The sequence below is a fragment of the Mobula hypostoma genome, chromosome 8, assembly GCF_963921235.1.
Source record: "Mobula hypostoma chromosome 8, sMobHyp1.1, whole genome shotgun sequence".
NCBI classification, from domain to species: domain Eukaryota; kingdom Metazoa; phylum Chordata; class Chondrichthyes; order Myliobatiformes; family Myliobatidae; genus Mobula; species Mobula hypostoma.
The window spans coordinates 5,288,111-5,424,015 of NC_086104.1; the positions used below are offsets into that span (position 1 = coordinate 5,288,111).

A 135,905-nucleotide genomic window follows, 5' to 3' on the forward strand; every position below is an offset into this window, starting at 1 on the left:
CCACTCTCAAAGAATTATGGACCTGTATTCACAGATTCCTTTGTTTACCTTACTCTTCAGTGCCATAGCATTCACTGTGCTAGGTTCTGTCCTGTTTGTTCTCCCAAACTGCAACACCTCACACTTCTCTGCATTAAATTCCATCTGCCACATTCTATCCCATATTTTGAGCTGGTCCAGATCCCACTCAAACTTGTCGCCAATGGCTTTCCTTCATCAACATTTTTGCAGAATAAACCTGTCGATGTCAAACATTTACGTTTTCTGAGACAATTGACAAGGTTACACTGGTGTAGTTATTTGTTGGTTTTGATGGACTAACCAGACAGGATGACCCTAGAGTGTTAATGGCAACATCAATCAGATTAAATAGTCCTCATACAAGTTAAAAAATATCTCCAAGTCATGTTAGGGATCTGATAAAAATCTTCAGTGTATACGCTCTGAGAAAATTCAGGAATTTGGTCAAACATTCTAACAAGTTTCAAGGAAAGCCAGTTTATTGAAAAGCAAATGCAATACATCCATATATGTTGTATTATTTTAAACAAAATACAATGAAGCTTCATCTAATCAAGGGGGTGACCCTTGGGTTACATCATCGTGATTAAAGACATCCTTCAAGACCAGTTCCATTGTCATAAGCTAATCTTAGATCAAAACCACATGGTCTTTGACTGAACTGTCCAGTTGGTAAGGGCACTGGAAGAGACCATTTCGCATAAGGAGTTTATTTCAGGTATTTGTCAAGATCTTGGGTTGCAAGTTTATAGCTCCCTGAAAATTGCGACACTGGTGGATAGGGTAGTGAAGAAAGCTTTTGCCATACTTGCCTACATTGGCTGAGGCATCGAGTATAAAATTTTTGACGTTACATTACAGCCAAATAAAACATTTCTCAGATTGCACGCAGTATTGTTTAAAATGCTGTTTGCCACAGCACAGAGAAGACATAGTAGAGCTCGAAAGAGTACAGAGGACATTCAGCAGGATGATGCCTGAATGAAGGCCTGTTGTTTCAGGACAGATTAGATAAACTTCTTATTCTCACTGGAACCTAGGGGACTGAGATGACATTAAGAGGTTTATAAATTTATTATAGGCATATGTGGGGTAGACAAGTTTTATGTGGACATGTCTAAAACTAGATGGAATAAATTTAAAGAAAGAAGGAGAAATTTCAAGGAGTTCTAAGTGTGCTGTTTATCTGAAATGAACAGTTAGAGGAAATAGAGAAGCGAGTTCAATTATAAAAATGGTTTGGATGGGAAATTGGACTGAAAACAAGTTGAGGGGTATTGGACAATTGCAAGGAAACTGGGATTAACATAAATTTGTATCACAAAGGGCCTCTTTCTGTGCTGTATGACTCTATCGACAATCAGTAAGCATGGACAGACAAGGTTTTGCACAGCCAATTCCCAAAATAAAACCCAGAAGCTAATTGAATAGAAAAGCAGTCTATGCAAATACTCTTTGCTTCTAAACTTTGTTTAAACTGCTGAAGGGAATTAAACCTGAACCTGCGTAACACAGAGGAGATTTTTTTTGTGTTTGGGGAGTGTTCACTTAGAGGCTTCATAGCTTTATATATTGAGTAGTAAGTGAATTTCAAAGAACTATATGTGACACTCTATTGATTTACCAGTGGGCAAATTGTAACCTAGACACCAATTAACCGTGTGCTATTTTGTTACTTTCTGTAAAAAGAGATGATTAATCTTGCACCACATTCCAGAAATTTGTCTGTATTTGAAACACTGAACAGTAAAGGATTTACCCTGCCATAGGACACAAGCTCTACTTATCAAATGGCCGCCATAGTAAAAAAGAAGGTAATGGCTTGTGTAAATATTTCATGTTTTTTAATGGACACAACCTCTGGGAAAAATGCATTTTAGAACTGATGATCAGAAAACACCCACAGAGACTGCTGCACATGAAGAAGACAGCTTCAAATAAATTTAAGGGTGGTCATTATTCCCAATAGGAATACATCAGATGGACAGGGAGAAACAGCAATGGAAGCAGAGATATCAGAGTTGTTTAACAAACCCGTTCATGGTGGAGTGTAGATGTAAAGATGATTTTGATTGGTGAATGAGTGGCCTCTCTTGTCCTGAATCATTGGAAATAGTACTGTGAACAGAAGAGCTCAGTAACAGCTTCTCCAGCCCAGTCTCCAGAGAAAACTATCCAAGTTTGTCCAAATTCTTACAACTCATACCCTCTAATCCATGCATCATCCTTTCCACATCCTTCAAACCCTTCCCATACTGGGGCAGCCAATATTGGATGCAATTCTCCAAGTGAACCCGAACCAGAGTTTTATAATGCTTCAACGTAACACAAACTCAATGCATCAACTAATAAATGCAAGCAATCCATATGCCTTCTTTGAACTCAGTGCCTCGACTAATAAAGGCAAGCATGCCATATGCCTTCTTTCCCACCTTGTCAACTTGTGTGGCTGCTTTCAGGAAACAATGGACTTGGACCCAAGATGCCTCTGTACATAACTCTTCAGGAGTCTGCCACTAACTTCATTTTTTCCCCTAAGACTTGATCTCCCAAAGTGCCACAATTGGCACTTGGCCTGATGAAACTGCATCTGCCACTTCTCTGACCATATTTCATTGTTCTTTATTCCATTGTATCCTCTAATTACCTTATAGACTATCTGTAGCTCCATCAACTTTTGTGTTGCCTGCAAACTTACACATAAGCTCATCTGCCATTTTACTGAAGGGTACTCCCTCCTTAGAAATACCTTATCAAGACACATTCAAGAAATTGCAATGAACTTTGAGAAGCGATGAAAGAATGGAGTGTGCAAGGGAAAGGATCATCAGACAAAATCATTCATGTCTTCCTCTGTTATTTCCACAATTGTCCCTTGGATCATTTCTTTCACAGTATCCTCAATTTCTTTCATTTTTTCTGGTGTGGCAGGGGGTAGCAAAGGCATCACACTGTTGTGGATTCTGTCTATTCTCACTTGCACGCGTTTTTCATACTGTGCTTTGTTCTTCTTTACAAGATCTTCAATGGCTTTTCCTGCTTCCGTACAGTCTGATCCAAATTTCTTACGCTCTCTCATAAATTTAATGCTATCTCGATTTGGGTCGAGGCCCATTAATTTCCCCAGGCTGTTGACCCGGTCCATCAGATGATGGGTGGAAACCTGCACGTATGTTTCAGCAATCATGTGGACAAGGCTTGCAATATTAGTGGCTTGAGAAATCTGCGTGTACAGCAGGTCCTGGGTCAGCTGGTTCTGTGAATAGCCAGAGGAAATCTTTTCACTGTACTGTATGAATTTGTGAAGTGATGGGTTCAAGGAGCTTCCAATCAGGTTTGACATCATGGTGAAGAAGAGAACCATCTTACCCCATTGTTCTTTCACACGGCCCAATGCATCCAATCCCTTCAGAAGCATCTTCACAGTTTTATCAAAGTCTATTTCCTGAACCTGACAGTTCTTCAGAGTTTCCAGGGTCTCTTGCAGTTCTTTATTATTCTTCTGTATATTCTCAAAGCTTTTATCATACATTTCCTGTGCAACACGTAGCTGTGCTGCAGACTGCTCCACTTTGAACCTGGCATTGAGAGTGGCTGTGGATAAACTACTGGCGCCCTCTCCTGGGTCCGCTCGAGACATGTGTGGTGGAGTGGCTGTTACACCCATGTTCCCTGCCTTTGCATTGCAGCAAGTGGTAAACATTATCGTGTCCTCCGTCACTTTTCTGATCTTCTCAGCTATTTGGGTCATTTCCTTTTCATCAGCTGGATTAGATGTTCGCAGGTTTTCGAGGCCCTCACATATTCCAATTCCTGTTTTACAGTTCTGCAGGGCTGCAACCTTCTCAGGGCAATCACCTCCAGTTCCTGCCTCCTCCTGAAATTTCTCCAAGTTCTGTTTACACCAGTTTAACATTTTAGTTCCATCCTCACCTTTCAGTTTATTCAAGTCAATTTTCCCATCATGGGTCTGGAAGGGATAAAGCATTTGTATTGAAGACTGTAGGGTCCCTGCTTTAGAAATGATATTATTCTCAGTGCCTTTAGAGATAAGTTCATTACTGCTCCCTCCAGAGAACAAATTCTTCATAATTTTTCCAGGGCTGAATGAATTGACTGTACCAACTAGTGATTCTACTACTGCCATTCCCACAGCATTCCAGCCAACTGGTATAGAATCCATGTTGGTTTTGTAATCTTCCTGTGCCCGCTTCATTTGGGCTTCCATTTTCCGGTGATGCTCTTCCACTCTGGCTACCAGGGGGCCTATAGAATACCCCCAGTAGAGTAACTGCTCCCTTCCTGTTCCTGTCTTCCACCCATATTGACTCAAAAGAGGATCCTGCTACATTATCCACCCTTTCTGTAGCTGTAATAGTATCCCTGACCAGTAATGCCACCCTTCCTCCCCTTTTTCCGCCCTCTCTATCCCTTTTAAAGCACTGAAATCCAGGAATATTGAGAATCCATTCCTGCCCTGGTGCCAGCCAAGTCTCTGTAATGGCCACTACATCATAATTCCATGTATGTATCCAAGCTCTCAGTTCATCACCTTTGTTCCTGATGCTTCTTGCATTGAAGTACACACATTTTAGCCCTTCTACCTTACTGTCTTTACACCGTTTATTCTGTTTCTCTTTCCTCAAAGCCTCTCTGTATGTTAGATCTGGCTTTACTCCATGGACTTCTTTCACTGCTCTATCGCTCTGGGTCCCACCCCCCTCGCAAATTAGTTTAAACCCTCCTGAACCATGCTAGCAAACCTACCTGCAAGGATATTGCTCCCCCTCGAGTTCAGGTGCAACCCATCCAATTTGTACAGGTCCCACCTTCCCCAGAAGAGAACCCAATGATCTAAAAATCTAAAACCCTGCTCCCTGCACCAACTCCTCAGCCAGGCATTCAACTGCCATCTCCTCCAATCCTTACCATCACTGTCATGTAGCACTGGCAGCAATCCTGAGAACGCCACCCTTGAGGTCCTGTTCTTCAGCCTTCTGCCTAGTTCCCGAAACTCACACTTCAGGACCTCATCCCTCTTCCTGCCTATGTCGTTGTTCCCAACAAGTATCAAGACTTCTGGTTGCTTTCCCTCTTGTACCAGGATGTCGTGCACGCAGTCAGAGACAGCCCAGACCCTGGCACCCGGGAGGCAACAAACCATGCGGGTGTCCTTCTCACATCCACAAAATCTCCTGTCTGCTCCCCTGACTATAGAGTCTCCAATGATGACAGCTCTCCTCTTCTCCGTCCCACTCTTCTGCACCACAGGGTCAGACTCAGTGCCAGAGGCCCTGCCACCGTGGCTCACACTTGGTCGGTCGTTCCCACCAACAGTATCCAGGACGGTAAACTTATTATTCAGGGAAATGGCTACAGGGGTGCTCTGCACTACCTGTCTGCTCACCTTCGCTTTCCCCCCTCTGACTGTCACCCAACGACCTGCTTCCGACAGCCTAGGTGTGACTACCTCCCTGTAGCTCTCATCTATGACTGCCTCATTCTCCCTTATGAGTCGAAGGTCATCCAGCTGCTGCTCCAGATTCCTTACACGGTCTTCCAGATCATCCAGCCGTATGCACTTCTGGCAGATGTGACTCTGAGGGAGATGGGAGTTCCCCCAAGACTGCCACATCTCACATGAGAGGCACATCATTGTCTCAGGAGACATTGTAAAAACTAACTGCGAGCTAGCTTGTCCTCCGCCTCTTCTCGTCGAAGCCTCTCGAGTCAAAGCCTCAAAGCTCCACTCCTTCACTGGCCCACTCACTCACTGGCCGCTTCGCTTGAGCTATCCCTTTATTTGTTGGTTTGAGCTTTTCAAAATGTTTGGTCACCTGACCTCGACTGCCCAATCAGCTGCTTTCTGCTGCGTCTGAGCTATTCAAATCTTGATTGCCTTATCAACGGCTTTCTGCTGATCTATTCAAATCTTGATTGACTTGATTGCACAGACCAACTGCCAAAACGGCCAGAATTTCTTGAGTCAAAGCCTCAAAGCTCCACTCCTTCACTGGTCCACTCACGCTCTGGCAGCTTTCTACTGTACTACTATTCTATGTTCTATGTTCTATGTTAACTCTCTGTCTCTCTCTTTTCAAAAGCACAGTTCATAGGGGTAATTCAGGACCCAGTCACAGGGTATTTGGAGGCAGATTGATATAATAAGCCATAGTGAGCATGGGTTCCTCAAGGGAAAATCTTGTCTGACAAATCTGTTGGATTTCTTTGAAGAAGTAACAAGCAGGATAGACAAAGAAGAATCAGTCGATGTTGTGTATTTGGATTGTCAGTAGGCTTTTGACAAGTTGCCACACATGAGACTGCTTAACAAGCTACAAGCCCATGGAATTCCAAGAAATGGCTCATGGAATACAGTGTCAGGAAGTATATGGTCATGCATTTTGGTGGAGGAATAAAAGGGTTGACTATTTCTTAAATGGACAGAATATACAAAAAAATGAGGTGCAAAGGGACTTGGGAATCCTTGTGCAGGATTTCCTCAAGATTATCTTGCAGGTTGAGTCTGTGGTGAGGTCAGCAAAATGAAATCTTAGTACTCATTTCCAGAGGACCTGAATATAATATGTCATCATTGGAGACTCTATAGTCGGGGGAGCAGACAGGAGATTTTGTGGATGTGAGAAGGACACCCGCATGGTTTGTTGCCTCCCGGGTGCCAGGGTCCGGGATGTCTCTGACCGGGTGCACGACATCCTAGTACGAGAGGGAAAGCAACCAGAAGTCGTGATACATGTTGGGACCAATGACATAGGCAGGAACAGGGATGAGGTCCTGATGTGTGAGTTTCAGGAACTAGGCAGAAGGCTGAAGAACAGGACCTCAAGGGTGACGTTCTCAGGATTGCTGCCAGTGCTACGTGACAGTCATGGTAAGAAGTGGAGAAGATGGTAGTTGAATGCGTGGCTGAGGAGTTGGTGCAGGGAGCAGGGTTTTAGATTTTTGGATCATTGGGATCTCTTCTGGGGAAGGTGGGACCTGTACAGATTGGATGGGTTGCACCTGAACACGAGGGGGAGCAATAGCCTTGCAGGTAGGTTTGTTGGCATGGTCGGGAGGGCTTAAACTAATTTGCAAGGGGGACGGGACCCAGAGTGATAGAGCAGTGAAAAAAGTGCATGGAGTAAAGCCAGATCTAACATATAGAGAGGCTTTGAGGAAAGAGAAGCAGAAGAAGGTGGTAAGGTAGAAGGGCTGAAATGTGTGTACCTCAATGCAAGAAGCATCAGGAGCAAAGGTGATGAACTGAGAGCTTGGAGACATACATGGAATTATGATGTAGTGGCTATGACAGAGACTTGGCTGGCACCAGGGCAGGAATGGAATCTCAATATTCCTGGATTTCAGTGCTTTAAAAGGGATAGAGAGGGCGGAAAAAGGGGAGGAGGGGTGGCGTTACTGGTCAGGGATACTATTACAGCTGGAGAAAAGGTGGGTAATGTAGCAGGATCTTCTTTTCAGTCAGTATGGGTGGAAGTCAGGAACAGGAAGAAAGCAGTTAATCTATTGGGGGTATTCTATAGGCCCCCTGGTAGCAGCAGAGACACAGGGGAGCAGATTGGGAGGCAGATTTTGGAAAAGTGCAAAAATAACAGGGTTGTTATCATGGGTGACTTTAACTTCCCTAATATTGATTGGCACCTGATTAGTTCCAAGGGTTTAGATGGGGCAGAGTTTTTTAAGTGTGTCCTGGATGGATTCCTGTCACAGTATGTGGACAAGTCAACCAGGGGGAATGCCATACCAGATCTAGCACTAGGTAATGAACCGGGTCAGGTCGCAGAGCTCTCAGTGGGTGAGCATCTGGGAGACAGTGACCACCGGCCGCCGGCCTTTAGCGTTATCATGGAAAAGGATAGAATCAAAGAGGACAGGAAAATTTTTAATTGAGGAAGGGCAAATTATGAGGTTATAAAGCTAGAACTTGCGGGTGTGAATTGAGATGATGTTTTTGCAGGGAAATGTACTATGGACATGTGGTCGATGTTTAGAGATCTCTTGCAGGATGTTAGGGATAAATTTGTCTCGGTGAGGACGATGAAGAATGGTAGGGTGAAGGAACCATGGGCGACAAGTGAGGTGGAAAATCTAGTCAGGTGGAAAAAGGCAGCATACATGAGGTTTAGGAAGCAAGGATCAGATGGGTCTATTGAGGAATATAGGGAAGCAAGAAAGGAGCTTAAGAAGGGGCTGAGAAGAGCAAGAAGGGGTCATGAGAAGGCCTTGGCGAGTAGGGTAAAGTAAAACCACAAGGCATTCTTCAATTATGTGAAGAAAACAAGGATGACAGGAGTGAAGGTAGGACCGATTGGAGATAAAAGTTGGAAGATGTGCCTAGCGGCTGTGGAAGTGAGTGAGGTCTTCAATGAATACTTCTCTTCGGTATTCACCAATGAGAGGGAACTTGATGAAGGTGAGGACAATCTGAGTGAGGTTGATGTTCTGGAGCATCTTGATATTAAGGGAGAGGAGGTGTTGGAGTTGTTAAAATACATTAGGATGGATAAGTCCCTGGGGCCTGACAGCATATTCCCCAGGCTGCTCCACAAGGCGAGGGAAGAGATTGCTGACCCTCTGGCTAGGATCTTTATGTCCTCGTTGTCCACGGGAATGGTACTGGAGAATTGGATGGAGGCGAATGTTGTCCCCTTGCTTAGGTGTATGGAGGAATTTAAGGTGGGTGCTTCTATGGGAGGCAGGGTTTGAGGGTCGGTACAACATTGTGGGCCAAAGGGCCTGTACTGTGCTGTAATATTCTATGTTCTATGTTCTATAAAAGAAAAAATGTAATGTTGAGATTTTATAAAGTACTTCTGAGGGCTCATTTGGAGTGTTATGAGCCATTTTGGGCCCCTTATCTCAGAAAGGATCTGCTGAAACTGGAGAAGGTTCAAAGGAGGTTCACAAAGACGATTCCACGATTGAATGGCTTGTCATATGAAGAGCTTTTGGTGGCTCTGGGCCTGTATTCACTTGAATTCACAGATGTGACAGGTGACCTCATTGAAATCTATCAAACGGTAGAAGACTGATAGAGTGGGTGTGCAGAGTATGATTCCTCTGGTGGGTGAGTTTAAGACCAGAGGACAGAGACTCCGAATAGAGAAATGTCGTTTTTGAACGGCACTGAAGAGGAGTTTCTTCAGCCAGAGAGTGGTGATTCTGTGGAATTCTTTGCCACAGGCAGCTGTGGAGGCCAAGTCTTTATGTATATATAAGGGAGAGGTTGATAGATTCTTGACTGGTCAGGGCATGAGGTGACACAGGGAGAAGACAGGAAATTGGGACTGAAAGGAAAAATAGATCAGCCATGATGAAATGGTGGAGCAAACTGGATGGGCCATATGGCTTAATTCTGCTCCTGTATCTTATGGGGTGATAATAAAGCAAAAAAATAATGGGATTTGAGGATTGAGAAGCTTTTAAAAACCAACAGAATGCAACGAAACATGGCATTAAGAAGGAAAAGATTTACAGAAGTAAACTAGCCAATAATATTCAAGAAGATACCAGAAGTTTCTTCAGATACATATAGTGTAAAAGAAAGGTTAAAGTGGATATGAGACCATTGGAAAACGATGTTGGAGAGGTGGTAATTGGGGACAAGGAAATGGTGGACAATTTGAATAAGTATTTTGCATCAGTCTTCACAGTTTAAGATACTTACAATATGTCAGGAGTTCAAGAGTGTTAGGGAATAGATGTGTGAATTTGCCATTGTTAGGGAAAAGGTTCTTGAAAAAGGTCTGAATGTAGATAAGTCACCTGAACCAGATGGTATGCACCCCAAAGCTCTGAAGGAGATGGTTGAAGGGATTGTGGTAGCATTATTAATGATCTTTCAACAATCACTAGAATCTGGAAAATTGTTAATATCATTCCACTCTTCAAGAAGGGAGAGAGACAGAAAAAAAGGAAGTTATAGGCCTCACACATCAAAGTTGCTGGTGAACGCAGCAGGCCAGGCAGCATCTGTAGGAAGAGGTGCAGTCGACGTTTCAGGCCGAGACCCTTTGTCAGTTATAGGCCTGTTAGTCTGACCTTTGTGCTTGGGAAGATATTGGAGTTGATTGTTAAGGATGTGCTTTTTGGGGTACTTGGAGGAACTTGATAAAATAGACTGTAGTCTGCATGGCTTCCTGAAGCGAAAATCTTGCCCCTACAAATGTGTTGGAATTCTCTGAAGAAATAACAAGCAGGACAGTCAAAGTTGAAGTGCTGGACTGTGCGTACTGATATTTTCAGAAGGTGCCACACATGAGTCTGCTGAACAAGTTAGGAGCCCATGGTGTTACAGGAAAGATATTTGCATGGATAAAGCAGTGGCTGATTGGCAGGAGGGAAACAGTGGGAATAAAAGATGGAATATGATGTTGGTAAATGTGAGGTTGTCCACTGAGGAAGGAAAAAAAGTAGAAGAGCAGATCTTGATTTTAATGTTGAAAGATTACAGCATACCTTTGTGCAGTGGGACTTGGGAGTGGTTGTGCATAAATCACTAAAGTTTGGTTGGTAGGTGCAACAGCTTACCAAGAAAGCAAATGGAAGTTTCAGGAAATTATTTTACTACTTTATAAAATTCTTGTTAATTCATTTCTGGAGTATTTCATAGAGTTCTGGTGGCTCCATGTTGGGAAGGATTTTGAGGCTTTGGAGAGGGTGCAGAAGAGATTTACCAGGATGCTGGCTGGATTAGAGGGCATGTGCTGTAATAGAAGTTGGACAATCTTGAGTTGTTTTCTTTGCAAAGGTAGAGGCTAAGGGAGATTTGATAGAGGTTTATAAGATTATGAGAGGCATAGATGGAGTGGATAGACAGTATCGTTTTCCCTGGATTGAAATGTCTAATACCAGAGGGCATGCATTTAATGTGAGGGTGGGAGGTAATTTTAAAGGAGATGTAAGAGGGAAGTTTCTTACCCAGAGGGTAGTGGGTGACTGGAATGTGTTGCCTGGGGTGGAGGTAAAGGCAGATACATTAGTGATTTTTAAGAGAAGTTTAGATAGGCACATGAATGTGAGGAAAATATAAGCATATGGAAGTCGTGGAGGCAGAAGAGATTAGTTTGGTTGGCTATTTGGTTACTAATTTAATTGATTCATCGTGGGTTGAAGGGTCTGTTCCTGTACTGTTCGATGTTCTATTAAAATGTATTCTTTTCAGAGTCGAACAAAATGGCCTGTACTCCGTTTTGCTTTCCACTCTTGAATTGTATTCTTGCTCGCTTCATCACATGAAGTTGCAATGTAAATACAGGTTATTGAGTGTGTGCTGGTGGACTCATTTCAGACTTCCTCCGAGTGATATCTCCAGCTTCCTGAATTATGCAGTTGTCGTTATAACTTTGCCTAATTCAGTTTCACGTAATATCCCTCAAGAGGGGAAGTGGGGTTAATTTATGTGTGTGATTGTGTGAAATGAAAGAGCATCTTCAGGAGGGCAGATGCAGGAGATCTTCACTGCCATATGTATGCCTGGACCTTTGCATATGATGAGTCCGCTTCCAGAGTGGGAACTGGTTCCTTGAATTCACAGACTGTTTGTTTAGTTTAGGTCACAAGGCTTGGATCTGGGATGGGTTAGTATTTTGACCCTTCCTTGGTTTTGCTCTTCACTAACCCTGTAATCTGTTTCCTTTGAAACCTTCTGAGAAGACTACTCAATGCAAGTTGTTCTGTTTTGATCATGGAATATTTTAAATCTCACATTGTGTGAGACTATTACAGCTCAGGGCGTTAGGGTTCGGAGTTCAATCCAGAAGGTCTGTGTAAGGAGTCTCTGTCCGTGCTCCCTTTGGAATGCAGGACTTTTTCACTGGCCCCTCCGGTTTCTTCCCACAGTCCAAAGGTGTACTGGGAAGGTTAATTGGTCATTGTAACTTGTCCCGTGATTAGGTTAGCTTTAAATTGGGGTTGCTAAGCAGTGCTGCTTGAAGGGTCAGAAGAACCGATTCAGTGTTGTATCTCTAAATAAATCCAGAAAAACCAGGACCCCGAGTTCTGGAGCTCCCTCAACACCTTCGGTCCTCTGTTTGACGTGAATATACCCCTGGACCTTATACCCTGTGATCCGTTGCAATGCATCCTTTTGTGTCCCAGCCTCAGTTTCTGTATGATAAAGGTTCCCGTTTGATACTTTGGGATGTTTCACTCTGTTAGAGGTACTGTATGTGGTGGTGTTGGAGAAACTGATGAGTGAGTGAGCCACCCGACATCACCCGACCTGCCTCCACTTCAGAGCCTCAGGCTGAGTGAAGGAAGAGAACCTTCCGACATCAGTAATGAAATCTGACAGCAAACCGTACATTTATTCATATTTAATAACAACCATAGCAAAACATTGGCTTTCAGATCAGCATGCAAACACTTCAGTATGGTGAATATGGGAAATTGGTAAATATCGTAGTCATGGCCAGCCAGCAGCTTAACACAGACAACGCTGTGTATCCTGCTCAATTCATTGTGAGTGGCTGGTTTAAATCAGGGTCTGAAATCATCTAAATTGTGGGGTTCATTTAGAAATAAATCGGGGCCATGTTTCCCAATGTCACTGTTCACTCTCTCTGTTAAATCCAACTGTACGTTGCTTTTGTGCTGGCATTCACCTCACATCTTTGCAGTTTGAAAAATGTACTTTATGTGCACCAGAAACCCAGATTCAGTCCTGTCCTTGGGCACAGTCTGGGTGCAGATTGCATGTTTCCGTGTGGGGTTCCTCCAGATGCTCTGGTTTTCTCACACATCCCAAAGACAAAACTATTTGTAGAATAACCAGTCACTGTAAATTACCCCAGTTAGTGGTAGAACTGGGGAAGAGCTTGTAGGAATGTAGGAGATCCAAAATTGAGATCACTGCATGAGTCATGGAACAGAGTAGTTACTGGTGGTGTGGGCTCAGTGGGACAAGGTCCTGTTTCTGTACTGGATGACTGTTGTAACTGGGTAGTTACTGGTGGTGCAGGTTCAGTTGGACAAAGGGCCTGCTTCCATTCTCAGTGAGGGACCTGTGAACAGAACTTAGTGTCAGGGACCTTGGGGACACAATGGTAGCGGGAATAACAGAGTTTAATGGACACAAACAAGAGAACATCTGCAGATGCTGGAACTCAAAGTAAGAGGCACAAAGTACTGGAATAATTTAGTGGAAGCAGGAGTCTTGATGAAGGGTTTTGTCCTGAAACATTGTCTGTTTACTCTTTTCCATACATGCTGCCTAACCTGCTGAGTTCCTCCAACAGTTTGTGAGCTTAAAGCTCAGTTTCCTGCAGAGACACAATGCCACATGGCACCACACATCAAAGTTGCTGGTGAACGCAGCAGGCCAGGCAGCATCTGTAGGAAGAGGTGCAGTCGACGTTTCAGGCCGAGACCCTTCGTCAGGACTCATGGCACATTCTGATGTACACAATTACTGTGCTCATCGCCATTAGCACCACTGACTGACATCAGAACCTGATGATTCAATAGCCTTCAGCTGACCACTGAGCGATTCCAGCATTTCAACAGTGGAAGCCTCCAGCTGCAGCATCTTCCCATCCAGCAGGTTGGGCAGCTTTAATATGTAGGCAATGATGTCATTGAGAACAATGACCAGTGCATCCACGTTACAGAATTTCTCACTGCGAAACTTCAACACTTCCACTTTACCAAGCAGTTCACTGACAGCAAATGTCCCGTGTTTCAGCAGGGAATCTAATGCAAAGCAATTGTTCAGCAGCTCATACAGTCTGTCGAGTTCACCCTCCACACTTTTTATTCTGTTTTCTGTCTGGTCAATCTCATCCTTTGTCTCCTTTATGTGCGAGATACAGGACTGCAGATCTGATGAACATTTTGAAACACGCTGCTCTTCTTCCTGCACTTTTGCTCTGCACCATTGACAATTTTTCTCTGCCTCGGCTCTTCTAGTTTCACAAATTCCGACCGTTATAGCTCCTGTAGGCAGAAATGTTTTCACTGGATTAAATACTCCAGTATTAACTGTTACAATGCAAAATCACAAGCTTACTGTCCATTGGACCTCACTATTGATGTATGGCCAGTGGGGAAGATGAGTTGTGAGAATTAGTTCTTGTGAAGGTTCACGGAGTTCCATATTTCTGCAGCATAGAATGAGGTCGGTCAGCCCAATCCTATCGTCTGCCTGTACTGCACTTTCTCTGTAACATTAACAGTTTATTCTGCATTCTGCTGTTGTTTTATCTTGTACCACCTCAACGCACTGTGTAATGAATTGATCTGTATGGATGGCGTGTGAAACATAGTTCTTCACTGTCCCTCACTACACCTGATTTATGCCCCAGACCACACTTGTGAATGTGTGACATTGGAACCAGCTTTCTAATCTAACTCATACCACCATAACGTTCTGTCCCCGTCTTCCTTGTGTGCTTGTCCTGATTTTCCCTTAAGGTCATGATACTGTTCACCTCAGTTACTTCTGAGAGATCTGGCTCCACTCTCTCTGTCTGAATTCCCCTTGGATTGGTGACTGCTCTTGCCCACATGTGTGCCCTCTGTTTTGAATCAAAACTTTCACAGTTTTAAAGATGTCAATCTAGTCACATACTGGCTTTCTTCAAGACCCCAATGATATTTTCACTGAACATGCAACCTTGCAGGACTACCCTTGTGAATCTTCATTGCACACACTATTTTGTTCTGCCAGCAAGATGTAAATTGATGATCAGAATTGCACGTGGTGTTTCTATGTGTGGCCTAATCGAGACTCAGCTAACTAACACAATTTGTACATTAGTGAGAAGGAAAATATGATTAGCTGCTGGCAACAGTGTTTAAATTGGTAATCACTGCACTGTATGTGTGAAACTATTTGAATCTAAAATTATATTCAAAGCACAGGCCAAATGTGAGAGGGGACAGAGTTGACAGGTCATGAGGACCAGCACAGAGCTGTTGGACTGGTGTCATGTAATGTTCTCACAAGAGATTCTGCAGATGCTGTAAATTTAGACTAACACATACAAGTTGTTGGAGGAACTCAGCAAGTCAAGCAGCATCGACAAAGAGGAATTAATTGTTGATGTATCGGGCTGAGATACTTTGTCAGGACTGAAAGGGAAGGGAAAAGAAGTAAGAATCAGAAACCAGGTGGTGGGGAGGGGAAGGAGTGCAGACTTCTAGGTGAGAGGTGAGACAAGGGGAGATGTGAGACCAGGTGAGAGGTGGGACCAGGTGAGAGGTGAGACCAGGTGTGAGGGAAGGGGAAGTGTGAGTCCCTTCATCAGGGTTGTTGGACTGTGATGTGTGCTGTTTCCCTTTACAAAGTATGGGCTGCGAAATATACAAATGACAGGAGTGCATTGTCCATCACAGAACTGTGCGACATGTAATTGCAGTCTCAACCTAAATACTAGATGGTTCTTTCAACAGTGCCAGAGCTGGTTTTCATTAAGCATTGACAGTTGTTCTTCACCTTGTTAAGCTGAAGATAATGGATGAAATACACAGCCCATCAAAAGCTCTTGTGGTTCACATTACAGAAAGGCAGGTCAGAGAGCTGAATAACTTAGAAACAAAGAACACCTACAGCACACTACAGCTTCCGTCTCCCCTTCCCCCACCAATACTCTGCAATCCCGTCTCCCTCAGATCCCATCGTCAGCTTCTGGGTCCTCAGAGGCTCCATCTTCCTCTCACCCCAACCCTCCCCTCTCCACCGACACCCCCAGCCTCCCCCTCTCCCACCGATCCCAGCTCTCGTCCGTGCCGGGTCTTTACCATCCCCTCCGACCTTCAACTGTCGGAGGCAGAACGCTCTGTTCTCAGTAAGGGCCTCACCTTTGTCCCCCTTCGCCCACACCTCAGCGAGTTCTGTGTTTGCCATGATGCGGAACTCTTCTTCCGCCGTCTCCGTCTCCGAGTCTACTTCTTCGGCAAGGGCTCTTCCACCCCCACCGATAACCCCTTCTCCCGTCTTCAACCCTCTTCCTCTTCATAGACACCCCGCACTGGTCTTCTGCCTGCTCTGGATCTCTTTATTGCCAACTGCCGACGGGACATCAACCGTCTCGACTTCACCACACCTTGTCCCCATTCCAACCTTACTCCTTCCGAACGCTCTGCTCTCCACTCCCTCCGCACTAATCCTAACCTTATTATTAAACCCGCTGATAAGGGGGGTGCTGTTGTAGTCTGGCGTACTGACCTCTACCTTGCCGAGGCACAGCGACAACTCGCGGATACCTCCTCTTATTTACCCCTCGATCGTGACCCCACTAAGGAGCACCAGGCCATTGTCTCCCACACCATCACCGACTTTACCCACTCAGGGGATCTCCCATCCACTGCTACCAACCTTATAGTTCCCACACCTCGTACTTCCCGTTTCTACCTCCTACCCAAGATCCACAAACCTGCCTGTCCTGGCCGACCTATTGTCTCAGCTTGCTCCTGCCCCACCGAACTCGTTTCTGCATACCTCGACACGGTTTTATCCCCCCTTGTTCAATCCCTTCCTACCTATGTTCGTGACACTTCTCACGCTCTTAAACTTTTCGATGATTTTAAGTCCCCTGGCCCCCACCGCTTTATTTTCACCATGGATGTCCAGTCCTTATATACTTCCATCCCCCATCAGGAAGGTCTCAAAGCTCGCCGCTTCTTTTTGGATTCCAGACCTAATCAGTTCCCCTCTACCACCACTCTGCTCCGTCTAGCGGGATTAGTCCTTACTCTTAATAGTTTCTCCTTTGGCTCCTCCCACTTCCTCCAAACTAAAGGTGTAGCTAGGGGCACCCATATGGGTCCTAGCTATGCCTGCCTTTTTGTTGGCTTTGTGGAACAATCTATGTTCTGTGCCTATTCTGGTATCTGTCCCCCACTTTTCCTTCGCTACATCGACGACTGCATTGGCACTGCTTCCTGCACGCATGCTGAGCTCGTTGACTTTATTAACTTTGCCTCCAACTTTCACCCTGCCCTCAAGTTTACCTGGTCCATTTCTGACACCTCCCTCCCCTTTCTAGATCTTTCTGTCTCTGTCTCTGGAGACAGCTTATCCACTGATGTCTACTATAAGCCTACTGACTCTCACAGCTATCTGGACTATTCCTCTTCTCACCCTGTCTCTTACAAAAATGCCATCCCCTTCTCGCAATTCCTCCGTCTCCGCCACATCTGCTCTCAGAATGAGGCTTTTCATTCCAGGACGAGGGAGATGTCCTCCTTTTTCAAAGAAAGGGGCTTCCCTTCCTCCACCATCAACTCTGCTCTCAAACGCATCTCCCCCATTTCACGCACATCTACTCTCACTCCATCCTCCCGCCACCCCACTAGGAATAGGGCTCCCCTGGTCCTCACCCACCACCCCACCAGCCTCCGGGTCCAACATATTATTCTCTGTAACTTCCGCCACCTCCAACAGGATCCCACCACTAAGCACATCTTTCCCTCCCCCCCCCCGCTTTCCGCAGGGATCGCTCCCTATGCGACTCCCTTGTCCACTCGTCCCCCCAAGCCCTTCCCACTGATCTTCCTCCTGGCACTTATCCTTGTAAGCGGAACAAGTGCTACACATGCCCTTACACTTCCTCCCTTACCACCATTCAGGGCCCCAGACAGTCCTTCCAGGTGAGGCGACACTTCACCTGTGAGTTGGCTGGGGTGATATACTGCGTCCGGTGCTCCCGATGTGGCCTTCTATATATTGGCGAGACCCGACGCAGACTGGGAGACCGCTTTGCTGAACACCTACTCTCTGTCCGCCAGAGAAAGCAAGATCTCCCAGTGGCCACACATTTTAATTCCACATCCCATTCCCATTCTGACATGTCTATCCACGGCCTCCTCTACTGTAAAGATGAAGCCACACTCAGGTTGGAGGAACAACACCTTATATTCCGTCTGGGTGGCCTCCAACCTGATGGCATGAACATTGACTTCTCCAACTTCCGCTATTCCCCACCTCCCCCTCGTACCCCATCCGTTATTTATTTATATACACACATTCTTTCTCTCTCTCTCCTTTTTCTCCCTCTGTCCCTCTGACTATACCCCTTGCCCATTCTCTGGGTTTCCCCTGCCCCCTTGTCTTTCTTCCCGGACCTCCTGTCCCATGATCCTCTTGTATCCCTTTTGCCTATCACCTGTCCAGCTCTTGACTCCATCCCTCCCCCTCCTGTCTTCTCCTATCATTTCAGATCTCCCCCTCCCCCTCCCACTTTCAAATCTCTTACTAACTCTTCCTTCAATTAGTCCTGATGAAGGGTCTTCGCCTGAAACGTCGACTGTACCTCTTCCTAGAGATGCTGCTTGGCCTGCTGCATTCACCAGCAAATTTGATATGTGTTGCTTGAATTTCCAGCATCTGCAGAATTCCTGTTGTTAGCACAATACAGGCCCTTTGGCCCACAAAGCTGTGCTGAACATATACTTATTTTATAAATTACCAAGGTTACCCATAGCCCACTATTTTTCTAAGCTCCATGTATCCATCCAGGAGTCTCTTAAAAGACCCTATCGTATCTGGTCCACTATCATCGCTGGCAGCCCATTCCATGCACTCACCAATCTCTGCATAAAAACTCACCCCTGACATCTCCTCTGTACCTTTTTCCAAGCATCTTAAAACTGTGCTTTCTCACGTTAGCCATTTCAGCCCTGGGAAAAAGCCCTTGACTATCCACGCGATCAATGCCTCTCATCATCTTATACACCTCTATCAGGTCACCCCTCATCCTGTGTCACTCCAAGGAAAAAAGGCCAAGTTCATTCAATCTTTTCTCATAAGCCATGCTCCCCAATCCAGGCAACATCCTTGTAAATCTCTTCTGCACCTTTTCAATGGTTTCCACATCCTTCCTGTAGTGAGGCGACCAGAATTGAGCACAGTAGTTCTAGTGGGGTCTGACCAGAGTCCTATATAGCTGTAACATTACCTCTCGGCTCCTAAGCTCAATCCCATGGTTGATGAAGACCAATGCACTGTATGCCTTCTTAATCACAGATCCAACCTGCGCAGCAGCTTTGAGTGTCCTATGGACATGGACCCCAAGATCACCCTGATCCTCCACATTGCCAAGGGACTTGCCATAAATGTTATATTTGTATAACTTGCCATAATGTTAAATGTTATATAAATGTTATATTCTGCCATCTTGGACAATGTCTCCCATCCACTACATAATGTTGGGCACGGGAGTACATTCAGCCAGAGATTCGTTCCACCGAGATGCAGCACAGAGCGTCATAGGAAGTCATTCCTGCTTGTGGCCATCAAACTTTACAACTCCTCCCTTGGATGGTCAGACACCCTGAGCCAATAGGCGGGTCCTGGACTTATTTCCTGGCATAATTTACATTTTACTATTCAACTATGGTTTTATTACTATTTATTATTTATGGTGCAACTGTATCGAAAACCAATTTCCCCCGGGATCAATGAAGTATGACTATGACTATGACTATTTGATTGGTGTATTGCTCATGTTGTTCCATTGTTTGAAAAGGGTTCTAAGAGTAAACCTAGCAATTATCGGCCTGTGAGTTTGACGTCAGTGGTGGGTAAATTGATGGAAAGTATTCTTAGAGATGGTATAAATAATTATTTGGATAGACAGGGTCTGATTAGGAACAGTCAACATGGATTTGTGCGTGGAAAGACATGTTTGACAAATCTTATTGAATTTTTTGAAGAGGTCACTAAGAAAGTTGACGAGGGTAAAGTGGTGGATGTTGTCTATATGGACTTCAGTAAGGCCTTTCACAAGGTTCCACACGGAAGGTCAGTTAGGAAGGTTTAATTGTTGGGTATTAATATTAAAGTAGTAAAATGGATTCAGCAGTGGCTGGATGGGAGACGCTAGAGAGTAGTGGTGGATAACTATTTGTCATATTGGAGGCCGGTGACTAGTGCTTTACCTCAGGGATCTGTACTGGGTCCAATGTTGTTTGTCATATAAATTAATGAGCTGGATGATGGGGAGGTAAATTGGATTAGTAAGTATGCAGATGATACTAAGCTAGCTGGAGTTGTGGATAATGAAGAAGGTCTTCAATGCTTGCAGAGAGATTTAGGCTAGAAGAGTCGGCTGAAAGATGGCAGATGGAGTTTAATGCTGATAAATGTGAGGTGCTACATTTTGGTAGGACTAGTCGAAATAGAACATACATAGTAAATGGTAGGGCATTGAAGAATGCAGTAGAACAGAGGGATCTAGGAATAATGATGCATAGTTCGCTGAAGGTGGAATCTCATGTGGATAGGGTGGTGAAGAAAGCTTTTGGTATGCTGGCCTTTATAAATCAGAGCATTGAGTATAGGTGTTGGGATGTAATGTTGAAATTGTACAAGGCATTGGTAAGGCCAAATTTGGAGTTTTGTGTACAGTTCTGGTCACCAAATTATGGGAAAGATGTCAATAATATAGAGAGAATACAGAGCAGATTTACCAGAATGTTACCTTGGTTTCATCACCTAAGTTACAGAGAAAGGTTGAACAAGTTGGGTCTTTATTCTTTGGAGCATAGAACGTTGAGGGGGGACTTCTTAGAGGTATTTAAAATTATGAGGGGGATAGATGGAGTTGATATGGATAGGCTTTTTCCATTGCGAGTGGGGGAGATTCAAACAAGAGGACATGAGTTGAGAGTTAAAGGGCAAAAGTTGAGGGGTAACATGGGGGGAACTTTTTTACTCAGAAAGTGGTAGCTGTGTGTAACGAGCTTCCAGCAGAAGTGGTAGAGGCAGGTTCGATGTTGTCGTTTAAAGTTAAAATGGATAGCTATATGGACAGGAAAGGAATGGAGGGTTATGTGCTGAGTGCTGGTCGATTGGACTAGGTGAGAGGAAGAGTTCGGCAGGGACTAGAAGGGCCAAGATAGCCTGTTTCCGTGCTGTAATTGTTATATTATTTTATGGTTTTTGGTTACTGGTCACCGAACTCCTTGCAGAATATGACCAATCTGCAACCACTCTTGGCCTTCTGTGGGCAAGCCATTTCTGGATCCACAAAGCAAGGTCCCCTTGGATCCCGTGCCTCCTTACTTTCTCAATAAGCCTTGCATGGAAAATTTGCTTCTGCTAAAGTTATTGTGAATGAGCCTGAATGTGGTAAAGATACTGATATGTTACTGAAAGCTGCATTCAATGAAGGAATTTACAGGCATTTTGCAGTCTGTGCTGATGCCCTCTGGAGCATGGCCAGCTCCCAACTTCCTGGCACTTGAGAGGGCACAATATCCAGATGTATACCACATCCACAGGGTGGATGAATGCACGGTAAAAGTAAGTGTTAAATCCAATTACCGTTACAGATAGGTGACTGCAGAGTGAATAACACTGGGATCCAGTTTTGGAAGCATTGGGGATGAGGTAAGCTCACTGAAAAGGGGACCGGACAGCACTGTGTGCATGGAATAGCTTCACACTGCTGTTGTCAACGTTTTTGGATCTGCGTAATATGGTGCAGACTTAGAACATTTTTGCGCGGATCTAGGAGCGCAGTGACATGAAAGCAGCGTGCATCATCAAGCACCCCAACCTTTCAGGCCATGCTCTCGTCTCACTATTACCATCAGGCAGGAGGGTCACCAGGTTATTACCCTACAACACCAGGCAGCTGAACCAGCCTGGATGAATTTACTCACCTCAACACTGAACTGATTAAACAATCTACAGACTCACCTTCAAGGATTCCACAACTCATGTTCTCGGCATTATTTATACATGCATTACTGTGCCAAAGCCCGAGGCACATATTTATAGTTAGGGTCCTGATGCCTCTTGCACAGTATTGTAGTAATTTTATATATTGCACTGCAGTGTTGCCACAAAAAAAAACAAAATTCATGACCTCAAAGTTAAAGTAAATTAGGAAATTTGCTGATGATACAAAGGTTGGGGGTGTTGTGGATAGTGTGGAGGGCTGTCAGAAGTTACAGTGGGACATTGATAGGATGCAAAACTGGGCTGAGAAGTGGCAGATGGAGTTCAACCCACATAAGTGTGAGGTGCTTCATTTTGGTAGGTTAAATATGATGGCAGAATATAGTATTAGTGGTAAGACTCTTGGCAGTGTGGAGGAACAGAAGAATCTTAGGGTCCGAGTCCATAGGACACTCAAAGCAGCTGCGCAGGTTGACTCTGTGGTTAAGAAGGCATACGGTGTATAGGCCTTCATCAGCCGTGGGACTGAGGTAAAGAGCCGAGAGGTAATGTTGTAGCTTTATAGGACCCTGGTCAGACCTCACTTGGAGTACTGTGCTCAGTTCTGGTTGTCTCACTACAGGAAGGACGTGGAAACTATAGAAAGGGTCAGTCAGTGGGTGCCGTCCCGAATCCGGGGTTGGTGGCTACGCACCTCCATCTTCTTTGATCTTGCGACAGCACCGAGTACAGCCTCTCCTCCAGTTTGTTCTCACTGGCCACCTTGGCACTGCCCACTGCTGCCTCCTCTGAACTCGAGCCCGAGGCCGTGTCAGCCTCCAGCCGCGGCCACTTCTTTGAGCTCGGCCATTCCTTAGGCGGAGGCCTTGGGCCCAAGTTCATCACGTCTCTTCTAACTAGCTGCATAGCATACGATTCGTAGATATGCGGTGAGGCTTTAATCTCTTCCACGGAAGATGACCGTTGGCTCCCAAGGAGCTCATCCGCCCTTTGTCAGGTCTTGTTTTTCAGTCCTGCTGGGTGTCCTCACACCCTCCTCACCAGACTAAGTCCGGTGGGGGACCGGCCCAAGTTGCCGACCACCCGACCATGGCCACGGACCGAATGCCAGGTGCCCGCAGCCCGCCGCCGCCAAATCTCTCCGAGCGTCCGGCGCCTGACCAAAAACCATGGCCCTGTTTTTTAGAACGGGTGCAGAGGAGATTTACAAGGATGTTGCCTGGATTGGGGAGCAGGCCTTATGAGAATAAGTTGAGTGAACTCGGCCTTTTCTCCTTGAAGCGACGGAGGATGAGAGGTGACCTGATTAAGTGTTCAAGATAATGAGAGGCATTGATTGTGTGGGTAGTCAGAGGCTTTTCCCCAGGGCTGAAATGGCTCGCATGACAGGGCATAGTTTTAAGGTGCTTGGAAGTAGGTACAGAGGAGATGTCAGGGGTAAGTTTTTTACGCAGAGAGTGGCGAGTGCATTGATTGGGCTGCTGGCAGCGGCGGTGGAGGCGGAAACGATAGGGTCTTTTAAGAGACTTCTGGATGGATACGTGGAGCTTAGAAAAATAGAGGGCTATGGATAGTTCTAAGGTAAGGACATGTTCAGCACAGCTTTGTGGCTGAAAGGCCTGTATTGTGCTGTAGATTTTCTATGTTTCTAAACCTATTATCAAAGTATATATCACCATATACAACCCTGAGATTCATTTTCCTCTGGGCATAAGCAGCAAATCTATAGAGTAGTCAATATAACAGGATCAATGAAAGATCAACCAGAGTGCAGCAGACAACAAACTGTGCAAATTCAAATAGAAATAAATAGCTACAAATAACGAGGATATGAGATGATGAGATAAAGAGTCCTTAAAGTGAGATCATTGGTTGTGGGAACATTGTAAGTGCAGTTATTCCCGTTTATCCAACAGCCTGATGGTTGTGGGGTAGTAACTGTTCTTGAACCAGGTGGTGCAAGTCCTGAGGCTCTTGTACCTTCTACCTGATGGCAGCAACGAGAAGTGAGCATGACCTGGGTGGTGAGGATCTCTGATGATGAATGCTGTTTTCCTATGACAGCATTTCATGTAGATGTGCTCAATGGTGGGGGGGCTTTACTCATGATATACTGATCCAAATCTGCTACCTTTTGTAGGATTTTCCGTGCAAAGCAAAGGTATTGGTGTTTCCACACAAGGCCGCGATGCAGCCAGTCGATACTCTCTCCAATGCACATCCATAGAAATTTGTCAAAGTTTTAGATTTCATGCCGGACCTTTGCAGACTCCTAAAGAAGTAGAGACACTGCTGTGCTTTCTTCACAATTGCACTTACGTGCTGGGTCAGGGGACGGGTCCTCTGAAATAATAACACCTAGGAATTTGGAAGTTTCTAACCTTCTCCATATCTGATCGTCTGCCGAGGGCTGGCACATGGACCTGTGGTTTCCCTTTCCTGAAGTCTACGATCAGTTCCTGGGTCTTGCTGGCATTGAATGAGAAGTTGTTGTTATGACATTAGTTCATGAAATTTTCAACCTCGCTCCTGATTTTGACATGGGTCTCTATTGTGGACTAAGAGTGGTATGGGGGCAGAGAGAGGGGAATCATAGTTGGGAATAGTGGAAGAGAAAGGGGAGGGGTCAGGAAACACCAGAGGGACATTCTATATTGATCAATAAACCAATTGTCTGGAATCAAATGCCCTTTCCTGGTGTCTCAGGAATGGATGTATTTACACCTGTTTCAGCCCAACACCTGGCACTCATGTTCGGCTAACCTGTCCTACACGCCTCCTGCGGCATTCCACCCTCACTATTCCCAACATCGTTTGCTCTCGCCAGATTTACAAACTTGTTCTTCACTCCACGTAGAAAAATATGTACTGTGTAAAAGACTTAGATACCCTTGCTCTTTGTGACTGAGACTCAGGGTAGTATGTGGTGACATATACGTACTTTGCAAATACATTTACTTAGGCTTTGAGAATTTGTTGTGGACCAAAATCAAATTAATGTCTTTCTCACTTTCCAGCTTAAAGATTATGATTTGGGACAGTGTCAATGAGGAAAATGGAGGCATACTGTATAGAATGAAATAATCAGTAATGCACCATTTGCTATTATAAGCATTTGCCACAGCTTTGTGAACACCTCAATCCCTTTGACCCTCAAATATTTGCAGTTCTGTATGTCTGCATTTGGATAATAATCTACATTTTTTCATGTCTACTCGCAAAAATACATAACCTCATATATGGCCACATTGAATTCCATCTGCTGAGTTCATACCCGATCACAGAACCTACCTATAAACGTCTTGGGTCACATAATTTAAACTAAAGTTACAGAGTGATGGAAACCAGAGTGCCTGAGCGGTTGGTGGAGAGGTTGTGGAGCCAGATGTTAGTGGGTCCTCAGACAATGTTAAGAATCAAAATGTTGAGCAAGGTGCTACCGGTGCAAGAAGGTTGAGACTGCGCAGGTGCGTGATGTCAACAGGATGGCGCGGAGAGTTTAAAAAGAAGACCACCCTATACAGCGGGCAGCTGTCGGAGCGGGCAGCGGAGTGAGTGGCAGCAGATTGTAGGGCTTTGGCTTCAAAGGGCTTCGGCGGTAAACAGGAAGAGGCGAGAGTGAAGTACCAACTCTTTTTTTTTTCTCCCCCCCACCTTTCGCGAATCGGTCTGGACAGACAGGAACAGCAGGGCTCTCACAGCTAACGGTTTAAAAAGTTCGTCTGTTTAGTGAGGTGAGTAGACTTATTTTCCCTGTTTCATTACTGTAGAATTAGATAGCATGCCTGCAGGGTTAGTGCTTTGTTCAGGGTGTCAGATGTGGGAATCCTGGGAGATCTCCAGCCTCCCTGATGGTCACATCTGCGCCGGGTGCACCGAGTTGCAGCTCCTCAGAGACCGTGTTAGGGATCTGGAGCTGCAGCTTGATGACCTACTGCTTATCAGGGAAAGTGAAGAGGTGATAGACAGGAGCTACAGGGAGGTAGTCATCCCTAGGCTACAGGGGTCAGAAAACTGGGTGACTGTCAAGACAGGAAAGGGAAATGCCCGGATAATGGAGAGCACCCCTGTGGCTGTCCCCCTCAGCAACAAATATCTTGTTCTAGATGCTGTTGAGGGGGATGACCTGACAGGGGATGCCCACGGTGACCGGGTCTCTGGCACTGAGCCTGGCGCTGTTGTGCAGGAGAGAAGGAGGGAGAAGAGGAATGCGGTAGTCGTAGGGGATTCCATAGTCAGGGGAATGGACAGGAGATTCTGTGAGCCTGATAGAGATACCCGCATGGTGTGTTGCCTCCCAGGTGCCAGGGTACGGGATGTCTCAGATCGGGTCCTGAATATTCTGAAGGGGGAGGGTGAGCAGCCAGTTGTCTTGGTACATGTTGGTACCAATGACATAGATAGGACAAATGAGGAGGTCCTGAAGAGAGATTTCCAGGAGTTAGGAAGGAAGCTGAGAAGCAGCACCTCCAGGGTAGTAATCTCAGGATGCTACCTGTGCCACATGCTAGCGAGGGCATGAGGGCAGATGAATGCGTGGCTGAGAGACTGGTGGAGGGGGCAGTGCTTCAGATTCTTGGATAATTAGAATCTCTTCTGGGAGAAATATGACCTGTTCAAAATGGACAGGTTACACCTGAACCCGAAGGGGACCAATATTCTGGCAGGAAAGTTCAATAGAGCTGTTAGGGAGGGTTTAAACTAATTTGGCAGGGGGATGGGAACCGGAATGACAGAGTGGAGGAAGGGGAAGACAGAAATAAATCTAGGATAGTGAGCAGTAAAGATATCAGGAAAGACAGGCAGATGATGGGGCAAATTTGTAGCCATTGGGATGAATTGCAGTGCAATAAAGTTGCAGTGAAATCAAAGCAAAAAGTACCAAATACTAGTCTTAAGGTGTTATACTTAAATGCACGCAGCATAAGGAATAAGGTGGATGATCTTGTTGTACAGCTACAGATTGGCGGGTATGATATTGTGGCCATCATTGAGACGTGGCTAAAGGATGCATGTCTCTGGGAGCTGAACGTCCAAGGAGACACGGTGTATCGGAAGGATAGGAAGGTAGGCAGAGGGGGAGGCGTGGCTTGATTAGTAAGAAATGATATTCAATCATTAGAAAGAGGTGATATAGGATCGGAAGGTGCAGAATCTTTATGGATTGAGCTAAGAAATCGCAGGGGTAAAAGGACCCTGATGGCAGTTATTTATAGGCCTCCAAACAGCTGCAGGGATGTGGACTACAAATTACAACAGGATATAGAAAAGGCTTGTCAGAAGGGCAGTATTATGATAATTGTGGGGGATTTTAACATGCAAGTGGATTGGGAAAATCAGGTCGGCACTGGATCTCAAGAGAGAGAATTTGTAGAATGTCTGCGAGATGGCTTTTTAGAACAGCTTGGTGTTGAGCCCACTAGGGGATTGGCTGTACTGCATTGGGTATTGTCTAATGAACCGAGGGTGATTAGAGAGATTAAGGTGAAGGAACCCTTAGGAGGCAGTGATCATAACATGATTGAGTTCATTGTGAAATTTGAAAAAGAGAAGCCGAAATCTGATGTGTCGGTATTTCAGTGGAGTAAAGGGAATTACAGTGGCATGAGAGAGGAACTGGCATTAGACTGGAAAGGGACACTGGCGGGAAAGATGGCAGAGCAGCAGTGGCTGGAGTTTATGCGAGAAGAGAGGAAGGTGCAAGACAGGTATATTCCAAAAAAGAAGAAATTTTCGAATGCAAAAAGGATGCAACCGTGGTTGACAAGAGAAGTCAAAGCCAAAGTTAAAGCAAAGGAGAGGGCATACAAGGAAGCAAAAACTAGTGGGAAGACAGAGGATTGGGAAGTTTTTAAAACCTTACAAAAGGAAACTAAGGAGGTCATTAAGAGGGAAAAGATTAACTACGAAAGGAAGCTAGCAAATAATATCAAAGAGGATACTAAAAGCTTTTTCAAGTATATAAAGAGTAAAAGACAGGTGAGAGTAGATATAGGACCGATAGAAAATGATGCTGGAGAAATTGTAATGGGAGATAAGGAGATGGCGGAGGAACCGAACGAATATTTTGCATCAGTCTTCACTGAGGAAGACATCAGCAGTATACCGGACACTCAAGGGTGGCAGGGAAGTGAAGTGTGCGCAGTCACAATTACAACAGAGAAAGTACTCAGGAAGCTGAATAGTCTAAAGATAGATAAATCTCCCGGACCAGATGGAATGCACCCGCGTGTTCTGAAGGAAGTAGCTGTGGAGATTGCGGAGGCATTAGCAATGATCTTCCAAAGGTCGATAGATTCTGGCGTGGTTCCAGAGGACTGGAAGATTGCAAATGTCACTCCGCTATTTAAGAAGGGGGCAAGGAAGCAAAAAGGAAATTATAGACCCGTTAGCTTGACATCGGTGGTTGGGAAGTTGTTGGAGTCGATTGTCAAAGATGAGGTTACAGAGTACCTGGAGGCATATGACAAGATAGGCAGAACTCAGCATGGATTCCTTAAAGGAAAATTCTGCCTAACAGACCTATTACAATTTTTTGAGGAAATTACCAGTAGGCTAGACAAGGGAGATGCAGTGGATGTTGTATATTTGGATTTTCAGAAGGCCTTTGACAAGGTGCCACACGAGGCTACTTAACAAGATAAGAGCCCATGGAATTACGGGAAAGTTACATACGTGGATAGGGCGTTGGCTGATTGGCAGGAAACAGAGAGTGGGAATAAAGGGATCCTATTCTGGTTGGCTGCCAGTTACCAGTGGTGTTCCACAGGTGTCCGTGTTGGGGCCGCTTCTTTTTACATTGTACATCAACGATTTGGATTATGGAATAGATGGCTTTGTGGCTAAGTTTGCTGACAATACGAAGATAGGTGGAGGGGCCGGTAGTGCTGAGGAAACAAAGAGTCTGCAGAGAGACCTGGATAGATTGGAAGAATGGGCAAAGAAGTGACAAATGAAGTACAATGTTGGAAAGTGTATGGTTATGCACTTTGGCAGAAAAAATAAATGGGCAGACTATTATTTAAATGGTGAAAGAATTCAAAGTTCTGAGGTGCAACGGGACTTGGGAGTCCTCGTACAGGATACCCTTAAGGTTAACCTCCAGGTTGAGTCGGTAGTATAGAAGGTGAATGCAATGTTGGCATTCATTTCTCGAGGAATAGAGTATAGGAGCAGGGATGTGATGTTGAGGCTCTATAAGGTGCTGGTGAGACCTCACTTGGAGTACAGTGGGCAGTTTTGGTCTCCTTAAGGATGTGCTGATGTTTGAGAGGATACAGAGAAGATTCACTAGAATGATTCTGGGAATGAGAGGGTTAACATATGAGGAACGTTTGTCCGCTCTTGGACTGTATTCCTTGGAGTTTAGAAGAATGAGGGGAGACCTCATAGAAACATTTTGAATGTTGAAAGGCATGGACAGAGTGGATGTGGCAAAGTTGTTTCCCATGATGTGGGAGTCTAGTACGAGAGGGCATGACTTAAGGATTGAAGGGCGCCCATTCAGAACAGAAATGCGAAGAATTTTTTTAGTCAAGAGGGTGGTGAATCTATGGAATTTTTTGCCTTGGGCAGCAGTGGAGGCCAAGTCTTTGTGTGTATTTAAGGCAGAGATTGATAGGTATCTGAGTAGCCAGGGCATCAAAGGTTATGGTGAGAAGGCAGGGGAGTGGGACTAAATGGGAGAATGGATCAGCTCATGATAAAATCATGGAGCAGACTCGATGGGCTGAATGGCTGACTTCTGCTCCTTTGTCTTATGGTCGTATGGTCCTGAGCTGTGTATACTTCACTGTGAGAAGAGTCATAGGAAAGGTGGATAATAGTGCTGAACATGAGGTTGTAGGTTTAGAAACAGAGGCAATGTATAGTAAGGAGAAGCTATTGAATTGGCAAAATTGCAGTCAACAGGATGAGTTCCAACGTGAAAGACTGACAAAATTGAAAAGTGTGAATACAGGACTGAAGATGTTATATTTGAAGGCGTGCAGCATACAGAATAAGGGAAATGACCTTGGATCACAGTTGCAGATTGGCAGGTATAATGTTGTAGGCATCACTGAATCATGGTTGAAAGAAGATTATAGCTGTGAGTTTAATGTCCAAGAGTACACATTGTATCCAAAGGATAGGTAGGAAGGCAGAGTGGGTGATGTTGCTCTGTTTGTAAAAGATGAAATCAAATCATTAGAAAGAGGTGCCATAGGGTCAGAAGGTGTTGAATTATTGTAGATCGAGGTAAGGAACTACAAGAGTAAGATGACCCTGATGGGAGCAGTGTACAGACCCCTATGCAGTAGTGAGGATGTGGCCTACAAATTACAACGGGGAATAGAAAATGCAGGAAAGAAGGGCAATGTTACAATTGTCATGGGGGATTCCAATATGCAGGTAGATTGGGAAAATCAGGTTGGTGCTGAATTCCAGGAAGGTGAATTTCTGGAGTGCCTAGAATATGGCTTTTGAGAGCAGCTTGTGGTTGAGCACAGCAGGAGATCAGTTATTCTGGATTGGGTGTTGTGCAATAGACCAGAATTGATCAGTGAGCTTAAGGTAAAAGAACCCTGGGGGAAAGTGATCATAATATGACTGAATTCACCCTGAAATGTGAGAAGGAGGAGCTGAAGTCAGATGTATCAGTATTACAATGAAGTAAAGGGAATTAAAAAGGCATGAGAGGGGGGTTGTCCAGGTTGATTGGAAAAGAACAGTTGCAGGGATGATGGCAGAAAGGCAAACACTGGAATTTCTGGAAGAAATTCCGATGGCACATGATATACACATTCCAAAGAGTAAGAAGTATTCTCAAGGCAAGATGACACAACTGTGGCTAACAAGAGAAGTGAAAGCCAATGTAAAAGACAAAGAGAGGTCATATGATAGACCAAAAATTAGTGGGAAGTGAGAGAATTGGGAAGCTTTTAAAATCCAACAGAAGGCCACTAAGAAGTCATTAAGAAAGTAAAGATGGAATATGAAAGCAAGCTGGCCAATAATATCAAGGAAGGCACCAAAAGTTCCTTCAACTACATAAAGTGTAAAGGAGAGGTGAGAGTGGATATCAGAGAGCTGGAATATGATGCTGTAGAGGCAGTAATGGGGGACAATGAAATGGCGGATGACTAAACAAGTATTTTGCATCAGTCTTCACTGTGGAAGACAGTAGCAGTATGGTGGAAACTCCAAATGTCAGGGGTTAGAGGTCATTACGTGTGTGAATTTACCATAACTATAGAGAAGGTTCTTGGGAAACTGAAAGATCTGAAGGGAGATGAGCCACCTAGAGCAGATAGTGGACATCCCTAGTTGTGAAAAAGTGCCTGAAGAGATTGTGGAGGCATTCACAAAGATCTTTCAAGAATCACTAGATTCTGGAATGGTTCTGGAAGACTGGAAAATTGCAAATGTCACTCCAATCTTCAAGCTGGGAAAGAGGCAGGAGAAAGGAAACACTACATTAGTCTGACCTCAGTGATTGGGAAGATGTCAGAGTCAATTATTAAGGATGACATCTCAGGGTACTTGGAGGCACATGATAAAATAGGCCATAGTCAGCATGGTTCCATCAAGGGAAAGTCTTGCCTGACAAGTCCGTTGGAATTCTTTGAAGAAATAACAAGCAGGATAGAAAAAAGAGAACCTGTTGTTGTTGTGTACTTGGATTTTCAGAAGGCCTTTGACAATATGCCACCTTTGAGCCTGCTTAACAAGCTAGGAGCCTATGGTATTACAAGAAAGATTCTAGAACGGATAATGCAGTGGCTGATTGGAAGGAGGCAAAGACAGGGAATAAAGGGAGCCTTTTCCGGTGACCAGTGGTGTTCCACAGGGGATTGTGTTGGGACTGATACTTTTTATGTTATATGCCAATGATTTGGCTGATGGAATTGATGGCATTGAAGCAAAGTTTGCTGATGATAAGAAGATAGGTGGAGGGACAGGTAGTTTTGAGGAATTAGAGAGGCTACAGAAAGAGTTAGACAAATTAGGAGAGTGGGCAAAGCAATAGCTGATGGAATACAGTGTCAGGAAGTGTATGGTCATGCAGTTTTGTGGAAGGAATAAAAGGGTTGACTGCTTTTAATTGGAGAGAAATACAAAAAACTGAGACACAAAGAGAATTGAGAGTCCTTGTGCAGGAATCCCTAAAGGTTAATTTGCAGGTTGATCTGTGGTGAGGAAGGCAAATGCAATGCGATTTCAAGACGATGAGAATATAAAAGCAAGCATGTAATGTTGAGACTTTATGAAGCATTAGTGAGGCCTCCCTTGGAGTATTGTGGGGAATGTTGGGCCCTTTATCTTAGAAAGGGTGTGCTGAAACTGGAGAAGGTTCAAACAAGGTTCAGGAAAATTATTCTAGAACTGAATGGCTTGTCATATGAAGAGCGTTTGATGGCTCTGGGCCTGTACTCATAGAATTCAGAAGAATGAGGGCTGACCTCATTGAATTCTATCAAATGGGGGCAGGCCTTGATAGAGTGGACGTGGAGAGGACGTTTCCTATGGTGGGAGAGTCTAAGATCCAAGGACACAGTCTCAGACTAGAAGGACAGCCTTTTATTAGAGAGATGAGGAGGAATTTCTTTAGCCAGACATTGGTGAATCTGTGGAATTCATTGCCATAGGCAGCAGTGGAGGCCAAGTCTTTATATATATTAAAGGCAGAGTTTGATAGATTCTTGATTGTGCCGGGCATGAAGAGATACAGAGAGAAGTCAGGTGATTGGGGCTGAGAGGAAAATTGGATCAGCCATGATGGAAGGGTGGAGGTGACTCGATGGGCCAAATGGCCGAATCCTGCTCCTGTATCTTATGGTCTTATAATACTCATGCAGCCCTTCAAGCTTGGGAATGGCATAACTTACCATTTGGCCCACAGTTTTGTGCTGATCTTGATGCCAGTTTATTCTAAATGCCCTCCTCCTGAGTATCATCCATTTCCCTCCATTCCTTTCAAATAACATAGAACGTAGAATGTCACAGCACAATACAGGCCCTTCAGCCCACAATGTTGTGCCGACCATTTAACCTACACTAAGTTCAATCTAACCCTTTTCTCCAATATAGCTCTCTGTTTTTCTATCATCCATTTGCCTATCGAAGAGTTTAGTAAACACCCTGTGTTATGTGCTCCTACCATCACTCCTGGTACAGCATTCCATCTACCCACTACTCTCTGTGTAAAGAACTTATCTCTGACATCACTTATAGTGATATGTCTATTCGTGAGCCTCTTAAACTCGACAAAACCAACTGCTTCCCCAGTAACCTATTCCAGGTACCCACCACTCTCTCAGTAAAAAACCTTCTTCCTCATGTCACCTTTAACCCCCCTCTCCCCCTCTCCCCCAACATTAAAAGCATGCCCTCTGGCATTTGACATTTTTAACCTGGGGAAAGATTTGGACTGGCCACCCTACCTTTGCTTGTTATAATTAAAAAATAAACATCTATTTGGTCTCCCTTCAGTCTCCAGCGCTCAAGTAAGAGCTGGAAACCCCAGGGCTGTACAGCCTCTCTCTCCTTACAGCTCATAGCACTCCAATCCAGGCAGCATCCTGCTAAACCCTCTCCAGATCCTTGCTGTCACGGTGCAACCAGAAATGCACACAATGCTCCAAGTGCAGTCTGGCTAAAGTTTTACATGGCTGGAACATTACTTCCTTACTCAAAATCAATACCGTCTACTCATGATGTCAAGCATTCTACACACCTTCTTTACCATCTTAGCCACTTTGTGTGAACTATGGACATGGACTGCTGTGGGTCAATCCTATTAACGGCTCTAACATTCACTGTATGCTTTCTCTTTCCATCGGAGCTTCCAAAGTACAAAACCTCACACTTGCCTGGATTACTTTCCATCTGCCACTTCTCTCTCCATACCTGTAGTGGATCTATATCCCGCTGTGTCCTTTGATCGTCCTTTACATGATCCATGAGTCCACCAAAGAACTTAGAAGAGTAGAGCACAGGAACAGGCTATTGGACCCACATTGTTTTGCCAAACCAGGTAAAACACAAATCAAAAACACCCAAACACTATTTCCTCCTACCTACACATGTCCATATCCCTTCATCTTCCTTACATCCGTGTGGCCAACCAAGTGTCTCTTAAAAGCTTCTAATGTGTTTGCCTCTACCGCCGTACCAGGCAGCACATTCCAGGCATCCACCATCCTCTGAGTGAAAAACTTACCCCACACAAATCCCTTGAACCTTCCTCTTCTCACTTTCACTGTATGCCCTCTGGTATTAGACATTTCAATCCTCTCTGTCCACTCTGTCTCATAATTCTGTAAATCTCTATCAGATTTTACCCCAGCCCCCAATGCTCCAGAGAAACCATCCCAATTTTATCTCGACGCTCCGATAGCAGCTGCCCTCTAAACCAGGCAGCATCCTGGTGAGGCTTTTCTGCATCCTCTCCAAAGCTTCAACGTCATCCAGCCACCTACACTTTCAGTAAGTCATTGATATGCAGTATATCCCAAACAACAGAGACCCCAGTACCATTCTTTGCAGACACCATTGGTCGCGGACCTCCAGCCAGAAGAATAGTCCTCCACCCCCTTCGCTCTGTCCTCTATGGGCAAGTCAGTTCCGATCCCAAGCTTCAATTCACCATGGCGCTCATGCATGCTTATCTTCTGCGTCACCTTATCATGTCAGATCTTATCAAATGTTCATGTAGATAACATCCACTGCCTTAACCTCATCATGCTCCCTGGTGCCAGGGTCTGGGATATTTCTGATCGTGTCCAAGATATCCTGAAGTGGGAGGGTGAGGAGCCAGAGGTCATGGTACATATAGGTACCAATGACATAGGTAGGAAAAGGGAAGAGGTCCTGAAAGGAGAATATAGGGAGCTAGGAAGGGAGTTGAGAAAAAGGACCGCAAAGGTAGTGATCTCGGGATTACTGCCTGTGCCACGCAACAGTGAGAGTAGGAATGCGATGAGGTGGAGGATAAATGCATGGCTGAGGGATTGGAGCAGGGGGCAGGGATTCAAGATTTTGGATCATTGGGACCTCTTTTGGCGCAGGCGTGACCTGTACAAAAAGGACGGGTTACACTTGAATCCTAGGGGGACCAATATCCTGGCAGGGAGATTAGCGAGGGCCACTGAGGTGACTTTAAACTAGAATGGTTGGGGGTGGGAATCAAATTAAAGAGGCTAGGCGAGAGGAGGTTAGTTCACAACAGGGGGATGGGAACCAGTGCAGAGAGACAGAGGGGTGTAAAGTGAGGGTAGAAGCAAAAAGTAGTAAGGAGAAAAGTAAAAGTGGCAGGCCGACAAATCCAGGGCAAGCATCAAAAAGGGCCACTTTTCAACATAATTGTATAAGGGCTAAGAGAGTTGTAAAAGAGCGCCTGAAGGCTTTGTGTGTCAATGCAAGGAGCATTTGTAACAAGGTGGATGAATTGAAAGTGCAGATTGTTATTAATGATTATGATATAGTTGGGATCACAGAGACATGGCTCCAGGGTGACCAAGGATGGGAGCTCAACGTTCAGGGATATTCAATATTCAGGAGGGATAGACATGAAAGAAAAAGAGGTGGGGTGGTGTTGCTGGTTAAAGATGAGATTAACGCAATAGAAAGGAAGGACATAAGCCGGGAAGATGTGGATTCGATATGGGTAGAGCTGTGTAACACTAAGGGGCAGAAAACGCTGGTGGGAGTTGTGTACAGGCCACCTAACAGTAGTAGTGAGGTCGGAGATGGTATTAAACAGGAAATTAGAAATGTGTGCAATAAAGGAACAGCAGTTATAATGGGTAACTTCAATCTACATGTAGATTGGGTGAACCAAATTGGTAAAGGTGCTGAGGAAGAGGATTTCTTGGAATGTATGCGGGATGGTTTTTTGAACCAACATGTCGAGGAACCAACTAGAGAGCAGGCTATTCTAGACTGGGTTTTGAGCAATGAGGAAGGGTTAATTAGCAATCTTGTCGTGAGAGGCCCCTTGGGTAAGAGTGACCATAATATGGTGGAATTCTTCATTAAGATGGAGAGTGACATAGTTAATTCAGAAACAAAGGTTCTGAACTTAAAGAAGGGTAACTTTGAAGGTATGAGACGTGAATTAGCTAAGATAGACTGGCAAATGACACTTAAAGGATTGACGGTGGATATGCAATGGCAAGCATTTAAGGATTGCATGGATGACCTACAACAATTGTTCATCCCAGTTTGGGAAAAGAATAACTCAAGGAAGGTAGTACACCCGTGGCTGACAAGAGAAATTAGGGATAGTATCAATTCCAAAGAAGAAGCATACAAATTAGCCAGAAAAAGTGGCTCACCTGCGGACTGGGAGAAACTCAGAGTTCAACAGAGGAGGGCAAAGGGCTTAATTAGGAAGAGGAAAAAAGATTATGAGAGAAAACCGGCAGGGAACATTAAAACTGACTGTAAAAGCTTTTATAGATATGTAAAAAGGAAAAGACTGGTAAAGACAAATGTAGGTCCCCTACAGACAGAAACAGGTGAATTGATTATGGGGAGCAAGGACATGGCAGACCAATTGAATAATTACTTTGGTTCTGTCTTCACTAAGGAGGACATAAATAATCTTCCAGAAATAGAAGGGGACAGAGAGTCCAGTAAGATGGAGGAACTGAGCGAAATACATGTCAGTAGGGAAGTGGTGTTCGGTAAATTGAAGGGATTAAAAGCGGATAAATCCCCAGGGCCAGATGGTCTGCATCCCAGAGTGCTTAAGGAAGTAGCCCAAGAAATAGTGGATGCATTAGTGATAATTTTTCAAAACTCGTTAGATTCTGGACTAGTTCCTGAGGATTGGAGGGTGGCTAATGTAACCCCACTTTTTAAAAAAGGAGGGAGAGAGAAACCGGGGAATTATAGACCGGTTAGCCTAACGTCAGTGGTGGGGAAACTGCTGGAGTCAGTTATCAAAGATGTGATGACAGCACATTTGGAAAGCGGTGAAATCATCGGACAAAGTCAGCATGGATTTGTGAAAGGAAAATCATGTCTGACGAATCTCATAGAATTTTTGCAGGATGTAACTAGTAGAGTGGATAGGGGAGAACCAGTGGATGTGGTATATTTGGATTTTCAAAAGGCTTTTGACAAGGTCCCACACAGGAGATTAATGTGCAAACTTAAAGCACACGGTATTGGGGGTAAGGTATTGATGTGGATAGAGAATTGGTTAGCAGACAGGAAGCAAAGAGTGGGAATAAACGGGACCTTTTCAGAATGGCAGGCAGTGACCAGTGGGGTACCGCAAGGCTCAGTGCTGGGACCCCAGTTGTTTACAATATATATTAATGACTTGGATGAGGGAATTAAATGCAGCATCTCCAAGTTTGCGGATGACACGAAGCTGGGCGGCAGTGTTAGCTGTGAGGAGAATGCTAAGAGGATGCAGGGTGACTTGGATAGGTTGGGTGAGTGGGCAAATTCATGGCAGATGCAATTTAATGTGGATAAATGTGAAGTTATCCACTTTGGTGGCAAAAATAGGAAAACAGATTATTATCTGAATGGTGACCGATTAGGAAAAGGGGAGGTGCAACGAGTCCTGGGTGTCATTATACACCAGTCATTGAAAGTGGGCATGCAGGTACAGCAGGCGGTGAAAAAGGCGAATGGTATGCTGGCATTTGTAGCGAGAGGATTTGAGTACAGGAGCAGGGAGGTACTACTGCAGTTGTACAAGGCCTTGGTGAGACCACACCTGGAGTATTGTGTGCAGTTTTGGTCCCCTAATCTGAGGAAAGACATTCTTGCCATAGAGGGAGTACAAAGAAGGTTCACCAGATTGATTCCTGGGATGGCAGGACTTTCATACGAAAACTGGATGAACTGGGTTTGTACTCATTGGAATTTAGAAGATTGAGGGGGGATCTGATTGAAACGTATAAAATCCTAAAGGGATAAAATCCTAAAAGGCTAGATGCAGGAAGATTGTTCCCGATGTTGGGGAAGTCCAGAATGAGGGCTCAGAGTTTGAGGATAAAGGGGAAGCCTTTTAGGACCGAGATTAGGAAAAACTTCTTCAGAGAGTGGTGAATCTGTGGAATTCTCTGCCACAGGAAACAGTTGAGGCCAGTTCACTGGCTATATTTAAGAGGGAGTTAGATATGGGCCTTGTGGCTACGGGGGTCAGGGGGTATGGAGGGAAGGCTGGGGTGGGGTTCTGAGTTGGATGATCAGCTATGATCATAATAAATGGCGGTGCAGGCTCGAAGGGCCGAATGGCCTACTCTTGCACCTATTTTCTATGTTTCTATGTTTCTATGCTCCTTTGTCACCTCCTTAGCAAACTCAATCTAGTTTGCAAGGATGCAAACTATCTGCCCCACATAAAGCTATGCTGACAGTCCTTAAACTGATCGTGCATTTCAAAATGCACATAAATCCTCTTCCCCATCTAAGACGACATATTGTTTGTTGGCATTCATTAGTCGGGGGATTGAGTTCAGTGTCACAAGAGTCATGAGGTAATGTTGCAGCTTTCTGAAACCCTGGTTAGACCACACTTGGAATACTGTGTTAAGTTCTGGTCACCTCATTATAGGAAGGATGTGGAAGCTTTAGAGAGGGTGCCAGGATTTACCAGGATGTGGGTGGATTAAAGAGCATGTCTAATAAGGACAGGTAAAGCGAGCTAAGGCTTTTCTCTTTCAAGCAAAGGAGGATGAGAGGTGACTTGATAAAAGTGTACAAGTTGATAAGAGGCATAGATCAAGTAGACAGCCACAGACTTTTCCCAGGTGGAAACGGAATTACAAGAGAGCAATATTTTAAGGTGATCGGAGGAAAATGTAGGGGGTTGTCAGATGTAGGTGTTTTACGTAGAGAGTGCTGAGTGCATAGAACTCAGGGTGCATAGAAGCCAGGGGTGGTGATATATTTGTATGTGGGCAGGAGGAATGAAAACCAATGACCCCCCTGGGCTCACGAATTGGCAAAGCCTAGAGTTTGTGGTCTCATCGTCGGTGAGTCTGGAGTTCAAGGACATGCCTCAGTCACCAACATGTCCTGGGATTGATGCCGAGGATGAGTGCCCGAGAGCTGAGTCAGAAGGGCGGATGTTGGGGTCTGTTGGCTGGAGCTGCCTCAGTGAATCTCTGTGAGTCCACTGGGGAGTCAAGGCCCAAGGTCTGTGTGCCTGAGTCTGCTGCAGGCTGCAGGTTTGTCTTGGGGACTAAAGGACTGTGTAGGCGTGTGAGTGGGAGGAAGGAACAGGACTTGTTTTGTTGTGTTGGTCTGTTGTTTGTTGTGATCTGTGTTGTTCGGCCGTGCTGTGCACTCTGGACATGTTACGTTGGTGGTGGATTGTGTTGACACTTGGCTGCCCCCAGTGCATCCCGTGGATGTGTTGGTTGTTAGTGCAAATGACATATTTCACTTTATGTTTCAACGTGCACATGATAAGTAAACTTGAACCTTGATGGATTAGATAGTTGGATTAGCTTGGATAAAGGAAAGATTGAACATAGAATACTACAGCACCATACAGGCCCTTTCTATCACAATGTCGTATCAATCCTCCAAGATCATTCTATCTCTTCCTTCCCACCCAAACTTCCATTTCTCTTTTATCCAGTGGAGGGCTATGTTGGAAGGAAGGGTTAAAATATTGGCATAATATCTTGGGCTGAATGGCCTGTGCTGTGTTCAGCTGTCCTATATTCTTAAATCATGAATAACCCAGAACTGATCTGAAGGGTATTCAGGTATACTGGACTGACCTGCAACACCAATTTACAGTGACTCACCTGCAATTGTGCCAATAATGGGCAGAAATAAAAGGCCAATGCCAACATCACGTCCCACTGTCATCGACCTCTCCTCTTCCCTTTGTCTCTCCAATGCTTGCTCTGTATTTCTCAGTGACTCTCTCGAACAACGCAGGCGATTTTCATATTCTTCCTTCTCCTTTTCAATGTTCGGTAACTGGGCTTGTAAACGGCTCAGCTGCTGTTTCTTCTCTCTTAACACTTCCTGCAATAGGCCTTTCTCTTCCGTTAACTGCTCACATTCTGACTGAACCTTTCTGAGGTAGCCAGAAGCCACGTCATAAGCTCCCTGTGCTCCACTGTGTGCTTCCTGGACCAGCATCTGGATCACATCAGTATCCATCTCGCTTAAGGCTCTGTTTTGAATGCTGATCAGGTTGTTGGCCAGTGACTGCACAGCCTTGATCTCTCTCGAGAGGCACACTGCAATCTTGTGGGGAACTTCTCCATCCATGTAAAAGGGTGCAACCTCCATGGTCCCTTTAGAAATACAGAGGTCAGATACTGAGTGACAGTGTTGAGTTCCCATGGGTCACACTCCCTCCCCTGTGAGGTGGAAGATTGGTCACATCACTGCACAGAATGGGAACATGCATCTCACAATCACGTCATCCCTGCACTGGAGATGGAGCAGAACTTCACCAGGATGTTTCTGTTAACATAGAAACATAGAAAATAGGTGCAGGAGTAGGCCATTCGGCCCTTCGAGCCTGCACCGCTATTCAGTATGATCATGGCTGACCATCCAACTCAGAACCCTGTACCAGCCTTCCCTCCATACCCCCTGATCCCTTCAGCCACAAGGGCCATATCTAACTCACTCTTAAATATAGCCAATAAACTGGCCTCAACTGTTTCCTGTGGCAGAGAATTCCACAGGTTCACCACTCTCTGTGTGAAGAAGTTTTTCCTAATCTCGGTCCTAAAAGGTTTCCCCTTTATCCTCAAACTATGACCCCTCCAAATGTGCTGTTATCACATCTTTGATAACTGACTCTAGCAGTTTCCCCACCACCGATGTTAGGCTAACCAGTCTATAATTCCCTGGTTTCTCTCCGTTGTGGGAGAATATTGAATAGGCTGACTTTGTTTGAGGCTCAGAGGAACCTGACTGAGTTGGATGAATTTTGAAGGGTGGATGGAGTGGAGAGTTTGGAAAATATCCCCAGTGCAGGGTTGTTAACACCAAATGAATAAGTTTAAAGTGGAGACTAAGGCTCAGAGGGGATCTGAGATTGATTCTCTTTTCAATTCAAAAGACCACAAGACCATAAAATTTTAGAGCAGAATTCGGCCATTTGGACCATTGAGTCTGCTCCGCCATTTCATCATGGCTGATCCAATTTTCCTCTCAGCCCCAGTCTCCTGCCTTCTCCCCGTACCCCTTCACACCCTGTCCATTCAAGGATCTATCAACCGCTGCCTTAACTATACATAAACATTTGGCCTCCACAGCTGCCTGTGGCAAAAAAAAACACAGGTTCCCCACTTTCTGGCTAAAGAAATTCCTCCTCAACTCCAATCTACACAGAAGCCCCTCTATTCTGAAGCTGTCCCTTCTGATCTTAGACTTTTCCACCACATGCCTTCCTCACCACAGACTCAACCTGCAAATTAACCATTAGGGAATCCTGCACAAGGACTCCCAAGTCCTTTTGCACCTCTGATTTCTAAATTGTCAAAGCTACTCTGAAAATCCAAGTAAATGGCATCCATTTCCTCTCCTTTGACCACCCTGCTTGTTACCTCCTTAAAGAGCTCTAACTGATTTGTCAGGCAAGATTGTTTTCTCATTAATCTCCAAGTACCTTGAAACCTCACCTTTAATAATAGACTCCAACAATCTCCCAATCATTGAGGTTAGGCTAACTGGCCTATAATTTCTTTTCGTTTGCCTTCCTGCCTTCTTAAAGAGTGGAGTGACATTTGCAATCTTCCAGTCCTCCAGGACCATGCCATAATCAAGTGATTCTTGAAAGATCATGACAACAGCATCTGTTACCTTTTCAGCAACCTCACTCAGCACTCTGGGATATAGTCCATCTGGTCTTATCTGACCTATCTACCTTAAGAACTTTCTGCTTTCCTAGCTGGTTTTCCTTTGTAAAAGCAATGGCACTCAGTCCATCTCCCTGATAATCACAGAACTCTGGCCCACTGCTAGTGTCTTCTACAGTGAAGACTGACGCAAAGAACTCATTAATTTCATCTGCCATTTCTTTGTCCCCCATTACTACCTCACCAGCACCATATTCCAGTGGTCCAATATCAACTATCACCTCCCTTTTACTCTTCACATAACAGTAAAAATGTCAGGTATCCTACTTCACACATAAAAATTGCTGGTGAACGCAGCAGGCCAGACAGCATCTCTAGGAAGACGTACAATCAACATTTCGGGCCAAGACCCTTCGTCAGCACTAACTGAAAGAAGAGCTAGTAAGAGATTTGCTCTGCTGCGTTCGCCAGCAATTTTTATGTGTGGTGCTTGAAATTCCAGCATCTGCAGATTTCCTCGTGTTTGAGGTACCCTGCTTTATAGAATTGGCTAGTTTGGCCTCATATTTCATATTTTCCCTTCTTATCACTTTTTATAGTTGTCTTTTTGTTGGATTTTAAAGGCTTCACAATCATCCAACTTTCCATTCACTTTTGCAACTTTATATGCCCTTTCCTTGGCTTTTGTGCAGTCCTTAACATCGCCATGGTTGCCTACCCCTTCCATTTGAGAACTCATTCTCTGGGACATATCTATCCCCCACCTTGTGAACTATTCCCAGAAAGTTCATCCACCTCTGCTCTACCATCATTCCCACCAGTATCCTCCTCCAATCCACCTGGGCAACCTCCTCTCTCTCATGCCTCTATAATACCCTTTATTCCATTGTGATGCTGATACATGTGACTTATAATTCTCCCTCTCAAATTTCAGAATGAATTCAATCATATTATGATTACTGCCTCCTAAGGGTTCCTTTACATTAAGTTCCCTAAGAAGATCAAAGTTATTATACACCCAATCTAAGATGGCCTTTCCTGAGTAAACTTAAGCACAAGCTACTCTAAAAAGTCATCTCATAGGCATTCAACAGAACCCCTGTCTTGCAATGCAACGCCAACCTCATTTTCCCAATTCCCTTGCATACTGAAGTCCCCCATTGCAATTGTGACATTACCTTTATTACATGCCTTTACCAGCTCCCTTTGCAATCTTAAACCCACATCCTGGCTACTATGTACCCTTGCAGTTTCTTAACTCCACCCACAAAGATTCAAAATTTTCTGACCCTATGTCACCTCTTTCTAAAGATATAATTCCATCTCTTACCAACAGATCCACACCGCTGCCTATACCTTCCTGCCTGTCCTTTCAATACAAAGTATGTCCTATGATATTTGTTGCATTGAAATATACAGTACACAGCTCAGGATACTGGTCAACCTTTTGATTGCTAACTTTGTGTGAGGTTTTACCAGCATCTGCCTCCACCACCTCTCCACTAACTGTTCTGACACGCTGCTTCCCATCTACTTGAAACTGTAGCTTAAACCTCACCTTGCAGCATTAACAAACCTCCTGAGTGCATGTGAATAGCTCAACCAGGTGGAAAGAGTTTTTGTAATGGCTTCCTAGACCACAGACGTCCACACTTCACTCATGAATCAGTATGCACATGTCCTTCTGGGGCTTGGACGCTTACCCGGTGTACACAAAATTCATGCAGTTGAAACAGTAGCTCCAGTGGTCCCTGCATGCAGGGAAGTTCCATTTTCACTTCGAGACAAGCTTAAACAAGAACTGGCACACATGGAATGGATAAATGTCAACCAGAAAATTGAACAGCCAACAGATTGGGTGCTCCCTATGGTCATTGTGCAAAAGAAAAATGAAGCATTGTGGATATGTCTAGACCCAAGCGATCTCAATAAAGCAATCAAAAGAGAGCTTTGCATGGGCGGATGTCATGCCATGACCTGCAGGTGTCAAGTGATTTAGCAAACTTGACGCATCATTTGGGTTCTGGCAAATGAAGCTTGACAAGGCAAGTTCGAGTTTGTGTACTTTTAACACACCACCGGGAAGATATTGCTTTTTTGGCCACCGTATGGGATTCTGTATGCACCAGAAGTCTACCATAAACACATCCGCATAATATTTGAGGGCTAACCTGGTGTCGAGACCATGTTGGATGACATCATCATCTGGGAATCCACTAAGGATAAGCATGATACATGACTGAGACAAGTGCTTGATGTGACACGGAATTCCAACTTGAAATTAAATAAAGAGAAATATGCGTTTGGTGTTAAGACATTGTCTCTCATAGGAGATGTCACAGCAGTTATAATGGGTGACTTCAATCTGCATATAAATTGGGTGAACCAAATTGGTAAGGGTGCTAAGGAAGAGGATTTCTTGGAATGTATGCGGGATGGTTTTCTGAACCAACATGTCAAGGAACCAACCAGAGAGCAGGCTATTCTAGACTGGGTATTGAGCAATGAGGAAGGGTTAGTTAGCAATCTTGTCGTGCGAGGCCCCTTGGGTAAAAGTGACCATAATATGGTGGAATTCTTCATTAAGGTGGAGAGTGACATAGTTAGTTCAGAAACAAAGGTCCTGAACTTAAAGAGGGGTAACTTTGAAGGTATGAGATGTGAATTAGCTAAGATAGGCTGGCAAGTGATACTTAAAGGGTTGCTGGTGGATATGCAATGGCAAGTATTTAAAGATCGCATGGATGAACTACAAGAATTGTTCACCCAGTTTGGCAAAAGAATAAACCAGGGAAGGTAGTGCACCCATGGCTGATGAGGGAAATTAGGGATAGTATCAATTCCAAAGAAGAAACATACAAATTAGCCAGAAAAAGCGGCTCACCTGAGGACTGGGAGAAATTCAGAGTCCAGCAGAGAAGGACAAAGGGCTTAATTAGGAAAGGGAAAAAAGATTATGAGAGAAAGCTGGCAGGGAACATAAAAACTGACTGTAAAAGCTTTTATAGATATGTGAAAAGAAAAAGACTGGTTAAGACAAATTTAGGTCACTTACGGTCAGAAACAGGTGAATTGATCTTGGGGAACAAGGACATGGCAGACCAATTGAATAACTACTTTGGTTCTGTCTTCACTAAGGAGGACATAGATAATCGTCCAGAAATAGTAGGGCACAGAGGGTCTAGTGAGATGGAGGAACTGAGGGAAAGACATGTTAGTAGAGAAGTAGTGTTAAGTAAATTGAAGGGATTAAAGGCAGATAAATCCATAGGGTGAGATGGTCTGCATCCCAGAGGGCTTAAGGACGTAGCCCAAGAAATAGTGGATGCGTCAGTGATAATTTTTCAAAACTCTTTAGATTCTGGATTAGTTCCTGAGGATTGGAGAGTAGCTAATGTAACCCCACTTTTTAAAACAGGAGGGAGAGAGAACCCGGGGAATTATAGACCGGTTAGCCTAACATCGGTGGTGGGGAAAATGCTAGAGTCAGTTATCAAAGATATGATAACAGCACATTTGGAAAGCAGTGAAATCATCGGACAAAGTCAGCATGCATTTGTGAAAGGAAAATCATGTCTGACGAATCTCATAGAATTTTTTGAGGATGTAACTAGTAGAGTGGATAGGGGAGAACCAGTGGATGTGGTATATTTGGATTTTCAAAAGGCTTTTAACAAGATCCCACACAGGAGATTAGTTTGCAAACTTAAAGCACACGGTATTGGGGGTAAGGTATTAATGTGGATAGAGAATTGGTTGGCAGACAGGAAGCAAAGATTGGGAATAAACGGGACCAATTCAGAATGGCAGGCAGTGACTAGTGGGGTACCACAAGGCTCAGTGCTGGGACCCCAGTTGTTTACAATATATATTAAAGACTTAGACGAGGGAATTAAATGCAGCATCTCCAAGTCTGCGGATGACACGAAGCTGGGCGGCAGTGTTAGCTGTGAGGAGGATGCCAAGAGGATGCAGGGTGACTTGGATAGGTTAGGTGAGTGGGAAAATTCATGGTAGATGCAATTTAATGTGGATAAATGTGAGGTTATCCACTTTCGTGGCAAGAACAGGAAAACAGATTATTATCTGAATGGTGGCCAATTAAGAAAATGGGAGGTGCAACGAGACCTGGGTGTCATTGTACACCAGTCATTGAAAGTGGGCATGCAGGTGCAGCAGGCGGTGAAAAAAGCGAATGGTATGCTGGCTTTCATAGCAAGAGGATTCGAGTACAGGAGCAGGGAGGTACTACTGCAGTTGTACAAGGTCTTGGTGAGACCACACCTGGAGTATTGTGTGCAGTTTTGGTCCCCTAATCTGAGGAAAGACATTCTTGCCAGAGAGAGAGTACAAACAAGTTTCACCAGATTGATTCCTGGGATGGCAGGACTTTCATATGATGAAAGACTGGATCGGCTAGGCTTATACTCGTTGGAATTTAGAAGATTGATGGGGTATCTTATTGAAACATGTAAAATCCTAAAGGGATTGAACAGGCTAGATGCAGGAAGATTGTTCCCGATGTTGGGGAAGTCCAGAATGAGGGGTCACAGTTTAAGGATAAAGGGGAAGCCTTTCAGGACTGAGGTGAGGAAAAACTTCTTCACACAGAGAGTGGTGAACCTGTGGAATTCTCTGCCACAGGAAACAGTTGAGACCAGTTCATTGGCTAAATTTAAGAGAGAGTTAGATATGGCCCTTGTGGCTAAAAGGGATCGGGGGTATGGCGAGAAGGCAGGTACAGGATTCTGAGTTGGATGATCAGCCATGATCATACTGAATGGCAGTGCAGGCTTGAGGGGCCGAATGGCCTACTCCTGCACCTATTTTCTATGTTTCTATGTCATATCTGAAGAGGAGGTGAAGACTGACTGAGGAATGACATTAGCCATTGCAAACATTGAGAAGCCCCAAAACAAAGAGGAGGTGAGATGTTTCCAGGGTATGGTGACTTAACTGGCTAAGTTCATTCCTCAACTATCCAGTGTGTCAACACCACTTAGGTCACTCCTTCAGTACCGTAATGAGTGGATTTGGTCTCCAGATGCTGAAAGGAGTCCTAACTGAAATGCCTGTGCTGAACTTGAATGACCCGGAAAGGTGTTGGCTGATGCATCCCGGTACGGCCTTGGAGCAGTACTACTGCAGCAGCATGATGACACATGCAACCTATGCCCTATGCATCAAGAGCTTTAACAAGTGCAGAAGCTGACTATGAACAAATAGAGAAAGAGCCTCTTACCAGCACATATACAGGTCAACTGTTCCATCAGTACATCTATGGACAAGATTTTGAGTTGTGACAGACCATAAACCACTGGTCTCAATTATGTCCAAACCACTGTGAAGATACAGCACGTATTGATGATGCTGCAGAAATATAATGTGAAGATGATCTTCACATTGGGAAAATATATGTTTGCTGCTGATGTGCTGACTCAAGTAGTCAACAAAAGGGAAGAGTGACCAAGAGATTAATGCTGATATACAAGCCTATGTTGGTATGATTGCCACCTCCATTCCAGTGTCTCCTGACAGGACAGAGTAGATTAAGAAAGAAGCAGGGAGAGATAAAATATTGAAAGTACTCAGACAGTACAAGAAGTACAGCCAGCAACTAAGAATGACTGTCCAATGACTGTCCAATACAGAAGGTATGGCCTACAACTAAGAATGACTGTGCAGAAGCATCATGAACATATGAGCTTAGAACGTGGATCAGCACTTGAAGCTATGATGTTGTGGCTATTACAGAGACTTGGATGGCTCAGGGGCAGGAATGGTTACTTTGAGTGCCAGACTTTATATGTTTCAGAAAGGACAGGGAGGGTGGCATACAAGGTGGAGGGGTGGCACTGCTGATCAGAGATAGTGTCACAGCTGCAGAAAAGGAAGAAGTCGTGGATGGATTGCCTGCTGAGTCTCTGTGGTGGAAGTTAGGAACAGGAAGGGGTCAATAACTCTACTGCGTGTTTTTCATAGACAGCCCATTAGTAACAGGCACATCGAGGAGCAGATAGGGAGACAGATTCTGGAAAGGTGTAATAATAACAGGGTTGTTGTGGTGGGAGATTTTAATTTCCCAAAGATTGATTGGCATCTCCCGAGAGCAAGGGGTTTAGAAAGGGGTGAAGTTTGTTAGGTATATTCAGGAAGATTTCGTGACACAATATGTAGATAAGCCTACAAGAGGAGAGGCTGTACTTGATCTGGCATTGGGAAATAAACCTGGTCAGGTATCGGGTCTCTCAATGGGTGAACATTTTAGCGATAGTGATCACAATTCTATCTCCTTTATCAGAGCATTGGAGAGGGATAGGAACAGACAAGTTAGGAAAGTGTTTAATTGGAGTAAGGGGAAATATGAAGCTATCAGACAGAACTTGGAAGTATAGATTGGGAACAGATTTTCTCAGAGAAATTTACAGCAGAAATGTGGCAAGTGTTCAGGGGACAGTTGCGTGTCGTTCGCAAAGGTACGTTCCAATGAAACGGAAAGGATGGTAGTGTACAGTAACTGTGGTGTACAAAGGCTGTTGTAAATCTAGTCAAGAAGAAAAGAAAAGCTTATGAAAGGTTCAAGAAACTAGGTAATGACAGAGAACTGAAAGATTATAAGGCTAGCAGGAAGGAGCTTAAGAATGAAATTAGAATCACCCAATGGGAAAAAAGTTTTTTCCCATTGGGTGGTTCCGGAGCATGCGTGTTTTTTATGTGGTTGCACTCTTCATCACCGCTATTTTTGATCATCCTGTATTGGTATGTGCTCTGCGCATGTATAAAGTAGAATAAAATTATAGTATGGTATTTAAACGAATTAATATAATAAGTGGAATGTATGTGGCTGGCATCTTACTATTAAATGAGAAAAGACTTTTAAAATTATTAACCGATTCCCACCTGATATAATTTTTGCTCAAGAGACACATATCAGGGTGGGATATCAAAATAGATTTTTTGGATGGTGGAATGGTTTGCAATTCCACTCTACTTCTCAGAGTAAAACAAAAGGTGTGTTTCTTTTTATTAAACCTAATATATTTATTCAAGAGGATATTGAATCAGATTCTAATGGTAAAGTTTTAATTGTTAAAGGAACAACCTGTAACAGAAAAGTTGTTTTGGTTAATTTATACGGTCCTAACTTAGATGATCCTTCTTTTTTAAGAAATGTATTTGCTTCACTGCCTGATTTAAATGAATATATGCTGACAATGGGCAGGGATTTTAATTGTTGTTTAAATCCTATGATTGATAGGAGCTCAACCAATCAGCGACTTCCAAATCGATCTGCATCATTTATTAATTCCTTTTTGATCGATTTTGGGTTGATTGATTTATGGAGGTATCTCCATCCCGATAATAGAGACTATTCTTGCTTCTCACATATTTATAAAAATATTCGAGGATCAATTATATTATAACCGATCCCCACTTCTTGCCTAGTGTTAAAACCTGCAAATATGACACTGTTGCTATATCTGATCATGCGCCTCTGAGTTTGTCTTTTGAATTTGATGATGTCATTCTTGTCCACCCACCTTGGCGCATGTCTCAGACATTATTGCAAAACTCTGACTTCGTCAGTTTCATCGAAACCCAGATAAAATAATTTTTTCTTTTCAATGATATAGGGGGTATGTCTAAATTAATTATATGGGATACATTTAAAGCATTTTTATGTGGTCAGATTATTTCTCATTCAGCTAAATTTTAAAAACAGACTAAAGCAGAATTAGATATAATTTCAAAACAAATTAAAGATTTAGATAATATCTATGCAATTTCCCCTAATACTGATTTATTTAAACAAAGGGTGGAACTTCAATCACAATATAACCTGTTATTAACTCATCCCATTGAAGGATATTTGCTGAAGTTAAAGAGCCAATTTTATATGTTTGGAGATAAAAATAATAAACTGCTCGCATCTCAATTAAAAATGGCTGCAGCCAAAAGATAAATCATGAAAATTCGTAGGAAAGATGGTACCTTGGCTCAGGAATATGAAGAAATTAATAAGATTTTTCAAGATTTTTATGCTGAACTTTATAAATCTCAATGTTCGTTAGATTCCTCTGAAATGAATGCTTTTTTACGAAACACACATCAAATTTGCTGGTGAACGCAGCAGGCCGGGCAGCATCTGTAGGAAGAGGTGCAGTCGACGTTTCAGGCCGAGACCCTTCCAAGGGTCTCAGCCTGAAACGTCGACTGCACCTCTTCCTACAGATTGCTGCCTGGCCTGCTGCGTTCACCAGCAACTTTGATGTGTGTTGCTTGAATTTCCAGCATCTGCAGAATTCCTGTTGTTTGCTTTTTTACGAAAGATTGTTTTCCCTAAAATCTCGGCTGCGGATCAAAAAACTCTTGATGCTCAATTCACTGAAGTCGAAATTCATAAAGCTATTTTTTCAATGCAATCTGGTAAGTACCCGGGACTTGATGGCTATGCTGTAGAATTTTATAAAAAATTTGGAAAGTTGCTTTCTCCGTATATGTTGGAGATGTTTAAGGATTCTTTTGTGAAAGGTGACTTGCCCTCTACTTTTTATGAGGCTTCTATTTCTTTAATTCTTAAAAAAGATAAAGATACCACTGACTGTGCTTCATATAGACCTATTTCAAAACTGAATGTCAACACTAAGATTCTGTCAAAGATAATGGCCAATCGGTTGGAGAATATTTTGGGTAAAATTATTTTTAAAGATCAAACAGGCTTTATAAAGGGTCGCTATTCTTTTTCAAATGTTTGGAGACTCTTTAACATTATATATTCATCCTCTTTTAAAACTCCACAATGTTCCCCTTACTCCAGTTAAACACTTTCCTAACTTGTCTGTTCCTATCCCTCTCTAATGCTATAGTAAAGGAGATAGAGCTGTGATCACAATCTCCAAAATGTTCTCCCACTGAGAGATCTGACACCTGACCAGGTTCATTTTCCAATACCAGATCAAGTACAACACCAGAACAAGTACAGCCTCTCCTCTTGTTGATCTATCTACATATTGTGTCAAGAAACATTCGTGAATACACCTAACCAACTCCACCCCATCTAAACCACTCACTCTAGGAACATGCCAATCGGTATTTGGGAAATTAAAATCTCCCACCACGACAACCCTGTTATTATTACTCCTTTCCAGAATCTGTCTCCCTATCTGCTCCTCGATGTCCCTGTTACTATTGGATGGTCTATAAAAAAGCTCCCAGTAGCATTATTGACCCCTTCCTCTTCCTATCTTCTATGAACAGCGACTCCATAGACAACCTCTCCACGGCTTCCTCCTTTTCTATGGCCGTGACACTCTCTCTGGTCAACAGTGCTCCACCCCCACCTCTTTTGCCTCCCTCCCTGCCCTTTCTGAAACATCTAAAGCCTGGCACTTGAAGTAACCATTCCTGCCCCTGAGCTATCCAGGTCTCTGCAATGGCCACAACAACATAGCTCCAAGTACTGAGCCACGCTCTAAGCACATCCGCTTTTTTCATAATAGTCCTTGCATTAAAATAGACACATCTCAAACCATCGGTCTGGGTGTGTCCCTTCTCTATCACCTTCCTATCCTCCCTCTCAGTCTGTCTCCAAGCTTCCTCTATTTGTGAGCCAACTGCCTCTTCCCCAGTCTCTTCAGTTTGATTCCCAACCCCTAGCAATCCTAGTTTAAACTCTCCCTAATAACCTTAGCAAACCTCCCCACCAGGATATTGGTCCCCCTGGGATTCAAATGCAACCCCTCCTTTTCTTAATCTAATCCTAATCTTATGCCAAGTTCCATCTACCTGCATCCAGACCATACACAAAATCATTCATTCAGAAGTCAGGAGGCAGAGCATCCAGGAAAACCTGGTTATGTTCCTTCTGAGTTGGCTTGGCGCTCCGTACATTCACCCTTCTTCAGTGTGACTGTATTTTACTGTCATTTTAAACACACTTACTATCTTGTATGTGCTGTGTGTGACTGTTGGTACTGTGTTTTGCACCTTGGTCACAGAGTAACACTGTCTCGTTTGACTGTACTCATGGGTATTCATGTATGGTTGAATGACAATTAAACTTGAATTGAATCTCGACCACTTATTATTTTGTATACCTCTATCAAGTCTCTGCTCATTCTTTTACGCTCCAGTGAATAACCTTTCCCTATAGCTCAGGTCTTCAAGTCCAAGCAACATCCTGTAAATTTTCTGTGCACTCTTTCAATCTTCTTTACATCTTTCCTGTAGATAGGTGGTCAAAACTGCACACAATATTCAAATTGAGGCCTCACTAAAGTCTTATACTACTTTCGGGCAGATGGTTGGTGGCTCAGAGAAGGAAAACTCTGATCTCAAACCTCTGCTGCCTTGCAGTTATACCCACTTACGGGCAAGGATTTGGGAGTAAACCAAGAGGGAGAATTACAGAACTGGATTCCCTAAGGCAGTCTTATGCTGAGATCAATGTCAACTGGCAACTCCAGTGATGAAGCTGGTACCAAATTGTATTGGTCTCTGTCGTTCCTTTGGGTTCATCAGATGTGTGGAGAGGAGGAACTTGGTACAATGGAAACAGCTTGCTCTCTATATCGTACTGGCCAAGCTTGCGTATCTGGACAGCTAGGCCACAACATCCATGGTTGACCTTGACTGCCGGAAGCCTCACAATACAACTTCAACAAAATATCCCAGCTCCTGTAGTCAATACTTTGAATTATGAAGGTCAATGTGTCAAAAGATCTCTTTATGAAACTAATCTGTGAAACCACTTTGAAGGAATTATGGACCTGTATTCACAGATTCCTTTGTTTACCTTACTCCCCATAACATTCACTATGCTAGGTTCTGTCCTGTTTGTTCTTCCAAACTGCAACACTTCACACTTCTCTGCATTAAATTCCATCTGCCACATTCTATCCCATATTTCGTGCTGGTCCAGATCCCACTCAAACTTTGATAACCTTCTTCACTGTCCACCATACCCCCAGTTCAGGTGTCATCCACAAGTTTGCTGATCCAGTTTAACACATCATTTTCTAAACCATTAATATAGGTGACAACTAACAATGGACCCAGCACCAAACACTGTGGTACACTTTTAGTCACAGCCTTCAGTCAGAGCCAACTGTCTGCTACTCTCTGGCTTCTCTCACTAAGTCAATGCTGAATCCAATTGATGACTTCATCCTGAACGCTGAGTGACACACCCTTCTGGGAAGCTTTCCGTTGTCAAAGGCCTTGCTAAAGTCCATGTAGCAATGCCTATCCTTCATCAACATTTTTGCAGAATAAACCTGTCGATGTTGAACATTAACGTTTCCTAAGACAATTGACAAGGTTACACAAGTGCAGTTATTTGTTGGTTTTGATGGACTAACCAGACTGTGGATGACTCTAGAGTGTTAATGGCAACATTCATCAGATTAAATAGTCCTCATACAGATTATAAAATATCTCCAAGTCATGTTGGGGATCTGATAAAAATCATCAGTGCGTATGCTCTGAGAAAATTCAGGAATTTAGTCAAACACTTTAGCAAGTTCCAAGCAAACCCAATTTATTGAAAAACAGATGCAATATGTCCATATATGTTGGATTATTTAAAAAAAAATACAATGAAGCTTCATCAAAGACAAGGGGGTGACCCTTGGGTTCCATCATCGTGATTAAAGATATCCTTCAAGACCAGTTCCATTGTCATAAGCTAATCTTAGATCAAAACCACATGGTCTTTGACTGAGATGAAAATTGCTGGTGAACGCAGCAGGCCAAGCAGCATCTATAGGAAGAAATACAGTCAACGTTTCAGGCCGAGACCCTTCGTCAGGACTGTACCTCTTCCTATAGATGCTGCCTGACCTGCTGCATTCACCAGCAATTTTTACGTGTGTTGCTTGAAATTCCAGCATCTGCAGATTTCCTCATGTTTGGTCTCTGACTGAACTGTCCAGTTGGTAAGGGCACTGGGAGAGACCATTTTGCATAAGGAGATAATTTCAGGTATTTGTCAAGATCTTGGGTTGCAAGTTTATAGCTCCCTGAAAATTGCGACACTGGTGGATAGGGTATTGAAGAAAGCTTTTGCCATACTTGCCTACATTGGCCGAGGCATTGAGTATAAAATTTGTGACATTACATTGCAGCTAAATAAAACATTTCTCAGATTGCACGGAGTATTATTTAAAATGCTGGTTGCCACAGCACGGAGAAGGCATAGTAGAGCTAGAAAGAGTACAGAAGACATTCAGCAGGATGATGCCTGAATGAAGGCTTGCTGTTTTGGGACAGATTAGATAAACTTCTTATTCTCACTGGAACCTAGGGGACTGAGGTGACATTAAGAGGTTTATAAATTTATTACAGGCATACATGGAGTAGACAAGCTTTATGTGGACATGTCTAAAACTAGATGGAATAAATTTAAAGGAAGAAGGAGAAATTTCAAGGAACTCTAAGTGTGCTGTTTATCTGAAATGAACAGTTGGAGGAAATAGAGAAGCAAGTACAATTATAAAAACTGTTTGGATGGGAAATTGGACTGAAAACAAGTTGAGGGGTATTGGATCATTACAAGGAAACTGGGATTGCATAAATTTGTATCACAAAGGGCCTCTTTCTGTGCTGTATGATTCTATCAAAACAATCAGTAAGCATGGACAGACAGGGCTTTTCACAACCAATTCCTAAAATAAAACCCAGAAGTTAATTGAATAGAAAAGCAGTCTATGCAAGTACTCTTTGCTTCTAAACTTTGTTTAAAATGCTGAAGAGAATTAAACCTGAACCTCCGTAACACAGAGGAGATCTTTTGTGGTTGGGAAGTGTTTAGTTAGAGGCTTCATTGCTTTATATATTGAGTAGTGAGTGAATTTCAAACGACTACATGCGACACTCTATTGACTTACCAGTGGGCAATTTGTAACCTAAACACCAGTTAACTGTGTGCTATTTTGTTACTTTCTGTAAAAAGAGATGACAATCTTGCACCACATTCCAGGAATTTGTCTGTATTTGAAACACTGAACAGTAAAGAATTCACCCTGCCATAGGACACAAGCTCTACTTATCAAATGGCTGCCATGGTAGAAAAGAAGAAAATGGCTTGTGTAAATATTTCATGTTTTTTTATGGACACAACCTCTGGGAGAAATGCATTTTAGAACTGATGATCAGAAAACACCCACAGAGACTGCTGCACATGAAGAAGACAGCTTCAAATAAATTTAGGAGTGGCCATTATTCTCAATAGGAATACATGAGATGGACAGGGGGAAACAGCAATGGAAGCAGAGACATCAGAGTTGTTTAACAAACCCATTCATGGTGGAGTGTAGATGTAAAGATGATTTTGATTGGTGAATGAGTGGCCTCTCTTGTCCTGAATCATTGGAAATAGTACTGTGAACAGAAGAGCTCAGTAACAGCTTCTCCAGCCCAGGATCCAGAGAAAACTATCCAAGTTTATCCAAATTCTTACAACTCATACCCTCTAATCCATGCATCATCCTTTCCACATCCTTCAAACCCTTCCCATACTGGGGCAGCCAATATTGGATGCAATTCTCCAAGTGTGCCCGAACCAGAGTTTTATATGGTTCAACGTAACACAAACTCAATGCATCAACTAATAAATGCAAGCAATCCATATGCCTTCTTTGAACTCAGTGCCTCGACAAATAAAGGCAAGCATGCCATATGCCTTCTTTCCCACCTTGTCAACTTGTGTGGCTGCTTTCAGGAAACACAGAAACATAGAAACATAGAAAATAGGTGCAGGAGTAGGCCATTCGGCCCCTCAAGCCTGCACCGCCATTTATTATGATCATGGCTGATCATCCAACTCAGAACCCCGCCCCAGCCTTCCTTCCATACCCCCTGACCCCCGTAGCCACAAGGGCCATATCTAACTCCCTTTTAAATATAGCCAATGAACTGGCCTCAACTGTTTCCTGTGGCAGAGAATTCCACAGATTCACCACTCTCTGTGTGAAGAAGTTTTTCCTAATCTCGGTCCTAAAAGGCTTCCCCTCTATCCTCAAACTGTGGCCCCTCGTTCTGGACTTCCCCAACATCGGGAACAATCTTCCTGCATCTAGCCTGTCCAATCCCTTTAGGATTTTATACGTTTCAATCAGATCATAGAAACATAGAAAATAGGTGCAGGAGTAGGCCATTCGGCCCTTCGAGCCTGCACCGCCATTTATTATGATCATGGCTGATCATCCAACTCAGAACCCAGCCTTCCCTCCATACCCCGTGACCCCTGTAGCCACAAGGGCCATATCTAACTTCCTTTTAAACATAGCTAATGAACTGGCCTCAACAGTTTGCTGTGGCAGAGAATTCCACAGATTCACCACTCTCTGTGTGAAGAAGTTTTTCCTAACCTCGGTCCTAAAAGGCTTCCCCTCTATCCTCAAACTGTGACCCCTCGTTCTAGACCTCCCCAACATCGGGAACAATCTTCCCGCATCTAGCCTGTCCAATCCCTTTAGGATCTTATACGTTTCAATCAGATCCCCCCTCAATCTTCTAAATTCCAACGAGTACAAGCCCAGTTCATCCAGTCTTTCTTCATATGAAAGACCTGCCATCCCAGGAATCAATCTGGTGAACCTTCTTTGTACTCCCTCTATGGCAAGGATGTCTTTCCTCAGATTAGGGGACCAAAACTGCACACAATACTCCAGGTGTGGTCTCACCAAGGCCTTGTACAACTGCAGTAGTACCTCCCTGCTCCTGTACTCGAATCCTCTCGCTATAAATGCCAGCATACCATTCGCCTTTTTCACCGCCTGCTGTACCTGCATGCCCACTTTCAATGACTGGTGTATAATGACACCCAGGTCTCATTGCACCTCCCCTTTTCCTAATCGGCCACCATTCAGATAATAATCAGTTTTCCTATTTTTGCCACCAAAGTGGATAACTTCATATTTATCCACATTAAATTGCATCTGCCATGAATTTGCCCACTCACCCAACCTATCCAAGTCACCCTGCATCCTCTTAGCATCCTCCTCACAGCTAACACTGCCACCCAGCTTCATGTCATCCGCAAACTTGGAGATGCTGCATTTAATTCCCTCATCCAAGTCATTAATATATATTGTAAACAACTGGGGTCCCAGCACTGAGCCTTGCGGTACCCCACTAGTCACCACCTGCCATTCTGAAAAGGTCCCGTTTATTCCCACTCTTTGCTTCCTGTCTGCTAACCAATTCTCCACCCACACCAATACCTTACCCCCAATACCGTGTGCTTTAAGTTTGCACACTAATCTCCTGTGTGGGACCTTGTCAAAAGCCTTTTGAAAATCCAAATATACCACATCCACTGGTTCTCCCCTATCCACTCTATTAGTTACATCCTCAAAAAATTCTATGAGATTCGTCAGACATGATTTTCCTTTCACAAATCCATGCTGACTTTGTCCGATGATTTCACTGCTTTCCAAATGTGCTGTTATCACATCCTTGATAACTGACTCCAGCAGTTTCCCCACCACCGATGTTAGGCTAACCGGTCTATAATTCCCCGGTTTCTCTCTCCCTCCTTTTTTAAAAAGTGGAGTTACATTAGCCACCCTCCAATCCTCAGGAACTAGTCCAGAATCTAACGAGTTTTGAAAAATTATCACTAATGCATCCACTATTTCTTGGGCTACTTCCTTAAGCACTCTAGGATGCAGACCATCTGGCCCTGGGGATTTATCTGCCTTCAATCCCTTCAATTTACCTAACACCACTTCCCTACTAACATGTATTTCGCTCAGTTCCTCCATCTCACTGGACCCTCTGTCCCTTACTATTTCTGGAAGATTATTTATGTCCTCCTTAGTGAAGACAGAACCAAAGTAATTATTCAATTGGTCTGCCATGTCCTTGCTCCCCATAATCAATTCACCTGTTTCTGTCTGCAGGGGACCTACATTTGTCTTTACCAGTCTTTTCCTTTTTACATATCTATAAAAGCTTTTACAGTCCATTTTTATGTTCCCTGCCAGTTTTCTCTCATAATCTTTTTTCCCCTTCCTAATTAAGCCTTTTGTCCTCCTCTGCTGAACTCTGAATTTCTCCCAGTCCTCAGGTGAGCCACTTTCTCTGGCTAATTTGTATGCTTCTTCTTTGCAATTGATACTATCCCTAATTTCTCTTGTCAGCCACGGGTGCACTACCTTCCTTGATTTATTCTTTTGCCAAACTGGGATGAACAATTGTTGTTGTTCATCCATGCAACCTTTAAATGCTTGCCATTGCATATCCACCGTCAATCCTTTAAGTGTCATTTGCCAGTCTATCTTAGCTAATTCACGTCTCATACCTTCAAAGTTACCCCTCTTTAAGTTCAGAACCTTTGTTTCTGAATTAACTATGTCACTCTCAATGGACTTGGACCCAAGATGCCTCTGTACATAACTCTTCAGGAGTCTGCCACTAACTTTATTTTTTCCCCTAAGACTTGATCTCCCAAAGTGCCACAGTTGGCACTTGGCCTGATAAAACTTCATCTGCCACTTCTCTGACCATATTTCATTGTTCTTTCTTCCATTGTATCCTCTAATTACCTTATAGACTATCTGTAGCTCCATCAACTTTTGTGTTGCCTGCAAACTTACACATAAGCTCATCTGCCATTTTACTGAAGGATACTCCCTCCTTAGAAATACCTTATCAAGACACATTCAAAAAATTGCAATGAACTTTGAGAAGCGATGAAAGAATGGAGTGTGCAAGGGAAAGGATCATCAGACAAAATCATTCATGTCTTCCTCTGTTATTTCCACAATTGTCCCTTGGGTCATTTCTTTCACAGTATCCTAAATTTCTTTCATTTTTTCTGGTGTGGCAGAGGGTAGCAAAGGCATCACACTGTTGTGGATTCTGTCTATTCTCGCTTGCACGCATTTTTCATACTGTGCTTTGTTCTTCTTTACAAGATCTTCAATGGCTTTTCCTGCTTCCGTACAGTTTGATCCAAATTTCTTACGCTTTCTCATAAATTTAATGCTATCTCGATTTGGGTCGAGGCCCATTAATTTCCCCAGGCTGTTGACCCGGTCCATCAGATGATGGGTGGAATCCTGCACGTATGTTTCAGCGATCATGTGGACAAGGCCTGCAATATTAGTGGCTTGAGAAATCTGCGTGTACAGCAGGTCCTGGGTCAGCTGGTTCTGTGAATAGCCAGAGGAAATCTTTTCACTGTACTGTATGAATTTGTGAAGTGATGGGTTCAAGGAGCTTCCAATCAGGTTTGACATCATGGTGAAGAAGAGAGTCATCTTACCCCATTGTTCTTTCACACGGCCCAATGCGTTCAATCCCTTCAGAAGCATCTTCACAGTTTTATCAAAGTCTATTTCCTGAACCTGACAGTTCTTCAGAGTTTCCAGGGTCTCTTGCAGTTCTTTATTATTCTTCTGTATATTCTTAAAGCTTTTATCATACATTTCCTGTGCAACACGTAGCTGTGCTGCAGACTGCTCCACTTTGAACCTGGCATTGAGAGTGGCTGTGGATAAACTACTGGCGCCCTCTCCTGGGTCCGCTCGAGACATGTGTGGTGGAGTGGCTGTTACACCCATGTTCCCTGCCTTTGCATTGCAGCAAGTGGTAAACATTATCGTGTCCTCCATCACTTTTCTGATCTTCTCAGCTATTTGGGTCATTTCCTTTTCATCAGCTGGATTAGATGTTCGCAGGTTTTCGAGGCCCTCACATATTCCAATTCCTGTTTTACAGATCTGCAGGGCTGCAACCTTCTCAGGGCAATCACCTCCAGTTCCTGCCTCCTCCTGAAATTTCTCCAAGTTCTGTTTACACCAGTTTAACATTTTAGTTCCATCCTCACCTTTCAGTTTATTCAAGTCAATTTTCCCATCATGGGTCTGGAAGGGATAAAGCATTTGTATTGAAGACTGTAGGGTCCCTGCTTTAGAAATGATATTATTCTCAGTGCCTTTAGAGATAGGTTCATTACTGCTCCCTCGAGAGAACAAATTCTTCATAATTTTTCCAGGGCTGAATGAATTGACTGTACCGACAAGTGATTCTACCGCTGCCATTCCCACAGCTTTCCAGCCAACTGGTATAGAATCCATGTTGGTTTTGTAATCTTCCTGTGCCCGCTTCATTTGGGCTTCCATTTTCCGGTGTTGCTCTTCCACAAAGGCTTTAGCCTCTCTTGCTGCTTTCTCCTTCATTTCAGTCAGTTCCTTTTTGATATTTATTTCATGTAATTGTTGCTCATACACTCCTTTCGAGCTTGTACAGGCCTCCAATAGTTCATTGATGAGACGGATGACCCCATTGAACTTCTCCTCCACAGATGTGGAGAGCTTCAAGCATTTATCTGCAGAGGATTTGATGCTGTTCAGAGGGATCGGGAGAAAATCTTCGGTGATCTTTGGATCTTCTTGCATGAGGAACTTCACAACATCCCTCATGTCAGTGGGGATGTTTCACAGCGAGAAGCCGGATTTGATTCATGTTCTTGTGGGCTTCCTGAAAAGCCTCCCAGCCCTCGTTGCTCACTTGCACTAAAGAGGCACGGAATGATTTGGGATACTTCATGTACTTAAACCCTTCCTTGGGTGCATCCTTGTCAATTACAAAGTCTTCTCTTGCAGAAATTACTATAATCTCCCCTAATATGGCAATAGAGAGTGGGCCAGGCATCAGGAACTGTTCCCAGTTACTGTATGGCTGCAACATCAAAGCATTGTCCTCCCTGACATCAGATGCTTTGGTGACACTCCTCAAGGCCTCGTTTATGGTAGCAACAGATTTGCATTCCTGAGTTGCCATGGTGACCCACTTCTTCTCCTTAAGGAAAATAGTTGGGAGTAAGCACCAGATGTTTGAGTACCCCATGTTACAAGGGTTATTTATGTGGCATCCTGAAATAGTACATAACTGAAAAGCAATCAATTACCCGTGAATCCTCAAATTCACTGGAAGCTTCGTGGATCCTCCTGGTCACTCAGGGTCTCACAGAACATTCTGAATAAAAAAATAAGAGTGGAGACAGGTTGAGCAGGATGAGGCCACTTGGCCCCTCACCTATCGGGCTACTCATTTCAATTCTGGCTGATCTACCCAAGCCTCATTTCCTATCAGTTCCCCATAACCCTCAATTCCCAAATGTACACAATTACCCACTTCCTCATTCACTATGCCGTCTAATATTACCTCGACAGCACTGTGGTGGAGGAAATCCTAGAGATCCCTTTGTGAAGACATTGCTCTGCTCCTCAGTTTTATGTGACAGTATCAACCTCTGCCTTAAATATACATAAAGTCTTGGCCCTCACAGCTGCTGTGGCAAAGAATTCCACAGATTCAACCCTCAATGGCTGATAAAATTCTTCATTTCCATTCTAAAAGGACATTCCTCTATTCTCTATTCTGTGGCTGTGTCTTTTGGTCTTAGACTCTCCCATCATGGGAACACCCTCTCCACAACCACTCTATCAAGGCCTTTCACCATTCGATAGGTTTCCATGATGTCACCCCTCATTCTTCTGAATTCCAGTGAATACAGGCAACGAGCCATCAAACGGTCTTTGTATGCCAAGCCATTTTCGTCTGCCTCCTTTCAGCCCTGCCCAGTTTCAGCATATCCTTTCTAAAATAAGGGGCCTAAAACTGTTCCCAATACTCCAAGTGAGGCCACACCAGGGCCTTATAAAGTCTCAACATTACATGATTGCTCTTACATTCTAGTCCTCAGGAAATGAATGCTAACATTGCATTTGCCTTCCTCACCACAGACTCAACTTGCAAATGAACCTTTAGGGAATCAGGCACAAGGACACCCAAGTCCCTTTGTGCCTCAGATTTTTGTATCTTCTCTCCATTTAGAAAATAGTCAGCCCTTTCATTTCTTCTACCAAAGTGCATGACTGTACGCCTACATAGCAGCATAGAAACATAGAAAAACTACAGCACAATACAGTCACTTCGGCCCACAAAGTTGTGCCAAACATGTCCCTACCTTAGAAATTCATATGCTTACCCATAGCCCTCTAGTTTTCTAAGCTCCATGGACCTATCCAAAAGTCTCTTAAAAGACCCTATCGTATTCGCCTCCACCACCCAGATAAAGTAAAAAAAGAAGTGTGGATAAAGTAAAAGCAAAAGTTAAAAAGCAAAAAAGTTAGGCTGGAGTTTAGAAAAGTCAAGTGGATAAGAGACTAAGATAACTAGGTTTTAGAGCCACAATGTGTGTCAAGGTACTTTATCTGAATTCCCCTAGTATTCATAAAAAGGTCAGTCAACATGTGGCACAAATCATTACAAAGGGTCATGATTTAGTGGCCATCACAGAAACATGATTGCAGGGTGCAGAGGACAGTTTTCACGGTGAAGGACATATCTAACATGCCGAAAAGCGAATGATATGGATGCAATGAGATTTGAGGACCTCGATACAAGAACTATCACTAAAGAAGTAGTGCCGAGCAAACTTGTGGGCCTAAAGATAGACAACTCCCCTGGTCCTGATGGAATCCATCCCAGATTACTGAAAGAAATGGTAGAAGTTATCTTTGAGGCTTTGGTGATAATTTACCAAAATTCTCTGGATCCTGGGTAGATCCCAGCAGATTGGAAGAGAGTGAATGTCGTGCCACTGTCCAAAAAAGGATGTAGGCAAAGGGCAGGTAACTGTAAACTAGTTAGTTTAACATCTATAGATGGGAAAATGCTTGAATCCATCATTAAAGAAGAGCTAGCGAGATATCTGGAAAGAAATGGATCCATCAGGCAGATGCAGCATGGATTCAACAAAGGCAGATTCTGTTTGACAAACTTAATGAAGTTCTTTGACAATTTAATGAGCACAGGGGACAGAGGGAAACAGATAGATGTTGTTTACTTGGAAGGCAAAGGCAGTGGTGTGGCCCTGTTGGTAAGAGATGGTATTACATCTATGGAAAGAGGTGACATAGGGTCAGAAAATGTTAGAAACATAGAAAATCTACAGCACAATACAGGCCCTTTAGCCCACAATGCTGTGCTGAAATATACTTAGTTTAGAAATTACCTAGGGTTACCCATAGTCCTCTATTTTTCTAAGCTCCATGTACCTATCCAGGAGCCTCTTAAAAGACCCTGTGTTGAATTTTTGTGGGTGGAGTTAAAAAGTGCAATGATTAAAAAACATTATGGGAGTCATACATAGACCAACAAATAGTATTAGGATGGGTTGAGATTGCCAAGGGAGCTGGAAAGAGCATAACAAAATTGAAGGAGCAAAACATTTATAAAATTCTACAGTAAACCCATCAGGGCCAGGAGCTTTCCACAAATTCATAGAGAAAATAACATTCTTAATTTCATCCATGGTAATGGGAGTATCTAACATAGAAGACATATCCTGTGAAATCTCAGGGAAGTCTAAATTATCTAAAAAATCATTCATATATTTAGAATCTCGAGGAGACTCTGATTGATATAAGAAAGAGTAAAAATCACAGAAGGTTTGATTAATCCCCACATGATCAAGTATCAGTCGATCATTTTGGTTATAAATCTGATTAATTTGAGATTTAGCATAATTAGACTTCAATTGATTAGCCAACAGTTTGCCAATTTTGTCACTGTGTACATAAAATTCACTTCTTGTTTTCTTTAATTGGTTTACAATCGAGGACGAGAGTAATAAACTGTTCCATTTGAAGTTCAGTTCTTTGTTTATATAACTCCTCAGAAGGAGCTATAACATATTTCTTATCAATTTCCTTAATCTTGTCCACAATTACCAACTCCTCCTGCTTCAGCTTCTTCCTCAAAGCAGCAGAATACGAGATAATCTGACCACGAATATAAGCTTTAAAAGTGTCCCAAAGAATGTTGACAGAAATATCCTCTGTATAGTTAATTGTAAAAAAAAGATCAATCTGTTCATTCATGAAGTTAACAAAGTCCGCGTCCTGCAGCAACAGCGAATTAAAACGCCATTGTCTATTATTTTGTGTATTGGCCAGAATTTTAATAGAAAGCTTAAGTGGAGCAAGATCCGAAATGGTTATAGAGTCATAATCACATTTAATCACTGAGGAAATAAGACGAGAATCAATAAAGAAATAATCAATTCTTGAATAGGAATGATGAACATGTGAAAAAAAAGAAAAATCTTTTTCCTGAGGATGCAAAAAACGCCAAATGTCTGTCGACCCAGAATCAGAAAGGAATGAATTAATCAAAGTTGCAGATTTATTAGGTAAGGTCCGTAAAGGAACCGAACGGTCCAAAGCTGGAGACAAACAGGTATTAAGATCTCCGCCCCAAATCAATGAAAACTCATTCAAATTCGGAAACTGATTAAATAATGATTTATAAAATTCCAGACAGTCCATATTAGGAGCATAAACATTAACCAAAACTACTTTTTTATTAAATAGTAAACCACTAACCAATAGAAATCTACCATTCGGATCAGAAATAATATCATGTTGTATAAAAGTAACTGAGGAGTCTATAAAAATAGAGACGCCTCGAATCTTAGCATTGGAGTTCGAATGAAACTGTTGTTCTTTCCAGAATTTAAAAAAACGTAGTCTGTCCCCCCTCCACACATGGGTCTCTTGTAAAAATAAAATTTTTTGCTCCTTCGTTAATCCCTTGGCTTTGTAGGGTTTTTGAGGCTTCATTGAAACTTGGTAAACTTCCTGAATCTTTCAATAGAGCATCAATTTCTCTAATATTAAAGAAGGATAAAGATCCTGCTCAATGTGCATCTTATAGACCAATATCTTTATTAAATGTTGATTCTAAAGTTTTCTCTAAATTATTAGCAAATAGATTAGAAAAAGTACTTCCTTCATTATTTCGGAAGACCAAACGGGTTTTACTAAAGGTCGTTACTCTTTTTATAATATTCGCACACTGTATCGTTTATACTCCATCACAAAATGTTCCTGAGTGTGTTATCTCTTTAGATGCTGAGAAAGCTTTTGATAGAGTAGAATGGCCTTATTTATTTAAGGTGCTTGAAATGTTTAATTTTAGCTCGAAATTTATATCCTGGATTAAACTGTTAAATCATTCTCCTGTGGCCTCGGTCCGTACTAACTCTTTAAGTTTACCTTTTTTCCTCTTTTTCGAGGTACTCGACAAGGTTGTCCTCTTAGTCCCTTATTATTTGATATTGCATTAGAACCTCTTGCAATTGCCATTCGAGAATCTCCAAATATTACTGGGATAACTCGGGGCTTAAAGTCCCATAAATTATCACTCTATGCTGATGATTTACTTTTATATATTTCCAATCCTCAGAAATCCATCCCGGCTGTTTTAGAGCTATTAGCACAATTTGGTCTTTTTTCAGGTTATAAATTAAATCTTAGTAAGAGTGAACTCTTTCCGATTAATAAACAACTTCCCTTATATTATAAATTTCCATTTAAATTGATTAATAATTATTTTTCATATCTTGGGATTAAAATTACTTGTAAATACAAAGATTTATTTAAGACTAACTTTTTACCATTAATAGACCATATTATTCAACTTTCATCTAAATGGTTTCCTTTATATTTAACTTTGATTGGTCGTATTAATGCAGTTAAGATTTTTTTTTGCCAAAATTTTTATATATATTTCAGGCGTTACCAATCTTTGTTCCAAAATCTTTTTTTGACAAAGTTGACTCTAAAATTTCTTCATTTATTTGGCAGAATAAAAACCCGTGACTGGGTAAGATACATTTACAGAAAGCTAAGAGAGATGGAGGCTTAGCATTACCTAACTTTAGATTTTATTATTGGGCAATTAATATTCGACATATGAAATTTTGGTTACTTGACCAGGATATACTATCTATTCCTAAATGGGTAGCATTGGAATTACAATCTGTTCAGGGTTTTACACTTGGTTCTATTTAAGGTTCCTCTCTTCCTTTTGATTTGAAACGCCTTAAACAGGTGTCTAACCCGATATTTAAACATACCTTACGTATTTGGTTTCAATTCAGAAAATTTTTTGATCTTAATCAATTTGGGTTAGCGATTCCTATTTTAGGTAACATATTTTTTCCTCCCTCCTTTATGGATCGTGCTTTTCAAATTTGGAAGACTAAGGGTATTTCACGGTTTTTGGATTTATTTTTAGATGGTTCCCTTATGTCTTTTGAACAATTATCTAATAAATATAATTTATCAAGAATACATTTTTTTAGATATCTACAAGTTAGAAATTTCCTAAGTACTATACTTACTTCCTTTCCAATGCTTCCTCCTACATACATTTTAGATACTATAATCAACCTTAATCCATGTCAGAAAGGTGCATCGGCTATGATTTATAATATTATTATGAAACTTAGGAAAGCTCCATTTGATAAGATTAGGGTAGATTGGGAACAGGAATTGGGGCTTACCATTTCCGTGGATGACTGGGGGCAGATTTTACAATTAGTCAATACTTCCTCTATCTGTGCTAAACATTCCCTAATTCAATTTAAAGTTGTTCATAGAGCTCATATGTCCAAAGATAAGTTAGCGCGCTTTTATTCTCATATTAATCCTTTTTGTGATAGATGTCCGGGGCAGATAGCCTCTTTAACTCATATGTTTTGGTCTTGCCCTACTTTGGAAACTTTTTGGAGAGACATTTTTAATATTATCTCCAAGGTATTGAACATAGATATCTCTCCTCACCCTATTACTGCTATCTTTGGACTACCTAAAATTTCCAGTAATCTTTCCCCTTCAGCCCATAGAATGATTGCATTTCTTACTTTAATGGCGAAAAGATGTATCTTACAACATTGGAAAGAGCTTAATGCTCCAACTACCTTTTTTTGGTTTTCTCAGACGATATTATGCTTGAATCTGGAGAAAATTAGAAGCAATCTTTATGACTCCTCATTTAAATTTGAACAGACTTGGAGATCTTTTATTCAATATTTTCATTTAATGTAATATATACCCTTCTTGTTTTTTTTTACTGTTTTTAATGGAGGTCGGGATTGAGGACGTGATTTTAAGTTTAACTCTGTTTGGTTTCTAGTTAGCCCATTGCTTTGCTTTGCTTTTAGTTAGTTGCACGGTGGGGTTTTTTTTGGGTTTTTTTTTCCTTTTCTCTATTGATATATATATAAAATTAGTATACTGTTATGTTACCTTGGTATGTTATGTTTAAATTACATTGTTTGTAGTATTTTTTTTGCATTAATATCTTCTGTAATTTTATTATATTCTAACAGTGTATTAGTGTCTATATGGCTTACCTTTTTGTATACTTATTCAATAAAAAGATTTAAAAAGAAAGAAACAAAATTGTAATAGGGGACTTCAATATGCAAGGGGATTGAGAAATTTAGATTGGTGTGTTATATGTCAACGTTGTTTTGGTTAACTGTAAGCTGTGCGGCCCGCACACGCAGGACTCGAACCGCCATCGGGAGCCGCGTGCAGACATGCGGTAGTGTGTTTGGAACTACCCGCTCAGGGCGGACCTTCTGGGGACAGTCTGACGTCACGTCCGCCCCGCGGGTCACAGGGGCCATGGGAGGGGAGATTTATGCATGCATTTGTGATCAGTAAAAGCATTCTGAGTTCAGCTCTCTCTGCCTCCGTGTGTTTTAGTAGCGCGTTTGCCTGTGACTACATTGGTGGCCCCGACGTTCCAGACGGCATCTGGAGCCGGCGACTCAGGGACCAGCCATATTCGAGCAACTCGCACAGCGCGGTCTCTTTGAAGCTCCCTACTTTCTGGGCCACTCAGCCCCACGTTTGGTTCGAGCAGGCTGAGGCCCAGTTCAATATCAGAGACATTACAGCCGACGCCACATGGTACTACTACGTGGTCAGCACGTTCAACCAGGAGACGGCAGGCCGGATCATTGACTTCCTACGCCAGCCACCAATGGAGGACGGGTACACTAAGCTTAAGATGCTCCTGATCCGTACCTTTGGACTTTCCCGCTGCGAACAGGCCGCGCGGCTCCTACACGTGGACGGCCTGGGTGACCTCACACCATCTGAACTCATGACTGATATGCTGGCACTCATGGATGGCCATAAGCCGTGCCTTTTATTTGAACAGTTGTTCCTCGAGCAAACGCCAGAAGACATTCACCTCCTCCTCGCAAGTGAGGATTTCAGTGACCCTCGTAGGGTCGCGGCTAAAGCAGACGTCCTTTGTCAGAGCAAGCAACGTGGAGCAGCCTCCACTGGCCTAGCCACGATCATGCACCGCAAAGCCCAGGACCCGCAACTGAAGCCGTCGAGACTCACGGGGGAAAAAGACGAAAGTTTGGAATAATTGTGATTCTATCCCCAAAGATGGGGATCAGGCGTGCACCAGTGCCATCTACCATGTGCTTTTCCGGGAAACGCCGGGGCCAGCCATTGCTAATGGCTACGGCGGCTGGCCATCGAGACAGCCTCCTGTACCTCTGGGACCGACACTCCGGGCGGCGCTTCCTGGTAGACACCGGGGCCAAAGTCAGTGTACTCCCCCCGTCGAACATGGACACTCGTAATGCGGTCCCAGGCCCTGAACTCACCGCTGCAGATGGCACCAGCATTCGGACGTACGGCCCGCGAACTATCTCACTGCATTTCAGGTCCAGCCGTTTCACTTGGACTTTCACGTTGGCAGCGGTGTCACAGCCCCTACTAGGGGCAGATTTCCTACGAGCCAACTGCCTCCTGGTCGACCTAAAAGGCCGGCGTTTGGTCCACGCCGAGACGTTCCAGACTTTCCAGCTCGGAGAAGCCAAGCTACCAGCCCTCCACCTGGATTCCATGACCCTCTTGGGTAACGAATTCTCCAGGGTGTTGGCAGAATTCCCCTCCATAGTCACCCCACAGTTCTCCACAGCCGACCCCAAGCACGGTGTGCAGCACCACATCCCCATACAAGGACCGCCGCTGCACGCCCGAGCTCGCGGGCTCCCACCCGACAAGCTCCACCTCGCCAGGGAGGAGTTCCGTAAGATGGAAGAGATGGGAATCGTACGCCGCTCAGACAGCCCGTGGGCGTCCCCGCTGCACATGGTGCCCAAGTCCGCAGGAGGATGGAGGCCCTGCGGAGACTACAGAAGGCTCAACGATGCCACAACTGCCGACAGATACCCAGTACCCCGCATCCAGGACTTCACGGTGAACCTGCCCGGAGTGACCATCTCCTCGAAAGTCAACCTGGACAGGGGATACCATTAGATCGCAGTGCACCCCGATGACATGCCCAAGACAGCCCTCATCACCCCGTTCGGCTTGTTCAAATTCCTGAGGACGCCTTTCGGTCTCAAGAATGCGGCCCAAACTTTCCAAAGCCTCATGAACTCGGTGGGACGCGGCCTGGATTTCGTTTTCATTTACTTGGACAATATCCTGGTGGCCAGCAGTTCACACCAAGAGCATGTGGCACACTTGCGCCAGCTCTGCCAACACCTGAGCGACCACAGACTGGCAATCAATCCGGCAAAGTGCCAGTTCGGGCTGACGGAGATCGACTTCTTGGGCCACAGAGTCAACTGACATGGCGCAGTTCCCCTGCCGGACAAGATCCAGGCCATCCGCCAGTTCCTCAAGCCCAGCACGGTCAAGGGCCTGCAGGAGTTCGTAGGGATGGTCAACGTTTATCATCGGTTCGTGCCGGCGGCAGCACGTATCATGAGACCCTTGTTCAGCCTGATGGCCGACAAGGCCAACAGAGTGGCATGGGACGCGGAGCCCACGGAGGCGTTCGAGTAGGCCAAGGAGGCGCTGGCAAAGGCGGCCCTCCTGGTGCACCCGGGAGTCGATGTACCCACGGAACTCACAGTCAACGCTTCCAACACAGTGCTAACGAGGCTGCGGGATAAGGTAGGGACCCTGGCACCGGTCCCAACCTCCAGGCATGGTCCCACGCTATCCTTTACCCCTAGAGACCTCCGAGACTGTGAGTTTGTTTTCATTCGCAGGGACATGCACAGGTCACCTCTACAGCGGCCGTACGAGGGTCCCTTCAAGGTGATCCGGCAAAACGGACCACTTGTGTCGTGGAGGTGGGTGGCCGGGAAGAGACTTTTACAGTGGACCGCCTCAAACCGACATACTTGGACATTGAGCAACCAGTGAGGGTACCGGTACCGTACCAGCGAGGCTGGCCACACAGACTGGGGGCTCCACTCCCCCGATGGACGTTTCTGGGAGGTGTGGTGTGGCGGCCCGCACACGCGGGACTCGAACCGCCATCGGGAGCCGCGGGCAGACACGCGGTAGCGCGTTTGGGACTACCCACTCGGGGCGGACCTTCCGGGGACAGTCTGACGTCACGTCCGTCCCACGGGTCGCAGGGGCCCATGGGAGGGGAGATTTAAGCACGCTTTTTTGATCAGTAAAGGCATTCTGAGTTCAGTGCTCTCTGCCTCCGTGTGTTTCTTTAGTAGCACATTTGCACGCAACTGCAAAGCATCATTTAGGTGTGCCTGGACGGGGAGTGAGATGGCATCATTTTGGGTGCACCTGGACGAGGCATGCGGGATGGCGTCATATAACAAATGCAGGAAGTTTTTTCTGTTCAGTTTGGGAGGTTTCTGGAAATTTCTGCAGCTAAGGATACAACAGACTATGAGCGACCAGCGAGACAGAGAGTTGAGCTGAGTTCGGCTACGTCCACAGTACGCCGGATAATTTTGAAAACGCCGGTTTCGAGTAAAAACGACAGGCGTCCACACTAAGCGTTTTTCAAAATATCTCCGTCCACATTAGGCGAATTTTTGGGCGAATCTCCTCCTACTAGGCATGTGCAGGACACACACAGAAAACAAGCGAAGAGGAAACAATATACTTCGTGCGCGTTTGTCCAGTTACAGAGTAGAAAAACTTTAAAGGAATTGCTCTTGGCTCTCGCACAGGAGGACTTAAAACTTAATAACAACAAATACTGGAGCGTATGGAGACAACCGACAGGGAGTTCACGGACAGTATAACCCAGCTGACGACGAACATTGAAAAACTAACTCTGTTACATTAACAAAGCACCTCGTTAAATGTATAAAATGTCTGCATCAGCGTTATCTTGTATTTCCATACAATGTTACATTAGGCTGTTACACATCTATTGTCAGAGAAGTACTTGCATAAATAGGTAAACCACCTCCATACAAGCAAGGACAGAAAACAGGGCGAAGTGAGTATACTTATTTATTCAGTAAGCTATGGGTCAACTGGTTTCAGTCTCGTCCGTCTGTTCTGAAATTGTTAGGTGGTTGCGTTCAAGAAAACAACGAACATCTGTTCCAGCACATCATGACAGCGTTTTTAAATAGTCAAAAAAAAGCTCACTTTACTATTTAACTCTCACGCCGTTCACACCGACTGCATGTTATAACAGCTTGCGCAGTACCAAGCAGAAGCAGAAAAAAGCATTGTTGTTGTGGTGTTGTCATGACAGCGTTTTAAAATCTCTCCGGTTACCCCGTACACACTACGCCGGATATTAAGTGTTTTCAGATTTATTCACTCTGGAGAGTGTTTTCGAAAATCTCCGTTTTCGGGGGCTGCAAACGCTGGCTCAGTGTGGACGGGAGGGCAAAACGAAGAGAAAAAGCTTCGTTTTCATAATTATCCGGCGTAGTGTGGACGCACCCTTAGTTGAAGAGTTCACTACAGCAGTGAGCGATCAGAGAGAGGGACACAGAGACACAGAGAGATTCAGAGAGAGAGAGAGAGAGAGAACGAACAGTTGGGGTCTGGAACTCTCCGATGCCCACAAGGGTGGGTTGATTATCGATCCAGTGCCCATTGAATTTGTGGCTGTCACCTCAAATAATCCATAGGAGTGGATTTTGTTTGGGATATCCTGTGGAGACCACTTACTTGTTAACCCTTGCCTGGGTATGTGGCGTGGTAATTGCCTTGAAGATGATACCCCTGTGACAGGTCACTTTCAGTGATATTTCGTATGTAGATTTGGAACGACGACGGAGAAAATCTACGTCAACAGTTATCTCATTTTACCATCATGGAACCTATGGAATTCGACGTAATTGCCTTCTCTCTACAATTACCCTGGATTATAAATCTCTCTCTCCTATCAGTTAATCTGTGGATGAACTGAACCTTCCTACTTTACCATCTCAAGACTTTAAGCCTTGTTCCCCCAAGCTCAATAGTTTGGGTTCTATATTTACACACATATATACACATAACACTGTTAACTTTTGTTTATCTTGGTAAGTTACTATATTATAAGTAGATACTAATAAAGATAGTGGTTGTCACATCAAAACCAGACTCCATATGTAGTCTTTTGCTGCAGGTTCATTTCTAAAATATTACAGTTCATAACAGTCTGTAATCACTGGCGTTTAGACGAATGAAGGTGGGGGTTTGGGGGAAGACCCATAGAATTGTAGAATTTTGAAAAACTGAGATAGAGGATGTGGAGAGGGTGTTTCCTATAGTGCGAGGGTCTAAGACCAGAGAGCACAGCCTCACATTACAAGGATGTTCCACTAGAACAGGGATGGCAGGGATTTCTTCAGCCAGAGGATTGTGAATCTGGAATTCATTGCCACAGGCAACTGTGGAGGTTGTCATTAGACGGTGCCCAATCAGTGAGCGGGAGAATGAGAAGAGAGCCATGTTTTCACTTAGTTTCACATTCCAGATTCAGAAGGCAGCGCTTTGCGGCAGTTCTTTGGAGTTGAACTGCTCCAGATCAGTGAGTTGCTTTCATTAGAAAGGGTGAATAAAAATAAGACAGAGGCAAGTGGAGCGGCCATTGTTGTGAGTGGGCAAACGTTGGATTGGCTTTGCCTCATCAGCCTTCCGTGAGGTAAATAATTTTAATTTTTCTTCACTCTTCGGCCCTCATCTGTTAGGCCTCAGTTAGTGCAGTGTGAATGGCTCCAGGGGCAGTGTTTTGTTCTGTGTGACATGTGGGAGTTCCAGGAGAACTTCAGCCTCCTGAATAACCACATCTGCACCAGGTGCATCGAGCTGCAGCTCCTCAGAGACGGGTTAGGAAATGGAGCTGTAGCTCGATGACCTTCAGCTCATACTGGAAACTGAGGAGGTGATAGATGGGGGCTCTAAAGAGGTAGACATCCCTGGATTGCAGGATACAGGGAGCTGGGTGACTGTCTGGAGAAGGAAGGGAAACGGGCGGACAGTGTGGAGCAGCCCTGGGGCCGTTCCCCTCAATTATAAGTATACCTCTTTGGATATTGTTCAAGGGGATGACAACCAGGGGGAGCTGCAGTGACTGGGTCTGGTGCTGTGGCTCAGAAGAGACGGGGATGAAGAGGACTGCAGTGGTAAAAGGAAATCCCACAGTTAGAGGAATAGAAATGAGATTCTCTTGGTGTAATAAAGGCACCTGGATGGTATGTAGTGAGACTGCTAGCAAGGACATGTTGATGATAGGGCAGAGTTACAGTCAATGGGATGAGTAAAAGAGAGACAAAACTGAAAAGTGTGATGAATGCAGGACTGAAGGTTTTATATTTGAAAACATGGAACAGACAAAATAATGTAGATGAACTTGTAGCACAGTTATAGATTCGCATGTTTGACATTGTGTGATCACTGAGTTGTGGCTGAAAGAATACTATAGCTGGGTGCATAAAGTCCAAGGATACACTTTGTACCAAAAGGACAGGCAGGTAGACAGAGGGGATGGTGTGTCTCTGTTGGTAAAATTAGAAACCAAATCATTAGAAGAAAGTGACATAAGATCAGAAGATATAGAATCATTATGGGTTGAGCTCAGAAATTGCAAAGGTAAAAAACCTGGATGAGAGTTATATACAGACCTCCTAACAGCAGCGAAGCCATGGTTTACAACTTACAACTGGGGAGATAAAATACATGTCAAAAGGGCAATATTATGATAGTCATGGTAGATTTCAATATGCAAGTAGATTGGGAAAGTCAGGTTGGTACTGGATCCCATGGAAGAGCCGCCAAGGTTGGCTTTTTTTGAGCAGCTCATGGTGGTGCCCACCAGGGGATCAGCTATTCTCGATTCGTTGTTCTGCAATGAAACAGAATGATGTGCGAGCTTAAGGTAAAGAAACCCTTTGGAGGCAGTAATGATATGATAGAATTCACCCTGAAATTTGAGAAGGAGAAGCTAAAGTCCAATCTGTAAAAATAACAGTGGAATAAAATGAATTACAGGGCATGGCCACTGTCACGTGACTGGTAATAATGAATATAGAAATGAGTCAGGCTTTATAAAAAAAATAAACATTTATTAAACTCTGCTCAAAATTAGTGAAAAAAAACAAATGAAAACCTTAACCAGAAGTAAACTGCTATGCGGCCATTTAACCAACCACTAAACTCAGTAAAGCGGTAAATGTGAACACAGTTCTTAGAATGGTAAATCTGAAAGTCCAAGAGATTTATACAGTCAATTAGGAGAGACTTTCCTGAAGTAAAGAATTCCTCGAAGACTCGACATTACTGCTGATCCCAGCCGGAACCTGCCTTGTCTGCAGGACTCACAACGGCAGAAATAAGACGGTTTAAAGGCACTGACCTTTTCCCTCCGTAGACTAGCTACTGCACAACCTTTTCTGCTGCTTTTAGCAGAAATTATCTCATGCCGATCAATCTTACTTGAACGAATTCAGTAATGGTTGATTCTCTCCAAAACCGTCGAACGACTCCTTCAGGTTCCCGTCTTCACTCTCCAATATTACTGAAAAGTACATCAATAAATCTGGCAGCTATTGGTGAAACTGCTGGCCCAACACTTCTATACCTTACAATAGAAAGTAAAACTCTGTTTTAAAACCATACTGTGTAATGAGATTAATAAGCACCGTAGCGGAGTATTGGACTGACGATCTAACTGAAAATTAACTGCATCACCAGGGGTCTACACTTATATACCTGGTGAGAACAGGTCATCACGTGACCTCACATTGGCAAGAAAATTACATCATGTGACCTCCACAAGACCATTACATCATCCTCATAAGACAGTCACAAGATATCCATGAGGTATGTAACACCACAAAGCCATCAATTCCTTCCTCCAAATCATTGACATATTATGTAAAAAGAAGCAATCTCCTGTGGAACACTACTAGTCTCCAACATCCAGCCAGAAAAGGCTCCCTTTATTCCCACTCTTTTCCTCCTGCCATTCAGCCACTGCTTTATCAATGCTAGAATCTTCCCTATAATACCATGGGCTCATAGCTTTTTAAGCAGCCTCATCTGTGGCACCTTGTCAAAGGCCTTCTGAAAATCCAAGTACACAACATCAACTGATAGACCTTTGTCTATCCTGTTTGTTATTTCTTCAAAGAATTCAACAGGTTTGTCAGGGAAGGAAACCATGCTGACTATGGCCTACTTTATCATGTGCCTCCAAGTACCCCGAAAACACACCTTGAATAGTCAACTTCAACATCTTCCCAAGCACTGAGGTCAGGCTAACTGGCCTAAATTTCCATTTGTCCTGCTTCTTCCCCTTGAAGAGTGGAGTGACTTTTGCAATTACCCAGTCGTCCACAACTATACTGGAATTATTTGATTCTTGACAGGTCATTACTAATACCTCCTCAATCTCATCAGCCACCTCCTTCAGAACTCTGGGATGTTGTCCAACTGATCCAGGTGACTTAATACCTTCAGATCTTCTAGTTTCCCAAAAAATTTGTCCCTAGTAAAGGTAATTTCACACTCTTCTGCCCCTTGATGCTCTCCAACTTCCAGCCTACTGCTAGAGTCTTCCACAGTGAAGAATGATGCAAAATTTGCTATTTTGTTCATCTGCCATTTCCTTGTCCCTCATTACTACATCTCCAGCATGATTTTCCAATGGGCTGATATCTACTCTCACCTCTTTTACACTTTATGTACCTGAAGAAACCTCTGGTATCCTATTTAATATTACTGACTAGCTTACTTTTGTATTTATCTTTTCCTTCTTAATGGCTTCTTAGTTCCCTTTAGTTTGTTTTTAAAAACTTTCCATTCCTTAAACTTCCCATTTATTTTATTTCTATTATATGCCCTCGCTTTGGCTTTTGCTTTTATGTTTGCTTTGACTTTTCTTGCCAGCAATGACTGCAACACCTTGTGTTTAGAAGATCTCTTCCTCTTTTGGATGCATGTATCCTGTGCCTTCTGAATTGCTTGCATAAATTCCAGCCATTGATACTACGCTGTCATTCCCGCCTATGTTCTTTTCAAATCAATTCTGACCAACTCCTCTCTCATTCCTCAGTAATTCCCTTTACTACAGGTCCACAATTCCTTATCAGAAATTCTGAAATCCAAAAAGCACCGAAAACCAAAGTTTTTTTTGCCAACAGTTGATGTCACTCAGGTGTGACGTGGCAGCACTAGCAGAGGCAGCCAGACGTCAGTTGTGGCTCGGTGCTCATACTGGTTACACGTGCATTTGTTGTTTGCTGATATTTAGTGTTCACTGTTGACTTTGTGTTTATTTTCACTGTGAAAATGTCAAAAAGAGCTGCAGATACCCTTATGGGTAACAATGAGATAAAGAACAGGAAGCATCTATCATTATCAATAATGCAGAAAGTAGAATTTGATTGTGGTGTGTCTGTGCGGCATCTTACTGAAGAATATGGTGTTGGAAATACCACTGTGTATGATTTAAAGAAATAGAAAGACAAGCTACTGAAGTTTTTTAGTGACAGTGACGTTCTACATTTATTCCAATTTTTCATTTACCATGCGTTTGATTCGGCTCATTTGAAGCTGTATATTTTTATGTTTTATTGAATGTCTTTGTTGGAATTAAAATGTTTTTCTTGTCATTATTCCCTAAACAATGCAGTATAACAACTATTTACATAGCATTTACATTGTATTAGGTATTACAAGTAATCTAGAGATGATTTAAAGTATACGGGAGGATGTGCGCAGGTCCGGAGCTCCAAGCACAGGTTGGTAACATAAAATGGCTTTTAACTGATCAAATATCTCCTAACAAGTTTCTGTCCATACAAACTTTTCACACTTCTTCAGAAGGTTAGTCAAAGGAAGAGCTATATCAGCAAAGTTCTTACAGAACAAGATAATATCTAACCATTCCCAGAAACCTTCTAAGAGCCTTTTTACCTGTTGGAATGGGAACTTCAGAAATAGCCTGAACTTTTGCCTGAACAGGAGCTAATTCACCCTAGCCTAAAACATAGCCAAAATAGGTCACAATGGCATGACCAAATTCACTCTTAGCTAAGTTAACTATAAGGTTGGCCTTCGAAAGCTTTTCAAACAATTCTTCCACTGCCAAGATATGCACTTCCCAAGTGCCACTCCCTGTGACTAAATAATCCATATAGGCATCTGTACGTTGTAATCCTTGAATTACAGAATTAATCATTCTCTGGAATGTCCTTGGAGAATTTTTCATTCCAAATGGCAAAACATTGTACTCATACAACCCAGAAGGTGTCACAAATACAGAAATTTCTCTACCTCTATCTGTCAATGAAACACACCAATACCCTTTTAATAGATCAACCTTCGTAAGAAACTTAGCTTTTCCAACCATATCTATGCAATCATCCACTCTGGGGATAGGATAAGCATCTGTTTTTGTTACAGCATTCACCTTTCTATAGTCAGTGCAAAAACTAATATTACCATCTGGTTTAGGTACCAGAAGACAAGATGAACTCCAATTAGAAGCTGAAGGCCTAATAATACCATTTTTCAGCATATACTCAATTTCTTGTTCAGCCAATTTACATCTTTCCAGGTTCATGCGATAGGGGTGTTGCTTAATCAACTTGGCATCCCCAACATCCACATCATGTGATGTGATGTAATTGTGGTTCGGTTTGGAACATCAAGAAATAAATTTTTAAATTTAAAGATCAGCCGTTTCATTTCCAGTCACTGTTGTGGCTGTAAGTGTGCCAACTTGTTGTAAATATTTTCTAAAATAATCAAATTTGTTAATCTCACAGAGACAATGTTGATTCAATTAATTTGTTCCCAAGGACTCATTTGTTTTGACAACAACGCTCACAGATGGTGTCTGATTGACAAACTAAGGCTTCAACATATTTATATGTACCACCTGTCTTGTTTTACATTGGTTGGGTGTTCTGACAACATAATTTACATCATTAATTTGAGAGACTATTTGATATGGTCCATTGAATTTTGCCCGAAGTGGGTTTGTCAACATTGGAATTAACACCAACACCTTATCACACTTTCAGAATTTTCTTTTTCTGGCTTGTTTATTAAAATAACACTTCATTTTGTCTTGAGAAGCATTTAAATTTTGTCAGGCTAGGCTACAGGTTTTGTGTAATCTATCCTTGAATTTCAAAACATAATCCAACAAACTGACATGCATGTCCTCATCAATCCACTGTTCCTTTATCAAAGTCAAAGATCCCTGAACTCTATGACCAAATACAAGTACAAATGGACTAAAGCCCAGTGATTCCTGTACCAATTCTCTTACTGCGAATAAAAGCAAATGAACTCCCTCATCCCATTCCTTTGAGGGTAGAATGAAATCTCTCTAAAACCTCTTGTGATTCTGGATGATACGCAGATGACATAATTTGTTTGGCTCCCAGTTCATAAATTACCTGATGAAATAATCCAGATGTAAAATTACTTCCTTGATCAGACTGGATTTTTTTAGGCAAACCAAATTAAGTAAAAAAAAGCCTTATGAGAGCCCTTGACACAGTTTTAGCCTTGATATTTCTGAGAAGTATGGCTTCTGGAAATCTTGATGTGGTGCACATAATAGTTAACAAATACTGATTTCCAGCTTTAGTCTTTGGCCAACACAATCCACAATAACTTTGGAGAAGGGTTCACCAAATGCAGGTTTGGGCTGCAGTGGGGCCACTGGAGTGACCTGATTAGGTTTACCCACAACTTGACAAGTGTGACAGGTTCATCAAAAGGTCACAGCATCTTCCCTCAAGTTAGGCCAGAAAAATTCTTTCATGACCTTGTTTACAGTTTTATTCACGCCAAGATGGCCACCTATGGGCATACTCTGGGCCAAAGTTAAAATCTCATTCCTGTAGACTTTAGGAACTACAACTTGGTGAAAAATTGCCCATTCCTCACTTGCAGGTATAGCAGGTGGTCTCCACTTCCTCAGTAACACTGACTGGCAGACCACAGTACGTGTGCTTGCAGTACTGTGTGTCCGACAGAGTGATCAGCAGCACTGGGGCTCCACAGGGGACTGTCTTGTCTCCCTTTCTCTTCATCATTTACACCTCGGACTTCAACTACTGCACAGAGTCTTGTCATCTTCAGAAGTTTTCGGATGACTCTGCCATAGTTGAATGCATCAGCAAGGGAGATGAGGTTGAGTACAGGGCTATGGTAGGAAACTTTGTCACATGGTATGAGCAGAATTTCTGCAGCTTAATGTGAAAAAGACTAAGGAGCTTGTTGTAGACCTGAGGTGAGCTAAGGTACCGGTGACACCTGTTTCCATCCAGGGGGTTAGTGTGGACATGGTGGAGGATTACAGATACCTGGGGATACAAATTGACAATAAACTGGACTGATCAAAGAACACTGAGGCTGTCTACAAGAAGGGTCAGAGCCGTCTCTATTTCCCGAGGAGACTGAGGTCCTTCAACATCTGCCGGACGATGCTGAGGATGTTCTACAAGTCTGTGGTGGCCAGTGCTATCATGTTTGCTGTTGTGTGCTGGGGCAGCAGGCTGAGGGTAGCAGACACCAACAGAATCAATAAACTCATTCGTAAGGCCAGTGATGTTGTAGGGATGGAACTGGACTCTCTCACGGTGGTGTCTGAAAAGAGGATGCTGTCTAAGTTGCATGCCATCTTGGTCAATGTCTCCCATCCACTACATAATGTCCTGGGTGGGCACAGGAGTACATTCAGCCAGAGACTCATTCCACCAAGATGCAGCACAGAGCGTCATAGGAAGTCATTCCTGCCTGTGGCCATCAAACTTTACAACTCCTCCCTTGGAGGGTCAGACACCCTGAGCCGATAGGCTGTTCCTGGATCTATTTCTTAATTTACTGGCATAATTTACATATTACTATTTAACTATTTATGGTTCTATTACTATTTATTATTTATGTGCAAATGTAACGAAAAACAATTTCCCCCGGGATCAATAAAGTATGACTATGACTATGACTATGACTCTCCTTGAGATAATACCCTATTGGCACTTTCTTAATCTCATCATCTGAGAGAGCTGTTTCTTTTGAAGCTTCAATCTCAGGGTCTCGGTTCTGTTCTGCTATAAACTCCTTCCTTGACAGAGAGCATTCTTTGTCATCAGAGTTAATACCTGAATCCTGATGAAACAATGAAGGCAGGAAAGTCCCTGAGAAGTCATCACGACCTAAATCCTGATTTTGGTTATCATGGGTATCAGAATCATGCTGCACAGAATTGTCTGCCTTGGTAGACTTCTTAGTCATACTTCGAGTTACTGCGCAGGAAGGGTAAATGTTAGGATCCATCTGTGGGTCATCAGTGGTTGGCTTAGTTGTCAGCTGCACTGCAGGAACAACTTTACCATCTGCCAGGTCATTCCCTAACAACGAAGTAACATCTTCCACCGGTAAACTGGAACATAGTCCTATCGTAACAGGTCCCGAAAGCAACCCTCACTGTAAACTTACCTTGTGCAGTGGCACAGAAACCATGCAGACCCCAACGCCTTTAATAAGATTTACCTCACCATTGACAGTCTTATCACCAAACTTTAGAACACTGTCTAATACAAGTGACTAAGAATCCCCAGTATCTCGAAAAATTTTCACAGGTACCGGGGTTGTCCCTTCCTTCACTGACACATACCAATCTGACATAAAATGATTGATTCCCTTCCTAACTCGGTCAGACCTCTCAGTCCTTAACTGTGCCTCATCAGAATGTGTCAGACCCCTCTGGGTTTATAGGTGTTTCACAACGCCAAATACAAGCATTTGGGACTGCCTCCTTTCCCTCGTTCTTCTTCAGGATGAAACAATTAGCCATAACATGACCAGCTTTCTTACAATATTAGAATATTTCTCCTTCAACTGCTTCCCTTCATCCGTACTTTTGTCACTAGTCCCAGATTTAATTTCTGGTTTACCCTGACTATCCGTGCTACTCTTTGGAAGCTCATACTCGGAGTAAACTTAACCTTGTGAGTTAAAGCAAACTCATCTGCTAATCTAGCAGACTTTTGTAACATGGCAGCATCCTTCTCATCTAAATATATCTTTATATCATTAGGGATGCACCTTTTAAATTCTTCAATTAAAACCAACTCTTTCAAGATGTTAAAATCATCATTCACATTTTTAGATGTACACCAATGGTCAAAACACACAAACTTCTCATAAGCAAATTCCATATAAGTCTGGTTCACAGATTTCGTCAAACTTCTAAACCTTTGCCTTAAGCTTCCAGAACCAACTCATAAGCTTTAAGTACAGTCCGTTTCACAATCTCATAATTAGCTGCATCTCCAATTGATAAGGCAGAGTAAGCTTGTTGAGCCTTACCCTTAATTACACTCTGTAACAAGAGAGACCAGCTTTCGTTCAGCCACTTTTGACTCTGAGCCACTTTCTCAAAATGCTGAAAGTATTTATCAACCTTAGTCTCATCAAATAGAGGGACCAGTTTAACTTCCTGGCTGGCAACAAACAGTACAACCAACTCCTTAGAGGTAGCAGCTTCTTTCTTGAGCCTTAACTTATCCAATACAAACTGCCTCTGTTTTTCTGCTTCTTCCCTCTGTTTGTCTGCCTCTCTGGTATTATACTGCCTCTGTCTTTCTTTTTCCTCAGCCTCTACTTTAAACATATCAAACTTCAATAGTTCCAGTTGTAACCGGGTCTCCTCTTTACTCACAGGAAACCTCTTTAACACCTCCTCATCAAACACCTGCGTAGGTATATAGTACTCAACTATTTCCCTCTGAATCTCTGGCTTCCTCAGCCCACTTTATCCCAGTAAGGTGCAGTGCATTGGCAATAGCCAACACTTCATCCTTATTCACTTTTCCTAATGCCTCAGGGGTTGGCTCATCCAGAAATGCCTGAACACTAATATCCATTTCTGCTGATTTCCACCCACAAATAAATCAAAAGGGATTTCCCCAATCAAATCAATAATTAATTAATCAATAAGCTCCAGATTTGTTCATATCCCGGTTGCAGGCCCCAATTTTGTTACAAACTGTAACATTTTAGAAACGAACCAGCAGCAACAGACTAAACACGGAGTCTGGTTTTGATGTTAAAACCACTATCTTTATTAGCACCTACTTACAATATAGTAACTTAACCAAGATAAACAAAAGTTAACAGTGTTATATGTATATATGTGTGTAAGTATAACTCCCAAACTATTGAGCTTGGGGAAACAAGGCTTAAAGTCTTGAGATGGTACAGTAGGAAAGTTCAATTCATCCACGGAATAACTGATAGAAAAGAGATATTTGTAATCCAGGATAAATGTACAGAGAAGGCAATTACGTCTAATTCCACTGGTTCCACGATGGTAAAACAAGATAACAGTCACCATAGATTTTATCCGTCATTGTTCCAAGTCCACATACAAATTAACACCAAAAATGACTTGTCACAGGTGTAGCCTCCTGGTAAGCCTCAGGCTCGTTCAGTTCACTTTCGTCGAGGGGGAGCAGCCTTTGGCCCTGCCAAACTGAGTAATCAAGTTTGTGTGGATGCAGTGTGATGTACCCCACACTGCCAAATAACAGACAGCACACAATGTACGATTTACAGATTACACTATAGATCTCACTGGAACTATGTAATTAATAGAGATACAATATGAAAGGAAAGTAAAAGGTGCCAGACTTGTCGAAGTTCAACCACTTCGTGCACAACCGTTGGAGCTCAATTAACGGAGTCTTCTTTCCACCATTCGATCTCCTCCGAACTCCTCGACCCGCCGCCTGGGACCAACCATGGTGGTCGACCAGAGCGTGTCCAGCACGTCCTTCCTCTTTGGTTCTCCTCCAGAAAAGCCCTGGGCCTTGGACTCCCTCTTGGGTCCGATCCTCACCCAGCTTACAGCATTTCTCTCATCACGTCTCCTCTCTCTGTCCCCATCGTGCTGTCTCCCCAAAGTCCGCGAAAACAATAGTTACAGACGCACAAGAAAGAATAACATCTATCCCAATTGGTTAGCAAATGAATACAATTCCTGTTATCAGTAATTATAACCCAAACAAGCTGCCACAGTTAACTGAGCAGTTAAAATTACAGAGAAGCTATTTTATTATAACATAACAAAGAAGCCATTTTATTAGCCTTAGCAGTAACAAAAAAGAAAAAGCCCTTACTCTCTCCCTACACCAAATTTAGTCATGTCCTCATGACTTCTAAATAACTTGCCAACCCTTCCTGCAAACACACCAATCCAATCCAGGTACCAAAACAATGACCTCACTCGCCAAACAATAGACCTTACGACCTGTTCCACGGGCGCTACATAGGCCAACTTATCCGGGAGAGTCCTAATCCTCTAAGACCTCTGTACCCCCTCACCTAACCCATCAGGCTCGAACACTACTGGGAATACTTCGGGTCTGCTTGCCGAATCCTCTGTCAATCTATCACTCATGCCCCCTGCAACTTGGAGCCCCCTGTCCCATATCCAGGGCCCCGCTTCTTTTCCTTCAGGGTTCTGCTGTAACCAATGCTGCCCACAGATAGCCCTCCTTACTACCCCTGACTCAGTGGGAGGAGAGCCAAAAGTCTCTACCTCAATCAAGGGGAAGTTAGCGAAAGGTGGCATGTACCACACATCCAGCACATCATCCTTCGAATCCGTATTCTTCCCCTTTTCCTTGATTTGTCGCTGCTGGTTGGTTCTCTCCAGGCTGGAGCACTTGGCCTGGACTGCTTCTGTATCTCTCTAGCCTACTGTGATCGAGACAACAGCTTCTTCCTGGACTCCTCCAGCACTCGCCACAGTCTCAGCAGTCCTGAACGTTTCGTGTTCATCTCCATCTGGAATGCAGCTTCCAAGCTGCTGTGGATCGATTTCTTGAGATTCTGCTGATCCTTTCGAAGGTTGGTCATTGTTTTGTCTCTCTGGATTAATTCATCAGTAAATGACCGCAGTTTCGGCTCGGAATTCCGTTTTCCCGACTCCACTTTGACGAACGTGGACTCCAACTCTTCAATGGTTGTCCCAGAATTGCAGCACTCAGTCTCCAACCTGCATTTCTGAGTGTTCAGTTCAGCGGTGCAAATCTCCTCTCTCAGCCATACTCTCAGGATCTGCGTCGTTCTCCAGTCCTGGCACTCATCCAAAGAAAGCTTTACTTCATTAACCCCTAGTCGCCCGGGATCCCTCACTCGCCTTGCTTCATAGTCTTCCAAGACAAATCCCAATGCTAGGAGATCATCCAAATATAACAAAACTCCAAACACCTCTAAGTTCCCCATGGTCTCCCCTATGCCCCGCAGGAAGGTTGCAGGGGCTCTGGATATGCCGTGTGGCATCTTAATTCAGACCGGAAAAATCCTAGGGGACCTATAATGGCCATCTTCTCCATGTCGACCTCACTCATTGGGATCTGGCAACATCCACTCCTCAGATCCGGCTCATTAAACCATGTCACACCACTCAGACAGACCATCACCTCTTCGGCCCTCAGGACCGTAGTCTGGTCAATGACAGTGCGCCTGTTCAGAGTCCTATAACCTATGGGGTCCAGTTGCCGTGACCTCTCTCTTACCGAGGTGTCTTCAGCAGTCAACTCCCCTCTCTCCTGGTATTTCAGAGCATCTACTAAGAGGGGCTCACCCTCAGCTACTTCCCCCAGGCCATACCACCATCAGTTCTTTTTAAATTAAGTACTGGCCCCATGCTGCTACACATGTCTTCACAACTATCTTGAAATACTGAGTGCACAGACAATGCCCCCAAACAGCTCTCACCCACCTCCTCCTGGCAGGCTCCCGTGTAGCTCTTCACCTGCAGGATGTTGGTCCCCTCCAGAATTGAAACACTGCCCATCGCACCAGGGTGCGGGCACATCAGCATTAACAATTCACGACCCTCTGACACCCACACATTGGCCTCCAAGAACTCCAGTTTCACTGACCAATAACCGTTGCCTGGATCATCACTGGCACTGGTACCCCAAATCTCCAGTGCCCTTAATGTTGTCAAGGGTAAATGCTTCAGAAACCGGTTGTAAAACGAACTGTACAACAACTTGACCTGTGCCCCAGTGTCGGGGGTGGCCTTAGCATAGCTTCCCTCCATCCACAATGACACACGGGGGTGTAGTCCCACTAAGCCCCCAGAAATAGGGTCTTGGAGTTCCTTGGTACATCGCTGGGAACGTGTTCCCCCAGAGACCCCAAGCAGTTTCCCCACTGGGCCTCCATTAAGTTTCCCAACGCCTATCTGATCAGCTGAAAACTGAGGGAGGGGCTGATCCCCCTAACTAATCCCCCTGGCACTACAAGCAATTTAGCTGCCCCCCTTGGTGGAGAAGATACACTGAAAGCTTTTCCCCAATCTCCTGACACAGGTATGGAAAGCCCCCCCCAGGTTCTGCATTTTACTTCCATTCGAAACAAACGCATTTTCCCCCGCTTTCCGATAACTGGCAGCTGTCATTACGGGGTAATTGAACCTGACAGTTCTGACATCAACAGCCCGCCTTCCAAACATACTTTTTTTTGTAATTTATTTTTTATTGAAGTTCATCATCAAACATTTCCATAAGATGTATTTCAGATACCGTACATATATTTTATATAGTCATATTTGTCACAAATCTCCACATAATATTTATCTGAGGTATACATTTTCAAAAGGAGAGGAAGGAAAGAACAATCAAAAGAAGAAAACGATGTACAAAGTAGGGAGTGATTTTTTTTTACAACTTATTCATTGACTTGTGAGAGTAAAATCAGGCCTATGAGGTGTTATGTAGTTAAACCATTTTTTCCAGTATGAATCAAATTGTTCCACCTTATGATTAACAGATGCTGTTATCTTCTCCACTTTGTAAATGTCCATTGTAATTTCCATCCATACATTTAAAGTTGGGCTCTCCTGTGATAACCATTTCCTGGTAAGGGTCTTTTTACCAGCCACCAGCAGTATATTCATTAAATATTATCTCTTATCAACCATTCTTGAGGTATATACCCAAAACATATGATCTTACTTTCTAAGGGTATTTCACGTTTAAAGATATAACCATATAACAATAACAGCACGGAAACAGCCCATCTCGGCCCTTCTAGTCCGTGCCAAACTCTTACTCTCACCTAGTCCCACCGACCTGCACTCAGCCCATAACCTTCCATTCCTTTCCTGTCCATATAGCTATCCAATTTAACTTTAAACGACAACATCGAACCTGCCTCAACCACTTCTGCTGGAAGCTCGTTCCACACAGCTACCACTCTCTGAGTAAAAATGTTCCCCCTCATGTTCCCCCTAAAATTTTGCCCTTTAACTCTCAACTCATGTCCTCTTGTTTGAACCTCTCCCACTCTCAATGGAAAAAGCCTATCCACGTTAACTCTATCTATCCCCCTCATAATTTTAAATACCTCTATCAAGTCCCCCCTCAACCTTCTACATTCCAAAGAATAAAGATCCAACTTATTCAACCTTTTTCTGTAACTTAGGTAATGAAACCCAGGTAACATTCTAGTGAATCTTCTCTGTACTCTCTCTATTTTGTTGACATCTTTTCTATAATTCAGTGACCAAACCTGTACACAATACTCCAAATTTGGCCTTACCAATGCCTTGTACAATTTCAACATTACATCCCAACTCCTATACTCAATGCTCTGATTTATAAAGGCCAGCATACCAAAAGATTTCTTCACCACCCTATCCACATGAGATTCCACCTTCAGGGAACTATGTGCCATATATAGGTGACCCCTGTTTCCATCCAGGGGGTCAGTGTGGACATGGTGGAGGGCTACAAATACCTGGGGATACGAATTGACAATAAACTGGACTGGTCAAAGAACACTGATGCTGTCTACAAGAAGGGTCAGAGCCATCTCTATTTCCTGAGGAGACTGAGGTCTTTTAACATCTGTCGGACGATGCTGAGGATGTTCTACGAGTCTGTGGTGGCCAGTGCTATCATATTTGCTGTTGTGTGCTGGGGCAGCAGGCTGAGGGTAGCAGACACTTCAGAATCAACAAACTCATTCATAAGTCCAGTGATGTTGTGGGGATGGAACTGGACTCTCTGACAGTGGTGTCTGAAAAGAGGATGCTGTCCAAGTTGCATGCCATCTTGGTCAATGTCTCCCATCCACTACATAATGGACTGGTTGGGCACAGGAGTACATTCAGCCAGAGACTCATTCCACCGAGATGCAACACAGAGCGTCATAGGAAGTCATTCCTGCCTGTGGCCATCAAACTTTACAACTCCTCCCTTGGAGGATCACACACCCTGAGCCAATAGACTGGTCCTGGACTTATTTCCTGGCATAATTTACATATTACTATTTAGTTATTTAGGGTTTTATTATGATTTAATTATTTATAGTGCAACTGTCACCAAAACCAATTTCCCTTGGGATCAATAATGTGTGACTATGACTATGACTATTCCTAGATCCCTCTGTTCTATTGCATTCTTCAATGCCGTACCATTTACCATGTATGTCCTATTTTGATTAGTCCTACCAAAATATAGCACCTCACATTTATCAGCATTAAACTCCATCTGCCATCTTTCAGCCCACTCTTCTAACTGGCCTAAATCTCTCTGCAAGCTTTCAAACCCTTCTTCATTATCCACAATTCCACCTATCTTAGTATCATCTGCATACTTACTAATTCAATTTACCACCCCATCATTAATGTAGATGACAAACAACATTGGACCCAGTTCAGATCCCTGAGGCACACCACTAGTCACCAGCCTCCAATCTGACAAACAGTTATCCACCACTACTCTCTGGCGTCTCCCATCCAGCCACTGCTGAATCCATTTTACTACTTCAATATCAATACCCAACGATTGAACCTTCCTAACTAACATTCCCTGTGGAACCTTGTCAAAGGCCTTACTCAAGTCCATATAGACAGCATCCACTGCTTTACCCTTGTCAACTTTCCTAGTAACCCCTTCAAAAAATTCAATAAGATTTATCAAACATGACCTTCCATGCACAAATCCGTGTTGACTGTCCCTAATCAGATCCTGTCTATCCAGATAATTATATATACCATCTCTAAGAATACTTACCATCAATTTACCCACCACTGATGTCAAACTCACAGGTTGATAATTGCTAAGTTTACTCTTAGAACCCTTTTTAAACAATGGAACAACATGAGCAATATGCCAATTCTCCAGTACCATTCCCATTTCTAATGACAATTGAAATATTTCTATCAGAAGCCCTGCTACTTCCACACTAACTTCCCTCAAAGCCCTAGGGAATATCCTGTCAGGATCCGGAGACTTATCCACTTTTATATTCCTTAAAAGCACCAGTACTTCCTCTTGTTTAATCATCATACTTCCCATAACTTCCCTACCTGTTTCCCTTATCTTACACAATTCAATATCCTTCTCCTTAGCGAATACTGAAGAAAAGAAATTGTTCAGAATCTCCCGCATCTCTTTTGGCTCCACACATAGCTGTCCACTCTGATTCTCTAAGGGACCAATTTTATCCCTCACTATCCTTCTGCTATTAATATAACTGTAGAAAACTTCTGGATTTATTTTCGCCTTACTTGCCAAAGCAACCTCATATCTTCTTTTAGCTTTTCTAATTTCTTTCCTAAGATTCTTTTTACATTCTTTATATTCCTCAAGCACCTCATTTACTCCATGCTGCCTATATTTATTGTAAATATCTCTCTTTTTCCAACCAAGTTTCCAATATCCCTAAAAACCATGGCTCTCTCAAGCTTTTAACCTTTCCTTTCAACTTAACAGGAACATACAGATTCTGTACCCCCAAAATTTCACCTTTAAATGACCTCCAAGCTAATGGCATTGTGATCAGTGGACCCGAAGTGCTCCCCCGCACAAACCTCTGTCACCTGACCTATCTCATTCCCTAACAGGAGATCCAACACTGCCCCTTCTCTAGTTGGTACCTCTATGTATTGCTGCAAAAAGCTATCCTGCACACATTTTACAAACTCCAAACCATCCAGCCCTTTTACAGCATGGGCTTCCCAGTCGATGTGTGGAAAATTAAGGTCTTCCACAATCACAACCTTGTGCTTACTACAAATATCTGCTATCGCCTTACAAATTTGCTCCTCCAATTCTTGCTCCCAATTTGGTGATCTATGATACACCCCCAGAAGTGTTACTACACCTTTCCCATTCCTCAATTCCACCCAATTAGCCTCCCTAGACGAGCCCTCTAATCTATCCTGCCAGAGCACCGCTGTAATATTTTCTCTGACAGGCAATGCAACACCTCGCCCTCTTGTCCCTCAGAATCTATCACTCCTGAAGCAATTAAATCCAGGAATAAATAGTTGCCAATCACATCCCTCCTGTAACCATGTTTCACTAATAGCTACCACGGCATACTTCCAGGTATCAATCCATGCTTTAAGTTCATCCACTTTTCTTATAATGCTCTTAACATTAAAATAAATGCATTTAAGAAATTTTCCACCTCTTACTTTCTGTTTATCACTAATGGTGCAAACAACTTTACTATTTTTTTTTTCTTCCTTCTCCCCTACATCTGTTCCTACATTCTGGTTCCCATCCCCCCTTGTATCTAGTTTAAATCCACTGGAGCCTCTCTAGCAAACCTACCTACAAGAATATTTGTCCCCCACCAGTTCGGATGTAAACCATCCTGCCGGAACAGGTCCCTGGAAAACTGACCAATTATCTATAAATCTGAAGCCCTCCCTCCTGCACCATGTCTTCAGCCATGTGTTGATCTGCGCTATCTTACTATTTCTAAACTCACCTGCACGTGGCACTGGTAGCAATCCTGAGATTGTTAACCTGGAGGTCCTGTCATTTAACTTGGCTCTTAACTCCCTAAGCTCACCTTTCAGGACCTCCACACTCTTCCTACCCACGTCATTGGTCCCTACATGGACCATGACATCCTGCTGCTCACCCTCCCTCTTGAGAATACTGAGAACTCGATCCGAGATATGGTGGACCTTGGCAACAGACCATCCGGGATTCTCAATCCACAGAACCTCTTATCTGTCCCCCTAACTATTGAATCCCCTATCACTACTGCTCTCCTCTTTTCCCTCCTTCCCTTCTGAGTTGAGGGTCCCACCTCGGTGCCAGGGATGCAACCACTGCAACTTGTCCCTGGTAGGTCGTCCCTATCAAAAACGATGTACTTATTATTGGTGGGAATGGACACAGGTGTGCTCTGCTCATTCTGTCTATTCCCCTTCCCTCTCCTGACAGTCACCCAGCTACCTGTCTCCTGGCTCTTATGGGTGACTATCTCCCTGTAACTCCTCTCTATTTCTGCCTGTTTCCCAAATGATCCGAAGTTCATCCAGCTCCAGCTCCAGTTCCCTAACTCGGTTTGTCAGGAGCTGCAGCTGGATGCACCTTTTACAGGTGTAGTCATCAGGGACGATTGTGCTCACCCTGACTTCCCACATCCTGCAAACGGAGCACTCAACTGCCCTAACTGCTGCCTCCATTACCTACTCTTAAGGTAATTAGATTTATTAAAAGAACTTACCCGGCCTTACCTCACTTGGAGTGAAGCTCTTCCTCAGCCTCAGGAGCCAAAGCCTTTCTACTCTGTCTCCCTCTACAAGATGTCTTGTAGGGCATTTTGTGTCTCACTCCAATAGTCTTTGATAATGGGGTATTCCCAGAAAATATGATAATGATTTGCATTTTGATTTCCACAATTTCTCCAGCAAACAGGGAGGTTTCTATCATAATGGGATTTCTGAGAGGGTGTAATAAAATATCTTATCAAGTTTTTCCACCCGAACTCCCTCATTTCTATGAACTGGTACACGTCCATTGATACCTCCATATTATTGTCCATTATTCCTCAGATATTATTATCCCTCCCTCCTTCTCCCATTTTGTTTTAATGTATGAAGTTGAATGTATTTTAAGATTTGACAAACCCTTATACATGCTTGAAATGTTTCTACTACTGTTTTCTGAATTATGTTCTTTTCTAAATAGCTCCATCAAACATGTACTTGCCTTGGTTACATTTTTAACTGTCCTATTAACATACTGTCGCATCTGTAAATACTGATAAAAGTCTTGTTTTTCTAATAAAAGTTTCTCTTTGAGCATTTCAAAACTGAACAATGTTCCTTCTTTCATTATATTGCAACTAGCTGTTATTCCTTTAGCTGTCCAGTCCTTAAATCTAACATCCAGTTTATTCGGTGTAAAATCCGAGTCATATGCACTCCATTTAAGAATTGCAATGTCTCTCTCTAGTTTATATTCTTTTATAATAGTTTTCCATATTTTAAGAGTCCATTTCACCCATGGGTTAATAGTATTTATGTAAGATTGTAGGCTGTTATCAGCCAAAATTGCCTGTATGGGGATGGAAAGTATCCTCTCCTCAATGTTTTTCCATTGAGCATCATATGATGGGTTGCACCAGCATATCACAGCTCTCAACTGTGCTGCAAGTAGTAATCTAAGAGAAGGTAGGCCCCATCCCCCCTTTTCCTTGCTAGTGGAAAGTTTTGAGACAAACTTTAGGCCTTTTACCTTGCCATACATATCTTGGTAGCATATTGTTCCATTCATTGAATTGATTTTGGTTAATCTCTATTGGTAGGGACTGAAAAAGATATAGTAGTCTGGCAGTATATTCATTTTAATAGATCCAATCCTTGAACTGAGATGAAGAAAAGGAATTAGGGTCCATCCTGTTATATCTTCCTTAATTTTTTATATATAGGCTGATAATTCCATTCCGATAATTTTGCCAAATCTTTTGGCATAATGATGCCGAAATATTTGACAGACTCTGTTTGCCGTGCCCAAGGATATCTACTTTCAATTTCTCTTGCTGGGCTATAGCGATATAAAAGTAGTTGGGTTTTATCTGTGTTGATCTTGTATCCTGATAATTGGCCATATTGTTCAAAGGATTGCATCAATTTAGGTAAAGAGTAAGTTGGTTGCCCTAGATAGATCAAAATGTCATCCGCGTAGCAGGCTAAATTATTTTCTGTCCCCTTAATAGTAATTCCCCTGATATCTTCATTTTGTCTGATGTGTTGAACTAATGGTTCCAGATGTAATGCGAAGAGTAGCAGTGACCATGCACAACCCTGTCTCGTGCCCCTTTCTAGGGTAAAACTATTAGATAAATATCCATTGATTTTAATCCTGGCTGTAGGATTTTTGTATAGTGCCTGTATAGTTTTAATAATTGTGTCATGTAGATCAAATCTATGTAAAACTCTGTAAAGAAAATTCCAATTAACCGAATCAAATGCCTTTTCAGCATCCATGCTTATCACTATTGCTTCAATTCCATTTTTTTAATATGATCCATAATGTGAATTGTCCTTTGTATATTGTCTTGTGTTTGGCGTTGTTGTATAAAACCTGTCCGATCATTATGTATCAGTGTGGGTAGAAACTCTTCTAATCGTTTGGCCATGATAGAAGTAAATAATCTAAGTCAACATTAAGAACAGATATTGGTCTAAATGACCCACATTCCATTTTATTCTTTCCTTCTTTCAGTGTAGCTGAGATTATCGCCTCCTTCCAGCTGGGTGACATTTGCACCTTTCTTAGAGCCCAGTTCAGTGTGGGGAGTAAAACAGGAATTAATTCATTTCTAAATTCTTTATACCACTCTGCCGTATATCCATCTGATCCTGGTGACTTGCTTAATTTAAGCCTACTAATTGCAGTTTTTAGTTCAGCTTCAGTTATGTCAGCAGTCATCATTCTATTTTGTTCTTTGCTTAAAGTGGATAACTCTGAAGAATTCAGAAAGCTGTCAGTTTGGGTTGTGCTTACCCCTGGAACTTTGGAATATAGAGTTTTGTAAAACATTTCAAAAGCTTCTTGAATTTCACTTCACTTATTCTTTTATCACTTTTGTTCTTGGATCTCTAATTCTATGAATCGTATTTTCTGCTATCTTTTTTTTTCAGTTTCCACACCAGTATTTTCATAGATTTAGATCCACTTTCATAGTGTCTCTGTTTCAGAAACATTAATTTTTTTCTAATCCCTTGTGCAGCCAAACTATTAATTTCATTCCTTTTTTTAAAAATTTCCTCTAGTGCATCCTGTGCCAAACTCAATTTATGTTTATTTCTAGTTCCTTCAGCTTATTTTGTAATTCCTCTAATGTTTTATTCCTTATTTTTTTCTTTTATGAAGATATCACTATAATTTCCCCGCTTAAGACAGCCTTCAGAGTATTCCATAGAATGGGAGGTAAAACCTTTCCATTATCATTGAATTCTAAGTAAAGACCAATTTCTTTTTTTAATTTCTTCCTTAAAATAGGGATCATTGAGTAAACTTGAATTTAGTTTCCAAATATTATTCTTTGGTTGTAGGTCAAAATCAACAGATAAATATATAGGTGCATGGTCACTTACATCTATTGTCCCAATTCCACAGGTGTTTATTTTGTCTTTATCTTTTCCAAATGTTATCAAGTAGTCTATTTTTGTATATACGGAATGGAGGGCAGAATAATGAGTGTAATCCCTTCTGTCGGGAAAAAAGTCCTTCCATATATCAATTAGACCAAAAAGAGTGTTAACTTTCTCATGTAAGGACTTTGTTTCATAAGTTTTCCTATTGGAAGAGTCTAACTTTGGTTGTAATTGTAAATTTAAGTCTCCCCCATATATCAAGAGACCTTCTGTTTCCGTTACCATAATATTAGTCATTTTCTGGAAGAAACTAATATCACTTCCTGGGGGGTGCATATATATTCAATAAAGTAACTGGATTTCCATCTATATTCCCCCTTACCAGAATATATCTGCCCTCCTTATCTCCTATTTCCAATACTTTTTCAAAATTTAGCTTGCTTGAAATGAGAATAACAACTCCTCTTCCATGTCCTGATTTACATGAGGAGAAAAACAAATTAGTGAAGCCCATTCTCTTTAATTTTCCATGCTCATTATCACTTAAGTGAGTTTCATGTAAATATACTACATGGGCTTGTTCTTTTTTCATTTTGATAGAATTTTACTGCGCTTGATTGGATTCAACAGTCCATTGACATTAAAAGAAATTAATTTTACTTTGTCCTTAGCCATGTGTATTTATCTGTCAGTATATCATTGAAATTTGCAAAATATAACTTAATCTATTCCCGGAACAAATAAGAAACAAGAAACGTGAATAATAAAAAAAAGGTAACAAAGTTATGATTCCAAGGCTGAGGTCTCTAGATGACCCTGGGTTGAGCTAGAAGAAACGTCTAGCCATGGGGGATAGCCACTCCTACCTGTGAGTCGAGGGCCCCCGCTGCAGTACCTATAAAAGTAAGTAAAAACGTCTATGTCCATCACACAGAAATGACTTCGCCGTGTATTCCTCATATATATATTCTCATTTAGGTGGAGAAAAAGGAGTGAGTGAATGAATAAAAAAATTGAGTAATGTGAAATCCACATTATAATACGTATTTCTCGAGATAGCTATATCACCGACTATTTTTACTTCCGTTTAGTTTATCAGCACTTTTAAAGTTAGCCAAACATTATGGCTCTTCGGGAGGAGGTGAGGGCTGTCTTTGGAGAACTCACAGTCTCTTCCTAATATCCTTCTCTTGTCCTCCTCCCGTCCCCTGCTTTCTCGGTTCTCTTACTATTTGCCAAGCAGATCAGGATAACTGCTCAGCCAGGCTTTCCCTTGGTTTGACCACGCTAATGGGCAGCCCTCTATTCCTCATGTCTGTAGTCACCTCTTCCACTGTCTGATATAGCTGTATCCCTTCTTCGTAAAATACTCTCAGTTTAGCAAGGTATGGGATTTGGAATTTAATCTTCCCTTGCTTTAATTTTCATTGCGCTTCGGGATATTCCTTCTGTTTCTGTAGGACCGCCGGGGCGGGGAGGGGTAAGCTTGGTCAAAATATATTAACTTCCTGTTCCAAAACACCCTCTTCTTACATAGAACATAGAATAGTACAGCACAGTACAGGCCCTTCAGCCCACAATGTTGTGCCGACCCTCAAACCCTGCCTCCCATATAAGCCCCCACCTTAAATTCCTCCATATACCTGTCTAGTAGTCTCCTAAACTTCACTAGTGTATCTGCCTCCACCGCTGACTCAGGCAGTGCATTCCACGCACCAACCACTCTTTGAGTGAAAAACCTTCCTCTAATATCCCCCTTGAACTTCCCACCCCTTACCTTAAAGCCATGTCCTCTTGTATTGAGCAGTGGTGCCCTGGGGAAGAGGCACTGGCTATCCACTCTAAATGCATACTTTCTAAACCAGGCAGCATCCTGGTAAATCTCCTCTGAACCCTTTCCAATGCTTTCACATCCTTCCTATAGTGAGGTGACCAGAACTGGACACAATACTCCAAGTGTGGCCTAACCAGAGTTTTATAGAGCTGCATCATTACATCGTGACTCTTAAACTCTATCCCTCGACTTATGAAAGCTAACACCCCATAAGCTTTCTTAACTACTCTATCCACCTGTGAGGCAACTTTCAGGGATCTGTGGACATGTACCCTGAGATCCCTCTTACACAAGGCCTTTCGTAGAATCACCGCCTTGGTATTGAATCGAAGGAATGTAAGTACTATTGACAGTGGCTTACTTGCTCTGTCTCCGGGAGGCCGCAGGACGAGTGCATGATGCGCTCTCTCCATTTCAATCTCCATAGTCGGGGGAATCTCCAGCGCTTCCTGCAGTAACTTTTCTATAAACTCCATCATCGACATCCCCTCCGCTCCTTCGGGAAAATTATAAATCCTGATATTTTTCCATCGCGATCTTCCCTCCTGGTCAATCAGTTTACTTTCTTGTTGATTTAATATTTTTATCGTCTTACTTAGTATCCGTTCCACGTTTTACACGTGATCTTCCACCTTCTCAATTCGAGTCTCTGCCACCACTATTTTCTGATTGACGTTGGTGAGCTCTAACATTATATCATTGAGTTGCTGTTTTATATCTTTTTGGACTTCCCTTATCTCTTCCAGAAACTTTATCAATTTTGCTGCTTCGCCTGAACGAGGCCCAGTGTCAGCTTCGCCACCTCGGGCACGTGTAGGGGAGCCGCTCGTTGTACCTCTCTCTTCCACAGGCTCCGCAGTGATGCTTTTTTTATCTCCATTCTTTTTCCCCATTCTTGCCCCCCTAATCAATTCAGATATTTTCGGAAGATCTTATATTTGATGAATTAACAGGGCAAAATATGCCTTTTTCCAGAGGAGCTATTTTGATTTAAGCTGCCGTTCTGGACAATGACGCGACCAGAACCTCCCGCCAATCCAAACTTTCAACCAATCCCTGTTGCTTTCCCTCAGCCGAGCATTGCCACTTACCTAACAGCTGACAGGTCCATTCCACCCACGTCTCCGCCCCTTTAGGGGTGGACATTATCCCAAAAACCAGGCGGAGCCTGCCATAGCTGGAACATTTATTTGCAGACATTTTCGGTGCCAAATTCCAGAAATCGGGCTTTTTTTTCCAATTTGGGTGGCATCAGAAAATTCATTTTTTTTTTGGCTTTTTCCTGGCTTTTTTACATGCGAAGGTTATCTGCACAAAAAAATACTTACTATCCTTTTTCTAAAACATTTTCCTTTAGGAAAAATGTTTTTTTTTGGTCAGTTACATTTGGCAATATTTCTGCCGCCAAGAGTCTGGGCAAGAAAGCACCAACTGGCAAGTCAGCAAGATGGTCGCGTGCCGACCCGTCCGGGTGGGTGCAGTTTTTCTCGGACCTCCGAAGTGTTTGGATGTGATTTATAATCATACAAATCAACCGTGAAGTGTACTTTCTATACAGAATAACATTTTGTGGTGAAACTGTGTGATGCCTTTGGCTGTTTCTATAAATCATTTATTATCAACACCCATGGCCATGTCGTCAAAGAAATGGAAAGATTCTTACAATAGCAATCGTAAGTACAATAGTAGATGGGAAGAAACATTTGTATGGGTCCAAAAGGCTGCTGATGGATCAGAGGAAGCCTATTGTAAATTGTGTCACTGCACCATTGTACCAACAGCTAGCAACCTTTCAAATTAGGAAAAATCGGAGAAACACAAACAGAGAACTCCATCAAAAGGCCAGACGCAACTTAATGTAACAAAGACTCCTAGGCAAGATAATGATAAAATTAAGGCAGCAGAGCTGCAAGTTGCTGTAAGCATGACCTGCCATTGTGCGATACGTACAGTTGACCACCTGAGTGAAATCATGATAGCACATGGACATGGGAGCACACTGGAGCACATAAAGTTACATAAAAATAAATGTGCAAGCTTAATCAAAAACATCATTTCGCCTGCACTGAAAACTGATCTCACTGATGACTTTCAGAACAAGGAATATGCCATCATTATAGATGAATCTGCTGACATTTCAACACAAAAAACACTTGTGTATTTTAGTTTGATTTTTAAGTGATAGGACAAAGGAAATTGTAACTGGGTTTCTAGATTTAATTCCAGTGCAAGAGGCTACAGGAAATAAACATATTCAATTTGCTTGACGAGGAAATCAAAAGATATGGCCAGAGGTCTTGCAAATTGCATTGGTTTTGCATCGGATGGTGCATCAAGCATGGTTGGGTGCAACAACTGTGTGTGATCTAGACTAAAAGATGTGCCTCCTTTCCGTGTGCAACTCAGATGTACAGCATCTGTCATTTGCTGGCACTGTGCATTCAATATGCAGTATCCAAGCTGCCATCAAATATCGGATTTTTGCTGTCAGAAATACCCAATTGGTTTCGCCATAGTGAATTAAGACGAGAAGCATACAAAGAATTGTTTAGAGTGATGAACGCAGCTACAGAATTTGAGTTAACCTGAACTGCTCCCCTCCCCTTTGAAAACCTTTCATCTACTCGGTGGCTTGTGCGTGGAAAGGTCATGTTTAATATTTTGATGAACTGGGAAGAGCTAAAGGCTTATTTCACTTCTGCTGAACTAGCCTAATCAAAAACAACAGGAATTCTGCAGATGCTGGAAATTCAAGCAACACACATCAAAGTTGCTGGTGAACGCAGCAGGCCAGGCAGCATCTATAGGAAGAGGCGCAGTCGACGTTTCAGGCCGAGACCCTTCGTCAGGACTAACTGAAGGAAGAAGGAAGGGTCTCGGCCTGAAACGTCGACTGCGCCTCTTCCTATAGATGCTGCCTGGCCTGCTGCGTTCACCAGCAACTTTGATGTGTGTAGCCTAATCAAAGTTTAATTCGAAATTCAAAGCAAGACTTCTAAAGGAAATGTTGTCATACTACAAAAATGACTTGTTCTTTGAGTTTGCACAACCTGTTGAGCAGGGATTTGAAAGACTGAACAGCCTTTTTCAGCAAACCAAAGCTGATCCTCATGAATTGTAGCAACAAATATTCTTCAGAACGGACTGTATGATGCCAAAAGACAGAGAAAAAAAATTCATGAAGTTGATTTTGGTATTGGTATCAGTTTGTTAACAGAGTGTAATAAGTTACTGCAGCAGAACAACAGGGCTGAGGCTCATCTGGAAATAAAAAATGTCAAAGAAAGATGTATGTCTATGCTAGAAGAAGCTCTGGGTCAACTTACATGCAGACTTCTGTCAGCGAGAGATACATTTGAAAGTTTCTCAAAATTGAGCCCTGTGATAATTTTAAATCAAGTTTCAAGGCCCATGCTTTCCGAGTTACATTTTATACACCTTGCAGGAAACGACGTCAGCACTATTGAAGAAGAATAGAGAAAAATGCCTTTTGTGGATTGGAAAGTAGCAGCTCAATTTAAGAAAGATGGACTCCCTACTGACACGGAACAGTTTTGGATTGGTGTACTTCAGCATCAGGCATTTAGAGGTCTCTACCTTTGCTCTTACTTGCCTAATAACTCCTGTCAGCAATGCTGTAGTTGAGAGGATATTTTCTCTCATATCCTCCGTTAAAAGGAAGGCAATAAACAGAATGCAGTTGAATCTTCTTGGTGCTATTGTGAGAATCAGGGCAGAACTACTGTATTGCTTTCAAGCAAATGTCGCAAAGACTTGACTGCATGTCCAGAAATGCTAAAAAACTTGATATTGGAGAAGGTTTATGCCATATTTTCCACTGATTCCAGTGAAGTGGATAGTAATAACCTGGATGTGGAGCTTTGAATGTGATGTGAGTATGAAAAATGAATGGTAATCAGTATGGCTTTCCCCCCGGCTTTTTTCTAGTATTGTTTGGCTTTAAATCAAAATTTAAATCTGGCAACCCTGCCTCCGAATCAGACCACTCTTTCCTCTCTCTCCTAACAGCCCATGGCCCTGCCTCACCTGGGGCACCAATAGACACTGGAAGTCCCACCGCCATCTCGTCAGCGCTTCTGAACTCAAACAAAGGCCTCCGGGGTACCAACAGTCACCCCACCCAACACGCACGCGGTAATAACCAGCAATCCCACAGAGATACACCAGCTATCCACCCCCGTAACATGTACAATTTAAACAGGCGGATCACGCAGCATCGAATGGAATCCAAACCCGGACAATGGCCCCCACAATGTCGCCTCCTGGTCAGCCTCAGGCTCGCTCAGCCGACTTTCGTCTAGGGGGAGTAGCCTTCGGCCCCGCCAGACTGGGTAATCAAGCTTACATGGATGCGGTGTGATGTACCACATACCGCCAAATAACAAATGGCACGCAATGTACAATTTACAGATTACACTTTATAGATCTTACTAGAACTATGTAATTAATAGAGATACAATATAAAAAGAAAGTAAAAGGCGCCAAACTTATCAAAGTACAACCACTTTGTGCACAACGGAGTCTTCTTTCCACCATCCGATCCCCTCCTACCTCCTCGGCCCACCGCCTGGAACCAACCACGGTGGTTGACCAGAGCGCGTCCAGCACATCCTTCCTCTTCAGTTCTCCTCCCGAAAAGCCCTGGGCCTCGGACTCCCTCCTGGGTCCAATCTTTGCCCAGCTTACAGCATTTCTCTCATCATGCCTTCTCTCTCTGTCCCCATCGTGCCGTCTCCCCAAAGCCCGCAAAAACAATAGCTTACAGACACACATGAATAACATCTATCCCAATTGGTTAACAAATTAATACAATCCCCATTATCAGTAAACTTAACAAGTATTTTGCTGGGGTGACTGCTTTAGTAATAAGGAGAGACTGGATAGACTGGGAATGTTTTCCCTGGAGCTGATAAAGCTGTGGGTGGCTCAACAGAGGTAGAGTTGTGAGGGGTAGAGGCAAAGTGAAGGTCACTTTCTCCCCAGGGAAGGGGAGTCCAAAAGTAAAAGGCAAAGATCCTTTAGTGATGGGCACAAGATTTAAAAAAGGGACCTGAAGAGGCAACATTTTCTATTGTGGGGAGTGTATTGATTGAGTTGCCAGAGGAAGTGTTAGACATGGGCTCAATTACAACTCTGTACAGGTTCATGGATCGGAAATGTTTAGAAGGTTATGGGTCCAATGCTGGCAAATGGGACTAGTCGGGAGGCAGCTTGGTTGCCTTGGATGAGGTGGGTTGAAGGCCTGTTTTTCTGCTAGATAACTCTGCCTCTTTGACCTAATTCCCTTTGTTGGACTGACACTTCACTGCTGTATACAGTACGTTGAAGTGTTTTAAAGAAGACTAGCTTCATTTGTCACATGTACATCAAAACAGAGTGAAATACATCATTCACAGCAAATCAAATTAGCAAAGATTGTGCTGGTAAGCTGGCCAGTGTCTGGCCAATATGCTTCCGGCAGCAACATAGCTTTAACCCATTTGTGTTTGAAATGTGGGAGGTCACTGGAGGAAACACACACAAACGTGGGGAGAACTCCTATTTGTACCACCTTTCTGCTTCCTAGGTCACCAGGATTATAAGATTCTGACAAAAGTTTGTTGATGCTTACTAACTACTTGACAGTTATTTTACTGATTCTAGTTTATTGATAGACTGCTGAAATGTGTACGATGCCTGGAACTTAAATATGCAGATGAAGAGAATCACGAGTGCACAGAGTTGGAACAGTAACTTTATAAAAATGTCTGTGCAGTGACGAGGGTTGAGCTGCTCTCCTTGTACACAAGTGTGATTGATGAACACGTGCCAGTTATCAGTGGCCAGTTACTCAGCAACAACATCTCATTCGCAGTCCTGAGAGGCTGTCACCTTTGCCTCTCTCTCCACAGATCACACAAGGGATGTGAATGACAGCTGGAGAAAGCATGCTGACTAGGAAGTGTGCAGATACTTTCTGCCTCTGAGTGATGGACATCAGACTCAGTCGCTTGACTCTGAATTGCACGCTCTCAAGAAGCAATCACTTCCCACGTACATCCCAATTGTTCTCAGTAACTTCTACTGACTCATGTTACAGCTCGTCATTTGCCAAACTTGTGTATTGTAATTAATTTAGCCAACTGAGTTACTATGTTAAATTACAATCGACCTTACCTCACCGATAGCCCTTACTTACCAAACACTCCTTGGATGCAGAGCTCTGGCGATTCAAGAATAAAACAGCTTGTGCATTCAGTGAGCCCTCGATTAATATACTGTATGCCAGTCACATTCCAATGGAGTCATGTGACTTCAGTTAGCCAAGCCACTTTCTTTACTGCTGCAAAGAAAACGAAAGGAAAACTAGAGCTGCTGTTTCCTGTAAAGCACACAACAGCTGCACAACACCTTTGATTTAAAGTTCAAGTTTAGTTTATTATCAAAGTACATATATGGTATCATAAACATAAAAGATTTTCTGCAGATGCTGGAAATCCAGAGCAACACACAGAAAATGCTGCAGAAATTCAGCAGGTCAACAGCATCGATAGAAATGAATAAACAGTCATTACCATACACTGACCTGAGGTACATTTTCTTGCCGGCAATTACAGTTGAACAAAGAAACACAGTAGAGTCAATGAAAAACTACACCCTGACAAACTAGTATTAATATACAAAAAAGGCAAGCTGGGCAAATACAATCATAGACAAACGTTGTAGATGTGGAAGCAGTTCACTGTTGAGGTGAGAGGAGTTATCCACGCTGGATCAGGAGCCTGATGATTACAGGCTAATAACTGTTCCTGGACTTGGTGGTGTGGGACCTAAGGCTCCTGTACGTCCTTCACAATGCCAACAGCAAGAGAAGAACACGGTCTGGATGGTGCTGGTCCTCAATGATGGAAGCTGCTTGTAGATATGCTCAATGGTGGGGAGGGTTTTTCCTGTGATGGACTGGACTAGATCCACTACTCTCTGTAACTTCTTCCATTCCTGGGCATTGGTGTTTCCATACCAATCCATAATGCAACCAGTCAGGATGACCTCCACTGTGCATCTATAGAAGGTTACACAACTGGCCTCACAGTCATGAGTATAAAGTGAATAGAGCAGGGGCTCAGCACACAGCCTTGTGGTACACCCATGCCGATGGTGACTGTGGATTGTGGTTTTACACACAGAGTGGTGGGTGTGTGGAAATCGCTGCAAGGGGTGGTGACAGAGGCTGATACATTTGGATATTTAAGGGTCTCATGGATGATTGAGAAATGGTGGGTATTGGTGTTTTTGTACCAAGTTGTGACTCTCTACTGTGTCAAAGTTTAAGATGACATGCCAAATCTGTGAAAACTTCTCAGAAAGTAAAGGCAATGCTGTGCTTTTTCAACATGACACTTCTGTGCTGATCACTGAATACGAGTCGTGACCTCTCTTGTGCGGAGAGTCTCTGTAATATTGGCACAGTTTCTGTCTTTGCAGAAGCTACATGACTCAAAGCTGTGGTTGGTCAAGGATCAAACACAAAATGCTGGAGGAACTCAGCAGGCCAGGCAGCATCTGTGGAAAAGAGGACAGTCGATGTTTCAGGCCAAGAACCTTTGGCAGGACTGGAGAAACAAAGCCAAGGAGTTGGTCATGGAGTTTAGTTTTCCTGTAAATCTACAATCTCCATCAGCACAGGTGCACAAAAAGGCTGTGTGCCTAATCCCATGCTCGACTTGCTAAATTTATACCTATGACTATGAGGCTAAGCACAGCTGCAATGTCATATTGGCATTTGCTGATGACACCACTGGGGTTGGCTGAACTGAAGGTGGTGACCGATCAGCACGTAGGAGGGAGATTGAAAACCTCGTTGAATGGGGCAACAGTAACTCAATGTCAACAAAACTAAAGATCTGATTATTGAATAAAGGAAGAGGAAACCGAATATCCATGAATCAGTCCTCGTCCTTCTTATAGACGAAGAAACATAGAAACATGGAAAACCTACAGCACAATACAGGCCCTTCGGCCCACAAAGCTGTGCCGAACATGTCCTTCCCTCAGAAATGACCAAAGGTTACCCATAGCCCTCTATTTTTCTAAGCCCCGTGAGTCTCTTAAAAGACCCTATCATTTCCGCCCGCACCATTGCCACCAGCAGCACATTCCACGCACTCACCACTCTCTGCGTAAAAAACGTACGCCTGACATCTCCTCTGTGCCTGCTTCCAAGCACCTTAAACCTGTGCCCTCTCGTGCTAGAATCTGAGACATAGTAGACATAGAACAGTGTATCATAGCGACAGGCCATTCAGCCCACAATGTTGTGCCAAACCAGCTAAAATGTAAATTATAAGCCTCCAAAAACTAATCCCTCCAACGTACTCAATTTCCATATCTCTCCATCTTTCAATAAGGCCTCCAATGTATTTGCCACTACTACCATAACATTCCAAGCACCCTCCAAGCTGTGAGTGAGAAACGTACCTCTCATATCCACTTTGAACCTACTCCCTTGTAACCTTCAGTGCAGGCTCTCTGGTATTAGACATTTCTACCTCTTATAATCTTATAAACCTGTATCAGAACCCCCCTCAGCCTCCGCTGCTCCAGAGAAATCAACACACGTTTGTGCAGCCTCTCATGATAGCACATGCCCTCCAAACCAGGCAGCATCCTGGTAAACCCCTCCTGCACCTTCTCCAAAGCCTCAACATCCTTCCTATAGTAGGGCTACTAGAACTGGATACAATACTCTAGATGTGGCCTAACCAGGGTTTTATAAAGTTGCACATAATATCTTGACTTTTGAACTCAATATCTCGACTAATAAATGCAAGCATTCCATAAGTCGTCTTAACCGCCCAATCAACCTTTGTAGCCACTTTCAACCAGTTATAAACTTGAACTTCAAGATCTCTCTGGTCAACAACTCCTTGTATTTGCCCTACCACAGTAACACACCTCACATTTTTCTGGGTTAAACTCCATCTGCCATTTCTCTGCCCATATCTGCAACTGATCTATATAGTGCTGTGTTCCTTGCCGGTCTTTTACACTGTCCACAACTCCACCAAGCTTGGTATTATCTGAAAACCTACTAACCCGCCCATCTACATTTTCATCCAGGTCACTTACACACATCACAAACAGCAGAGGTCCCAGCACAGATCCCTGTGGAACACCTCCTGCTCGTACAAATCCCTTCGACCACTACCCTCTGTCTTCCATGCGTAAGCCAGTTCTGTATTTCAACAACCAATTCATCGTGGACCCCATTCACCTTAATCTTCTGGATTAGACTCCCATGGGGGACTTAGTCAAATGTTGCTGGAGGATTTTGTGTGTGTTGCTTGGATTTCCAGCCTCTGTAGATTTTTACGCAAACAACAGGAATTCTGCAGATGCTGGAAATTCAAGCAACATACATCAAAGTTGCTGGTGAACGCAGCAGGCCAAGCAGCATCTATAGGAAGAGGCGCAGTCGACGTTTCAGGCCGAGACCCTTCGTCAGGACTAACTGAAGGAAGAGTGAGTAAGGGATTTGAAAGCTGGAGGGGGAGGGGGAGATGCAAAATGATAGGAGAAGACAGGAGGGGGAGGGATAGAGCCGAGAGCTGGACAGGTGATAGGCAAAAGGGGATACGAGAGGATCATGGGACAGGAGGTCCGGAAAGAAAGACGGGGGGGGGGTGACCCAGAGGATGGGCAAGAGGTATATTCAGAGGGACAGAGGGAGAAAAAGGAGAGTGAGAGAAAGAATGTGTGCATAAAAATGAGTAACAGCTGGGGTACGAGGGGGAGGTGGGGCCTAGCGGAAGTTAGAGAAGTCAATGTTCATGCCATCAGGTTGGAGGCTACCCAGACGGAATATAAGGTGTTGTTCCTCCAACCTGAGTGTGGCTTCATCTTTACAGTAGAGGAGGCCGTGGATAGACATGTCAGAATGGGAATGGGATGTGGAATTAAAATGTGTGGCCACTGGGAGATCCTGCTTTCTCTGGCGGACAGAGCGTAGATGTTCAGCAAAGCGGTCTCCCAGTCTGCGTCAGGTCTCACCAATATATAAAAGGCCACATCGGGAGCACCGGACGCAGTATATCACCCCAGTCGACTCACAGGTGAAGTGATGCCTCACCTGGAAGGACTGTTTGGGGCCCTGAATGGTGGTAAGGGAGGAAGTGTAAGGGCATGTGTAGCACTTGTTCCGCCACCATTCAGGGCCCCAAACAGTCCCCAAACTTGCCCATCCTCTGGGTCACCCCCCCCCGTCTTTCTTCCCGGACTTCCTGTCCCATGATCCTCTCGTATCCCCTTTTGCCTATCACCTGTCCAGCTCTCGGCTCTATCCCTCCCCCTCCTGTCTTCTCCTATCATTTTGCATCTCCCCCTCCCCCTCCAGCTTTCAAACCCCTTACTCACTCTTCCTTCAGTTAGTCCTGACGAAGGGTCTCGGCCTGAAACGTCGACTGCGCCTCTTCCTATAGATGCTGCTTGGCCTGCTGCGTTCACCAGCAACTTTGATGTATGTTGCTCTGTAGATTTTCTTATGTTTGTAACTACCCTGGATGTCCAAAGTTCTCTTTTCTTTCCATCTTTGTCCTTCCTTCTAACAGGGACGTACCTTTCCTGTACGCTGTGCGATTGATTTTTCAACTCCCTCCTCATTTCTGATTTGGACTTGCCAGAAAAAAGGCATTTCCAATGAACTCTTCTTTGTTTCTGCCTAATGCCCTCGTAATTTGCTGGACTCCAACTTAAAACTCTCTTGCAAGTCCAAACATATCATTATCTGTAGCTATCAGAAAAGTTAAGGATTTGTGGTCTCTGTTCCCTAACACTGAAAGGTCAGTCATCTGGCCAGACTCATTACCAAAAATCCGGTCCCTCCTCTCATTGGACCATCTATCCTCCGAGATACGTTTAACAAATTCTGCCCATCTGATCCCCTTCAACTAAGAAGTTCCCAGTTTATAATAGGGGAGTTGAAATCCCCATCACAACAACCCTATTATTTTTATGTGTTCTAAATCTGTTTACATATAATGGCTATTGGGGGTGGTGGGGTCTATAGTACAATCTCATTAGTATGATTACAACCTTGCTATTCCTGATTTCAACACAATTGGACTCAGTGTCTAACCCCTGCATTATGTCTCCCCAGAGTGCAGTTGTGATATTGTCCCTGCTTCGTAGTGCAACTCCCCATCCCCTCTTTTACCTCCTCCTCCCCCTTTTCTAAAACTTTGAAAACCTGGTACATTAATCACCCATTCCTGCCCCTCTCTCAACCAAGTTTCAGTAATAGCCACAACATTGTAGTTCCATGCACTGATCCACACTCTAAATTCATCATCTTTACCTATCATACTCTGAGCATTAAAATACAAACACATCCAACTATCTGATTCATCATACCTGTCATTTTGGTTTTGCCTTTTAATAGTTTCCTGACTTTGATCCTTCAATTACTAACCTGGGGCTCCGGTTCAGAGACCCCTGCAAAACAAGTTTAAACTCTCCGAGTAGTATCAGCAAACATCCTGGCCAGAATCTTGGTTCCCCTCCAATTCACATGCAACCTGTCTCTTTTGTACAGGTCACACCTTCCCCAAAAAATGTAATGTAGTGTAGCCAGTCAGCACCCTTTCCACCACACATCTGTACAAATTTGCCAGCGTTTTTAATGATATGCTGAATCTCCAAGATCACCTAATAGTTCCTCACGCTTTCAGGAATAAAATAGTAGCAGTAGTCATACTTTACTGACCCCGGGGGAAATTGGTTTTCGTTACAGTTGCACCATAAATAATAAATAGTAATAGAACCATAACTAGTTAAATAGTAATATGTAAATTATGCCAGTAAATTATGAAATAAGTCCAGGACCAGCCTATTGGCTCAGGGTGTCTGACCCTCCAAGGGAGGAGTTGTAAAGTTTGATGGCCACAGGCAGGAATGACTTCCTATGACGCTCTGTGTTGCCTCTCGGTGGAATGAGTCTCTGGCTGAATGTACTCCTGTGCCCACCCAGTACATTATGTAGTGGATGGGAGACATTGACCAAGATGGCATGCAACTTAGACAGCATCCTCTTTTCAGACACCACCGTCAGAGAGTCCAGTTCCATCCCCACAACATCACTGGCCTTACGAATGAGTTTGTTGATTCTGTTGGTGTCTGCCACCCTCAGCCTGCTGCCCCAGCACACAACAGCAAACATGATAGCACTGGCCACCACAGACTCGTAGAACATCCTCAGCATCGTCCGGCAGATGTTAAAGGACCTCAGTCTCCTCAGGAAATAGAGACGGCTCTGACGCTTCTTGTAGACAGCTTCAGTGTTCTTTGATCAGTCCAGTTTATGCGCTCCTGTCCAACTGTACCCATGTCTCTAGTCCTGGCAGCAAACTTCTCAAACTTTTCTGTGCTCATTCTAGTTTAATAACATCTTTCTGACAGCAGAATCTGAAACTGAACCCCAGCTTTTCACTCTAACCCACTACATGTGACAGTAATAAACCGATTCCAATTCTAATTCCAAAACTCCAAGTGTGACCACACTCGCGTTCAGTACAACTGCTCTTGGATTGTCGTGTTCAGCTTTGGTCTCCCCGATCCTGAGGCAGTTCATCCTGTAAATGCTTTCAGTCAGCAGCAGATGGTTTCTCATTTATCAATGCCAATTTTCTAGGCCATTTTGAGATAATGAAGTTGGTGCACCTTAGCAAGATCGATAAGTCCCAGGACCTTAGCAAGATCGATAAGTCCCAGGACCTGATGGGATTTGCCACAGGTTATTGAGAGAAACAAGAGATGAGATTTCTGGGTACTTTTCAAGATCTTCATGTTAACTCTAGCCACAGGTGAGGTCCTGGATGGCTGATGAGGAACTGATTTTGTTCCATTATTCAAGAAAAGCAACAGATATAATCCTGGATGACCCTTCAAACCATTCTACCTGAAACGTCACCATAGAGAAGCAGCACCTATCATCAAAGATTGTCACCATCCCGGTCGTGCTCTTTTCTCACTGCTGCCATCAGGTGGAAGGTACAAGCGCCACAGGATTCACACCACCAGGTTCAAGAACAGTTACTACCCCTCAACCATCAGGTTCTTGAACAAGAGGGGATAGCGACACTCATTTAAGGGCTCTTTAATCTTGTCATTTCATGCGGGTTATTTATTCCTATTTACTTATAACCGCATTTGCACAATTTGTTGTGCATTGATCCTGTTTACAGTTACTATTCTATAGATTTGCTAAGTTTGCCTGCAGAGAGAGAATCTCAGGGTTGTATGTTGTGACATGTATGTGCTCTGAAAATAAATGTTACTTTGAACTTGGTTTTCTCCGAGGCAATGAATGCTGAGTAGAGATCATGATATAAGATTATCAGAGGCATAGGTAGATTATCCAATACCTATTTTTTCCTGGTTTCAAATGTCTGATACTGGAGAGCCTGTATTTGATGTGAGAGAGTATAAGTTGAAAGGAGATGTTTGGGGCAAGTGTTTTTCCACACACAAAGAGCTGTGAGGGACTGGAATGTGCTGTCTCAGGAGGTATTGACGACAGGGGCATTGAAGAGGCTCTTAGTACGTGAATGTAAATGAAATCAAAGGATGTGGCATTGCATAGGCAGAAGCGATTAGTTTAGGCTGGGATTTGATTAATTTATTTGATTGATTTGGCACAATATGGAGGGAGTTGGCATTTTTTCCTGTACTGTACTCTGCCGTTCTATGTTCAAAGGATTTTATTGTCAAATTGATGTTTGATTTATATAATTGCAGCTGCAATCTGTTTGTGTAGCCTCCGTCGGTCATGGTTGACCATGGGTACTGCGCCTCTGGTAGTCACTGGGAGTGGCTTCTCCAGGGCGCGAGCCAGGGCAGAGTTGATATGGAGATCCGTCTGTTGCCCATGTAGTGGGACCCCGCTCTCCATCCTGATGACAGGTCCAAAGGAACGATGAAAGTCAGTACAGTTTGGTGCCAGCTGCATCGCAGGAGTTGCTGTGCCAGTGCTGGGTACAGCAGTCAGCCGCCTTTGGGACTCCGACTCTGGATTTTTCCTCGGGGTTTACTCCCAAAGCCTTTCCCGTGAGCAGGTATAGCCGCAAGGCAGCGGAGGTTTGGAATCACAGTTTTCCCTCTCCTAGATGAGCTACTATCCGTGGTTAACGAGCCCCATCTGCCCAGAGCAACTGGTTTTAAGGCGCCAGTGGCCCGCCTTTGCCCCTTCTCCTGTCAGTGAAAACAGCTCCACCGGGCATGAGAACTATGCCACACGTGAAGGCCAGGAGTTGGACTTGGTTGTAGAGGCTGTTTGAGATGCACGCCAGAAAGAGCATTTGTTTAGCAGTGGGAGCTCGTGCCCACTACCACCCTCCGGCTATGACAAGCTTTGGAGCCAGCTGCAATCTAATTATATCAAAAGTGAAACATAATCTAGAGCTGCCTTTCCGGGAAACAGCAGCAGACAGTTTTAACCACATTTACAGGAAAACAAAACTCTTACTCTTGTGTTTAGTCCTGATCCCTTCATTATAGGAAGGATGTGGAAGGATGTTCAGACAGAGACATTTTCCCAGGGCAGAAGTGGCTAATACAAGAGGATATAACTTTGAGGAGATTGGAGGAAAGTACTGGGGGATATCAGAGACAGGTTTTTTTACATAGCGTGTGGTGGGTGCATGAAACACACTGCCAGGGGACGGTGGTAGAGTCAGATACATTATAGACATTTCAGAGTCTCTTAGATAGGCACACAAATGGAGGTCAATGTAAGAGTGAAAGACAATATTGATCTTAGATTGGTTTCAAAGGTCAGCACAACATCATGGGCCGAGAGCTCTGACCCTGATGTCGTGTTGTATGTTCAATACGTTCTATGTGTCAGTAATGTAGAAACTGACAGCACAAAGTGAGGCCACACCTTGTTTTGTTTGTGTCAGCCATTCGGAAGCTGTTCTATCAGTGTCACTGTCTCTCTGCTCTCCACCACTGCCCTGTACATTGCCTCCCCTTCCAGTACTCCGAGAAATTGGTTTATTATTGCTGTACGTACCGAGTTACAGTGAAAGACTTTGTTTGTCTGTCATCCCATGGGTCATTTCATCTCATCAGTGTCTAGGGGTAGGACAAGGGAGAAGGAATAAAGGAATGCAGAAAAAAGTGTTACAGTTACAGAGAGTACAGAGAAGATTTACTAGAATGTTACCTGGGTTTCATCACCTAAGTTACAGAGAGAGGTTGAACAAGTTGGGTCTTTATTCTTTGGAACGTAGAAGGTTGAGGGGGGACTTGATAGAGGTGTTTAAAATTATGAGGGGGATTGATAGAGTTGACGTGGATAGGCTTTTTCCATTGAGAGTGGGGGAGATTCAAACAAGAGTACATGAGTTGAGAGTTACAGGGCAAAAGTCTAGGGCTAACATGACGGGGAACTTCTTTACTCAGAGAGTGGTAGCTGTGTGGAACGAGCTTCCAGCAGAAGTGGTAGAGGCAGGTTCGATGTTGTCATTTAAAGTTAAATTGGATAGATATATGGACAGGAAGGGAATGGAGAGTTATGGGCTGAGTGCAGGTCAGTGGGACTAGCTGAGAGTAAGAGTTCGGCACGGACTAGAAGGGCCGAGTTGGCCTGTTTCCGTGCTGTAATTGTTATATGGTTATATGGTTATAGAGAAAGTGTAGTGCAGTCAAACAATAGAGTGCAAGGGACACAAGACCGAGGTCAACAGTCCATTTTATCTTACCATGAAACCATTCAATCGTCTGATAATAGTGGGGGGAAGCTGTCCTGGAGTCGAATGGTTTCTGCAATCATGCTTTTGTATCTTCTGCCTGATGGCAGAGTGGGAGAAGAGAGAATGTCTGGGGTAGATGGGGTGTTTTGTTAATGTTGGCTGCTTTACTGGGTCAATGAGTAGTGTAGACAGAGGGGAGGCTGGTTTCTGTGATGTGCTGAGCTGTGTCCACAACTCTCTGTAGCTTATTGTGGTCACGTGCAGTGTGTTGCCATAGTGAGGCATTACTGCAGCTGGACAGGATGCTTTCTGTGGGTCAGTGATAGAAATGCGCAAGTACGAAGAGGACCTCATTCTTCCAAGCTTGAGGAAACTGACATCTCTAACACAAGAGAAACACAAGAGGTCACCAGGTCCATCAATTCAGTACGTTCCTGGATGACCTGCCTGAGACATCAGCGCATGTGGCAGCCCGCTATTCTCTCCATTCGCCAAGCTATCAAACATTTGTCTATCTGCATCTGGAATATCTCTAATAACCTGGCCTCCCTCATCCTCAGGAACAGGGAATTCCAGAGCAGACATTTGCAACATCTCCACATTTATCCTGTAAATTCCTCTTGGGATTTTACAAGTTTGGATAAATTTATCCGTCATTCTTCCAAACTCCAATGAATACAACTCAGGGTTCGTCAGACAGCCCTCTCTCCCTGAGATTTGCCCCTGCGAAACACCTTTGAACTGTCCCAAGTGTCATTGTGTGTTTTCTGAGACAAGAGGGCCAAAGTGCACTCAGTGGCCACGTTATTAGCTACACTTGTACACCAGCTCGTTAATACAAATATCTAATCAGCCAATCAAGTGGCCGCAACTCAATGATAGAAGCATACAGACATGCACAGATTCACCACTCTCAGGCTAAACTATTAGTGAGACATTAGTAAGAAAAGGAGATGGTGATGGACTTTAGAAAGACTCAGCCTGTTACGATTGATGGTGACAACATGGATGTGGTAAGGACATACAAGCACCCAGGGGTGCACCTGGATGATAGACTTGAGTGGAGAAGTAACACAGAGACTTTGTACAAGAAGGACTAGCGTCATCTCTACTTCTTGAGGAGACCGAGGTCCTTTGGAGTATGCAGGCCTCTCCTTCACATATTCTACCAGTCTGTTGTCTCCAGTACAATCTCCATGCAGTGGTGTTCTGGAGCAATGGTACCAACACTGGTGATGCCAACAGACTCAATAAACTGATCAGAAAGTCCCGCTGTTTTAGGAGTCAAACTGGGTACAGTGGAGGCTGTGGTAGAACAAAGAATCCTATGGAAAATCCTGGCACTGTTCCTCACCCTCTACATGACACCTTCGCTGAACAGGGGAGTGCTTTTAGTAACAGACTAAGACAACTGTGCTGCTCCAAAGAACACTATATGAGGTCATTCTTACCCTCGGCCATTAGGCTCTATAATGAGTCAACCTATAGCTGGGGAAATGATGACCCCTCCTGTTAGGCTGAGGTGACTTATTTTTTATTCTTTCTATTTCTCTTCTAACATTTGTACCTGTGCACTGTGCAGTCTCCAGAATTTCCAGGATTTTCCATAGGATCCTTTGTCCTACCACAGCCTCCAATGAGCCCAGTTTGACTCCCACAACAGAGCCAGCCTTTCTACTTCTCTTCTAATATTTATACCTGTGACAGTGAAGTTTCCTTTGGGATCAATGAAGTATCTATCTACCTATTTATCTAAAGAAATTACTCCTCATCTTCATTCTAAAAGGATGCCCCTCTATTCCGTGGCTCTGTCCTCTGGTCCTAGAATCTCCTACCAAAGAAAACATCCTGTCCACATTAACTCTGTCATGACCTTTCAACATTTGATAGGTTTCAAATATGTCACCTCTTATTCTTCTGAATTCCAATGAAAACAGGCCCAAAGCCATCAAACACACTTCATTTGGCAAGCTGTTCAATTCCAGAAATATTTTCCTGAATCTCCTTTGAACGCTCTCCAGTTTCAGCACATCCTTCCTAAGATAAGGGGCATAAAACTGCTCACAATACTCCAAATGACACCTCATCAGTGTTTATAAAGCCTTAACATTAAGCATTCAAATCATTGACATGTCTTGTGAAGTGATCCCAATACAGACCCCTGTGGAACACCACTAGTCTCTGGCAGCCAATCAGAAAAGGCTCCTTTTATTCACAGTCTGCCTCTTGCCGATCAGCCAATGCTCGATAGCTGCTGGTATCTTTTCTGTAATACCATGGGCTCTTAACTTGTTCAGCAGCCTCATGTGTTGCACCTTGTCTACGGCTTTCTGAAAATCCAAGTATACAACATCCAACTTTTCTTCTTTGATTATCCTGCTTGTTGTTACTTCAAAAAGCCAAACAGATTTCTCAGGCAGGTTTTGCCATGTGGAAAACATGCTGAATACAGCCTATTTTATCAAGTGCTCCAAGTACCCCAAAACGACATCCTCAACAATCGACTGCAACATCGTCCCAACCACTGAGGTCAGACTAACTTACCTATAGTTTCAGTTCTTCTGCTTCTCTCCTTTCTTCAAGAGTGGAGTGGCACTTGTAATTATCCTGTCTTCTGAAACCATTCCAGCGATTCTTGAAAGATCATTACTAATGACTCCACAATCCCTTCAGCCACTTCTTTCAGAACCCTGGGGTGTACAGCAGCTGGTTCACCTTCAGACCTTTCTGCTTCCCAGGAACATTTCCTAGTAATGGCAACATCACACACTTCTGACCCCTGACACTCTTTAACTTACAGCGTACTGCCAATATCTTCCACCATAAGACCAAAAGACAGAGGAACAGAATTAGGCCATTCAGCCCATCAAGTCTGCTCCATCATTCCATCATGGATTATCCTGGATCTCACTCAGCTCTATACAGCTATCTTCTTGCCAATTCCTTTGATGCAATGACCAATCAGAAAACAGTCAAACTCTGCCTTTAAATATACCCACAAACTTGGCCTCCACTGCAATCTGTGGCAGAGCATTCCACAGATTCACTACTCTCTGGCTAAAATAATTCCTCATTACCTCTATTCTAAAAGGTCACCTCTCAATTTTCAGACTGTGCACTCCATTTCGGAAACCCCCATAATAGGAAACAGCCTTTTCACATCTACCCGATCTAGTCCTTTCAACATTCGGTAGATTTCAATGATAACCACACGCACTCTTCTAAATTCCAGTAAGTACTGGCCTAAACACTCCTCATATGTTAACCCTTTCAGTCCTGGAATCATCCTCGTAAGCCTCCTCTGGACTCTCTCCAATTACAACAGAATGATGAGGGGTATCGATAGGGTAAATGCAAACAGGCTTTTTCCGCTGAGGTTGTGTGAGACATGGGTCAAGGGCTAAGGGTGAAAGTTGAAATGTTTAAGGGAAACATGAGCGTAGCATCTTGACACAGACGATGGAGCGAGAGTGGAACAAGCTGCTAGAGGAAGTGTTGGATGTCATTTCAATTTCAACATTGAAGAGGAGTTTCGATAGGTACATGTATGGGAGCAAGAAAAGGGCCATGGCCTGTTCAGGCTGACGGGATGAGTGAGAATGATAGTTCCTCACAGACTAGATAGACTTAAGGGTCTGTCTCTGAGCTGAAATGCTCCATGACTCTGACTCAAAATCAGAGCATTTTCGAACAACAAAGTTTCTTTTTGTTGTTTGTGATGAAAATCCCTTTAGAACATAGAACATAGAAAACCAGCAGCACACTACAGGCCCTTCAGCCCACAAAGCTGTGCCAAACATGTCCTCACCTCAGAAATGACCAAGGGTTACCCATAGCCCTCTATATTTCTAAGCCCCGTGTACCTATCCAGCAGTCTCTTAAAAGACCCTATCATATCCGCCTCCACCACCGTTGCTGGCAGCCCATTCCACACACTCACCACTCTCTGCGTAAAAAACTTACCCCTGACATCTCCTCTGTACCTGCTTCCAAGCACCTTAAAACTGTGCCCTCTCGTGTTAGCCATTTCAGCCCTAGGAAAAGGCCTCCAACTATCCATATGATCAGTTCCTCTCATCATCTTATACACCTTCATGAAGTCACCCCTCATCGTCCATCACTCCAAGGAGAAAAGGCTGAGTTCACTCAACCTATTCTAATAAGGCATGCTTCCCAATCCAGGCAACACTTTTGTAAATCTCTTCTGCACCCTTTCTATGGTTTCCACATCATTCCTATAGTGAGGTGACCAGAACTGAGAACAAGTGGGGTCTGAACAGGGTCCTATACAGCTGCATCATTACCTCTCAGCTTAAACTCTATCCCACGATTGATGAAGGCCAATGCACCGTATGCCTTCTAAACTACAGAGTCAACCTGCGTAGCAGCTTTGAGTGTCCTATGCACTCAGACCCCAAGATCCCTCTGATCCTCCACACTGCCAAGATTCCGACCATTAATGCTTTATTCTGCCGTAATATTTCACCTACCAAAATGAACCACCTCACACTTATCTGAGTTGAACTCCATCTGCCACTTCTCAGCCCAGTTTTGATTAATGTCCCGCTGTAACCTCCTACAGCCCTCCACACTATCCAGAAGACCTCCCACCTTTGTGTCATCAGCAAATGTACTGACTGATCCCTCCACTTCCCATTCCAGGTCATTTATAAAAATCACAAAGAGTAGGGGTCCTAGGATCCCTGAGGCACACAACTGGTCACCGACCTCCATTTAGAATATGACCCATCTACGACTACACTTTGGGCAAGCCAGTTCTGGATCCACAAAGCAATGTTCCCTTAGATCCCATGCCTCCTTGCTTTCTCAATAAGCCTTGCATGGGATACCTAATCAAATAACTTGCTGAAATTCATATACACTACATCTACTGCTCGACCTTCAAAGTGTTTAGTCACATCCTCAGAAAATTCAATCAAGCTCGTGAGGCACGACCTGCCTTTGACAAAGCCATGCTGACTCTTCCTAATCATATTATGCCTCTCCAAATATTCATAAATCCTGCATTTCAGGATCTTCTCCATCAACTTACCAACCACTGAAGTAAGACTTAATGGCCTATAAATTTCTGGGCCATCTCTACTCTCTTTTTTGAATAAGCGAACCACATCCGCAACACTCCGATCCTCGGAACCTCTCCTGTCCCCATTGATGATGCAAAGATCATCACCGGAGGCTCAGCAATCTCCTCCCTCACTTCCCACAGTAGCCTGGGGTACATCTCGTCCTGTCCTGGTGACTTATCCAACTTGATACTTTTCAAAAACCCCAGCACATCCTCTTCCTTAATACCTACATGCTCAAGCTTTTCAGTCTGCTGTATGTCATCCCTACAATCGCCAAGATCCTTTTCCGTAGTGAAAACTGAAGTAAAGTATTCATTAAGTAGAATACTTTGGGGTTTTCCTTAATCCTGTCTGCCAAGGCCTTCTCATGGCCCCTTCTGGCTCTCTTAATTTCATTCTGAATCTCCTTCCTGCTAGCCTTATAATCTTCTAGATCTCTATCATTACCTAGTTTTTCGAACTATTCATAAGCTCCTCTTCTCTTCTTGACAAGTTTTACAACAGCCTTTGTACACCATGGTTCCTATATCCTACCATCCTTTCCCTGGAACGTCTGTTTCCAATTTATGCTTACATGTTCCTGCCTAATAGCCTTATATTTGCCCTTACTCCAATTAAATGTTTCCCTAATTTGTCTGTTCCTATCCCTCTCCAATGCTCTGGCAAAGGAGATAAAATTGTGATCACCATCTCCAAAATGCTCTTCCACTGAGAGATCTGGCACCTGACCAGGTTCATTTCCCAATAGCAGATCAAGTACAGCCTCTCCTCTTGTAGTCTTATCTACATATTGCGTCAAGAAACCTTCCTGAACACACCTACCAAACCCCACCCCATCTAAACCCCTCACTTGAGGGAGCTGCCAATGAATGTTTAGAAAATTAAAATCTCCCACCACAACAACCCTGTTATTAATATTCCTTTCCAGAATCTGTCTTCCTATCTGCTCCTCGATGTCCCTATTACTATTGGGTGGCCTATAAAAACACCCGGGAGAGTTACTGACACCTTCCTGTTCCTGACTTCCACCTGCAGAGACTCTGTAGTCTACCCCTCCATGAGTTCCTCCTTTTCTGCAGCCATGACACTATCTCTGATCAACAGTGCCACGCCTCCACCCCTTTTGCCTTCTTCCCTGTCCTTTTTGAAACATCCAAAGTCTGGCACTCGAAGTAACCGTTCCTGCCCCTGAGCCATCCAAGTCTCTGTAATGGCCACAACATCATAGCTCCAAGTACTGATCCACACTCTAAGCTCATATGCCTTGTTCATAATACTCCTTGCATCAAAATAGACACATCTAAAACCATCAGTCTGATGGTCTCTATCAACTGCCTATCCTCCCTCTCACACCATCTCCAAGCCTTCTCTGTTTGTGAGCCAACCTCCCTTTCCTCCGTCACTTCAATTCAGTTCCCACCCCCCAGCAATTCTAGTTGAAACTCTCCCCAATAGCCTTTGCAAACCTCCCTGGCAGGATATTGGTCCCCCTCAGATTCAAGTGCAACCCGTCCTTTTTATACAGGTTACACCTTCCCCAAAAGAGGTCCCAATGATCCACAAATCTGAATCCCTGCCACCTGTTCCAATCCCTCAACCACGCATTTATCCTTCACCTCATTCTCTTCCTATACTCACTGTCACGTGGCACAGGCAGTAATAAAGAGAGATTACTACCTTTGAGGTTCTGCTTCTAAACTTCCTTCCTAACTCCCTGTAGTCTGATTCCCTTTTCCTACCTATGTAATTGGTACCAATATGTACCACGACCTCTGGCTGTTCTCCTTCCCACTTCAGGATATTGTGGACGTGATGAAGCATCCTGGACCCTGTCACCTGGGAGGCAAACTACCATTGGAGTTTCTTTCCTGCGTCCACAGAATCGCCTGTCTGACCACCTAATTATAGTGTCCCCTATTACTGCTGCCATCCTCTTCCTTTCCCTACCCTTCTGAGCCACAGGGCCAGACTCTGTCCCAGAGGCACAGCCACTGTTGCTTCCCCCAGTTAGGCTGTCTCTCCTACCCCACCACCAACAGTACTCAAACAGGAGTACTTATAGAACATAGAACAGTACAGCACAGTACAGGCCCTTCAGCCCACAATGTTGTGCCGACCCTTAAGCCCTGCCTCCCATATAACGCCCCGCTTTAAGTTCCTCTACATACCTGTCGAGTAGTCTCTTAAATTTCACGAATGTATCTGCCTCCAGCACTGACTCAGGCAGTGCATTCCATACACCAACCACTCTTTGAGCAAAAACCCTTCCTCTAATATCCCCCTTGAACTTCCCACCCCTTACCGTAAAGCCATGTCCTCTTGTATTGAGCAGTGGTGCCCTGGGGAAGAGGCGCTGGCTGTCCACTATCTATTTCTCTTAATATCTTGTATACCTCAATCACGTCTCCTCTCATTCTCCTTCTCTCCAGAGAGTAAAGCCCTAGCTCCCTTAATCTCTGATCATAATGCATACTCCCTAAACCAGGCAGCATCCTGGTAAATCTCCTCTGTACCCTTTACAATGCTTCCACATCCTTCCTATAGTGAGGCGACCAGAATTGGACACAATACTCCAAGTGTGGCCTAACCAGAGTTTTATAGAGCTGCGTCATTAACCAGCGACTCTTAAACTCTATCCTTTGACTTATGAAAGCTAACACTCCATAAGCTTTCTTAACTACCCTATCAATAGAGTGGACAGCCAGTGAGGAATAAATAGAGTGGATAGCCAGCACCTCTTCCCCAGGACACCACCGCTCAATACAAGAGGACATGGCTTTAAGGTAAGTGGTGGGAAGTTCAAGGGGGATATTAGAGGAAGGATTTTTACTCAGAGAGTGGTTGGTGCGTGGAATGCACTGCCTGAGTCAGTGGTGGAGGCAGATACACTAGTGAAGTTTAAGAGACTATTAGACAGGTATATGGAGGAATTTAAGGTGGGGGCTTATATGGGAGGCAGGGTTTGAGGGTCGGCACAACATTGTGGGCCGAAGGGCCTATACTGTGCTGTACTTTTCTATGTTTTCTATGTTCTATCTACCTCTACCTGTGAGACAACTTCCAGGGCTTTGTGGACATGTTCCTCAAGATCCCTCTGCTCCACCACACTACCAAGTATCCTGCCATTTACTTTGTACTCTGCCTTGGAGTTTGTCCTCCCAAAGTGTACCACCTCACACTTCTCCGGGTTGAACTCCATCTGCCACTTCTTAGCCCACTTCTGCATCTTATCAATGTCTCTATGCAATCTGCAACAATCCTCTACACTATCTGCAACACCACCAACTTTTCTGTTGTCTGCAAACTTGCCAAGTCACCCTTCTACCCCCACATCCAGGTCGTTAATAAAAATCACGAAAAGTAGAGATCCCAGGACCAATCCTTGTGGGACACCACTAGTCACAACTCTCCAATCCGAATGAACTCCCTCCACTACGACCCTCTGCTTTCTGCAGGCGGCCAATTCTGAATCCACCTGGCCAAACTTCCCTGGATCCTATGCCTTCTGACTTTCTGAATAAGCCTACCGTGTGGAACCTTGTCAAATGCCTTACTAAAATCCATATCGATCACATCCACTGCACTACCCTCATCTATATGCCTGGTCACCTCCTCAAAGAACTCTATCAGGCTTGTTAGACAAGATCTGCCCTTCACAGAACCATGCTGACTGTCCCTGACCAGACCATGATTCTCTAAATGCCTACAGATCCTATCTCTAAGAATCTTTTCCAACAGCTTTCCCACAGCAGTCATAAGGCTCACTGGTCTATAATTACCCGGACTATCCCTACTACCTTTTTTGAACAAGGGGAAACATTCGCCTCCCTCCAATCCTCCGGTACCATTCCCGTGGACAACGAGGACATAAAGATCCTCGCCAGAGGCTCAGCAATCTCTTCCCTCACTTCATGGAGCAGCCTGGGGAATATTCCGTCAGATCTCGGGGACTTATCTGTTGTAATGTATTTTAACAACTCCAACACCTCCTCTCCCTTAATATCAACATGCTCCAGAAGATCAACCTCACCCATATTATCCTCACCGTCATCACGTTCCCTCTCATTGGTGAATACTGAAGAGAAGCATTCATTGAGGACCTCGCTCACTTCCACCGCCTCCAGGCACATCTTCCCACCTTTATCTCTAATTGGTCCTATCTTCACTCCTGTCACCCTTTTATTCTTCACATAATTGAAGAATGCCTTGGGGTTTTCCTTTACCCTGCTCACCAAGGCGTTCTCATGCCCCCTTCTTGCTCTTCTCAGACCCTTCTTAAGCTCCTTTCTTGCTTCCCTATATTCTTCAATAGACCCATCTGATCCTTGCTTGCTAAACCTCATGTATGCTGCCTTCTTCCACCTGACGAGATTTTCCACCTCACTTGTCACCCATGGTTCCTTCACCCTACCATTCTTTATCTTCCTCACTGGGACAAATTTATCTCTAACATCCTGCAAGAGATCTCTAAACATCGACCACATGTCCATAGTACATTTCCCTGCAAAAACATCATCCCAATTCACACCCACAAGTTCTAGCCTTATAGCCTCATAATTTGCCCTTCCCCAATTATAAACTTTTCTGTCGTCTCTGATTCTATCCTTTTCCATGATAATGTTAAAGGTCAGGGAGCGGTGGTCACTGTCCCCCAGATGCTCACCCACTGAGGGATCTGTGACCTGACCTGGTTCGTTACCTAATTGTAGATCTAGTATTGCATTCCCCCAGTCGGCCTGTCCACATACTGTGACAGGAATCCGTCCTGGACACACTTAACAAACTCTGCCCCATCTAAACCGTTGGAACTAATCAGGTGCCAATCAATATTGGGGAAGTTAAAGTCACCCATGATAACAACCCTGTTACTTTTACACCTTTCCAAAATCTGCCTCTCAATCTGCTCCTCGGTATCCCTGCTGCTACCAGGAGGCCTTTAGAATACCCCCAATAGAGTAACTGCTCCCTTCCTGTTCCTGTCGTCTACCCATACTGACTCAAAAGAGGATCCTGCTATATTATCCAGCCTTGCCATAGCTGTAATATTACCCCTAACCAGTAATGCCACCCCTCCTCCCCTTCCCCCTGCCTCTCTATCCCTTTTAAAGCACTGAAATCCAGGAATATAGAGAATCCATTCCTGCCCTGGTGCCAGCCAAGTCTCTGTAATGGCCACTACATCATAATTCCATGTGTGTATCCAAGCTCTCAGTTCATCACCTTTGTTCCTGATGCTTCTTGCATTGAGATACACGCACTTTAGCCCTTCTACCTTACTACCTTTACACCCTTTATTCTGCTTCTCTTTCATCAAAGCCTCTCTGTATGTTAGATCTGGCTTTACTCCATGTACTATACTTGCAGTTCTCACATGACCTTTATCCTCCTCCACCTCACTATCTGCTCTAACACTCTGGTTCCCCTGCCCCTGCAAATCTAGTGTAAACCCAACCCCCCCCCCCCCCGGAGCAGCGCTAGCAAACCTTCCCGCAAGGATGTTAGTCCCCCTCTAGTTCAGGTGCAACCTGTCCCGTTAGAGCAGGTCCCACCTTCCCTGGAACAAGGCCTAATTGTCCAGAAACATGAAACCCTCCCTCCTGCACCAACTCCTTAGCCACGTATCTAGCTGCATTATCTTCCTATTTCTAGCATTGCTAGCACGTGGATTTCTGAGATTGCAACCCTGGCGGTCCTGTCCTTCAACTTTGAACCAAACTCCCTAAATTCTCTTTGCAGGATCTCCTCTTTCATCCTATCCACGTCATTGGTCCCTACATGGACCATGACATCTGGCTGCTCACCCTCCCTCTTGAGAATACCGAGAACTCAATCTTAATGTTAAGAGGGACAGCCGCTGGGGTACTCTTTAGTACCGGCTTCTTGCCCTTCCCTCTCCTGACTGTTACCCACTTCTCTGTCTCCCGAGGCCCCAATGTGACTACTTGCCTATAGCTCCCCTCTATCACCTCCTCACTCTCCCTGACCAGATGAAGGTCATCGAGCTGCAGCTCCAGTTCCCTTTCTGGTTCTCTTCTGATTCAGCAGCAAAAAGTGTCCAAGGTCAAAGTAAATTTATTTTCAAAGTACATATATTTTACCATATAGATAGATAGATACTTTATTGACCCAAAGGAAATTGCAGTATTACAAAAATACTACAAATGCACAGATTATTAAAAGAGAAGTAAGAAAGAATAAAAAATATGTCAGAATCAGAATCATGTGATGTGAACATAGAATAGTACAGCACAGGACAGGCCCTTCGGCCCACAATGTTGTGCCGACCCTCAAACCCTGCCTCCCATATAAACCCCCACCTTAGATTCCTCCATATACCTGTCTAGTAGTCCCTTAAACTTCACTAGTGTATCTCCCTCCACCACTGACTCAGGCAGTGCATTCCACGCACCAACCACTCTCTGAGTAAAAAACCTTCCTCTAATATCCCCCTTGAACTTCCCACCCCTTACCTTAAAGCCATGTCCTCTTGTATTGAGCAGTGGTGCCCTGGAGAAGAGGCGCTGGCTATCCACTCTATCTATTCCTCTTATTATCTTGTACACCTCTATCATGTCTCCTCTCATCCTCCTTCTCTCCAAAGAGTAAAGCCCTAGCTCCCTTAAACTCTGATCATAATGCATACTTTCTAAACCAGGCAGCATCCTGGTAAATCTCCTCTGTACCCTTTCCAATGCTTCCACATCCTTCCTATAGTGAGGTGACCAGAACTGGACACAATACTCCAAGTGTGGCCTAACCAGAGTTTTATAGAGCTGCATCATTACATTGCAACTCTTAAACTCTATCCCTCGACTTATGAAAGCTAACACCCCATAAGCTTTCTTAACTACCCTATCCACCTGTGAGGCAACTTTCAGGGATCTGTGGACATGTACCCCGAGATCCCTCTGCTCCTCCACACTACCAAGTATCCTGCCATTTACTTTGTACTCTGCCTTGGAGTTTGTCCTTCCAAAGTGTACCACCACACACTTCTCCGGGTTGAACTCCATCTGCCACTTCTCAGCCCACTTCTGCATCCTATCAATGTCTCTCTGCAATCTTCGACAATCCTCTACACTAGATGAAACTGTGTCGTTTCCTTTGGTATTGCAAGTGATCTGTAATTTTTTTAGACTGGCCAGGTTAAAATCCCCCAAAACGATGGTGAAGGCCATTAGGTACGCTGTTTCATGCGTATTGATCCCATTGCTCCAATCATCTGAAGTCTGATTGGCATTGGCCTGAGGTGGAATGTGTACTGCTACCAAAATGATCCCAGAGATTCCCCACGGTAAAAAGGACAGCACTTAACTGCTAGATATTCCAGGTCTGGTGAGCAGAATTGAGATAACACTGATACATATGTCCACCAAGAAGAGTTGATTATGAGGCATACTCCTCCACCTCTGCTTTTGAGAGACTCTATAGATCCATCCTGACGGTGTATAGTAAACCCGTCGATCTGAAACGCCGCATTCAGTACGGAAGGGGTTAACCAGGATTCCATGAAACAAAGGATACATGTGGTCCTAATGCCCCTCTGATTCAGGCTCTCCAGCTCAGAGATCTTTGATTTTATTCACCAGAGACTGCATGTTTGCCAGCAAGATAGTCGGTATTGGGAGTTTAAAACCCCATTTCCTTAAACGCACGTGTAACCCCGCTCTGCACCCACGCTTCCTCCGAAGTATCCTACGTGGGCACTTCCAACCACAATCGGTGTTGTTTCCTTTGGTTTTAAGCAGCAATAGTTCGTTTAAACACATTAAGACATCTTTGTTGACTGTACTGACCTTGGAAGCAGTTGTGCTTTTTAGCTGTATCAGGCCTGAAATGAGAATATTTGGTCGTATCCATTGAGGGTACTGCTGCTACTTGAGTCGCCCCGAGGCGCCCCGAGTAGCACAAACAGTCCAACAGGAGGGGTCATCACTTCCAGCTATAGGTTGACTCATTATTGAGCCTAATGGCTGAGGGTCATTGATCTCACATCACGCTCTTTGGAGTAGCCCAGTTGCCTAGTCTATTTCTAAAAGCGCTCCTCTCTTCAGGCAAGGTGACATTGAGAGGGTGAGAAACATTGTGCAGAATTGCCAGGATTTTCTGTAGGGTCCTTTGTTCTACAACAGCCTCCATCATGTCCAGTTTGATTCCGTATAACAAAGACAACTTTCCTGAGCAGTTTTTATTGAGCCTGTTGGCATCAGCTGTGTTGATGCTATTTCCCCAGCACACCACCATACAGAAGATTGTACTGGTGACAACCGACTGGTAGAACCTGTGAAGGAGAGGCCTGCATCCTCCAAAGGACCTCAGTCTCCTCAGGAAGTCGAGGCGACTCTGGCCCTTCTTGTCCACAGCCTCTGTGTTGGTGCTGCACTCGTCTGTAGTCCAGGTGCAACCCCTGGTACTTGTAGGTCCTCACCACGTCCACGTCCAGACGGTCAAGAGAAACAGGGAACAGTCTTCCTAAAATCCATCACCATCTCCTTTGTCGTCCTGATGTCGAGCTGCAGACGATTCAGCTTGCACCATTTAACAAAGACCTCCACCAGCGTCCTGTATTCATCCTCCCATCCTTCCTTTATACATCCGGACTCAGCAGAGACTTTCTGCAGATGACGTGACTCAGTGTTGATTCTAAAGTCTGAGGGAGACAGGGTAAACAGAGAGGGAGCCAGTACAGTCCCCTGTCCCGACAACCCAGGGATTCATTTTCTTGTGGGCATACTCAGTAAATCCAAGACCAATAATAGAATCAATGAAAAACCACATCGAAAGTGATGGACAAAGAATAATTTACAAAAGACAACAAACTGTGTAATTACAAAAGAAAAAAATAGAAAATTTAATAATAAATAAATAAGCAATTAATATTGAAAACAAGAGCCCTTGAAAGTGAGGTATCCACACACAACGGAGGCGCTGTATACATGTTCAAGTTTATAAGAAAGTATCAGATTAATTAGAAGAATAAATAGTCAGAAAAGTAGTTAATAGAGTAGTAAACGAACCAACCACTAAGCTAAGCTACATAATATAGTGCCAGAGAAACCACAAGTCAGACTCTCTTCCTCGCTGTCTCTCTCTGTCTGTCTCGCTCTCTCTCTATCTCTATCTTTTGATTTCTGTCTCTCTCTCTTTCTCTCTCTCTCTCTCGCTCTCTCTCTTTCCCGCTCACTCTTAAAAATAATCGTAAGCCAGCCTGAGGAATGATTCCCATTTGCCCAGTTAGATGCCTTCTTATAGCCTTCAAAATCTAACCACAGTACTTTTCCATCTCTGAGCAGTATCAGCCCTTATCTTCTTACCTCTTTCCACCTTCTGCTTGGTCACATAACTTAGAAACAGAGACAACAACAGGTCTATAGGAGGGAAACACTCTTCACCAGTATCTCATCTCCAGAGGCTGCTTCCCCCAGGTAGGCATTGCCCCCAACAGTACTCAAGCAGGAATACTTATTGTTAAGGGGGACAGCCACTGGGGTACTCTTTAGCACCTGCTTCTTGCCCTTCCCTCTCATGATGGTTACCCACTTCTCTGTCTCCTGTGGTCCCGGGGTGACTACCTGCCTATAGCTCCTCTCTATCACCTCCTCAGTCTCCCTGACCAGACGAAGGTCATTGAGCTGCCTCTCCAGTTCCCTAATGCGGTCCCTAAGGAGCTACAGCTTCATACACCTGGTGCAGATGTGGTCATCCGGAAAGCTGGAAGTCTCCACGACTTCCCACATGTGACACCGAGCACAGAAAACCAGCCTCACATACATACTTTGAATGTATAGTAAACAGATAACCTACCTGGCCTCAATCCTTTATTGCAGAAGCCCCTTCCAACTCTGTCTCCCTCTACTCTGATGCCCGCTCCTTTTACGCCGGCTCTGTAAATCTGTCTTCTTTATAAACTCTTCCCGTTGTTCTCACTGGCTGACCTCCATGCACTTGCTCAATCTTGCCCCGTTCAAACTGCTGAAAAAATAACCGTCACCTTTTCAACTCTGCCCGCTTTTAAACTTTTCCCACTGTTCTCACTGGCCGACCTCCACGCACTTGCACAATTGTGCCCTATTCAAACCGCTGAAGAAATAAGATCTGAGTTATTGCACAACACCCAATCAAAGAAAGATCAAGCACAAGCTACTCTAAAATTCCATCTGACAGGTATTCAAAAATTTCCCTCTTTTGTGATTCAGCATCTCCTGATTTTCCTAATCCCCTTGCATATTGAAGTCCCCCATTACAATTTTGTCATTACCCTTATTATCTGCCTTTTCCAGCTCCCTTTGCAATCTCAACCCCACATCTTGGCTACTATTTGGAGGCCTTTATATGATTCCCATAATGGTTTGTTTGACCCTTGCAGTTTCTTAACTCCACCCACAGATTCAACATTCTCTGACCCCTATGTCACCTCGTTCTAAAGTTGTAATTCCATCCCTTGCCAACTGAGCCTCACCATCACCTATACCTTCCTGCATGTTCTTTTGATACAACACGTGTCCTTTGATGTTAAGCTCCCAACTATGGCCTTCTTTCAGCCACGACTCAGTGATACCGACAACATCATACCAACAAATCTCTAATTGCGCCATGAGTTCATCCACCTTATTCCGAATGCAGTATGCACTTAAATACAACATCTTCAGTCCTGCATTCTTCGCCCTTTTGAACTTTGTCCCTGTGAGACAATTTAACTCTTTGCTCTGTCTGCAATTGTGCCCAATCATTGGCTTGTCCTTCCTTACATTCATGGTACACCTATCAACTACTTGTAATCCTGTTGGCTTGTCCTCAGCTCTATCGTCCCAGCTCTCATCCCTCGGTCAGATTAGTTTAAACCTCTCCCAACAGCTTTTGTACCCCTGCTGGCAAGGATAATGATCCCCCTTGGATTCAGGTGGAACCTGCACCAGAAGTGGTTCCAATTATCAAGAAATCTGAATCCCTGCCCCTTGCTCCAATTCTTCAGCCACGGATTTATCTGCTACCTCATTCTATTCCTATACTCACTGTAATGTGGCACAGGCAGCAATTCCAATATTACTACCCTTGAGGCCCTGCTTCTCAGCTTGCTTTCAGACTCCTTATATTCTTTTTTCATGACCTCCTCCCTTTTACTTCCTTTGTAGTTCGTACCACAACTTCTGGCTGCTCACCCTCCCTTTTCCAGATATCGTGGACATCTTCAGTAACGTCTTGGACCCTGGCACCTGGTAGACAAACTGCCATTCATGTTTCCTTTTCACATCCACAGGATCGCCCATCTATCCCCCTGACTACAGAGTCCCCTATTAGTGCTGCCATCCTCTTCAGTTCCCTTCTCTTCTGAGCCAAATGGCCAGACTCAATGCCAGAGGCGTGACCGCTGTTGCTTCCCCCAGGGAGGTCCCCACCCTCCAACCGTACCCAAAATTGAGTACTTGTTGTTGAGGGGGACGGCCACAAGGGTGCTCTCCACTATCTAATGTTGTTTCTTCCCTCTCCTGACAGTCATCCATTTATCTGTCTTTTGTAACCTTGTGGTGACTACCTCCATGTAGCTCCAGTCTATCACCACTTCACTTTCCCTAACAAGCCAAAGGTCATAGAGCTGCATCTCCAGTTCCCTCACACGGTCTAAAAGGAGCAGCAACTCCATGCACCTGGTGTAGATGTGCCATCGGGGAGGGTGGGAGTCTCCTGGAAATCCCACATCAAACATCAACAACAGAACACTGGCCCTGCAGACATACCCCCATTCTCTCCAGAGTTCAATTCGAAATAACTCCATGTCGCTGCCCTCCAGAGGCCGCTGCATCCCAATACGCTCGGAAATGTTACTGAAATTCTGAGATTTATGGATTGGACTGTAGTTCAAACTAACTGTGGTATGTATTGGCCTCTTTCAATTCCATGTATTTTTATGTGTTCTAGCCCATTGAACCACTTCACACTTATCTGTGTTGAAATCCATCTGCCGATTCTCAGCACAGTTCTCCATCCTATCAATGTTGTGCCGTAACCTTTGACAACCCTCCGGACTATCCACAACACCCCCAACTGTTATGTTATCAGCAAACTTATTAATCCACCCTCCTACTTCCTCATCCAGGTCATTTATAAAAACCACAAAGAGGAGGGGTCCCAGAACAGATCCCTGCAGAACACCACTGGCCACCAACCTCTAGACAGAATACGAACCATCTACAACCACATTTTGCTTTCTGTGGGCAAGCTAACTCTGGATCCACAAAGCAAGGTCTCATGGATCCCACGTCCCATTACTTTCTGAATGAGCTTCACCTGGGGAACCTTATCAAAATCCTTAGTGAAATCCATATATACTATGTCCACTGCTCTACCTTCAACAATGTATTTTGTTGCATTCTCAAAGAATTCAATCAGGTTTGCAAAGCATGACCTGCCCTTGACAAAGCCATGCTGACTATCCCTAATCTGATCATGTCTCGCCAAATGCTCATAAATCCTGCCTCTTAGGATCTTCTCCATCAACTTATCCACCACTGAAGTCAGACTCACTGGTCCACAATTACCTGCGTTATCTCTGCTCACTTTCCTGAACAAGGGAACAACATTTGCAACCTCCCAATCCCCTGGTACTTCTCCCATTCTCTCCACGTCCTTGTTCAGGCAGGAATGAACTCTTTCCCTATCAGTGAACAATCTTACTGGCAGAGGCAAGACAGGCACATAGTGTCATATTAGCAGCATTAACAACAGAAACAATTTAAATAATGCAACTTCCACTGTAAATGCATGCTGCTATCTACGGGTGTATTTATACACATTGCATTACATATCTGTACTTTATTTTTGATACAGTTCTTTATTCTGTATAATTATTGAATGTTGATTTCTGTTGCATGTTGCACCCTGACCAACACGCCACAGCAAATTCCTAACACATGTAAGTGTTAATGGCCAGTGAAGAGGATGCTTGATGGGCACCCACTGAGTGGAGAGCTGAGCATTTTGTGTAATCTGTTACCCATGTGAAGTCTGGGTGATATACAGAGTGACTGAACAGGGCAAGATAAAGGAGAGGAAAGGTAATCCAAAACCTCCTGCCCCAATACAAAGAGGGAAAACAGCAAATTGTAGACACAACAGAGACAAGCTGACTTTTACCACTGAGGATGGGTGAGACCTGAACCAGAGGTCATAGGTTAAGGGTGAAAGGTGAATTATTTAAGGGAAAACTTAAGGACAACTTCTTCACTCAAAGGATGGTGGTAATGTGGAACGCGCTGTCAGCAAATGTTGAGGATATGGGTTTGATTGCAACATTTAAGAAATTTTGGATATGTACATGGATGGAAGGAGTATGATGGGCTCTGGTCCAAGTGCAGGTTGATGGGGCTAGTCAGGGGGTGCAGAGGAGATTGAACAGCTTGCTGCTTGAATCAGAGCGTACGCTTCATGAGAATAGTTTGAATGAGCTTGGACTTTACTCTCTGGAGCGAAGGTGGATGAGAGGTGTCTTGATAGAGGTGTACAAGATGACAAGAGGCAGAGATCGAGTTGTTAGTCAAGCAACACACATCAAAGTTGCTGGTGAACGCAGCAGGCCAGGCAGCATCTCTAGGAAGAGGTACAGTCGACGTTTCAGGCCGAGACCCTTCGTCAGGACTAACTGAAGGAAGAGTTAGTAAGAGATTTGAAAGTGGGAGGGGGAGGGGGAGATCCAAAATGATAGGAGAAGACAGGAGGGGTAGGGATGGAGCCAAGAGCTGGACAGGTCATTGGCAAAGGGGATATGAGACGATCATGGGACAGGAGGCCCGGAGAGAAAGACAAGGGGGTGGGAACCCAGAGGATGGGCAAGGGGTATAGTCAGAGGGACAGAGGGAGAAAAAGGAGAGAGAGAGAAAGAATGTGTGTATATAAATAAATAACGGATGGGGTACGAGGGGGAGGTGGGGCATCAACGGAAGTTAGAGAAGTCAATGTTCATGCTATCAGGTTGGATGCTACCCAGACAGAATATAAGGTGTTGTTCCTCCAACCTGAGTGTGGCTTCATCTTTACAGTAGAGGAGGCCGTGGATAGACATGTCAGAATGGGAATGGGATGTGGAATTAAAATGTGTGGCCACTGGGAGATCCTGCTTTCTCTGGCGGACAGAGCGTAGGTGTTCAGCAAAGCGGACTCCCAGTCTGCGTCGGGTCTCGCCAATATATGTGACCTTCTATCTGATCCTTGCTTCCTAAACCTCATGTATGCTGCCTTCTTCCACCTGATTAGATTTTCCACCTCACTTGTCACCCATGGTTCCTTCACCCTACCATTCTTTATCTTCCTCACCGGGGCAAATTTATCCCTAACATCCTGCAAGAGATCCCTAAACATCAACCACATGTCCATAGTACATTTCCCTGCAAAAACATCATCCCAATTCACACCCGCAAGTTCTAGCCTTATAGCCTCATAATTTGCCTTTCCCCAATTAAAAATTTTCCTGTCCTCTTTGATTCTATCCTTTTCCATGATAATTATAAAGGCTAGGGAGCGGTGGTCACTGTCCCCCAGATGCTCACCCACTGAGAGATCTGTGACCTGACCCGGTTCATTACCTAGTACTAGGTCTAGTATGGCATTCCCCCTGGTCGGCCTGTCCACATACTGTGACAGGAATCCATCCTGGACACACTTAACAAATTCTGCCCCATCTAAACCCTTGGAACTAATCAGGTGCCAATCAATATTAGGGAAGTTAAAGTCACCCATGATAACAACCCTGTTATTTTTGCATCTTTCCAAAATCTGCCTCCCAATCTGCTCCTCTGTATCTCTGCTGCTACCAGGGGGCCTATAGAATACCCCCAGTAGAGTAACTGCTCCCTTCCTGTTCCTGACTTCCACCCATATTGACTCAAAAGAGGATCCTGCTACATTACCCACCCTTTCTGTAGCTGTAATAGTATCCCTGACCAGTAATGCCACCCCTCCTCCCCTTTTTCCTCCCTCTCTATCCCTTTTAAAGCACTGAAATCCAGGAATATTGAGAATCCATTCCTGCCCTGGTGCCAACCAAGTCTCTGTAATGGCCACTACATCATAATTCCATGTATGTATCCAAGCTCTCAGTTCATCACCTTTGTTCCTGATGCTTCTTGTATTGAGGTACACACACTTTAGCCCTTCTACCTTACTGTCTTTACACCGTTTATTCTGCTTCTCTTTCCTCAAAGCCTCTCTATATGTTAGATCTGGCTTTACTCCATGCATTTCTTTCACTGCTCTATCGCTCCGGGTCCCACCCCCCTTGCAAATTAGTTTAAACCCTCCCGAACCATGCTAGCAAACCTACCTGCAAGGATATTGCTCCCCCTCGAGTTCAGGTGCAACCCATCCAATCTGTACAGGTCCCACCTTCCCCAGAAGAGATTCCAATGATCCAGAAATCTAAAACCCTGCTCCCTGCACCAACTCCTCAGCCACGCATTCAACTGCCATCTCCTCCGATTCTTACCATCACTGTCACGTAGCACTGGCAGCAATCCTGAGAACGCCACCCTTGAGGTCCTGTTCTTCAGCCTTCTGCCTACTTCCCGAAACACACACTTCAGGACCTCATCCCTCTTCCTGCCTATGTCGTTGGTGCCAACATGTATCACGACTACTGGTTGCTTTCCCTCTCGTACCAGGATGTCATGCACCTGGTCAGAGACATCCTGGACCCTGCCACCCAGGAGGCAACAAACCATATGGGTGTCCTTCTCACATCCACAGAGTCTCCTGTCTGCTCCCCTGACTATAGAGTCTCCAATAACGACAGCTCTTCACTTCTCCATCCCAACCTTCTGCACCACGGGGTCAGACTCAGTGCCAGAGGCCCTGCCACCGTGTCTCACACCTGGTCAGTCGTCCCCGCCAACAGTATCCAGGACAGTGAACTTATTATTCAGGGGAATGGCTACAGGGGTGCTCTGCACTACCTGTCTGCTCACCTTCGCTTTCCCCACTCTGTCACCCAACGACCTGCTTCCGACAGCCTAGGTGTGACTACCTCCCGGTAGCTCTCATCTATGACTGACTCATTCTCCCTTATAAGTGGAAGGTCATCCAGCTGCTGCTCCAGATTCCTGACACAGTCTTCCAGATCACCCAGCCGCATGCACTTCTGGCAGATGTGACTCTGCAGGAGAGGGGAGTTCCCCCACGACTGCCACATCTCCATGGGAGGCCCATCACCGTCTCAGGAGGCATTGTAAAGACTAACTGGGAACAAGTTCATCTTCCGCCTTTTCTCATCGAAGCCTCTCGAGTCAAAGCCTCAAAGATCCATTCCTTCAGTGGCCACTTTCCAGGGAACACTCCACTTGAGCTACCCCTCTATTTGTTTGTTTGAGCTGTTCAAACCGCTTGGTCACCTGACCTCGACTGCCCAATCAGCTGCTTTCTGCTGAGTCTGAGCTATTCAAATCTTGATTGTCTGATCAACTGCTTTCTGCTGATCTATTCAATTCTTGATCGATTTGATTGCACAGTCCAACTGCCAAAACTGCCTAAAAGAATCTGATCCTGCCCAATCTCTGCCCATCACTGAGTTGTCCAATCCTGATGACACGTCAGCGAACCTCCTCTGGTTTATTATCATTAATATCACATTTACTGAGATCCAGTGAGAAATTTTCATTTGCTTCCCATCAAGGCAGTTGGACCAAATCACATCTAAGATAATCAACTAGAGGAGAGGCTGTAGTTGATCTGGTTTTGGGAAATGAACCTGGTTGGGTGTCAGATCTGTCGGTGGGAGAGCATTTTGGAGGTAGTGATCACAATTCTGTCTCCTTCACATAGCAGCTGGAGAGGGATAGGAACAGACAATTTGGGAAACCATTTAATTGGGGTAGGGGGATACATGATGCAATTTGGCAGGAACTTGGGAGCATAAATTGGGAGCTGATGTTCTCAGGGAAATACACAGCAGAAATATGGCAAATGTTCAGGAAGCATTAACATGGACTTTTCAATAGGTATGTGCCATTGAGGCAGAGAAAGGATGGTAGCATTAAAGAACTATGGTGTATTAAGGATGTAGAAAATCTAGTTAAGAAGAAAAGAAAAGCTTACAGAAGGTTCAAGTAACTAGGTACTGTTAGAGCTCTGTAAGATTACAAGGTTGCTTCGAAGGAGCTTAAGAATGAAATTAGGAGAGCCAGAAGGAGCCATGGGAAGGCCTTGGTGAGCAGGATTAAGGAAAACCCCAAGGCATTATACAAATATGTGAAGAGCAAGAGGATGAGCCATGTGAGAATTGGACCAAGCAGGTGTGATAGTGGAAATGTGTGCTTGGAGTCAGAGGATGTAGTGGAGGTATAAAATCCTAAAGGGATTGGACAGGCTAGATGCAGGAAGATTGTTCCCAATGTTGGGGAAGTCCAGAAAGAGGGGTCATAGTTTGAGGTTAAAGGGGAAGCCTTTTAGGACCGAGATTAGGAAAAACTTCTTCACACAGACAGTGGTGAACCTGTGGAATTCTCTGCCACAGGAAACAGTTGAGGCCAGTTCATTAGCTATATTTAAGAGGGAGTTAGATATGGCCCTTGTAGCTAAAGGGATCAGGGGGTATGGAGGGAAGGCTGGTACACAGGGTTCTGAGTTGGATGATCAGCCATGATCATACTGAATGGCAGTGCAGGCTCGAAGGGCCGAATGGCCTACTCCTGCACCTATTTTCTATGTTGCTATGTTTACTGAATGAATACTTTATGTCAGTATTCACCAGGGAGAAAGACCCTGGCAATTGTGGGGATGACTTCCAGCGGACTGAAAAGCCTGAGTATATAGACATTAAGAAAGAGGATGTTCACCAGGACTGGATGAGATATGTCCCAGGTTTCTGTGGGAAGTAAGGGAAGAGATTGCTGAGCCTCTGGCGATGATCTTTACACCATCAATAGGGACAGCAGAAGTACTGGATGACTGGAGGGTTGCAAGTGTTGTTCCCTTGTTCAAGAAAGGGAGTAGAGCTAACCCAGGAAAATATAGACCAGTGAGTCTGAGCAGTGGTGGGCAAGTTGTTGGAGGAGATCCTGAGAGGCAGGATTTATGAACATTTGGAAAGACATAATCTGATTAGGGATAATCAGCACGGCTTTATCAAGGGCAGGTCATGTCTCATGACCCTGAATGAATTCTTTAAGGATGTACAGAACACATTGATGAAGGTAGAGAGGTGGAGGTAGTGTAAATGGATTTCACTAAGGCATTTGATAAGATTCCCCATGCAAGGATCATTCAGAAAGTAAGGAGGCATGGCATCCAAGGAGACCTTGCTTTGTGGATCTAGAATTGGCTTGCCCACAGAAGGCCCAGGGTGATTGTAAATGGTTCATATCCTGCATGGAGGTCAGTGACCAGTGGTGTTCTGCAGGCACCTGTCCTGGGACACCTCTTCTTTGTGATTTTTATAAATGAACTGGATGAAGAGCTAGAAGGGTGGTTAGTAAGTTGCTGATGACACAAAGTTTAGGGGTGTTATGGATAGTCTAGAGAGTTGTCACTGGTTACAGCAGGACATCGATAGAATGCAGGACTGGGCTAAGAATTGGCAGATGGACTTTAACCCAGATAAGTGTGAAGCGCAAACATGAGGAATTCTGCAGATGTTGAAAATTCAAGCAACACACGTCAAAGTTGCTGGTGAACACAGCAGGCCAGGCAGCATCTCTAGGAAGAGGTACAGTCGACGTTTCAGGCCGAAGGGTTGCTGCCTGGCCTGCTGCGTTCATCAGCAACTTTGATGTGTGTTGCTTAAGTGTGAAGCAGTTCATTTTGGTAGGTCCAATTTGAAGACAGAATATAATATTAATGGTAAGACTCTTGACAGTGTGGAAGATCAATGAGATCTTGGGGTCCGTGTCCAAAGGACACTCAAAACTGCTGTGCAGGTTGACAGTGTTGTTAAGAATGCATATGGTGTCTTGGCCTTCAAGAACCATGGCATTAAGTTTAAAAGCCGAGAGTTAATGTTACAGCTATAAAAGACCCTGGTCAGACCCCACTGAGAGTACTGTGTTCAGTTCTGGTCACCTCACTGCAGGAAGGATGTGGATACTATAGAGAGAGTGCAGAGGAGATTTACAAGGATGTTGCCAGGATTGGAGAATGTAACCACTTGAAAGATAATATTAAAATCATTGTGAAGAAATTGCATCTAAAAATGGGAAGAGGGAGCTTCGCTACATGGGAACGACCACTGCTGTAGCACAGAGAACAAGTGACAGCTTCAAGAGGAGAGAATGAACAAACCAAAGACCCAATCAGAAGAAACAAGCCTTATTCCAACGGTCCAATCAGCTGCAGGATTAGGCCACAGTGACAAGGTTTCTTGCGTGTCAGTGCTGCTCGTTTACAAGTACAGAAGGGACAAGCAAGGTGGCCATTGTTGGGAGTAGAACAGTGGTGAGAATAGGAATGTCAAGCTTTGGTTCAAAGTAGTCTTCGGTTTGAATGAGGCACTGGCTCTGGGCAAACTTCTGTTAAGATTCCTTTGTTCACTCCTACTGTAGCTGGTGTAGTAAATGGCGGTTGTGTGTTCCTCGTATCTGATGTTTGAGTACAGAGAGTCCTGACAGAGGTACCTGTGAGGCCTCACCTTGAATATTGTGAACAGTTCTGGGCTCCTCATTCTTCTTCTTATTATTATTTATCTTCTCTCGGCTCAGGCTGGTAAAACCTGAGGTGCAGGCACCACCAAACACACCCATTTCCCAATCGCTATGGACTTTTGGACAATTCTAGTCCTGTTCAGTACTGTGGCTTTATGGAGATTTACATAAATATATCTGGATAGGCATAATTGTTGAAAGCTATTGTGTCATGACTTTGGAGTGATATCAGTTGTAGATACTACTATTTGGACAGGGTCTACCCTGTTCGTGTTCCATAGTCTTTCAATTTCCTTTTTTAATTCAACTTATTTCTGTTGTTTTTCACTTATCGATTTGGATTGTTATATGTTTGGAATATTATTCTTAAAATTATTATTAATATTAATCTTCATCCTACGTCAGTATGATCCTCTCTACCATGGGCTCTCATTTTCCACAATAAGCTTTCATTAGGCATCTTGGTAAATGTAAATGAGTACCGTGTTTTCATCAGACCCACTCTATCCACAGCACATCACTTCAAAAATGCCAATACATTGCTCTATCATCACTTCCCATTCAGAAAATCATTTTAAACTCATTATTTCAAATTTTTCAGAGTGCCCCAGCAAGACTTCTTTTATTATTCCTACTAAAACATTTT

General features: G+C 43.8%; 2 protein-coding genes across 2 annotated transcripts; both read right to left on the minus strand.

The window, feature by feature from the left end:
- Nucleotides 1-2,848: 2,848 nt before the first annotated feature.
- LOC134350751 (uncharacterized) lies at nucleotides 2,849-4,249 on the minus strand. Its single transcript, XM_063056393.1, has one exon. The coding sequence runs from the start codon at nucleotides 4,247-4,249 to the stop codon at nucleotides 2,849-2,851; it is 1,401 nt and encodes a 466-aa protein (XP_062912463.1).
- Nucleotides 4,250-12,359: 8,110 nt separating this feature from the next.
- Nucleotides 12,360-101,034, minus strand: LOC134350044 (uncharacterized). The gene is made up of 3 exons (XM_063054955.1): nucleotides 101,004-101,034; nucleotides 39,436-39,936; nucleotides 12,360-13,977 (listed from the first exon to the last, which is right to left on the minus strand). Exons 2-3 carry the CDS (start codon nucleotides 39,929-39,931, stop codon nucleotides 13,469-13,471), a joined length of 1,005 nt encoding a protein of 334 aa, XP_062911025.1. The 5' UTR covers nucleotides 39,932-39,936; nucleotides 101,004-101,034; the 3' UTR covers nucleotides 12,360-13,468.
- Nucleotides 101,035-135,905: the final 34,871 nt, after the last annotated feature.

What these genes read in the sequence shown, in the direction of transcription:
- LOC134350751 (XM_063056393.1), bottom strand. Translation starts at nt 4,249, where the DNA reads ATGGAAGCCCAAATGAAGCGGGCACAGGAAGATTACAAAACCAACATG.
- LOC134350044 (XM_063054955.1), bottom strand. Translation starts at nt 39,931, where the DNA reads ATGGAGGTTGCACCCTTTTACATGGATGGAGAAGTTCCCCACAAGATT. An exon ending in CATTATTGGCACAATTGCAG is followed by an intron (nt 13,978 to 39,435) that starts GTGAGTCACTGT and finishes TTCTGCCTACAG; the next exon opens with GAGCTATAACGGTCGGAATT.